Source organism: Protopterus annectens, chromosome 1.part1 (genome assembly GCF_019279795.1).
Source record: "Protopterus annectens isolate FY-2018-M chromosome 1.part1, PAN1.0, whole genome shotgun sequence".
NCBI classification, from domain to species: Eukaryota; Metazoa; Chordata; order Ceratodontiformes; family Protopteridae; genus Protopterus; species Protopterus annectens.
Genome location: NC_056726.1, coordinates 1,376,676,592 through 1,376,820,770, shown reverse-complemented (window position 1 = coordinate 1,376,820,770; position 144,179 = coordinate 1,376,676,592).

The window sequence follows — 144,179 nt, the reverse complement described above, 5'->3', positions numbered from 1 at the left end:
ATTTATTTTAGATTTGTTAGACTCTATTCAGTTACCTCAAAAAGTAGCTATTTGCAAATGCATAGCTCATACCAAACAACAGGATAGAATTTCAAAAGGTAATGTGAAGGCTGATACAGCTACAAAACAGGCAGCTTCAGCTTCAGAAGTTTTTCTTTTGAGCGAAGAATTACAACCTTCTGAGATTTTAGATTTAGAAATGTTAAAAACAATGCAGACATTTACTACAAATGTAGAAAAACAAAAGTGGATAAAATGAGGAGCAATCCTTGAGAAAGGACTGTACATCTCCAAAGAAAAGAAACCAGTTCTACCATCTAACGTGTATAGATATGCAGCCTTGTTGAGCCATGGGCAAAGCTATGTCTCAACAGGGGTGATGGTACAGTTAGTGAATCGAGCGTTTACGACATATGGATTTACTAATTATACAAAAAATTTTTGTGCAGCATGCCATGTTTGTAACAAGCATCATGCACAAGGGGCATTGAGACCTAAGCAAGGGAGTTTCCCTACACCACTGTATCCGTTTCATACTATTTGCATGGATTTTATAGAATTGAACAAATGCAAGAATAAAAACTACTGTCTTGTCATTATAGATATGTTTTCCAAATGGGTGGAAGCTTTTCCAACTAAAAATCCAGATGCAGCTACTGTTGCAAAGGTCCTTGTTAAAGAAATTATACCTAGATTTGGCATATCAGAAAATATTTATAGTGACAATGGTACACATTTTGTAAACCAAACAATACAACAACTTAGTCGCTATTTTGGGATATCATTGAAAAACCACTGTGCGTATCACCCCCAATCTGCAGGATTAATAGAGAGGCACAATGGGGTGTTGAAGAATAAGCTTAGGAAATTGATTAGTGAGACACAAAAGAACTGGGTGCACTGTTTACCTCTGGCACTGTTGAGCATGAGAACTGTTCCAAATGCAAAGGGATTAACTCCTTTTGAAATTTTGTTTGGGAGGGCATATTATACACCTCAGTGGAAACCTCTCATGTCTGCAGAGCAGAAGGCTGACAGCTCACTTGCAGTGTATATGAGGCGATTTTTGAATAACAAACTTTTGCAGTTAAATTCTGTTTCAGATAAAGAGCAACCGAAATCGGAAGCAGCAGTAGCCCCAGGCACCTGGGTCTGGGTGAAGATTGTGAAGAAAAAGAACTGGAGTTCTCCGAAGTGGGAAGGGCCATACCAGGTACTACTGTCGACACCCACTGCAGTCAAGATCGCGGAACAAGCATCCTGGATTCATTTGACACATTGTAAACTGGTTAAGAACTTTGAACTGGACAAAAACCTTGTTACTGTTGTACAACGAGAACAAAATGGCCAGGTATAGAATGAATAGAGACATTGAACAACCTCAGAAAACTTGCATGATCATTTTGTTAGCTATGCTAATTACATTATTCTTTTTGTTGTGGCCTTTCCTTTTTCCTGCCATGAAAGTTGAACTGATTAAACGCGATGGGCCAAGCATAGACTGACACCTGAACTTTAACACTTATCAGGCAATTACACGTGTGTATGCTGAGACTTTTAATGTTTCGAACTGCTGGATATGCACAGCCATACCAATAGCATACGGGGGGTTGTTAATGACTGCTATCCCCCTAGGGGTCAATGAGACCTGGGAAAATCTGTTTTTTGACACAGTAGCTATTAAAGCATATGATAAGGTAGCACTGTATTTGCCTGTGACACAAAAGGGAATTGTATGTTTTTATAAGAATGATACCATACAAGTGGGTTGGAGCAAGTGTAATGTGACTGTACAATATAAATGTTATACAAAAGCAAACGATTTAGGTGGATCTTGTAGTACAGATTATAACTCATTTCTTAAATCTATGCATAAGACTCTTGATCAGGTACAATGTAATCCTTTACTTTTTAAACAGTTATTTGTAATAGATAGGAAAATGTTTCATGCAGAGCAGTCATTTCGTAACAATGTAACCACCAAAGTAGAGGACTGTTATTTTGTGTGTGGTAAAAAAGCATATAAATGGTTACCTGAGAATTGGTCCGGCAGTTGTTTTTTGGGATACCTGGTCCCGGCCATACGACACACTGCAGTCTTGCCTCAGGGAAATATTCAAAATACCTGAGATGTAACCAAAAAGACTGTTAAAAAACCTGAGAATCCAGTGGGACAGATCAAGGCGGGCTGGAAAGACCATCATAGTGTGGGTACCAAACTTACGTACATGGACTTGAGTGACGCTGTCATATTGTGAGCAGGCATATTACATGCATATGGCGCAGTTAAATCAATTTGGGAGCTGCAAAATCTGTCTAAACTTCTCAAAGTGATGAGTAACACAACTTTCTCTGCTCTTGAACTGATAACTGATGAACTGAATGCAATGAGAACTGTAGTGCTCCAGAACCGAATGGCTCTTGACTTCACCCTAGCGGCAAGGGGTGGGACGTGCGCTTTAATCAAAGAAGAATGCTGATCGTTTATTCCAGATCATCAGCACAAGATTAATGACCATCTTGAGGTGATTCAGCAAGTGTCGGCCATGACCAAACCAGGCCCAAATCCTCTGACGGATTTTTTCCAGAATTTGTTTGGGGGGTGGGGTTCCATCCTAATGAACATCTTGATTGCCATTGGGGTGGGATTACTCCTAATAGGAGTTTGTGTTTGTTGTGGAATCCCCTGCATGAAGAAATTAATCAAAGAATTTATAGACATATCAGTTTCTGAGACTATGTATCAGAGTACTGAATTTGAAGAGCTGCTAGAATGTGAAACACTTTCATAAAGTTTAAACTGAATGACTTTCTTAACTGCAAATCCTGATAGGAAGAGGTTTGGAAAAGAAGCAAACTGTTTATTCTTTTTGAAAATATAATTAAAAAGTATTAACAGGGGGGGAAATGTTAGAAAAATATGTATTAATGTGTGTATGCTTAATGCTAATTGGTAGTTAGAAAAGTTAACATGTTTTTCATTCTATTTTATATGCACTGTTTTATATATAAATTGAGTTTCATATGAGACTGAAAAGATGCTTTTTGAAACTGCAGTGTGCTTTCTGAAACTTGCAAGATGCCCTCTGACCTAGTAATTGCTAGCACAGCAATATTCATGTTTATGCCTTTTGGAAATGTACTTGAGAAACAGGTGCTTATCTGCTAGGTCAGAAATGAATGAATGAACAATGCTATATTCTGTAAATGTAATGATTCTAAACAATCAGCTCTGTTCGAAGTATGAGAACATGTACAGCTGCAGAAGCTTAGAGATAAAGTAGACAAAGGATTATTAGAGAAATTAACTGCTAGCATTGTGCTTGAATTAGCCATAGTACCTTGAATGGTAACATAACATGTATCTAATCGGTGGTAACCAAGGCCACGTTGTTTTCCTTAGGAAGCTTCTCACAAAAATTGATAAATCAGCAGAAATTCATGAGACTAATGGTCAACAAGTGATGATGAAAAGACTTGTAATTTGCTACGTCAGCTTGGTAGGCAATGTCTTATTAGAAAGTGTATAAAAATGAAAGTATTTCCTGTTTCAAGTTAGACAAACTCTGTAATAGCACATTTTTGTCTCCTTGCTGCAAGATTAAAGTGCCTTAACCTGAACCTACCATGTTTTGATCATTTTTAAAGTATATTTTTCCTTTGACAGTCCCTCTACTCATCACTCATCAGACCCATCATAGAGTGCAACACCCCATTTGGGATGTACCTTACAAGACACCTGCAACAGCTGGAAAGACCACAGAAGTACCACACCAAGATGATCACTGGCCTCAAATAGATGCCCTATGCAGCTCGACTGAAGAAACTCCAGCTGTACTCAGTTGCATACCGCCTACTCAGAGGTGATCTCTGCCCAACATACAAGGCCATGTCTAACCCAGAATTGATGGACATGTTCTACCTAAAGAAAACCTTATCCCCTTGAGCCACATGACAATAAATAGGACGTGTTGGAGGGATAGATTCCCGTCCCATAGACTTCTCATGCTTTGGAACAAGATTCCATTCTACATTTGACAGAGCTCCTCATTAACACTCTTCAAAAGAAACCTTGACGAGTGGATGGGAAACAGAAAGTTTACTCCGGGGATCACTTCAGTGGCTCTGCTGGACAGAGGCACAGAGAACTAATCTAAGGGGGTGGCGAAAGTCAACACATTCTGGCTAGGCTTATAAATGCCTTCAGGCAGATAACCTAGCACCTACACATGAACCTATGAACCTATAAATATCTTTGACTCCTTCTCACCTCTGAACTTTTAAAGGAAAACTACTGCCTCCTTCTCCAGCCATGTCTCACCTTTAAAAATAAAAGGGAAAATGGCAGAAAATTGGCACTCAAGTTGTGTCTCATGTGTTCTGTCTGCTGTGCACTGACAAGCATCAATAATCACCTCATTATACAACTCATGGCAACCTTAGAAAAAACAGTGATTCTCTTAGTATGGTTCACAACAGGTTCAGAAACAATAGCAAAGCTGATGCTTAAGGTTTATAGTGCCTGAATATTTGAACTGTATCTTACTGAAATTGGCACACCTTGTTTGCTCTAGCATAGACTAGATCCAGGCCTGCTGAATCTAGCTTTGTTTATATGCTTGTTGTTGTTTGCTTGTTATTTCCCTGGAAGCTAATTCCACCTAATACGCAACTTCTCAGTGCTTCTGTGGATCACTAGTGATATCTGCATTGCTTACTGTACTTATTTCCTTGTTTCACTTGAAAGAAAGTTACTGTTTGTCATTTTTGCATTTAGTTACTTGTAACACATTGCACTCAAGTTACCTGGCACTTGCTCACTAAAGCAATTATATAAGTCAGCACTAAAAATTAAAAGCACTACACCCTCACTCCCCACTGGCCCTTGTTTTCAGTTAAGGATTTCCCAATATTATTCTAGCATGTCCAAAGGTCAGTTGTCAAACTCCTCTCCGGTCCAGCTTGTGAATCTGGGAATCTTGAGGCAATGTTATAACTGCCTCATGTACACAGACAACCCTCTCCTTCTCCCACATAACACAATTACTTGTGAGAGATGCAGCTATTTAGCCAAACTGGAGGCTGAGCTCTCTCAACTCAGGACCGGCAAGACCAGACAGGAGGAGAAGGCAACTACACACACCACAAAACCAGCCTCACATAATGCTACCACTCCACTGAATCAAACACATAAACACACAAAGACATACTCGGAGGCTCTGAGTAAAAATTTACCTAAACAGCAGAGGCCTCCAAAGCAGACACCCAAACAACTGCTACCTCAAGACACCCCACAAGCAACACATAAACCACAAAAGCAGTGTGCAAAGCAGTCAGAGCCCTTAAGGCCAAATACAACACCAAACATACTTGTCATAGGTGACTCCATAGTCAGACACACTGACGTCCCACTCACCAGGCTGAACAAGGAGAGGGTCACAGTAAGCTGCCTATCGGGCGCTAGAATCCGCCACATAACACAAGCACTCGGGTCACTCCACGGCAAGTACAAATATGACACAGTCATTGTCCATGCTGGTGTGAACGACCTGAGATGTACCTCCCTGGACTACATGAAAAGAGACATAGAGGAGCTCTCTGATTATGTAGCCCAGGCAGGTATGACCCTGACCCTGAGCAGTATCCTTTCTTCACCAAGAATGATGCCACAATATAAAGACAAGATGATCAGCTTTAACGATTGGCTTAATGTCTGGTGTCATTCAAAGGGGATCCAGTGTCTGTCTGCCTGGGATGACATGCTTGACAAGCCACGCTGCTTCGCAAGGGACGGCTTGCACCTGTCACCCTGGGATTCGAATATTGGCTAAGGCTCTTGCCACCCCATAGTGCCTTTTTAGGCAAGGCTCAAATTCTAAACCTACCACCCTAGAAAACAAAAATGGGAAGAAACTGAGGGTAATGCTGCTCAATGCCAGAAGTCTAAATCTCAAAATGCACGCACTCGAGGCCCTTCTCAGTATGGAGAACATCGATGTCTGTGCTGTAACTGAAACCTGGTTCAAGGCTCCTGAGAGCACCCGGCACTATTAGGTTTTACCTCATATCATGCGTTCTGGCCCCAAAACCCGGACCACACCACAAAAGGAGGGTGTATCCATATTCATAAAGGATACCCACACCTCCAGGTTGGTGGCAACGCAAGCTTCGAAACCATCCAGGTGCAACTAACCATAGGCAAAACTGCTCTACAAATTGTAGCATGCTACAGGCCACCCTCTCAAACTCAGGAACCCCACACAGCCTTCCTGAAGACACTAGAGGGTATAAATGTATCTCCAAACACCATCATATTGGGTGACTTCAACTACCCGAATATAGACTGGGAACATTACTCAAGCCCTAACTTTCTAGCCCAACGGTTCCTGGAGTTCATAAATTCAAATGCCATGGAACAGCTAGTCACTGTTCCCACGAGAGGAGAAAATATACTAGATCTCATTGTCACAAACATGGGGACAAAATGCTCCACACGAAGTATATCCCTCATTGGTGAGATCTGATCATAAACTAATCTCACTGGAAATCCACATCCCGCCCCACCCCAAACAAAAGACCACAGTGAAGAACTTCTCTAAAGCAAACTTCACACTACTCAAGACTGGTGTGGTATCCTTCAAGGCCCCTGAGCCAGTGGAAACCACAACCCAAGCTGCGGAAGCCCTTACAAATGCCTTCTATGAACACCTCCAGGACTGCATGGATCAGGCAATCCCAAATAAAACCAAGACTCTTTCCACAAAGGGCAAACGTCCAGTCTGGTGGACCCCAGCCATTAACAAACTTTACAATAAGAGGAGAAAGCTATTACATGATAGAACAAAATCCATAAAAGGGAAGTCACCCCTGATCATTATTAGTAAAAAAATACGAGCACTCATAAAATCAACTAAGGCCAATTTTGAGAGAAAAATTGCCATGGATTCAAAGGACAATCATAAGGCCTTTTTCAGCTATGTTAGGAACCTGGGTGGAAACTCCCAGATATGCTCAGAATTAGTCCAAAATGATACAAAAATGACTGAACCCACAGACATTGCCAACATACTGGCAGACAGGTTCAGTGCAAACTTCACCCCCCTCTCCCCCCCTAAAGGAGAGATAACTATCCCAGCCAAGTGTAGCCTCCCAGACATCTCAAATACACAGGTGAAAGCTGTTCTCTCTAAAGCTAAAAACACAGCATCAATGGGACCGGATGGTGTCCCCGGCTGTGTGCTACATGAGCTAAATGAGGAATTAAACCCGCACATAAGGCAGCTGTTTAATCTCAGCCTTACCACAGGATACGTGCCCAAGGAGTGGCGTACGGCAACTGTGGTCCCACTCCACAAAGGCGGCGCCCCTACGGACCCTGGTAATTACCGCCCCATAAGCTTAACAAGTCTAGTCTGCAAAGCTATGGAGAGGATCATAATGGAGCTCATAAACAAAGATATAGGGGACTTGCAGACATTGGACCCGACCCAGTTTGGCTTCGTCAAGGGAAGATCATGCCTTTTGAACTTGGTCGACTTCTTCGAAACAGTCACCAAGGCCATTGATGAGGGAAAGGCAGTCCATACAGCCTACCTTGACCTTGCAAAGGCTTTCGACACAATACCCCACTCAGGTATTGTAGAAAAGCTTACCAGCTTAAATGTAAACCCATATGTCACAAGATGGGTTGCAAACTGTCTTAAGGACAGAACCCACAGGGTTAGAGTTGCTGGCGCTATGTCAGACTCCAAGCCGGTCACAAGTGGTGTCCCACAGGGCTCGGTCCTTGGCCCCCTATTGTTCGTCATCTACTTCTCAGAAGTACAGGCCAGCATGGGAGGACTTTGGCTGACAAAGTTTGCAGACGACTGCAAACTGGGCGCCATAGTGGAAAGTGCATCAGACACGGATATCCTTCAGAAGGGACTCATGGAAACAGATAGCTGGTGCCAGAGCCATGGCCTGAAGTTAAACGCCAAAAAATGTATAGTCATACCCTTCGGGAAAAACAAGGTAACCCCAAGCTACCATATAGGTGGCAATCCACTAAGCACAGAAGAGGTTATCAGGGACCTGGGGACCCAGGTTGACAGTGGCCTTTCTTTTGACACTCACATTGCTAAAGTGGTTAGAAAGACCTTCTACATTGCCCACCTGATCATGAAGGGATTCACATCCAGATCTAGTGAGGTCATTGTTCCCTGTACTCTTCACTTATCAGACCAATGATCGAGTACAATGCCCCATTCGGGATGTATCTCACCCGACATCTGCAGCAATTGGAGAGACCCGAAAGTTCCTCACCAAAAGGATAAAGGGACTCCAAAATCTGTCATATGCTGCCAGATTGAAGAAACTCCAGCTCTATTCAGTCGCATACCGTCTGCTCAGAGGTGACATGTGCCTGACATACAAGGCCATGTCCAACCCGGAATTAATGGACATGCTCCACCTCAAAAAATCCAAATCCACCAAAACCACTAGAGCAAGCGACTTAAACCTTAGCACGGATATAAATAGGACGTGCTGGAGGGATAGATTTATCACTCAGAGACTCCCTATGCTGTGGAATAAAATCGTGGTCCATGTGAGGCAGAGCACCTCACTGACTCTGTTCAAGAGAAATCTTGACCTGTGGATGGGAGATCATAGGTTTACCCTGGGAATCATCTCTGTGTCACTGCTAGACAGAGACACACCAAACTAATGGGCACAGTATTTTTTCATATAAGGGATGGCATAAGCCACAAAAACTTGGGCTAGGCTTATAAATGCCTTAGGGCAGATAGCCTAGTATAAACCTATGAACCTATGAACCTATAATTATAACCATTGGGCCCTGCTAGGTGAATCTTCATGATCTAAGCTCAGTTAGATGCAGAGGGCCTCATTGCATCACTGAAAAAAACACTGTTGCTAGAGTTTGATTCTGGCCAAGAGTGATTTTGGAAAACTATTTCTTCAGCCTAATTTATTTGCTTGTATAGGTTAAGTGCTACTTCTTACACATTTATTCATTTATACTGCAAATGTTTTCAACTGCCATTCAACTTGTTGACTCACAGGTATGTAAGTTCGTCAGTACTTTTAGATATGCTGAAAATCTGTAGTGAGACGGTAGCTTTCAAGTGTCCAGCAATTAGTGGCCTGCAAGCAGACCACTCAACTGTCTCAATTTTGAAGGAACATTTGTATTTTGAGGTCTGATTTGTCCCTGCACATGATGTACCTATTTTTGGATGCATGCTTCTATTTTCAGGCTTGGTTTATCCCTTCACACAATTTTTTGATTCACTCTCATCACACATGATTTTTGAATTTGATTTGTGCACAAGAAAACCACAATGTATGACCTACATTTATTTATTTAACATTTGTTTACTGGGAAAGTCCAACTTATAATAATCCAATTTTCAGTAGAGGCCTGAGGAGGAATGCTCTAAATGCATGTCTTTGTAATGTGGGAGGAAAACAGAGTGCCCAGAGGAAACCCACATGAATGCAGAGAGCACATGCAGACTCCGCACAGAAGGCAGCCCAGGTGAGAATTGAATTGGAGAATCTCTTGCTGTGAGGCAACAATACAAACCGCTGCATCACTGCATCATCCATACATGTTAGTGGCATCAACAATTTAAAGAAACAGGATACACATTTTACCTTTTCAGAATTAAAAATAAACATCCTTGTGTTTTAGAATTTTGCAATACAATTCTTTAAAGTCTACAGGTGCTGCAATCTCTTTGATAATGTGCTTATATTTCCCATCATTTTTGTCATTCTCTGTTTTATTTTAAACATATTTCTGAGTGGTATCCCACATTCCTACTGGAAGCAGAAGTAGTTATCTGCTTTTTGGTTTTTAAATTTTATGCTAATTAGATGCCCATATTTTTAGATGGATGTACCTAATTTTCAGGGGCCTTTGTTTTGTTTCTGTTTTTAACATTTGCAGGCTGAGGGGTATGCCTGCAAGGTTGTTAACCTGGCTTAGAGACACACCTTTGAGCTCATACTCAAGATATTGTTCAATACAATTTAATGTATTGCACATATGTTAGTATCAAACATATTTGTAACTATGATATTAACAGTCTTGTGTCCTTTGTCTCTTTGCTGGTGACATATGCTTGATAAAGCCAGATGCTTCACATTTACTTGAAGAATGTGGCTACATATATCTTACGGCCAGGCACAAATACAACATTCTATATTGCCAAGAAGGAGAATACTAGTGTTATCATTTTTAAGAGTCATGCAGGAGCAAGGCTGTTAATTCCAAAATGTTCTATACCAGCAAACCAATGAACACAGCAATGCCTTTAAAATGGGAAAACAGAAAAAAAAACTAATGCATCTGCTAGGACAACAAAATTCAACTGTAAGCCAAAAGTCTCTGATGCTTTGACATGCACGAAATTAACCAGCCCTACCATGACTGTGCCTGGGTTGAGATCATCACTAATGTGAATGCAGTTACTGGGCATTATCATGGGTATGAAATAATGTGCTAGAGTGCCACTGACATGATCACTGGTGTCACCTAGAAAAGAATTTTCCCCTCCACTGAGTCCTGCAGTACAGATGTGCATGTTGGGATGGAAATGGATAGGCCCCAGAGGCTATTCTCTGTAGATGCTCCAGGTATGTAGTTCTGTTTCTCTATATCAATACCTGGAAATCATCTGTATTCCTTAGTTAATATGAAGCTTAATTTGTTTGTGTTCTTCCAATAACTTAACAGCAGATGAAAGGAAGGCATTAAATGAAATGAGAGATGCCCCTGCTCTAAGATCCACAAAATGTGATAAAGTTTACAATATAGTGATTATAAACAAGGTTGTGCATCAATAGGAAATTCATTTGTTATTAAGTGACAAAAAATATTAGAATGTAATTCCTTGAATGAGTTTAATGAAGCATACCAGATGACTGACTTGGTGCTTGTCGCTCGTGTAGTCAGGATGAAGTAGACAAAATTGTGGGTTCTGTTCAAGCAGCTTTATTATATACAAGCCTAAACAAACTAGTTGTCTCGTGCATAGCTGTTCACACTCTGGCTGTACACACAAAATGGCACTGAAGATAGCACATGCCGCTATATATATATATATATATATAGGGTGCAACACATATGCTATTCTCCATCATCCCTCTTTGAGAAATGGCATTAACAACATTGACTTACATGCTGTAGGTACAAAGTAATTTTCCATCATGCAATTATACAAAACTACATATATATATATATATATATATATATATATATATATATATATATATATATACAACTACATCCAAGTCACTGAGTATCTCACACAGGGCTTGGAAATATAATCCAGTCATGTGACATATAAATTGGAATTGGATTTAGCAACTGGGATTGTCTCTGCTGAATGTTTAACCTTAGGAATGTTATGAACAGTACCAGAAATGGTAGTGGGAATCAAGACACGTTCTGGAACAGGAACATTGTCTGAATCATTTTGAGATTTAGAGCCTATATCATAGAAACATTGCTGCAATAACAGTTCTGATACAGGAAGTAGATGTCTGAAATTTCTCCTGTACTCCCCCACCCGAAGATTTCACAAAGTAGGTTCTTGGCTCTTCACATATATTTGTTGCTTGACTAATCCGGTTAAAACCTTTCACTGTTTGTATCCTCACTGTCTCTCCTTCTTTCAATGGACGAAGAAATCTGCTTAATTTGTCATAGCTGGACTTCTGTAAAGAACGCTTTCTAAATAATTGGGCTTAGATTGCTTTGTTGTTTTTAGCTTTAGGCCTCAATAAACTGGAACTGATAGGTAACATTGTTCTGGTTTGCCTAGACAGGAGTCTCTGAGCAGGTGAGCCACATATATGGTCATGGGGTATGTTTCTGAGATTGAGTAAATTCAAAAAGACATTGGTATTGTCATGCCCTTCTTTTGGTAGCTTCTGAACCTGGGTCACCACGATGCAAAACCTGGATGTATTCATGCTGTAAGGAACCAGGAACAATTTTAGGACCTTTGAATATAATGCCATCTTTCATCAGCATCTCATCTCTATATGGAAAGTAGGGTTGCACTTCAGGAAGTACACTAGATTGCTTTGATGGCCATCCATCATTAATGTAGTGGCTGAGCTTTTGCAAAATTGGATCATTCTTTGTGTGATTTCTTAGCTCTTGCACTCTTATTGGACTTATTGGTTGTTTTGGGTGCTTTCACATTTGGTTATTTAGTTGATTTCTTAGCTCATCAAGTCTTGTGTTAGAGAAATTACACACTTCCATGACATCAAAGTCAAAATTTTCTGTGTCAAGCTGTTCAGTTGTATTTCTGGGCAATCTGGATAAGGTATCAGCCAGATAAAGAAGTTTGCCTTTTCTAGAGACCATTTTGAAGTGGTACTTTTGCAATTTAAGCATCATTATTTGCAGTCTCACTGGAGCTGAATGCATAGGCTTCTTTAAAATAGTAACCAGAGGTTGATGATCAGTTTCCATCTGAATATCTCGACCATAGATATAATCATGAAACTTGGAACATGCAAATACTATTTCCAGAAGTTCTCTCAGTTTGAGCATTAAGTTTGGCTTTGGGTAAGTGTTCTAGGCTACTGGTCTACTTTCTTGAAGAATAACTGTGCCAAGACCAAATTTTGAAGCATCGCAGGAAACAGTTACTGGTTTGTTGACATCATAGCATCTTAATGTAGGTGGAGTAGCAATTTTCTGCTTAAGGTCTTCAAATGCTTTCTGGTGATGTTCTAACCATGACCATGTAACATTTTTACATGATAGCTCTCTCAAAGGCACTGTCAACTCACTGAAGTCTGGTATAAACTTGCGTAAATAGTTGACCATACCAAGAAAACATTGTAGTGCTTGTACATTGTCTGGTGCTGGCATCTCAAGAATGGCTGTTTGCTTGGACGGGTCTGGTCTCAAGCCAATGCTAGTAAATAAACAACCTACATATGTAACTTCTGATAGTCTGAATTTGCACTATAGAGGGCTAAGCTTTAAGTTCACTTCATATGCTCTGTCTAGAACTCTGTTAAGATTTCTGTCATGGTCTGCTTCACCATTACCTCCGACTAACAAATCATCTACTATTATGGCACAAGGAAAACCTAAAAAGATTTGCTCTATTGCCCACAGGAAGACTTCCATTGTAGAATTTATTCCAAATGGCGTTCTAAGAAATCAGTATCCTCCAAATGGGGTACTGAATGTAATCAGTAATGAAGTTTGGTGATCAAGCATCACTTGCCAAAATTAACGTTTTGCATCTAAGACAGAAAAAACAGTGGCATTTGTATTACAGCTGCAACTTCTTCGACTGTACACTACGGATGATGTGATCTCTTCTATACTTTGTTAAAATCTCTTGGGTCAATGCATATTCTTATTTCATCTGAGCCTTTTTTGTGAGCTGCTACCATGGACGACACCCATTCGGTAGGTTCTGTAACGACAAATTACACCTTGCTGCACCATTTTGTCCAACTGAGCTTTGATTTTATGCTGCATAGCTATCAGAACTTTTCTTGTAGGTCTGACTACTGAAATGACCTCTGGATCTAACTTCATTGAATACACAACTGGAAGTTTGCCCAACTTGTCATCGAAAACATCAGCATACTCTGAAAAAATAGTGAAGCTGGAACTGAGACGTGTTTATTTGATGAACGTCTTTAGTAAAAGAAAGGAGATTCATTCTCAAACCATCTCTGAGACCCAACAATGACTGCACTGGTCTGCCAACCACATAGAACAATAGGCTATAACAGTTCTTGGCACATAACATGAAAGCACTACTGAGCCTTCAGTTTGAATTTCTTCACCTCCATAAGCAACAAGTTTCACAGAACTGGTCACATGTAGTTGTTCACCAGCTCTCACCCTAGCAAATTTGTATGCTGACAGAACATTACACTTTGAACCAGTGACAACTTTGAGCTCAGTAGATTTACCATTGATCTGGACAGAACAAAATACTTCATTTTTTGCCAATAAATCTCCTGCAGCAATCCTTTCACCAATCACTGATACACCATCTACATAGAAATCAGACTGTTACAGTTCTGCTTGATGAATTTGCTTTTTCAAATGACCCTTCTTTATAACAGTATTAGGCTTACTTGATTTGCAATTTTTTTGAAAATGGTTCCATTTCTTACATACATGGCATTGCTGACCAAATACCAAGCACTTTTCTCTTTTAGACTCCTGGTTGGCAAAACAGTTGTGATTGTTAATAATAATGCTTGTCTTGGGTTTTGCTGATTCACCCTTGTACAGCACTGATCATGCTCCTTTAACTGAACTAGTCTTAAACTTGCTGGAGGATTGTGGGTTTTCCTTGCCACATCTATAAGAGCTGCCTACATTTGCTTGGGAGCCTGCTGAAACCTTGCCCTTATCACTTGCAAGCATATTTGTGTGCATTTCTGCAACTTCATGAATTTGACAAATCTCAATAGCTTTGCTCAGCATTAAATCACTGTCACGAAGCAAAATCCAAAAAACCCACCAACAAGCCTGTCCTTCATTAATTCATCTTTCAAGTCACCAAACTTATATGTTTTAGCTTTATTTCTCAGGTCAGTAATATAAGCTGCAAAAGTTTCTCCTTGATTTTGATCTCTTGTGTAAAACAAATGCTTCTCTTATGTAACATTGGTCTGGGGATTGCACATTTCTCTAAAGTTGTGCTTCAAACACTCAGGGTCTTCCCTTGATTCAACCTGTACAATGATATGATGATTTTCCCCTTCACCTTCATATACTGCTGGTGCATATACAAATGAATGCTCTCTTTCTATGGCCTCTGACCCTGCTAGATTTAGCAAAATGAATGCCTTGGTGGGTGCATCTTTATCAGATTAAGCTGCTTGTATGACTATATCATACTCTTTCTCAAATATTCTCCAATTTTCTGCAATATTCTGATAAAAAAAAAGTGGTAGTGGTTTACAAAAACCACTTGCCATATTAATACATCTCAGTGAAGACTTTTGCCAGTATGCACAAACATGCACACAAGTACATATGCCTGAAATTTATGCCAGTGCTTTTAACTACGCCCAACAGCACAACAAGCCTCTGTATAACGGAACTATGTGAAATATGTTTCCCGGGCACTCTAATACTCTAGAAATCACCTTTTAGCAGTGTAAGAAACATTTCAAAATAAATACGCTATGCTTATAAACTGGGCCGAAGAAACTCAGAGTAAGAAGCATTTCAAAGTAATTACACTTTGCACACTGAAATTTCCCCAAAATGGCACTCTGTAATGGTGACACTCTACAAATAGACATATCCAGCATAAGAAACTTTTCAAAATGGCTGTATCTGACTGCACATTATGAAACAGTGGCACTTTGCACACAGCAAACCCTTCAGAATAAATGCACAGTAATAAACACACAAAAAGTAAGCACTTTTGTACACTTTGAGATACTTTGAAAACTCTACTTATACTATTCAAAGATCCATTCAATACAAAGTAGTAGTTTATGCCAAAACACAGTAATTCACCAAAAACATGTAGTCACCTTGTTTTATTTATACTCAGTGTGCCGTTTTTGCCCTTTGTTATATTCATTTGCTCATTTAACCTCTTTTCATGACCATTATATTTGCTCATGCTCGTTTTAACTTTAAACATGCTTGTTTTACATTAAACTTCTTGTTTTGCAATTCTGAGGTACTTTTGAACCCTTTATGTACTTTTCTATTGCTCTTTTTATGAAATATCTTGAGTTTAAACATTGTGTTTAATTAATAAACTTTGTATGCTTCTTTGCTTAATAAATGTTTTTGCTCCATTCATTTGATAAGTAATGCATTTTGTGCCCTTGAAATGCTCAATTTTATCTTCTTTTATAAAATAAATAATTTGTGCAAATTTTCATTACCTTTAGTTCATTTCTGGCCCTTATTTGCATTCAGTTCACTTAGTTTGCCTTCACTGTTTACCTCTACATCTCATGGCTCTGAAAAGCAGTCTCTGGAATCCAGGATCTGACACCATGTCACTCGTCTAGTCAGTATGAAGTAGACAAACATTGTGGGTTCTGTTAAAGCGGCTTTATTATATACAAACATAAACATATATACAAACTAGTTGTTTCATGCATAGATGTTCACACTCTGGCTGTACTCACAAAATGGCACTGAAGATAGCACGTGCCTGCTATTTATATATTCACGTTCAGTTATTAGAAATGCTTCTTAAAGGTACAACACATAAGTTACTCCACAATGCTTTCAGATTTACTTGAAAATATCATTATCACTATTCATATTTATACTTGTATGTGAAACATCCTAGGTTGGGATGCTTTTTTAATATTGCAAAAATGCATAATTATTTGTACACCCCCCCCCCCCATTTCACCTTATAGTGGATACTAGAGGTTGCATAAAAGAGCCATTGTGTTTTTTTAGAGAAGCAATTGAAGACCTACTTGTTGCAGGTCCCTTATTGTTCAAAAGATTTTTGGAACTTTTTAGTAAGAATGAAAATTATTAACAATGCTGATTTAGAGTTAGATTTTTTGCTATATTTGATGTAAGCTTGTGTTTCAACATATCTAATGTTGACGTTAACTGTCTATGTACTCTTTTGGAGATGGTTTTAGAAAACATTTTCTTTCCATTCAATAAGCAGTTTTATCAACACATTAAAGGGGTAGCCATGGATGCTCCAGTGGCACCAATATATGCCAATTTTGTTTTTGGGAAAAAAAACTATTTTACTTAATAACAAATATGTTATAGTTAATGTTAAGTTTTATAGTTGTTTTATTGGCAATTTATGTTTTTTAGTGAAAGGTGAAGTTCAGATTTCATTGATTTTATAAAGAAGTTGGAATCTGCATCAAACTTTTTAAATTTACTCAGTAAACAAACTTTAATGAGATTAATTACTTTGATTTTATGTTGTATAGAAACAGGACTTATCTTAATTCTAAATTATTTAAAAGAGATACTTTTTAACCAATATTTGTTCTTTTCTAGTGTACACTCTTTCTTGGTTAAGAAAAATATAGTAAAATGTCAGTTCTTCAGAATATCTAGATTGATTTCAGATGATTAGATATTGCTGAAAGATTGTAGTATTTTTAAACATTTTTTTTATAAATAGGGGTTATTCTTTACCGTTAGTACACTCACAGAAGAGGAAATATTGAAATCTAGATACACAAAATTTAGCACTATTTTGATGTGTGTAGAGGGGTGGTATAATTGGAATTTTGAAGTAAAAAATAATCATGGAAATATATTAGGGACCATGGTCTTGAATTCAGCATTTTTACTACCTTTTCAGTGGTTAGAAAAATAATTTTACATATTATTTTTGATAACTGGAAAGTAATAACAGGGAAGACAGAACTTAGTTGAGATGTTGGAACACAGCCCAAAATAGTTTTTAAGAGGGGACCTAACATTACATTTCTGCTGGAAGATAAAAAATTAAAATTAAAAATGAGTACAAGATGGACTTTCCCTTGTCAGTCCTACAGACAATAAAATTATATTGGTGAAGGTTCCTATTTTCATGTATCCAGTATTTAAAGAAAAATATTTCAGGTCATTGTTCTTGCATACCCAGAGCGGTGGTATATTTAGCTATGTGCAATCTTGTCCTGCATTTTATGCAGGCAAAACTATTAGGACTTTTATGAACAAAATAATGCTGTAAGACATGCTGATGCTACTAATGCTTTAGCCAAACATAACTTAATATGTAAGTCGTTTAAAGAAAATTCTCTTTCAGGTGACAGAGCAACCAGTAATCAATTTGAGGGGTGGTGATGATAATAATTTTGTGGAACTGAGGGAGTTCTTTTGGTAGTGCACTTTAGGAGCAATGTTTCCTGCAATGTTTTGATGCAGAGTAATTTCAAGTGTTTGTAATTATTGAACTTGAGTGGATGGTAGTGGTCATGTGATTTTTTGATAATATAAAAGGTGGATAATGGTGTTTAACATTTTGCCATTTTGCTTTATAATAAATAGAATAAAAGGTTTAAATCTGGTTGTATGCACATTTACACAACTGTGTGTTATTTCACATAGCAAAGGAACGTTCAAACTGCTGTCAGTTATGTTACCTTCCATTCAGGAAGGAAAGGTGGTCTTCTATGTGGTTCAATCAGAGCTGCAAATGACTAAAGCCTATAGCTGTTATTGGCAAATGACTAAATCCTATAACCATTATTGGCAAAGTGTAATCAAAGTGTTTCTTAGTAAACTTTAATAACTAGAGTGTTAGTGTCTTGTCGTCAATGAATTAAAGTTATTTATCAATTGGTGAGCCAGTGCCATTTTGGGGTGACATTTCACTGAAGTTCTTCCAACTGACCCGGAACCTTAAGATGTTGTTTATGTTTTCCATTGCTCCTATGAATTCATGTCATTGTGAGACTTTCCAGTCTTAGAAGAATTCATTGATCATTGTAGACATGTCAGTTCCAGGACTGATCAAGTTTCCTTCATTATCTGTGTCATTGTGAGACCTTTCAGTCTCATAAGAATTCAGCAACTATCAAGGGAATGCCTCCAGTTTTATTCCAGTTTAATTGCTCCAGAAGTAATCAGCATTGTTACAAGATTTTTTTCCTCTAATAAGGATTCAGCGATTACTGTGGAGTGCACATCATGGGTGGTTTTTAGAGTTCCAGACCTCATTGCTTCATTCAACAATCTTCACCAAGTGCCACTGCTAAACTATGAATTCTCTATAAAAGTTAGCACCAAAATGTACTTTTCCTTTAACTATTCCTAGTAATTAAAATACTAACGTTTTGTGGCTACAGATTTATATTAAAAAAGTTCTAATGTATTGGGTGTTGTGGCAAAGGTTATGTTAGGAATGCATAATTATATTTTACAAAAAGGCTCACAATCATTCTCGAGTCAATAATATATCAATTGTTGTTGACATGATATTGATTTTTGTAGACAATGTGTTATAAATAGCATAGACAAACAGCAGGTGAGGGGGACTATGCCCAATACAGTCAAAGTTAATGTCATTACCAGAAAGGCAGTACAACCTTCATGTAATGTAATTGATGACATAAGAATGTCTTTATGTTCTGATTTTATGTATAATGTCTGGAGCTTTTCTCCCCGGGCCTCCACTGAAAATGGACATCTGTCCAGTCGGACCTTCCTGGTAAACAAATGTAAAATAAATAAAATAACTGTTTTAGATGATAAATTTCCTACAGACAATACAGCTGATGATTTTTGACAAACACATTAAAGTACGAGGAAATAAAAAAAGTGTCTACAGCAAAACTCATTAAGTACACAGACTTTCAGCAGCACCTAAAATTCTAACATACTAAATTACAGCACTTGGGGGGGATGTTAGACACTGTTTAGTAGCTTTCTTCATGCAGTGGGATCTTTTTTGACAATACAAAGGGAATACTTCCACCCAATCAGAGAATTCCAAGTCTCAAGTGAAAAACACTGATGCACATACAAGCTGTGAACAGGGAGAAGGTACACATGATGATAGTGAGGCAGAAAGTAATGTCTCAGAAGACTCTGAGGAGGGCCCTTTAATCAATCTTGACCAAAGAGACCAGTACAGAAAAGACACTCAAAATCACAGAAACAGGCTGAAAATAACCTGTTAGTGGCACTTCCACATTGTTGGCAAATTTACCAACAGTCTAAGTTGCTGCAGATCATGCTCAGCTGGGATAACTCTAAAAGCCAAATTCAGAATTTAGTCAAGTTTCTAAACTGGATTAAGAGTGTAGCAAAGGGACATTAGAGTGAAGACTTATGTCAGTGTTACAAATGTTTCATGCCAAAAGCATAGGATGCATTTATTGAACAGAAGCAGCATTTTCTAGATGCACCAATAAATGAAATCAAAGCAGCATTACAAGCATAACTCAGAAATCTAGGTTTGATCTTAAAATGTAAAACCATTTTTAAATCACTAAGCATGATCAGTTGTTGTAACAAATCCAACTTTTCAAAATAGCATTTCAGGTGGTTCACGATTATTCAGATGTGGAAATGTTTTTCAGTGACATCAAGGCACTGACAGTGGAATCTTTTCTACAGCATATTCATGACTTTGACAATGCTATTAAACTAAACTTGCTAGATGAAGCAAAAGATGTAGAAAATGCACAAAAGATTATTAGACAGAAACAGTTTGTGGAACATAATGAAGCCACATCAAAAAATATTTGCCATCTCCAGAGAAACAGAAAATTATGCAGCATCGACCATATGGGACAACGCCTTCTGCTCACCCGCCCCCATCAGATGATCAACAAGGAATCAATGAATTTCAGTGTTTTTCTTCTGTACTTGGTTCGGACACATTAAAACAGAATGTGGCAAATAGTATTGATGGAGGGCGAGACTAATTGCTTTAGGCATGATTGTAAACAGGGATCTTCAGGAGGGACAAACTACAGAAAGACGGTATTATAATCCAGTTCGGGTAGTTACCATAGACTGTAACAAGTGCAGGAAGTTTATGTACCTCCACCTCAGAATCTGGATTATCGACCAGGGACGAACAAAGAAAGTCCTTATATACATCCATAGAGCAGGTCTTTCAGAAAAAAAGAAGGAAAAATAGAAGAATATCTGAAAAAAATATTTACAAGCATGCATAGATACCAACCCAAAGTTAACTAAAGTACCTTCAGCAAGCCAGTGTCAAAACAGACCTACTTTCACGGTTCCAGAAAGGTTACTCTGTCAGAACATAACCATACAACAGTGTCTGAAATAGAGGGTAAAACAGTTTCTGAGGTAAAGGGTGAAACCCAGCATGCAATCAAGAATTTAAGTAACATGTTAGGGGTGTGACCCCCCCATCTTCTATATTTCCTTACTTTCTTTTCTCTGGGAAATGGAAGACCTTTTATAACAGTGTGGGCAGAGGACAATAAGTGGGATAGAATACATATTGGCACAGGGGCAGCAGTTTCTGTTACCAATAAGCAACTTCCAAGAGATGAATGAAACAGAACAATAATGCCAGCCTTTAATGCCTCTTTTGTGGTTGCAGGAAGGATCACTCCCACTACAGCAAAGGTCTGCAATAAACAGGGAAAACCAGGAAAATAAATAAATGCAACATTTCTCCTCCATACCTCCAGTGGGGCTACTACACTAGGTATGGAAGTACTATTTACCCTAGGTGTGGTTATTGATTTTAGTTGCAAGTCCCTGTGGAGAAAACAATTTTCCCTAAAATGTTGTATTTTTCAGATGGAAATTCCAAGTGCAACTGATGTGCAAAAAAGAAAGCTTAGTTAGTGATTTTGAACACAAACAGCAGCAAATGCTAACCAAGTTCCCCAAGCTTTGGGCAAAAGACTTCAGGACAGTACTCCTCTCCTTTCCAAAAACAGTATGCTATTCCTAGATGGCCAGTTGAAGACAATGAAAGATGCATTGAGGAGTGGGAACAAGAAGAAATTATTAAAAAAGGCTATAGTTTTTCTAATTCTCCGGTTTTCCTTGTTAAGAAAAAAGATGGAAGTTACAGGCTCTCGACCTACCATTAGTTAACAAATACATGACTCCCATGGCTCAGTGGGGCTAATTACACCATAACGTTCAGTTATTCTTGAACCGAACAATAGGCGTTTTACAGTCACTTCATGTTTAACAACCAGTAACATAATGACCAGGCTGCTTCAAGGGTTCTAAAACAGTCCTGTTATTTTTCATAAACCTTAGCAAAAATATTGGGTGAACTGCAGTTAAGCAACAAGGTGTTATAGTACATTCATGACATTTTCATCCAAATGCAAACTATAGAAAGATAACTATAAATTTTGAACAAAGTTCTGGAAGCCTTGAAGGAAGCAGAACTTAAAGCAAATTATCCAAAGGTGCAATTTATGCAAAACAAGGTTAAATTCCTGGGCATAATAGTATTGGCCCAGTCAAGAGGTCCTTGACAAGTAAGGATCCAAAGTATTTCCATATTTCCTATTCCTTTCACAATTTCAGATTTGCAAAAATTCATGGGGGTAATGAACTACAACAGGTATTTTATTGACAACTATGCAAAAATAGTAGCACCTTTATATAGATTAATTGATCCTCAGAAACCAAACCACCTACAAACAGAGCCAGTCATCTGGACACCTGAAGCAAATAATAATTTGCTGTTATTAAAAAAAGGTTGGCCACAGCCACTGCACAGCACTTTTATTTGCAATCTGCAGCAGGGGAAGACAGTGTTTCAAAGCTCCTTTTGCAAAAATGGCCTCTTGGGCATATTCAGGTTTTAAAGTCAAGGCTAAGGCTAATCACCTACTGTAGCTGAATGATTACCCCCCAGTAGAAAAGGGATAGCATTCATGTGTACAGGCTTTGTTAGCAATACATTGGGGTATCACACAAAGTGAGTAAATCATGCAATTCTCACCTACTAATGTTCAAATACCACATCATGCTATCAAAGTGCTTCTATATTTAACTGGGCCAAAACCCATCAGTCAGACAAAATTATCAAAGTGATTGCTTATCGTTGAGGAAAAAACTATTACAGCGGAACTAGGCACCAAAGATTTTCTGTACCAACAGATGCTGTGCAAAGGAAAACCCCTGAAGTGAAGATGCTGTACAAAGGAACACCCCTGAAGTGAAGATGTTCAGGAAGCATCCAGTTTACCCTTTCAGGCCAACTAGGATGAGAGGAGAAATTTGGTGCATGTTAATGGGGCCAAGATACTGGTGAACAGGGACTTGTATGTCAGGATTTGCAGACTTTGATTCAGAAAAAAATGTGTGCGATGACAGAAAGAACCACCTAATACAGCTGCCAGGGTATATGTCTATCCAGTGAGCAGAAGTAAAAGCCATTTGCTTTGTAGTAAAAAAAAAAAAAAAAAAAAAAAAGGTAGAATTACACCCAAGGTGACCAATGGTCCAGGTTTTCCAGGACAGTCCCAGTTTGGAAGCCTCTGTCTCAGAATCCCAAACATTGTCTTCGGGACACAGAAATGTCCCAGTTTAGACTGTTCAGTCTGAATGGTGGCTTGGCTTCCCAGGGTGGCCAGTCCCCCTACTTTCCCATCCTAAGCAGCTCTGGTGACTTTGCTATTTTTCGGGGATGCCATTGGGTATGGGGTAAGGTCAGATGTCTTCACCCTGGCAGGACCCTTCCAGGCCCTGCAGCCATCAGTCAGTTATTCCCTCAAGTACTTCTGTCATGGGGGGTTCTGCTTGACCCCACTCACCAAGGCAGGAGCTCTCCAGGCCTTACACCCATCTGCCTGGTGCTCCCGTGCTGACTTCTGCAGGGCCAAACCCTACAGTCCACCCCTTTGAATTGGCCAAGAGACCTTCCCCAGCCACGGCCCCCCATGTCAGGAGACTCCAATGCCTGCATGTCTTCTGCAGGCTGTCAAATCATGCAGGATTGCTCAGGCCCTCGGACCCTCTCAGGGGAGCTTCCCTCTGATCCTGTCTGCTCCTCCAGAACTCCCATCAGCCGCTGAAGGGCAGATCTGATCTCATGAAGGCTTCAGAGTCCCTCTGCTTTCCCATCCAGAGCAGCTCTGGGGACTTTGAAATTTTTGAAGGATGCTGTCAGTTATGGGGTGAAGTTGGATGCCTTCACCCGGCAGGAGTTCTCCAGGCCCTCTGCCATCCACCCTGGCACTTCCTCAATGACTTCCATCATGAGGAGCTCTGCCTGACCCCACTCATCCAGGCAGGAGCTCTCCAGGCCCCGCTGCTGTCCACCCTAGTGCTCCTTTAAGGACTTCCATTGTGGGGAGCTCTGCCTGACTCACTTCACCCAGACAGGAGCTCACCCAGCCCTGCCACTATCTGCCTCTCTCCCCCTTCCAGACTTCCAACCCAGAGGGGGCATAGTCCATATCCCTTATGCAGGCGAGAGCTGCCTATACCAGTTACTTTCCACCTCTCTCTCCCTTTCAGACTTCCAATGGGAATGACCCCCTCTGGGGTTCCACTTCTACCCAGGAGAGTGAGCTCTTTTCCAGGGTTAAATATCTCCTAACTGCTGCGAAATCATGCAGTGTCATGCATTCTCTTAGAGCCCCTCAGGGGATCTTCCTAGCCTCATGGAACTCTTCTGGGCCATGAAGCTTCAGACAGCCCCTCATCCAGACTTCTGTGACACCGGTTCTCACTTTGCCTTGCACCTAGGGCTTTCAAACTCGCAGGGGAGATGCCCCTGGGTCTCCCCATCTTTGCACTTTTTGCGGCCTACCTCAGTCTCTCATACCCACCTTGCAAGGTGCTGATGAATGTGCATCACTTTATGCCTCCTGGCATGTGTCCTCTTGTCTCCTGGGTGGTGCTATTCACAGAGTGGCATCCCCACAGTGCCTGGTGAAGGACAGGAGGCCAGCCTGCCTGCCCTGGTGTGAGATGACATGGCTACCCTATCTCTACTCCCATGGGGGCTGGGAGAATTGAATTACAGACCTAGCTTCCTGGGGTGGCCCTGAAGTTCCCAGTTTAGGTCCTGTAACAAAATGGTCACCTTGATCATGCCCATGCAACAACCCAAAAGTAGTGTCTTCCATTTTCTTGAAAAATCATTGGAGGAGTAACCTGCCACAGAAGTTGAAGTACATCTTAAAAATATTTGAAAAACTCAGAGGCTACCTAAGGATCTGGCTAAGTTCAGGCCCAGTAATGGAAATGAGGAGTCTGGAGTTTATGTTTTTGACATAAAACAAGGACTATTCTTCCCTCATGTACTGGGTTCCCAGGTGAAACAGCTGCATACATTCAGTTATCAAGTATTTGGACATGTGGGACATGCTAAACTGTGAGCCATAATTAAAAAAAATTCTGGAATCCAGTGCTCAAAACAATATGTTAGACAGTTCAGGAAGAATGCAAAGTATGGCTGCAGACCAGTCCTACTGCCAAAAGGCCTATGCTACATTGGGTACTGGTATCTGAAGGGCCCTGGTATAGTGTAAAAATTGACTTTACAGGGCCTCTACTACCAGCAAATGGAGAATATCAATTTCTTCTGGTGCTGGTGGATGTTTTCACTAAAGGGATGGGGCAATTCCTACCAAGAACTTTACAGCTAAAACTACAACCTATGACCTGCGGACACAGGTTTTTCTCTCACTGGGGGTGGCCAAAAATTATCAAATTTGTTAATGGTCTCCAATTTTTCAGTCAGGTAAAATAGAGGTATGTAACATCTTAGGTATCCAACAAAGGTTTCATGTATCATACTATCCATAGGCCAATGATATTGTAGAATGAATGAACAGAAGCATCATGGATAAATTAGAAAAGCTGTGACTTGAAAAGAGGACATATTTTGTACAACATTTACCATCTATTCTTATGTGTATTTGTGCTACACCAGATGTAAAGAGAGGGGTATCCCCTTTCCAGGTGAGGACTGAGAGGATGATGCTAATTAACTTTCCTTTCAATCCAGAGACCAGAATCATGGAACCATAAGCAGAAAGGGCTAAGGGGCAGGAATGGTTAAATCAATTATTGAAAACCTGTGGTGATTTGGTCATTAGAAAATGCATACTGCCTGTGGAGAGCTATTCCTTTAGTGTTAGAAGGGGACATATAGGTATGTAAAAAGTTAATGGTCAGCAGAGTTATTAAGTAAAAAGAACAAACCCCACCAGCAGTGTTTATCCAAACCCAGTAGAAAATCCACAAAACAAAACAGTACCAATAGGCAGAAGCAACAAATAAAGGCAGTTCAAAAGTTCAGATAAAATCCAAATTGTTTATTCCAAGGTAAGTGTTTTCACAGCAAACAATACTGCTTCTTCAAACCCATTCAAAGGTAAGTGCTTTCGCAGTAAGCAGAAGCAGTATGGCTTACTGCGAAAACGCTTTCCTTTGAATAAACAATTTGGATTTTATCTGAAATTTTGAACTGCCTTTATTTGTTGCTTCTGCCTGTTGGGTGCTGTTTCGTTTTGTAGATTTATTAAGTCAGGGCTATGGGATAGCAACTGGCAAGGACCTTACATAGTGACAGCTCTAACTGGCCTTTGGTTTACCAAGTAAAAAGAGAAAAAAACAGATGTAAAGAATAAAAATGGTAAAATTGTTCACAGAGATCAGTGCAAAATCATAAATGTGAATGGGAAGAGGGGGCCTGAACACATATACAGCAAGCAGTTTACTGTGCTCTGTGTTTCAGATATCAAGATAAAGTGGTACTCTTTCAGAATTCCAAGGTAGCAGAGGTGGCAACCTCTCTCAAGTGGTGCAGATGGCACAAAGAAATTGAGCAGTACCCACCAAGGCACAACCAAGATACATCCCCATTTCAACAGATTGGTCACTTCAATTTAATAGTTTTCCAGCAGTCTATATATATATATATATATATATATATATATATATATATATATATATATATATATAGGTTCATAGGTAGGTACTAGGCTATTGGCCCTGGGGCCTATACAAGCCTAGCCAAAAATGTACCCTGGCTTTCGCCACCCAAGAAAATTATTTTCATGTGCCCCTGTCAAGCAGAACCACAGAAGTGATCCCCGGGGTGAATTTCCTATTACCCATCCAATCATCAAGATTTTTCTTGAAGAGTGCTAATGAGGAGCTCTGTTTGACATAGATAGGTAGTCTGTTCCAGAGTATGGGAAGTCTCTGGGACAGGAATCTATCCCTCCAGCATGTTCTGTTTATTGTGGTGACAAGGTTTAGGTCCCTAGAGCATGTAGCTCGGAGGGATTGGGATTTCTTTAAGTGGAGCATGTCCAACAGCTCTGGGTTTGACATAGCTTTGTATGTTAGGCAGAGATCACCTCTGAGTAGGCGATATGCAACGGAGTAAAGCTGGAGTTTTTTGAGATGGTCTGCGTAAGGCATCTGTTTGAGACCAGTAATCCTCTTTGTGAGGTATTTTTGCGGCCTTTCCAGTTGTTGTAGATGTCTTGTGAGGTACATACCAAAAGGGGTGTTGTACTCTATAATGGGTCTAATGAGTGATGAGTAGAGGGGAACAATGACCTCTTTTTTTCAGGATGAGAAAACTTTTGTGATGAGGTGCGCCACATAGAAGGATTTCCTGACCACTTTGGCGATGTGATTATCAAAGGAGAGACTACTGTCCACCTGTGTCCCAAGGTCTCTTATTACACTTTCGGTGTTAAGTAGACTACCGCCTATGTGGTAGTTCATGGGTACAGAATTTTTACCAAAGGGGATGACAATGCACTTTTTGGCATTGAGCTTGAGACCATGTCTTTGACACCAGGCATCTGTCTCAGTGAGGCCCTTTTGTAGGATGTCCACATCATTAGGAGTTTTAATTATGGCTCCTAGTTTACAGTCATCTGCGAATTTAGTTAGCCAAAGACCTTCTGTGTTAGCCTGTACTTCAGAGAAGAAGATACCAAGCAGGAGAGGACCCAGGACTGAACCCTGTGGTACTCCACTTGTCACTGGTCTGGTCTGATTTGGAGTCTTTCACAGTGTGGGTTCTTTCAGTAAGCCAGTTGGAAACCCATCTTGTGACATAGGGATTTATACCTAGTTTAGTGAGTTTATCTATAATTCCAGAGTGGGGGGTGGTGTCGAACGCCTTGGCGAGATCTAGATAGGCTGTGTGAACCACCTTACTCTCATCTATGGCTTTGGTGACTACTTCAAAGAAGTCTATCAGGTTTAGGAGACATGATCTGCCTTTTACAAACCCAAACTGTGTGGGGTCCAGGGTATGGAGATCTCCAATGTCTTTGTTTATGAGTTCCATGATGATACATTCCATGGCCTTGCAGACAAGGCTCATCAGGCTAATGGGGCGGTAGTTCCCGGGGTCTGTTGTGGCCCGCCCTTTGTGGAGTGGGATAACTGTCATGGTGCACCATTCAATGGGCACAAAGCCTGAGGTGAGGCTATGATTAAACATGGTACTTAGGTGGGGTGCCGGTTTATTCTGTAGTTCATGTAGAAGGCAGCCTGGGATGTTGTGAATTCCCATGGATGCTGTGTTCTTGGCTTTGGAGAGTGAAGTTTTTACCTGTGCAGCCGTGATTACAGGAACTTTGCATTCTTCCGGTATAAAGATGGGCCCTTTAGGGGGTCAGAGGGGGGTAAAGTTAGCACTGAACCTATCTGCCAGGATGTTGGCAATATCAGTTGGTTCTGTATATTTAGTGTCATTGTGCTGTCACTCAGAGCAGATCTGAGTGTTGCCATTGAGATTTTTGACATATCTATAGAATGCTTTGTGGTTGTCTTTAGAATCAGTGACAATTTTGTTTTCATAAGTAGCTTTGGAGGATTTTATGAGGGATCTCAGCTTCTTACTGAGGCTCATCAGGGAGTTCCTCCAATCGTGGGATTTTACTCTTTTTAGCAACAGTTTCTGTCTTCTGTTGTAGAGTATGTTTATGACAGAAGACCACCAGACTGGCTTCATTTTTTTGGAGGATAGCATCTTGGTTCTGTTAGGGCTAGCACTATCCATGCATTCATGTAAGTGCTTATAAAGTGCATTTGTGTAGGATTCAGCAGTTGTACCTCTATTGTCCATCTGCATGGGTGTCATGAAGTTTTCCACTTCTGTCTTAAGAAGCGTGAAGCTGGCTTTGGAGAAATTTTTTATGGTTGTTTTCCTAATGGGGGGTGGGAGCGGGATGTGGATGTCTAGGGTGATTAGCTTGTGGTCGGATCTGAGCAACGAGGAGCTGACCTCTGGTGTGGAACACCGGTCACCCATGTTGGTGATGACCAGGTCTAGGATATTGCTGCCTCTGGTGGGGGTGTGGATAAGTTGATCCAAAGAGTTGGAATTGATGATTTCCAGAAAACGTTGAGCAAAAGAGTTGGTACATGAGTAGTTTTCCCAGTTAATGGTAGGGTAGTTGAAATCACCCATTATTAGAGTGTTGGGTTGTACCTTAATATTTTCCAGTGTATCAAGAAAAGAGGAGTGGGAATCCTGGGGCATGGTGGGGGGTCTGTAGCAAGCTACAATCTGGATTGCGGTTTTGCCCAGAGTTAGTTGAACTTGGATAATCTCGGATGCATTATGCTGAACAACTAGCTTGGAGGTGTGGATATCCTTAATGAATATGGACACACCTCCACCTTTAGTGTTTCGGTCCGGGTTTGGTGGCCGAAAGGTGTGGTATGAATTATAGCCTTGTAATGCAGGGGTGCTCTCTGGAGCTTTGAACCAGGTCTCTGTCACTGCACAGATGTCAATGTGTGTGTGTGTGTGTGTGTGTGTGTGTGTGTGTGTGTGTGTGTGTGTGTGTATATATATATATATATATATATATATATATATATATATATGTGTGTGTGTGTGTGTGTGTGTGTGTGTGTGTGTGTGTGTGTGTGTGTATATATATATATATATATATATATATATATGCGCATATCAATTTCATGTTAGGGTGTGTACTATGATACCAGTGTCTAGGTCAGGGATATCTATCTTTGGAATACCAAGTACAGAAGATGTTGACAAATAGTATGCCCACATAGCTGAGGAGGCAATTGAGAAAACCAATACCCGAATGGGACCTAAGAGCATTTTTTTTCACAAAGCATTTTTATTTCTTTTGTGGTCATAAAGAAGAAGTATGTATTTTCAGAGAAACTTCTCTAGTCAGCATTGCCAATATACAGGACTGAATAAATGTAACATAACCGTAACCAAAACATTACAAAAAATGCAGTGATACCAAACATTTGTACAGTTTTTAAACAAAAAGATACTGTGAGCATATAATTTAAGTTTTGCCAGTGATATATTATTTACCATCCTGTAGTCTCTGGACACAACCAGAGCTACCTCCTTGGAAGGAATACATTTGTGTGACAAAGACCTACAAGTGGCTACCCCCAAATTGGTATGGGTCACGCTATATAGGGCTAGTTTCTCCTGAAATAAGACAAGTTGATCAACTACCAAAGGGCAGAATCAGAAATGTTAAAAAGGAAAGAGAGACACCAAAGAATCTAGCAGAGACTGTAGAAATGTCTTGGACATACAGTCATAACACTGAATACACAAATAGAAAGGGTTTATGGAATATGAACTTGGCAGATGACATTATTTCAGGAGCAGGGATCCTGCCATGGTATGGTGCAGCCAAATTTATTAGGAACTGAGAAAGTTATGCAAATTAATGAAAACATTCACAAACACCACTTTTAGTACTGTCCATGACATTACAGTATAAATGGCAGCTATGTGCACAATAGTGTTACAGAACAGGATAGCTCTTGACTACATCCTTGCCTCACAGGAAGGTACAAGTGGAATAGGTGAGGAGCATTGCATGTACATTTTAGATAAGTCTGAGACCATTTAAATTGTCTTGCAAACATTCTAGACATTGCACAGGCCAACAGACCAAAGTAAAATAAAGAATGGATGGAATTATTTGCTGGTCTATTCACTATTTGGAAAGGGGTGATAATAACATTTCTCTTTGCTACTATTATCATCCTGGTTTTAGCATGTATTTTCGTTACGTGTTTAAATATTCGCTTGGCTAAATTTGCTGATCCAGCTATAAAATGGATAAATGTCATCTTTACTGCAGAATTAATTCAGTTCTAAATACTGTTGTACTGTTGACCCTCTTCAGGGTGAAGAATGGAAACTGATAGATATTATGTAAAGGTGAGATTGCATTCTTCATTTTGTATTAATGCTTAATATCTGTAGGTTTTAGTTTTCTCAGAAAATAATGTAAACACATGCCTGTTTGTTGGTGGGAATGTAGATTCTTCCAGAAACCCACTACCTAGGGGTAGAGGGTTTCTGTGTCTTCTTGCTCTCCAGTGGTCACAGTCAGCTAGGTTTGTCTGTAATTGTAACTGTGGATCTCTGTTCTAGGAAAAACCACGGTCATTCAGTCTGTCTCAAGCTCTTGAAAGAAAGACTCTGTCAGTGCGTTTGGATTCAAAGCCTCTTTATTCAGTAGATGAACTTTGAATTCAAAAATACTGAGTGAGAGATAGTCTCTTTGATCTGTTAGGTAAAGTGATTTTATCTGGAATAATCCTTTGTACTCTGTTTCTTGTTAGTCATGTCATCTTCTGGGTCACAGGTGGGATACCAAACCTAACTCATGCTTTATGGATTACCTCTATTTATTGCAAGTGTGATTTCTTGGATAGACTGAATCATACACTGAAACATGCAACGTCTTCTCTGACTGACATGCCAGGTTTGAAGGTCTTTCCACAGAGGTGGTCATCAGCCACATCCAAATATGTTAGCCAGCATGGTCACTTATATAGTTGATCCTACTCCTGCAGTACTAGCATTTTCACAGCAACATTTATTGTGGTGGTGTCTACTCCCAGGAAAGGCTGTCCTTGTGGATATCATCATGCTAGTACATCTGCTATCAGACATCACTGAAGGTCACACTGCACACAAGTATCTAACCAAGGTTGTGGTACATCCAGTGCAACTCCTGAGATAGCCAACTCATGTGGGTGGGGGCATGCATGGTATAATGACCCATCTGCCATGAATGCCATGGACCTCTCTAGTAGACTGAGCTACACTGCTGAAACTACTGCTGAGGCTGTATTCCTGTAGACCAAGTCATAACACACTTCCATTGACACTGGTCCTTTTCAATATTAATCCCCTGACCTGAACTGCCATTTCTCAAAAAAGTATTTTTTATTTCCTACTCCTTAGCATCCACACTCACACATTTCCCTGAGAAAGACATGCCCTGCTGCACTCCCTTTTTCACCTGTGCAAATGGTGATAACTGTGGCCTGCTCTTTTTACGTTGTTACTTGGGTTGCATATGTCTGATACTTAGTGTGGTCAGCCTATGCATATGTATTCACAGCCTGGAGTTGGTTTTGCAATCATCGTTTTTACTGTAGCATACCTGCTTAACTTATGTATAGTATATTGTGGTTATGTAAATCTGCTGTCTCTTTGCATGTGTAATGGAATATTGTGTCCATCTTCATCTGGAATGATCATCCCCTGCTGCTGCCCCCCCCCCTCAACTCCTCTTCTGACCCCACCTCCGTTGCCTGTTGTGCTAGTAACTGCTGGCCCTGCAAGTGCCCATCCTGCTGCAATTGCTTCCTAAGCAATATACTGTGTAACAATGCATGCCTGTTTAGTATTTTTGCATGTGTGGGAGGCTCATTCTGCAGGGCACCACTGGGTGTACCAGACAGTGGAAGCATGACTTCAACAGCCCAAACACATACTCAGTAATGTTTCTGGTTTATGATTATGTACTATTTTATCAATGGTCTGTTTGAGTTTAAGTTTTTTAATGAGTGTTATGAGCTTGGGTTCCAAGGCATGTCTGGCATCACCAACAAGACGACTTCATGGGAAGTCAACCCTCACAAACCCTTGATATAGGTCACAGGTATACCATATGTAGGAGTCATGATGAATGTGCTGGTAGCCTGCAAACATGTTGTGGATTATTTCCTGTGAATTACAGACAACAAGACATATTTTAAAACTAAAATGGGATAATGAGCTTTTGGCATGTAGTAAGTGGTTGGGAATGAAATACAGGGTATCTCAAACTTTAACAGTCTAAAGTGTGAGTCTTGCCTATGTGATCTTCTACAGCTCACCAGTTTGAGCAAACAAGAAGAGACTGAGAAGAGCTTCCACATTCAAAATTTACAGTAGGGACAGACAACCCAAGAGCCACTGAGTTTAAAAACCACAGCAGGACTATATGAGTGGGTGGTAAAAATGCCAAAACAGTCACCTAGCAGCAGCAGCAGCCATAGATCAGTACCTGTTTCTGTTCTTGCTTGCCTTAAATAGAAAAACAAATGCTTCTCAGCTCTTCCACAGATCCGACAAATGTAATCTTGTTCCGATCAAAGAATGGAAAACAATGCTTTGCTAACTGACCCTAACCAAGAGCTTTTAAAACTCCATGACAAACAACTTTAAAGAAAAACACATTTAAAGTAAAGCAAATTTGAAGCAAAACAAACTACAATAAAATAACAGCAAGAAACAATGAAAGTTTATAAAACTCAAATAAAGAATTCCAAAATAGTCAAACAGCAGCATCAGTAAAACAGCACTGGCAATTTAATTATTGCTCTTCTGAAAATATTCATCAGTTTTTTTATTTTTTCTTTGTATGTGTTAACTGGAGTAGTCACTGATCTTCATAAACCCTTATCAGATCTCACAAGGGAGTGCAGTCCAGTTAAGTGACTCTCTCAGAGTCACACAGTTAGCTAATGGGAATTAGATGAAATCAAACCTTGGGCCACATGAAACATCTCATTAGCAGCTCATAGCTTTAATTCTCCATGCCATCTGTCAAACTTAATTATCTGCACCAACCACCAGACTTTAGTATACAGTAAATCCAGTGGTGGCTTTTATGGCATTTAGTGAGCATGAAAATTATAACTGTAACTTGAGTGGTATGAAGTAACAAACTTTTAGGTAGCAGGATTAGCGTTGATGATAAAGCATAAGTACAACACCAGCATTCATTTGAGGAGCCATAGATGATATTTCCAGTTTCTAAATGCATACCCAGAGGAATTTGTCCTTGCATTTAGTAGATCAGCATATCCTTCATTCTAAATTCACCAGGTGGGTCCTTTATTGCAATGTGGAAAAGTCTGTGGCTCCCAGCTCCTTGGGAGAAATGACCTATATCACAGAAATCCTGCATAGTGTTAGGTGTTTCATCTTGGGTGTGTGGGTACCACATGTGCTCCCCCACATGCTGGAGTGTGACATCAAAAAACTAATGAAGGATTCTCAAGAGAGAGATGTCTGAGCTACCCCCATTAGGCCCCCAGTAGGTCACAGAAAGGTCCCTGTATCTAATATATGTAAGGCTACACATACCACACATGTGTAGCCTTACATATATGTAAGGCTACACATACCACACATGTGTCACATGTGCCTAAGTATACATGGGGTAGGTGCTACATAATTCCCATGAGGATACAGATAAGGCTGAGTGTTTCCACAGGTTCGTGTATGGTGTTCCTATCAACACATTACCATTCCACAATACTGGTATCATGGAAGACATGAAATGTTAAGGTAATTATATGATCCTGCACTTCCAGGGATCAGGGATGACATTGTTCATCACTGTGCATGGCAGCAGCAATAAAAGCTTCTGGGAAATTCACATTTAGAATAACTGCAGCAATCCCTAACATTACTCTAAGAGTTGCTTAATCTAAACATGAGCATTTGGCTGCATTCAAATATACAGAGAGTGTATTTCTGTGACGTGCATTTAAATGTATCTAAATCACTCTGACACCTTGTTTTGCCTAGATATTATACATGATGCCTCACTATACAGCCACTGGAATATAACACAACCAAGTGTGTTATTTGTGATAGCCATGACATATAATTTAATTTCCTGAATTGCACAAACCATGCATGTAGTCATCCTCAGTGGCGGATTTAGGCATAGGCACAGAGTCATGCACTGACCCCTTTTTACTCTTGTTTTTCTTCCCAAAGAATCTTGTCACCAAACATGCCTAATACATCAGAGATGCGATTGGATGTTGCAGTCAGATGACTTTTTTTATAACAATCCTCCCTCCAACTGCATCTCCATTGTAATTTTGATGTATTGGTGAGAGCTGTGATATAATCACTGGGTAAAGTGTAGTTAACCTGTCAGACAGAAGACAGTCTGGTTTAATTTTAAAATAAAAATCACCCAAACAACTTAGAAACTGTTCTTCGAGTGATCTGCCTTCAGGTAATTTGCTAAATCTTTTATTTTCCTGCAGTACCAATTTTCAAGGCGCCAAAGAAGCAGTGCAGTTGAGAGAGTGCCATGTTTGGCATGTTAACTACAACAGCATAAATTATGCAGAGACTTTGTTGTGGTCTAATGTTCCTCAAAGTTCCACATTGAAAGGGTCTGTCACACATTCAGTGTTAACACATTTTTAGATTGATATCCATGGTAAACAGAACTGAATTATATTAATTCATTAAAAGAGCTATTCTATAAATAAAAACATATTGCAGTTAACCTTTCTATTAGCTTCCTATTTGAAGTTGTTAGTAAGCTTTTAGTTCTACATTTTGTCCATTTGTTCTACATTATGAGAGGTGATGTTTCTCATTTTGGAGATGGAGGATTGAGAGCTATAGACCACAGCTCAGGAATATGATTACTATTAATTCAGAAAGTTGAATGCCTTAAGATGTACTGAATCTGATTGAATTTTATCTTCCTTCTGAAGATGCTTAGACCTAGAATGTTTGCTTTTCTACTGAGTTAATTTTTACTCGATGCCTGTTACATTCACATTAATTTTATGAAACGATAAAACAGTGTATATTTATTTTTTTCTGTTGAAACAGCCAGTACGTTACCAGCACACTGACACAAAACTTTGAGACGAGACTGGCATGTGGACTACAGCCCCCATAATTCCTGAAACTGCTGACACTTTCCTTACGGGGAAGAGATCTGCTGTTTCACATCATGCCAGCTTGAGCTTTACATATATAGGGAAGTATTAAAGAATGTGGCACTGTAAATAATTTGTAGATGTTCATCGTGTTACACTGCTGCAGTCATTACACTTGGGTTATCCTGCTGTCAGGCAGTCCTGCAGTTGGCCAGAGTTCCAAAGTCTTGGTCCGGCGTCAGTTGCCTCCTCCCATACGTCAGTGTGACAGGGGTATATAAGATGCAGCCAACGCCATTTTCTTCAGTCTTTCTTGCCGCGCAGTGCCCAAAGCAAAAGCAGTTCGCAAGTGCCGGTCGGCCGTCTCCTGAGATTTTCATTCGGAATCCAGAACCAAAGTCTTCTACAAAGCTAAGTACCCCGTTAGGGAAACTTTTTCTTGCCTCAGACCGATGTCAGTAAAAGTTAATAACTGTATTTCTTGTGGGAAGCAAATACCTCATAAGGATTTCCATTCCTATTGTATCCCATGCCTAGGCCCTGACCACGACATTACTGGTTGTCGGTTTTGTGCTAGGTTTAACAAGCACACTATTAAGCGTCAGTTTGATTTTGCCCGACATTATTTTGGTAGAAAATTCAATTATACTATGCCATTGGAACTTCCGACGACCAGAATACACAAAAAGCGCAAAGACAAGGATAGGCCTCCGAGGCCCAAAACTGACGACGAAGCCTCTTCTAGGCCAGTTACCGGTTTTCCGGTTTTCAGCGAGGCGCCTTTGCAGCCCCTGACGACCGCTTCTGTAGAACCACAAGCAGCCTCTGACTCCCACGTGGAGATGGCTGAGCCTTCGGATGCACAAGCTCTTCAGCCTACCGAGACTAACCTTTCAGAGGGATCCGGAGTAGCTGAGCAACCCACAGCTACAGAGGGTATCTTCAGACCTACTCAGTTAAGTATTAAACCCTCAGCTAAGTTTAAGCCTCCTTTAAAGTCAAAGAAACAAATACAGCATTCTCCAGGACAGGCCTCCATGCCTAAGAAACAAATGCTCAAAATGGCCGAAGACCTAATTACTCTGATCAGGGGGTCCCATCCCCCTCCTGATAAAAGGCCTAGAAAGGATGCAGACTATGACTCATCCAACCAGGTGTCCATCTCTTCTGATTCATCCTCAGACCTAGGATACTCTTTACCCCTTTATGAGGATTCTGATGCTGAGGAATCAATTCCATCAGCCTCACCGCCTGAGGACTACTCCTTTTGGGAAACTCTACATACCATGAGGAAGCATTTCCACTGGGAAGGCCAGGATTACTCAGAATCCAAGAAAAGGCTCAGAGACTTCCTTTTATTACCTCAACACAGACCCCTTGCTATTCCGCCAGTGTTATATATTGTGGATGATGTGTGTACTGAATCCAGCTTAAATCCTGATTCCTTACCTCCAGCCCCTGTTAAACCTGACAGATACTACAGAGTCCCTGACTCACATATATTTCTGTATAAAAGCTCTGTCGCTGACCCTGAAACTATTTCTCAGGGACCCAAAGGAGTTAAGGCCTCATCAGCCAAGAATCCAGTTCCCTCTGACAGAAATTCCAGAGCATTAGACAGATGGGGAAAGAAAGTATATACGTCTGCAACTTTAGCAATGAGAGCCTTAAATTGCCAGTTTCACATGCTAAAATATCAGCAATTTTTACTGTCTCAGTTAAATCAAAAAATGCTTCCAGAATCAGATCCTCCTAATTTTAAAGAAATACAGGATTTATTGCATGCAGCTGAACAAGTGGGAAAGCATACTTTGCAATGTGGTTTTGATTCTCTAGAGGCCTCCTGCAGAGCAGCAGTTACAGGCTCTGTCATTAGAAGACATGCTTGGTTAAAAGAACATACGTTACCAGATCATGTTAAAGCAAAATTATTGGATGCACCTTTGCAGCAGGATGTGTTATTTGGAGTTAAGGCAGAAGAGGTATTAAAGAAAATGGAGGATAAGGCAAAATCTATGCAAACGGTGAAGGTTTTCTTACAGGTTCAGCCTCCTAGATTTAGCAGAAACTGGCCAACTAAGAATTGGTCCTTTCCAGTTACAGACAGACCTCAGAGGGAAAGATACAGACGTCCAAGAGGTAGAGGTCAAACACAAGGTCCTTACAGGCCTCGACAATGGGTTGCATCAGGCCAGAAAGAAGGGGAAGACAGGCCACAACCATATAAAAAGCAGCTCCAATGACTTCCCACTATAGCTGCCAAACAAATCCTTCTTGGCAGCCCCCTTGGGAGGAAAACTGGCACTCTTCTACCACAATTGGCAAATGATCACCAAAGACAAATGGGTTCTCAACATTGTATTTCAAGGTTACAGGTTCCACTTTCACACTCTGTCAAGGTTAAAAGGAATGCCAAATCTGCCACCAAATCAATGGGCAGAGGCTCAAAAACAAATTATAGCACTCATGGATATGAGAGCTATTCAAAAGGTACCATCACAGGAGCAAGGACAAGGATTTTATTCAAGACTCTTACTGGTACCCAGAAAGGACAAAGCCTGGAGGCCCGTTCTGGATCTCTCATCTCTAAACACTTACCTGGATGGTCCCAAATTCAAAATGTTGACATTACAGCAGCTTCTTCCCATGCTGGGCAAGAAAGCTTGGCTCGTGACAAGAGGCATACCTGCATGTCCCTATCAGACAAAACTGCAGAAGATATCTCAGATTCATAGCTGGTTCAATGCACTACCAATTCTCTGCACTGCCCTTTGGCTTATCTACTGTGCCCAGGGTCTTCACAAATTGCCTGGCACCAGTAATTGCATTTTGCAGACAGAAAGGAATTCAAATGTATCCGTACCTGGACGACTGCCTGATTCAAGCAGAGAGCAAGGACATTCTTCTAAAGCATCTGGCATTTGTAAAAAAGTTAAGTTGCCTGGGGTACACAGTAAATGAAAAGAAATCAAAACTAGTGCCCTCACAAGAGATTATATTCCTGGGTGCCAGCTTGAACACAGTGGCCCAGATGGCTTATCTCATGCCAGACAAACAAGAACAACTGACTCAATACTTTCAATTGATGGCAACAAAGACCCAGCTCCCTGCAAGAAAAATTCTGCAAGCCTTTGGTTACATGGCATCCTGCATACTACTAATTCCATATGCCAGACTGCATACGAGGAAACTACAATGGTACCTAAAAAATGTATGGTCTCAACACTGTCAAAGTTTGGAAACAGTCATACCACTAATTCCTTGCCTTCAACAGGAGTTTCAATGGTGGGCTCAAGCTTGTCACCTCAACAAGGGACAGCCTTTTACACAACCCACAGCCAGGCAAACACTAACAACAGATGCATCGAATTATGCCTGGGGAGCACACATGGCAGGCAAATGTATTCAGGGCACATGGACCGCAGAACAAAGGCATCTTCACATCAGTCAAAAAGAGATGCTAGCTGTACAAAATGCGCTTATAGCTTTCAAGGACCTGCGGCATCCAGGACAACTGCTACTAAAGACAGACAACACCACAGTTATGTGGTACATAAACAAGCAAGGGGGCACTCACTCCTACCCCCTATGCAGACAAGGTATGACCTTATGGAACACAGCTATAAACCTTCAAGTTCATCTGCAACCGCAATTCCTGCCAGGAGAGAAACACACACTGGCAGACGACTTAAGCAGAAACATCATGGATCCCCACGAATGGAAGTTGAATCCACAAATATTCAGAATGATAACACAGAAATGGTGGAGCCCGGACATAGATCTGTTTGCATGCCCAATAAACTGCCAGCTACAAAAATTCTGCACAAGGAGTTACCATCCACAAGCATGGAAAGTGGATGCCCTCTCATTCAGCTGGGAGAACCTACAAGTATACACTTTCCCACCACTACCTCTCCTGCCAAAGGTACTCATAAAAGCCAGGCAGGAAGAGCCAAAGATGATCCTGATTGCACCAGACTGGCCATGCCAGCACTGGTACCCAATCTTAAGGAGCTTACCACAAGAACCACCCTGGATTTTGCCTCAAATCCCACATCTGCTGACTCAGCACAACAAACAAATACTACACAGCCAGCTAAAGACCTTAAACCTAGCTGCATGGAAGATTCCTTAGTCAAGCAAGCAATGCCTCTCTCCAAAGCTGTTATGGATGTCATTCTGGAGGCCAGAAGGCCTAGTACCAGGAAAGCCTATTCGGATAAATGGAAGAGATTCTGTGCCTGGAACCAAGCTCACAGCCTTGACCCTCTTGTCCCAAACATTCCTCAGATGCTACAATACTTAACTGAGATGCTGGACAAATGACTCTCCTTCTCATCCATCAAGATCCACGCCTCTGCCATCTCTGCTCATTACAACACGGATCCACCAATTTTCTCTAATCCTCTGTTAAAACAGTACCTCAGAGGGGCTAAAAACATAAGACCACCCCGTAGAGCACCTACTCCAACTTGGGACCTCAACTTTGTTTTGGAGAAGCTAACTTTACCTCCTTTTGAGCCAGCCAACACAGCAGAATTATAATATATCTCTTGGAAAACTGCTCTGCTCCTGGCAATAACATCAGCATGAAGAGTTTCAGAATTACAGGCACTAACCCAACCCAACCCACTTTCTCCCTACACTCCCAATACTTTCATATAACCAATTATCAGAACTCACCTCTCTCACAATCATACTCTATTATTTCCCCCTATCTGTATCCTTCTTACAATCTCTTTCTTTTCCAATACAAACTTTTCTCCTACAATACACTCCCTATCTTTATAACTACTAGCAAATCCCTCCAATTTACAACAGAGGCCAATCTCTTTACCTTACTATCTGCCCACATAAACTGTTTCATACTACAGCGTATTAATACTCTCATTTCTGGTGATATCCACCCAAACCCTGGCCCATCCCCTATAACAGCCACAAATAAATCCCTATTATTTACTTCCTTAAACTCCCAAAGTATAGTAAATAAAGTCCCAAACCTCCACGCTTGGCTCATACACAATAAACCTGACATCCTGTCTATTTCCGAAACCTGGTTAAAACCACATATAAATGACTCTGAAATTATTCCCCCAAACTACTCCATCATCAGGAAAGACAGACCTCTCAAAAAGGGTGGTGGGGTAGCCCTGATATATTCATCCTCCCTAGCAGTCACTCCCTACAATAAACCTACTCCACACTTTAACAATGCTGAACTTCTCCTTACTCTACTACAAATCAATAATCACAAACACATTTGTCTAGCATCCCTTTATATACCCCCGGGGGATAATATCTCCACTCTTGAACCTATCCTCTCTTGGATCTCTAGTAACATTAGCAATGAAACCATAATCCTAGGAGATGTAAACATCAACTGGGCCTGTATTCAATCTCCAACAAACTCCTTAAATATTAACCTATACAATTTCTCTCAACTAATCAATTCAGTAACTCGCCCTGCAAAAAACCTCTCCAGTGGAAGTATACTGGATTGGATCCTTGTCTCCCATCCTCACTATTTCTCCGACAGTGGCACCCTTCCAGACTCTCTTAGTGATCACTTACCCATTTTCACCAACCGACTACCCACTGTCCTTCAATAAACCCACAACTATATAACTATCCATGACCAGAAAAAGTTTAACCCAACTACCTTCGTAAATTCCTTACAAGCAATTAATTGGAACTGTCTAAAAACATTAGCACTAGACATGGCAGTGTCACACTTTAATACAACATTCTTGAAATTACTCGACTCGCAAGCTCCCCTAAGGACTAAGAGAATAAAAACAAAATCAGCCCCCTGACTATCCAAACATACTCTTGCTATTATGAGACATAGAGATAAAGTCTGGGCGCGCTACCAAAAACTTAAGACAAATCTGCTCCTTAACGAATATAAAATGCTTCGAAATAAAGTAAAGAAACTCATCACTTCTGATAGATGAAACTATTTTTCTACACTCCAAAATCAAAATAAAAACAACCCTCAGAAATTTTGGAAAGGGATCTCTAGTCTCCTTCATCCTAGTACACCAGATATTCCCACCCCAGACCCAAATGCCTCTGAACTAGATCTGGCCACCCAATTTAACTCATTTTTTATTGACTCTATTGCCAAACTGACCTCTTCATTCTCCAACTCCACCATACTCTCAAACAACCCCTCGCCCCTCCCCCACTCACACTCTATCCTTCCCCACTTCCACTCCCTGCTTCCCATCCTCTAACTCCTCTACCTCTTCTACTACCCAACCTTTACCCCAAACACCTCCACCCTCCAACTCTCCCTCTCCCAACTCCACTCTCCTCTCTTTTAATCCCATGCCAACATCTACTATAAAGAAACTCCTTCTAAAATTGAAACCTTGTACCAACGCCCCTGATAATATACCTTCCTACTTTCTTAGTATAGCTGCTGAAACGCTTGCATATCCCATTAGCATCTTAATCAACCGTTCCCTAAAAGAATGCGCAGTTCCCCAAATCTGGAAACAGGCATATATTATTCCTCTCCACAAAGGGGGCAACAACAACAACGTCACTAACTTTCGTCCCATAGCCATCCTGTCCCCCATTACGAAAATCCTAGAAAAATGTGTCCATCTTCAACTCCTTCCTCATCTCCTAGACAATCACCTTATAACTCCCACACAGCATGGCTTCAGACCTAACCACAGCACAATGATAGCCCTCCTCTCCTTCCTCGAAATGGTAAACAGAGCTCGTGATTCTGGCCTAATTGTTTCTACATTATTACTAGACCTCTCCAAAGCCTTCGATACCATCTCACATAGCCTGCTCATTACTAAACTCTCAGAACTTAACCTTTCTTCATCCACCTTGGAATGATTCTCTAGTTACCTATCCAACCGAAATCAAGCAGTAAAATGGAAAAAAAACACCTCCTCATTCCTTAGTACCCCCACAGGTGTTCCACAAGGCTCCATTCTAGGTCCTGTTCTCTTCAACATATTTATAAATGACTTCCACAAATCACTCCCTTTCTCAAACATCATCCAATATGCAGATGATTCAACAATCATTTGCTCAGCCACCTCTATCACTACACTTCAAAAACTAACTCAGGATGCTTTCTCTACAACAGAGCAATGGATGTTAAAAAATCACCTAGCTCTTAATGCCTCCAAGACCAAGCTAATGATTTTTACTCCTTCTAAAGCTACTTCTCTCAATATGAATACATTTTCAATCACTAGCTAAAATAACTCACCCCTAGAATTGGTGTCAGAGACCAAGCTACTAGGGGTACAAATTGACAACCAACTGAAATTTACCTCTCACCTACAAAAAAACATCAAAAAACCCATCAAAAACTTGATATGCTTTATAGACAAAATGCATACCTTACCTCTGCTACTAAAATAACTCTCGCTACATCCTTCCTTATCCCCTCCCTTCTCTATGGTGCCCCACTCCTAACTAATCTTCAATCCTCTCTCGAAAAACAACTTTCCTCTTGCTACAATAAAATTGCAAAATTCGCCACCAGCCACAAGTCTTCCACCCACCACTGTTTTTCCCTCCAGAAACTAAAATGGCTAGAGCTTCCCAATCAATTAACTTACACACAACTAACTCTAGCCCACAAGCTTATTCTTAATCCCTCCCTCTGTCCTTCCCTTTCTTCTGCTTTTAATATGCACCTACCCAATGGAGTATTAAGATCAAACAATCAAAACCTACTCAAAGTCCATAAACCTACTCATCCCCCAGGCAAAAACCTTCTATCCTTCAACCTAGCTCACCTCTGGAACTCCCTTCCTCCACTCATCCGCACCACCCTACTCTGCTTTCAAAAAATCTCTTTATACACACCTGGCATCACAGTGGGAATGCTCCTGCTCCCACCCTACATAACCTACTCTTCTCCTACTCTCATCCCTTCATGCTCTGCTTACATCTTTAAAACACCCAGAAAAGTCCATAGAAATTATTAGACTAGTCCATATCCTTTCCTCTTCCCCCACTACATCATGTCATTGTACCTCCTCTTCCATTTTAGTAACTATGTTCTCCTAACTACTCTGCATAAATGGATAATTTCGTGCTAAATAGTTAATACGTTTTTCTGCACAATGTATTTAACTGTACACTTGCTGTACTACTTGATATTGCTTTATTTTTTACCTGTTGTACCTATTGTTAAACTTTGCTTGTATGTATGAATGTATGTTCGTAAGTATGAAGAATGTATTTTTGGAGCTTTTCTCCCCAGGACTCCATTGAAAGCAGGTTCATTATGGCCCAATGGACTATCCTGGTAAACCAACTACAATAAATAAATAAATAATGGCAGTGGAACCTTTCCTCATTTTCCACCAGGACAGGCTGTCTTTATGAACTAACCCTACTTTTATGCCAAAGGTGGTATCCAGTGTGGCTCTAAACCAAACTATTCACCTGCCAACTTTTTATCCTAAACCACAGAATAAAGGAGAGAGAGACTACTGCACTCTTTGGACATTCACAGGCAGTCACGCTTCTACTTGGACAAAACCAAAGCTTTCAGAAAATCTGAGCAATTATTGGTAGCATATGCTGCAGGAGCACAGAAAAAAGCCATTTCAAAACAGACTATTTCAAAATGGATAGGACATTGTATACGTTTCTGCTGCACATACCATGGAAAACCTGTACCTAGCAGCATTAGATCTCACTCCACCAGGGCAACAGCCACTTCAACTGCCTATCTCAGGGGAGTACCTACCAAGGATATTTTGGAAGCAGCAACTTGGAGTTCTGTACACACCTTCACCAAGCATTACCATCTGCCTCTATACTCTAAATCCAGAGCTGGCTTTGCCACTGCAGTGCTGCAGGGCCTTATAGCCACCCCTAATGCCTTATAGGACCAGCCACCCTTCCTCAGCTTTGGGATTCTACCCAAGTGGAATGACTGCAGCAGTGTAACACGATGAACATAGTACAGTTTTGTACCTACCATAAATGTAAATGTTCGAGTGTAGACACTGCTGCAGTCCAGGTTGCCCTCTCTCCTTCCCCTCTTACTGGCTGGTACGTACCTATGTCTTCTACCCTTGCTACCTATGGGCAGTATTTGCTGGTAGCTGTAAGTTGTTTTTTGCCTGTTTTTTTATGTATGTTTTATTAGCAATTGGAATTGCCTACATATTTAGAGGCACCTGACATCTGGGGCAAGAAAAACTGAAGAAAATGGCATCAGCTGCATCTTATATACCCCTGTCGCACTGACGTCAGGGAGGAGGTGACAGCAACCGAAGCCGGACCAAGACTTTGGAACTCTGGCCAACTGTGGGACTGCCTGAGGGCAGGATAACCCAAGTGTAATGACTGCAGCAGTGTCTACACTCAAACATCTACATTTATGGTAGGTACAAAATTGTACTTTCTTGTTCTCTGTTTGGAAGTCTGTATGCTGACTGATTGCACAAGTGAACTGGTGCAGAACAGTTTTCTTTTTCATGGAAGCAAATTGTGATTTAAATTAATTTTAATTTAAATGGAGTTCACTGTCAAGAAACCTACTGCAAAGGTGAGGTGGCGTTACTTGTTTTGGTAGTGTCAATCAGCTTTAGCTTCTTTTTAGCGGCTGTTCTTTAAGAGCTGTTCAGAAAACCCAGTGTCTTCTCATACCCCTTCTGTTATGGAGAGGGGTACTTATGGCCAGCTTTATGACTCTCTACTTAACTGCAGAAACATGTAATTTCATTTATTGCAGGTTAATCGCTTGTAATCATCAGTATTTTTACATTTATTTTTCTGGCATTTGTTACATCTTAGGAAACATCAAGATAAGCGTCACCTTCTTCCTTCACAAATTAAGTACTGAAGAAGGTAGTCTGATGCCCCCCATCACAGTCAGAAAAGATGAAGAGTTATTGTCTAATGTCACTTCTACATTGAGTAATTACAATACTCGCACACATATTTTAAGTTGCCCCCATTGTTATGCCGTTATTACTTCTACTGGTGTTCAGGGCCAGCCAAGGAGAGAGAAGATCACCAATACTCAGGACATTATCTGTGTCTGCGTACACGATTAATGGAAGAGCTTGAAGATATAAAAGGCATGAAGGCATATTATCATTGTGTGGTTGTCTAAAATTTGTTGCATAAAAAGTTAACTAACCTGGAAATACAGCAACAGTGCTAGGCAAGCAATAATGGGGACTATAAGATGGCCACTTATGTAGACCTTTCAGTAGACACACTTAAAATTTCTTGCCACCATTTTCAAGCACTTGATAGTGGTCATGTCACAAACTGAGCAGGGTCATACATAGCAACCTTGGTGTAAATATATGCTGACCCATGTAATCATCAAGTCTAGCCTTAAAGGTAACTTTGTATGACCTATAGTGGTGCTGTAGTCCATAAACTGGGAATACATTCACTTAGGAATATGTTCGTCCAGTTAATCTTGTTTATTTGTTGGTGTACATTTAGGTCTTTTGGGTAGTTGTTTGCAGAGCTACACAGTTTTTTGCAAAGAGATAGGAAGTCAAAAGATTTTATTTTTTCAGTGTTTGAAAGAGAGACATAGGCCCCCCTCAGAGCAGGTGATAGGTTATTGAGTATAAGGAAAGTTGTACTAATGTGCAGGAATTGGATGATTATGTTTATAAACTGCTTTTCAGAGAAATGTGAACAGTTGAACCGTTTCTGTCAATAAGACAGTCTGACTTTTTTTTAACTTATCTGAGATCGTGCCACCTCTGAGTTCTGTATTAATTTAGGGATGCACCCCCCCCCCCCCCCCCCCATGGTGGTTTGGGCAGCTTACCCTTCACATAGAAAAGAATGACAGTATTTACTATTTAGTTGTCAGGGTTTTACTGAAATGTTAGCAGTCATGAATTATATTCAGCTTAACAATGAAAAGTTTTGCTACATTGTTTCTAGTAGTTACTTGAACTTTGCACACAATGAGACATACATATTTTTGTTGATACAGTGCTAGCTTAGAGTGAGAGAATGTATGAAGAAATTCACAAAAGGCATGCAAAGTATGATTAGTTAATGAGATCAATAGGGTCTGTGTGAGGCATGTATCTTACCCATTAAATGATCCCCATTTTGCAGATGCATTCATTTTTTGATACTAACTTTACCTGATTTAGGTTCACATGGGAGTGCATTCATTTTCTGATACCCATTTTATCCATTTTTGGTTCCTGAGGAAAGGCAGATTGTCTAGATTGTCAAGCAGTGGGTATAAGAAAGAGAACTACTTTTGGGCAGGATGCTAATGTGTCACAGAACACACACACACACAAACAAATCTGTGGGCAGTTTTGAGGACTGCCAATCTGTTAACTTGTCTATACTCACAGATAGCTGTGGACAATTTAAAGCATTGTCAGTTCACTTATTAGCATGTCTTTGAGATATGGGTGGAGGCAGGAGGACCTGACAAAAATCCTTTCAGGCCGAGGGAGGATGTGCAGACTACACAAGGGCATCGCAGCTAGCAGTTGGACTATATGTGAGACATCTGTGCTAACCACTGTGTCTCCCCAGCTGTAGGGCCAGTTTAAAAAAAAAAAGTGACAGCATAGAGTTGGAGGGGACTTTGAAGGAGATGAGACATAATAAAAAACAGGAAATTGTTTGTGACTTTGCTATGGCAGCAACCTAAACCTTTATTGTGTTAGTAGAGACTGAGTCAGCTTCAGGTTTGCAGAACATAATTTGAAAAGTGGAATGGACCTCTCAGCTGGGGACGTAAGAGCAGGACATACTGGACTGCCTTAACTTTTTGAGTCTTAAATGTTAAGTTTGAACTGTTGAGTTTCAAAAGTAAGACAGAAAAGTGTTTTAAGTGATTGTCTGGCAGCGAATCTAGCTAGTCATTTGTAACTTTGTTCAACGTCTGGTAATCAAGTCAAGTTTAAATGAGGGAGAATGTAAGAAGCATTTACTTAGTTATTTGATGTTTGTTTGCAGAGGTAAAGGACTGATCCAAAAGAACCAACTTTCTACACAGTTATGTTCCCACTCGGTCATAGAGATCCAGTGACCAAAAACTCCTGTCTGTCTACAAACCTAGCAAATCTGCTGGACATTGTCTGTTCTTGTACAATGTTGCTAAGGCCTGGAACTCCTTACTTGTATCCATCAGTTCTAAACAGGTTCATAGGTTCATAGGTTGGTACTAGGCTATCGGCCCTAGGGCCTATGCAAGCCTAAGCATAACAATTCCCTGGATATTTCTTCCCACAATATTTACTTCTCCAGGCCCCTGTCTAGCAGGGTGACTGATATGATCCCTGGGGTGAATTTCCTATCTCCTATCCAATCATCAAGGTTCCTTTTGAAGAGGGCCAAAGAGGCGCTCTGCTTGATATGTATGGGCAGTCTATTCCAGAGTACGGGGAGTCTCTGGGTCAGGAACCTATCCCTCCAACATGTTTTGTTCATTGTGATGACAAGGTTTAGATCCCTGGAGCATGTGGCTCTGAGGGATTGGGATTTCTTTAAGTGGAGCATGTCTAGCAGCTCAGGGTTTGACATGGCCTTGTATGTTAAGCAGAGATCACCTCTGAGTAAACGATATGCCACAGAGTATAGCTGAAGTTTTTTATATCCTCCCAAAACCACTCTAAAAGACTTTCTAGCTAAAATCTGGTTCTGTTCTTGCTCAAAATAAGGATAAACTATATCCCTAAATGTGAACAAGTACCTTTCATTCATTATACCTCCTTACTCTCCCTTCATCATGTATTTCCTTACTGCTATTTAATTCTCCTCCCTGACTCTCTCTAAATATACCATAAGCCTGTTTTCCCCTCACTTCATATTGCAATTCCTATTTGTATTAGACAACTTTTCTCTACAAACTGTCTAAAATTTCTCTAAATAGTAAATGATTGGTTAAAAATTGATACAAGGTATATGACGATATTTTTGTATTGCATTTAATTTTTATAATTGTTTAAACTGTAGATGTTGTTTTTTTTTTTTTTTTGGAAGATTGTAAAATTATTGTTCTTAAAATGTTTTATAGTAATTTGGATTTTTTTCTCCCTGGCCTCCTATGAAAATGGACTTCTACCCAGTCGGACATTCCCACTAATCAAATATCAATAAATAAATAAATAAATAAATAAATAAATAAATAAATAAAATACCTCACCAGTTTCTGGGAGCATCAACAAAGATTAGATCGGTGTAGTAAGTGTACATTCGATTTCATGCTTTTGTTTGATGTGAAATAGCTCATGTCACTGTTGCTTGAGCTTTACAGCTTGCGTTTGTAGTTGCTTATTTGTAGTTTGTTTCGTATAGGTGTGAGGAGTTTACATTTGACTAATGTAGTATTTTGATATTCTCTGAAGTCACAGCCTCCCAGAGAGAGAGAGAATGAGAGTTTTTCCTTGTCTGCTACTGATCAATCTTTTTTCGAGGTGCAGCAACTTGAAAGTATAAACTAGGGAAGGTATGGGGGAACTCGTACTGACCTGCAAAACATGTTTTTATGAGTTATTGCTTCATTTGCTAATAAACTTCACAGTCTTGACTACATGTTTTAATGAGCTGATGTGTACTTGAGCTGTAAGATTTAAGCGTTGTTTGCCATGCATTTTTGGTAATCTATATCAGTGCTTTAAGTATTTACAGTGGATACTATTGCATATAGAAACAGAGCATCATAAAGTTATAAGCAACATTTCATAATTGGTTAAACAACTTTTAGGTGGTATGGGTGAGGAAGAAGTTCTCACTTGGCTTGTTCTGGTGAGAAATAAATAAGTTCTGAATTCTTTGCTGTGACTGCAATTTCTGTTGTCTAAAGGTAAGGCTTCCGATTTTTTTCCAGGCCATGGAAAAAGGCACAATCACTATTTGTCCCAGTCCCCTTCAATAACACACATCACACCAAATGACATTTGACGACCTTTATTAGATTTCCATAACATAGCCTTGATCACCAACTTTATTAATTACAACTATTCATGATATAATTGATACTAGAATACAGCATAACATCCTTGTAATTTTAATCAGGGCAGCGTACCTACTCACCCTGCCCCAGTAAGCAGCGTCCATACTTCTACTCACTTTACTTATGAAGCAGCGTCCCATCTCACTTCATACACCATTCATTGTAATGTTAATCAGGGCAGCGTACCTACTCACCCTGCCCAACAAGCAGGGTCCTTACCTCTGCTCCCTTACTTTACCTATGAAGCAGTGTCCCAACTCTCTTCATACACCATCCAATGAATTACCATCCACCAAATAAACACCATCCTTACCTCAGCTTGCTTATCTATTCAGCAAGCTTCCTCCAACTATTCATTTCCTTTCCCCAGATCCTTGAAATGAACATCCAGACATCAGAGGGGGAACAGAAGAGGGCAAGCCTATCCCTCTTCCCCATCAACCAGCCTGATCAGGCTGTTCCCCCTCCCTTCTACCCAAAATTGTTCAATCCACTTCCCACAAAGGGAAGGGTCAAGCCAAACATCATTTGATGTACAATAATTACCTGGACATTAACAGCCCTTGGCAATTACCTAATGCTTACCAAAGCCTCGCCTGCCACTGGAGCAAGAATACACAACCCCAATCACCAACACTACCCGACCCCTAGCAAGGAAGTCCCCATGCTAACAATATAATGTGAAGTTCAATTCTGATACTCTCCAACAATTTCAAGCAAACAAGACATTACCTTGTGAGTACATATTCCGCTGCACTGCTGGAAAACCAAACTTTTCATCCCCTCCATCAGCTGCCACATTCCTCAGCCTTCAATCTTGCCTGTCGAGTCCGAGTTCCTTTCGACCATCACGTAAAATCCACTCTGCACATCCCATTTGCCACCTCAGTGATCTATAAAGAAAAGGACAAAATTAAATCCTCTAATATGTAGAGAAGGCTCCACCTTATACCCACCTATTCCAAATTATAGCCACAGCATTTCAAGACTGCATCTGCAAGAAAGAAAAAGACAGGTAAATCATTCAAAATACATAATCACATTCCAAGACATCTTCAAGGACATCCTATCCTGGCAACCCAGGCAGGAATGTACCACCACCAAAATAAGTCCCTGTAAGTGACATACCATCATGCCCATCTGCAACCCATCCTTCCACCCAACTGATCTCCTAATGATTAACTGAAATTATGTTTATAATGAATCAATTGCATAGTCATCCTAGCATCCTACCCACTACCGTTATACTGGAACAAACATCTGATATCTAAGTCTACCTTATTAATGACTTCAATCCCATGAAAGACCACACAATTCATGGCTATGTCCCTCCTGGGAAGGGCAACATGTGCTCGATGTGACATAAGAAACCTTAACTACCTGAACGTGGCTAAGTTGAAAGCACTGTAGGGCCAATTAAGCTAGTAGCTGCCCATGATCCTGGAATTGGTGCGACTCACCCACCCCCCCAGTGGGAACCCCAGCCTGCCCATAAACAATGCACAACCCTGCAATACCCTGCTCTGAACATACAGTTTCCTCCCTTGTCCGCACACCATCCAAAATGCACTAACTCTGATGTGTCTTATTGATTACCAATTGAAGTATGACAGCTACCGTATTGTTCACCACTTCAGTAAGCAAAACTCAAACCCAAGCAGCACCACTACCTTTCAATTCCACTGCTTTAGGCCACTGAACGTTACAGTATGCACTTTCTCTGCCTGTGCTGTCATTGCACACCACTCTACTGCAAGAACCTCCATCACCTTTAAGACTGCTACCTTCATCTCACTGGCCAGAGCCCATACTACTCTTCCCACCTTTTACATTCACTTCCTTCAGGCCACTGATTACCACCATTCTGCACTTCCCAGACCTGTAAAAAAAAAAAAAAAAAAAAAAAAAAATTGCAAGTCCAATATACACATACCAAAACTTCTGCTTACAGCCCTTCCCCTTAAAAGCAAAAACAAAAAAAATCTTGCTTTTTTCCCACATTTCTGAGATTTAAAAAAGTTCAGTTACAGGCTTGCTATTCTTGAACTGTTTGTAAGTTTCTGTGAGGCCATTTTTTGCTTGAGCTAAAGGGAAGATTCTCTGTTGATCAGTGGCAGTGAAAAATATTGAGCAGCCTTCCTGCCCCTGTGGGAGTGGTTACTGACTTGAAACTGTAGTTTTATTGGCCATTTTGGGTCAATTCCAAAACTCCTTCATCTTCCTCTCTTAAAACCCTCTTTTGCGTGTTTTTGCGCATTTTTGTGCATAGCGCAACAGTGGGCACCTCCGCCTAATTGGGTTTAAACTATTCCTGGCTTCACAAAGTCTGCTCTTCACTTTTTCCCTTAGAACTGCTCTATCTCTCAATTTAAACACCATATTCTCTTTCTAAGGCCCTTCACTGGTCCAATTAAGTAATCCTACAAGTTAGCACTATTAAACCAGAAGCACTACTTACTCTTATACTCTCTACGATTACCCTGTCCTCTATTGATCCATCTTAAATTCAGTTTCCCTATTACTCTAGCATGTCCAAAGGTCAGTCAATGGTTTCCTCTCCAGTCAAGCTGGAGAATCTGGGAATTTTGAGGCAATGTTACAACTATCTCATGTACACGGACAACCCTCTCCTCCTCCAAACAGGTTCAAATATATGTGAGAGATGCAACTATTTAGCCAAACTGGAGGCTGAGCTCTCTCATCTCAAAACTGGTGTAACCAGTCAGGAGGAGAAGGTAACCTCACACAACACAATTCCAGTATCACATAGTCCCACCACATCAGCGAACCAAACACATAAATACACAAAAACATACTCGGAGGTTCTAAATAAAAATCTACCTAAGCAACAGAGACCTCCAAAGCAGACATCCAAGCAAACGCTACCTCAAAACAAAACACACACAACACATAACCCACAAAGTCAGTGTGCCAAGCAGCCACAGCCCTTAAGGCTGAATAACACATCTGATACACTTGTTATAGGTGACTCTATTGTCAGACACACTGACGTCCCGCTCACCAGGCTGAATAAAGAGAAGGTCACGGTGAGCTGCCTGTCGGGTGCTAGGATCTGACACATAATGCAAGCACTCAGGTCACTCCAAAGCAAATACAAATATGACTCAGTCATTGTACATGTTGGTGTGAATGACCTGAGACGTACCTCCCTGGACTACATGAAAAGAGACATAGAGGAGCTCTCTGATCGTGTAGCCCAGGCTGGTATGATCCTGACCTTGAGCAGCATCTTACCCTCACCTAGAATGATGCCACAGTACAAATACAAAATGATCGATTTTAACAATTGGCTAAAATTTTGTTGTCATTCAAAGGGGATCCAGTGTCAGTCAGCCTGGGATGACATGCTCGACAAGCCACGTTGCTTCACTAGGGATGGCTTGCACCTGTCACCACTGGGCTTTCGGATATTGGCAAAGGCTCTTGCCACCCCCATAGTGCCTTTTTTAGGCAAGGCTCAAAAGTCAAACCCACCCCCATAAACAGCACAAGGAACAAGAATCTAAGGGTAATGCTGCTAAATGCCAGAAGTCTTAACCTCAAGATGCACGCACTCGAAGCTCTCCTCAGTATGGAGAACATCGATATCTGTGCAGTGACAGAAACATGGTTCAAGGCTCCAGAGAGCACCCCAGCACTACCAGGCTATACCTCATATCATGCTTTTCGGCCCCAAAACCTGGACTGAACCACAAAAGGAGGGGGAGTTTCCATATTTATCAAGGATATCCACACCTCCAGGTTAGTGGCATTGCACGAAGTATCGGAGACCATCCATGTGCAACTAACAGTGGGCAAGACTGCTTTTCAGTTTATAGCATCCTACAGACCACCCTCTCAAAGTCAGGAATCCCACTCGGCTTTCCTGAAAACATTGGAGAACATGAAGATCTCTCCGAACACCATTATGTTGGGTGACTTCAACTACCCAAACATTGGCTGGGAGCACTACTCAAGCCCCGGCACCTTAGCCCAAAGATTCCTAGAAATTATAAACTCAAATGCTATGGAACAACTAGTCACCACTCCCATAAGAGGGGACAACATACTAGACCTGATCATTACCAACATGGGGACTCTATGCTCCACACCAGAAGTATATCCCTCATTGGTAAGATCAGACCATAAATTAATTTCACTGGATGTCCACATCCTGACCCCACCCCCAGCCCAGAAAACCACAGTGAAAAACTTCTCAAAAGTGAACTTCTCACTTCTCAAAACTGAAGTGGAATCCTTCAAGGCCCCAGGGCCAGTGGAAACTACGGCCCAAACTGCAGAATCCTATATAAATGCATTCTACGGACATCTCCAGGAATGCATGGATCATGCTATCCCAAACAAAACCAAGACCCAGTCATCCAAAGGCAGGCATCGAGTCTGGTGGTCCCCTGCCATAAATAAACTGTACAACAGAAGGAGGAAGCTACTACATGATAGAGCAAAATCCCTAATAGGGAAGGCATCTCTGATCAGTACTAGCAAAAAATTACGATCCCTCATAAAATCCTCCAAGGCCAGCTTCGAGAGAAAAATTGCACAGGACACCAAAGACAATCATAAGGCTTTTTTCAGTTATGTTAGAAACCTGGGATTCAACTCCCAGACTTGCTCTGAGTTGATTCTAAACGACAAAAAATACACTGAACCCACAGACATCGCCAATATCCTGGCAGACAGGTTCAGTGCAAACTTCTCCCCCCCACCCCCAAAAGAGCAAGTATCTATCCCAGCAGAGGGCTGCCTCCCAAACATCTCAGATGCTCAGGTGAAGGCTGCCCTCTCCAAAGCAAAAAAGACTGCTTCCATGGGACCAGATGGCATCCCAGGTTGCGTCCTACATGAACTACAAGAGGAACTAATCCCTCAAATAAAACAGCTATACAATCTCAGCCTCACTACAGGATATGTGCCCACAGAATGGCATATAGCAACAGTGGTCCCACTCCACAAAGGTGGAGCCTCTATGTACCCTGGAAACTATCGCCCCATAAGCCTGACTAGCTTAGTCTGCAAGGCTATGGAGAGGATCATCATGGAGCTCATAAACAAAGACATTGGGGACCTACAGACACTAGATCCTACCCAGTTCGGCTTTGTCAAGGGCAGATCCTGCCTTTTGAACCTGGTTGACTTCTTTGAAACAGTCACCAAAGCCATAGATGAAGGGAAGGTAGTCCACACAGCCTATCTGGACCTTGCAAAGGCATTTGACACAATACCCCACTCGGGCATCATAGATAAGCTATCCAGCTTAAATATAAACCCCTATGTCACAAGATGGGTCACAAACTGGCTCAAAGACAGAACCCACAGAGTGAGAGTTGCTGGAGCCATGTCAGACTCAAAACTGGTCACAAGTGGCGTCCCACAGGGTTCTGTCCTGGGACCACTCTTGTTCGGTATATACTTTTCCGAGGTACAGGCAAACGTGGAAGGACTATGGCTCACCAAGTTCGCAGACGACTGCAAACTGGGTGCTATAATCAACTCTCCAGCTGACACAAATATCCTTCAAAAAGGTCTCACAGAGACAGATAACTGGTGCCAGCACCATGGTTTAAAGCTAAATGCCAAAAAATGTATAGTCATACCCTTGGCAAAAACAATGTGCCCACAAATTACCACATAGGCGGAAACCCATTAAGTACAGAGAAAGTTATTAGGGACCTGGGGACCCAAGTTGATAGCAATCCCACCTTTGAAAACCACATTGCCAAAGTGGTTAGAAAGACCTTCTACATAGCCCACCTCATCACGAAGGGTTTCACATCTAGATCAAGATAGGTAATCGTGCCCCTTTATTCATTCCTCATCAGGCCCATCATAGAATACAATGCCCCTTTTGGGATGTACCTTACCCGACACCTGCAGCAATTAGAAAGACCCCAAACGTATCTCACCAAGAGGATCAAGGGTCTCAAACAGATGCCATATGCTGCTCGGTTAAAAAAACTCCAGCTCTACTCAGTTGCATACCGCCTACTTCGAGGCGATCTATGCCTGACATACAAAGCTATGTCAAATCCAGAATTAATGGACATGCTCCACCTCAGTAAATCTAAATCCCTTAGAGCCACATGCTCGAGGGACTTGAACCTCAGCACAGAAATAAATAGAACTTGCTGGAGGGACAGGTTTATAACCCAGAGGCTCCCTTCGCTCTGGAATAGAATTCCAGTTCATGTGAGGCAGAGCACCTCACTGAATCTCTTCAAGAAGAATCTCGATAGGTGGATGGGGGATCGGAGGTTTGTCCCAGGGATTACTCCCGTGTCACTTTTAGACAGAGGCACAGTAAACTAAACCTTAAAAAGGGCACAGTATACTCAAATCAAGGGGTGGCATAAGCCATACAGAATCGGGCTAGACTTATAATTGCCCCAGGGCAGATAGCCTAGTATAAACCTATGAACCTATGAACCTATAAAAGGAACCTGCCAGCCCACACATCCCCAATTCAACCGCACCATGCTGCAGCCCACCATCAGCAAAAACCAAGAAATGGCACCACAACAAATTAACCATGTCAAACAGCTTTCACCACAATCACAAGCAAATAAAGCAAATGCTACTACCCGAAAGGCCTCTAAGCAGCAATGACTTACCCCGAGTAAATAAACTGTCAGGGCCAAAAAACAGTAATCCACCAAGACCTCTCCAGTTCACCTATATAGCAACAAGCCCGTTTTTTTTTAAATTAATAATCGCCGCTGCTATTCCGCACGTGAACCAGAAGCAACATTTTTGCCAAGGCAACCGCAACCCATAAAATGGCCATCGCAGCTCCCTCTGGCCCACAAACCACCACTGAAGTAAGCCATGACAGGAAAGCCACACCAAGTGAACACACATAGATGCTTCAACCCCCCCCCTTTTTTTTTATAATACAAACCCATGCAAGCCCAGAATGGACAGCGCACGTGAACCACCTCCACAGTCAGAGCATACCCATGGCCCGGGAAAGCACCCGCAATGCACCGAGTGGCCTGCACAGCAGGATCAAAAAGAAACTCATCCCAGCCTCTGGGAACCACATCTGCCCAAGCCGACAGCCTCACCAGCAACCGCCACAATGGCGAACAGCAACAGAGATAAGCCAACATCAGACCCACACTCCTGAACTGGTGCTAGAAGTCAAATGCAGCTCTGACAGACTCAAGCAAGCCAAATTACCCAACAATTCTCTGCTGACTCAAAACGCTACCTGCCTAAACCACCACGGTTTAAAACTATACACTAGTAGTGCCCTAAAAAAAAAATACTACTGCTATTAAAACTCTAAAACTGTTAATCACTCCTAGATAATGAACATAACCCACCTCTTCCATAGACCACTAGTCTAAGGCCTGCCTGACCACACCAACATGTACAGGTTGTCGTGGACGTAGAACTTGCTGCAGCAAGTTCACGCCAAAATGTGACTGCTTAACCCAATTACACTAACCTAAACCTCTTAAGCCCCTCCTCATCATTATCTCACTCCCTCCCAACCATCCCTGCCTCCACTTAACCCTTTCACCTCCCCAACCCACTTAATTCCCCTTAATATTAACATAACCCCCCCCCCCCATGAAGATGTCCCAGGACAACTTAGTTTGTGCCAAACTTCATTTTTCAGGATTTTAAAACATTTATGGAATAACTATGTTCCTCTGGCACAGCATATTAGGGAGCAGTGTCTATGTTAGGGCCTCAGTAAACTGTAGAGACTGACTGGGCATCAGTATTGTAATGCAGTCAATAGAAGGTCTGATAATTGATTTGAAATCCTTTCAGCTCTATGCAGTTTTGTGGTCTCTGTAGATGAAAGAAAAATAAATCAGCTTCTTTCCAGTAAAATCTTCAGAATAGTATTTAAAATTTTTAGAGGATACAGTGGCAACTAGTAGGAGCTCACCATTTTAACTGAGTTGGCAAAATACCTTTCCCAGGAGCAGCTCTAGCTTTTGTTGTAAGGGATCTGAATATGTCTAGTAGCTAGAGGGTGGTCTATTGATTTTGTTCTTAAGTCACAAGCAGAATATTCATAAAAGGTTAGGGGTCTAAGCAGACACTAAGACCAGTTAAATGAATATTGTGAAGTTGTTTTCCTTTTGTTTTTGTCTGCTTAACTCATTCCCTCCAGTACAGCTCTTTTAGTGTGTACCTTTAACTCTCAGTGGTTGTGGCTTGAGATTCTAAAAAATGAAGTCATCACCTCAAACTAACAAATACTCATTGACAGAGGTCAAATATCAATACAATTGTGTTTGCCATCATATGTGCTTCAAGATAAAATATTCTGATACATTGTATGTAGCATGGCTTTGGAATTTTTAATGTAAATATGAACAAGCAATATTTGACATCTAGAGGAGCAGTAGAAGGTAACTGCAGAAACTCCCGAAGGCGTGTTTGACTGTAAGTTTAGAAGCGGTACCAAACAACTCTGCTTTAGTATTGTTTCTGATATATACTAGCTGCTTAATTTGCAGTCAGTATGATAGCTTTTGCAAAAAAAAAAAAAAAAAAAATTGTCAGTAAAGATGAGATGGTAAGCATATAACCTGAATACAACAAGATCATCTGGCTAAAGTATGCATTTAAATGAAGATCTGAGAGCAAGTAAAAAAAAACTGGTAGAAGAACCCAAGACTGAGCTTTAGGAAACTAAATGCAAAGGAGGCTCAGAAGCAAAAAAAAAAAAAAAAAGTTAAGACCTACAGTGGTGGTGTTCGTAAGCAGCACTCATAGTATGCAGAACAGCACAAGTAGCTTTGCATACTGCAGAAGTATTTGAGTCATAGAGACCTCGTTGCTCAGTAGCATAGTCCTGCAGTACAAAGCAGCAAGGATTGTTAGAGCCCTATGTAGGTGTGAGCTGTACTGTTCTGGTCCTAGGGCAACCTACTGAGCTGCTGTGCAAGGACTTGTGTAGTATATTGATTCATAGCTATCCTACACTACAAGATCCTTTTGGAGCAGTCTCTCACATACTTCTCTGCCACTTCCGACTTCCTCATATAGTATCACAACTCCTCTCTAGATGCCCTTTCGTATGTTTTCTTTAAGTCCACAAAGACTTCTCTATACTTCTGCATCAACAGCCTCAGAGCAAACATTGCATTTGTAGTGCTCTTCCCTGGCATAAGACTATACTGAAGCTCACTAATCATTACCCCCACCCCCCTACACACACACACACACACACACACACACACACACACACACACACACACACACACACACACACACACACTCATTAAATCCTGGTAGGGAGGATGAGTTATCACTGGTCGGAAACCATGTGTCAATGATGTTGTGCTCAAAGAGGAATTTGTTGCTGTCATGTTATAGTTTTAGGTCAGATTAATAAAAAATGAACAATATATATCTAGGTTGGACAGACAATGACAATTTGTGAAAGTTTAGCAAAATATAATTATGTATATGTATAAAAGACTGAAAAAAAACAGAAGACTGAACCCCAAAAGACAGAAAATTCAAAATACTGAATGGTGGAATTTGCCCCTTCTCCACTATTGTGCGATCTTAGAGTTGGTATATATAGTTAACAGGGGGTGCAGGGGGTTTGCTCCTTGCATTAAAAATGTGTTCGGTATTTTGAATTTTCAGTCTTTTGGTTCGTCAGTCTTCTGAAGTAGGCCCATATGTACACAGTACAAGATACATTAACATTTATAGAAAAACTATGACTATAGTATTATAACAGTAAGGAATATTTCCTACTCATAGCATTGCTATTTATACATTTTAATATCTGTCCTTGCTTAGAAAATATTTACAGTTCTTTTCTTATGCCTTTTAAGTTTATTTCTCCAGAAAATGCTGTGTAATACAAGGATGTCTGTAGGCTGACAGAAGTGTGACATTCCACTCTGCATAGATGTTAGAGTTATTTATTCTGGATATTCCTACAGTTACTATAGGTAGTTAAATTAATTGGGAAAATGTAGTGTCAGAGCACAATTCATTCCTAGCAGTGACTAAGACAACAGAGATTAGTATACCACCCACAGACAGAAACAGTTTTGTAAAGTAATTGCAACATGCCAAAGCAGAGAACAGATCATGCATTCATTTGTGAAGTGTTTTATATGCATTATTTCTTCAGCATAATGAACATGTGTTGTTGTAGCCATTGGCTAAGTCAGTTGTTATTGACATTGTTTTATTTTGTACACTAGATACAGAAACAGTTAATTTCTGAATTGAAATGAGCTGCAGTATGTCAGGAAAAAGTGGTGCCATGTCTTCAGGAGCCAAGCGTGAACTACATCAGCAGCCTCTTTTAATTTTTCAGAAAGATCATAAAACACGGAGAAGGTTCAGTCAGTGAGGGTAAGTCATTGTGGGTGACAGCAGTGCCAAAGTACAGGATAATGACCTGTTCTCTGGATGAATATGTTAGATAGTTCAGATGTGTATGACACTATTTCCTGTGCTAAAGTATTTATCTAGGATTTTGTGAATTAGGGTGTTCATAACTTTTACTGATTCAGTTTTGAAAGGAAATCAGGTAGTGAATGTAAAATAAACTGAAGGATACTGCACTTTAAAAGTTTGACTTGTTTATATATGAAGGAAGGAGCTCATGTGTGAGATGAAACATCTCGGTAATCCTTGTTGTGTACTTTGCATTTCTTTTGTGGGTTTGCAGGCATCCAGTGTATAGATTGCGTTTCCTGTGATATTTTTGTTAATAAAACATTTTGTTTCTGCAACAGTATGCTCTTCAGTGGAGGCAAATGTAGTTGTATTTTATTTTCTTGTACTGTTAAGGAAGTTATCATTCTCTTGATGTTTGTTTTCATTTTTTTAAACCAGCAGTCAGGGAGTCATGTGTGCTTGATGACACAAAAATCACAGTTAATGAATGTAGTGCCATCAAAGAAGTCATTCAAGGTAGAACTATCACTGAAGTCAGCAGGTCAAGAGATGACATAAAAAGTGAGAGAAGTATCTAAGTACAGTCAGTTATGTCAGTAAGAAGCAGTCAGATGAAATCTGTGACACTGACTGTTCACTGACAGATATTACTGACTACGTTGGTTTACTATTAAAATTTCAAGTTGAGATGTACCCATATGAAAACTTTGAAGTGCAGATGTTCCACTTTTCATATGGGTGAACATCTTAATGTTCGAAAGTTTATATTAGCGAATGCAGTGTGCATTTGTTAATATAAATCTGAAGAATTGTACAGAGATTGCAGTACAGTGTGGTTAGGGGAATTCATCCCTTTCCTCACTGTAGTGCAGACTCAGAGTTGGAATATATAGTTATCAGGGGGTGCAGGGGGGCTTGCCCCCCTACAAAAATGGGATGATCGTTATAGGAGTTTACTTTATGTGAGCATCACATGATGTGTTCGAAAACAATGTCAAATCTGCTGAATTCGATCAGCAGATTTGACATTGTGATTCATTCCATTTTTTGAATTTCAAGGTTCACTTTCGATATGTCGGAGGCAAATTATTTTGTCGTTCAACATATTGATAGTAAACCGAGTACATCACCTGTACTAATATTGCAGATAAGGAGAAACCCATTGTCATAAATTATCGTAAACCACATGGCAGTTTCTGTTTCCACTTAAAGCTTTCACAGACAAAAGAAGAAAATCAGGAAGTTCCCTTTGCCAATGTCACCTGCCGTGGCTAGACCAGTTTAATTTTCTGGCATATTCGGTGAAACAGGAAGGGCTTTATTGTTTAGCCTGCATGTTATTTTCAACACCAGCACAGACAGAACAAGCAAAGCTATTTACTGAGCAGCCATACTGTAATTGGAAGCATGCTAAAGCTGATATTCAGTGACAATCGGAGTTAGAATACCACAAGAAATCAGAGGCAACATTACATGCTTTCAGAATCACTAGTGACAACCCAAGTCAGAGAGTGGGCTTTGCAATTTCAAATGATACACAGCTGCAGGTGGCCAAAAACAGAGCTCTACTAATCTCTATTATAGTGTCTGGAGTACTGTGGAAGGCAATGGATAACCCTTCATGGACATAGAGATGATTACACATCTGACTGTATTACTAACAAAGGAAACTTCAGATCTCTAGTTGATTGCCAAATTGATGCTGGTGACAGATTTACAAACCAACCTGCAGACATGCCAAAAGAATGCAACACATATTTCAAAAGCAGTGCAGAATGAATTGCTAGACTGTATTAAAGAATACATTCAACAGCAGATAATGATATTAAACAACAGCCTCTTGAATCCTTTTATTCCATCCAAGCAGATGAAATTGCAGATATATGCAACTGGGAATAATTTGGAGTTTTACTGCGATATATGAAGAATGGCCATCCTGTGGAGAGATTCACAGAGTGTATTGCCTGTGAATCTGTGACTGGAGAGGAGATCTGCATTAAGCTGGTTGCATGCCTAGCAAAGTTAACATTGAATATTGAGCACTGCAGAGCTCAAGGGTATGATGGTGCTGGAAACATGGCTGGAGCACAGAAAGGCTGTGCAGCTTTGTTTCAAGAAAAAGTACCACATGCTATTTTTTTCCATTGTGCTAGTCACCAGCTGAACCTTGTACTTTCAAAGGCTTGCCAAGTTTCAGAAGTACAAATAATGTTAAATGTAGTGAAGGCAGTTGGGTTGTTTTTCAAGTACTCCCGAAAAATGCAAAGATATCTAGAGGAATCAGTGCAATACATGAATTTACAGCGAAAGGCAAGAGACCAAAACCTTATAGAAAAACAAAAGCTTATGTTGCTTTGTGAGACCAGATGGCTGGAGAGACATACAGCCTTTGATGACTTCTGTCACATCTATGAAGCACTTCTTCACTGTTTAGACAATATTATGAATAACAGAGGACCACATTGGGACGGAAAAACTTTGACAGATGCTAGTGGACTTTACAATTCAATTACTAAATCACGTTTTATTGTTTCTTTCCAGTCAGCAAGGTTCTTGTTTGACTTTACTAAGCCCCTTAGAAAACTTCTGGTAGGATCATCACTAAACATACTGTATGCATATGAGCAAGTCAGCTGTGTGCTTGACGAGCTGCAGGCTAGTTGTGTAAACATTGAGCATGAGTTTAGGAATATCTTCAGAGATATGTCAGAAACGGGGAGCTTCTGTAGTAAGGCTGAATTACCCCATTCACTTTCTGTAACAAACAAACTATGAGGAACAATGCTGACATTGAGACTTTAGAAGTGTACTGGAGAAAAGCAATTGTTATTCCTTTTCTGGATCACTTGATTCATGAACTTTCCAGCCGATTCACTACAATGGCATCAACAGCTATTCTAGGATTCACACTTACTCCATCAAACCTGAACAGCTTAACATTAGAAACAGAGAATTCACTTTAAACTTTTTTTGACTTGCCTTCACCGACAACATTCCACCAAGAGCTCAGACTGTGGAAAAGGACATGGGATGCTTTATCAGCCAATCCTGCACTGCTAAATGACTTGAAGCAGACATATTCACAAACAAATGTCAACATGTTACCAAACATTTCATTCATATTAAATACCCTCTTACTCACTCCAGTCACAAATGATGGAGTAGAGAGGGCTAATTCAGCCTTAAAACTGATAATGTCTGAACTCTGGAGTACTATGGGACAGAAGTGCCTTAACAGTTTAGTGTTGCTATTCATGCATAGAGACATCCCAACAGACTATTCTTTGGTAATTGATTTATCTGCAGAAAGACACACAAGAAGAATGCTACTTACTAATCCACTTAATTAAGAATTGAACAGTAGTATGACTGAAAGTTTGTGACAAATACAGTATAGCATGGGAAAACAGAGGACATTACAAAATGCTTAGTGTTGCAATCGCAAAACAAAGATTTGGTAAAGACTGACTTGCTCTGCACTCATGCATAGTTTTCTATGAATCTTTTATAGGTTCATAGGTAGGTACAGGGCTATCTGCCCTAAGGCATATATTAGCCCAGCCATGTTCTGTGGTGTTCACCGCCCCTTTGGTTAGTTCCCTGGCCCTTGATCTAGCAGCTAGTACCCTTGGCCCCTATCTAGTAGACCTGTTGGTATGATCCCTGGTGTGAACTTTCTGTTACGCATCCACTCGTCAAGGTTCCTCTTGAAGAGTGATAGTGAGGGGCTCTGCCTTATGTAGATCGGGACCTTGTTCCATAGCAAGGGAAGTCTTTCCGAAGGGAATCTAACCCTCCAGCATGTTCTCTTCATTGTTGTGCTGAGGTTTATATCCCTAGAGCGTGTAGCTCGAGTGGATTTGGTTTTGCTAAGATGGAGCATGTTCAACAGTTCTGGGTTGGACATGGCTCTGTATGTTAGACAGAGATTGCCTCTGAGAAGGCGGTATGCAACAGAGAAAAGCCTTAGTTTTTTTAAATCATGCTGCATAGGGCAGCTGTTTGAGGCCAGTAATTCTCTTAGTGAGGTACCTCTGTGGTCTCTCCAGCTGCTGGAGATGCCTAGCCAGGTACATTCCAATTGGTGCATTGTACTCAATAATGGGTCTGATGAGGGAAGAGTAGAGGGGCACAACTACATCCTTAGATCTTGATGCAAACCCTTTTGTGATCAGATGGGTCACATAGAAGGATTTTCTAACCACCTTGGCAACATGGTTATTAAAGGAAAGCTGATTATTTACTTGGGTCACTAGATCCCTTATTACTACTTCAGATTTCAGGGGGTTACCTCCTATGTGATAGTTTGCGGGTACTCTGTTTTTTCCAAAGGGGATTACTATGCATTTTTTAGCATTTAGCTTGAGACCATGGCTTTGACACCATGCATCAGTCTCATTAAGGCCCTTCTGGAGGATATCCATGTCGGCCGGGACTCTATTATAGCACGCAGTTTTCAGTCGTCTGCAAACTTGGTCAGCCACAGCCCTTCAGTGCTTGCCTGTACTTCTGAGAAGTATATGCCAAACAGTAGGGGCCCCAGGACAGAGCCCTGAGGCACACCGCTCATTACTGGTCTGGATTTGGACATAGATCCTGCTACTCTTACTTTTGTGGGATCTGTCTGAGAGCCAGTTTGCGATCCATCTTGCGACATAAGGGTTTATGCCCAGGTTGGTGAGTTTATCAATAATACCCAAATGGGGAATGGTGTCAACTGCTGTTTAGTTGGCCAACTGTTTATTATGGGAAGCAGTGTGCTGTTTTATGCTGCTTGCATCAGTCATACTAGCTGAGGATACCTAAATGAGAGGCTGTGCTGGACAATCGAGATTTACACTCATTCCATGGATAGTAACAGGGAACAAAATATTTACAAAAGGAAGCTTTCCTGTCCTCCTTGTAGAATTCAGCATCTAGAAAATTGTGTGCAAAGGGAGAAAACCATTGAATTATAATCCCAGGTGCTGGAATTATGTTTGTAGCAGCTGCTCATCAGTTGTAGCATGGGCTACGTTATTAATGCTAATTGTTCTGCAAATATGCTTTTTTTAAGCTGATTTTTCTTGCTGTTTTGTCTTTGCTGTGCTGAAACCTATATTTTGAATGATTTGTAACTGCTGCTTATCAGTTGTAGCATGGGCTACGTTAATAATGTTAATTGTTTGGCAAATATACTAGTTTTAAGCTGATTTTCTTGCTGTTTCTGTCCTTGTTGTGCTGAAACTTATATTTTGAAAAGTTTAAAGTATCGGATTTATGTTGGGAACTGCTTTTTAATCAGAGCTACTAAAGCTATATGTAAATGTTTGAATAGGTGCGGCAGGCTTGATAAATGATAAATTGAATGCTTTATCCTTGCTTGCTATGCAGCAACAAAAGCACGAACATTCCCCATAGGACAAATGGCTGCTGTAACGGCTGCTTATCAGCTGTAGCATGCGCTACCCTTATAATGTTAATTGTTTAGCTGAAATACTTATTTAATGGTAATACCTTAGCTGTTTCTATCTCTGTTGTGCAAAAACATATACTTAAATGTTTTAAGGTGCCTGACTTATGTCGGGAATGGCCTTTAAACAGTGTAACTTGGGCTACATTTAAATGTATATGTTTGGCAAGCTTGTCAAATAGTAAATGAATGCTTTTTCGTTGCATACTACATAGTAACAAAAGCACAAACACTCCCATTAGGCACTGTTTGACTGCTAGCTTTAGCCTGTTAGGCTATTTTATATAGTCTAGTCTACAGGTCTAGCGAACCTTTTTATTTTTTTCACCTGCCCTGGCTGCTGCCTGTGCTTCGGGTGACAATATAGAGCAATTCCTGACACCTTCCGCACATCATTGTTCCTGATTTTTGGCTGCACTGTTGTTTTTTTTTCTTTTCTTTTCACATATACTTGTATCAGATGATTATGTTAAACTAATGTGTTACATACTATCCTCCTGAAGCCTAGAGAGTATATACTGCTAAATATTTGATATAAGAAAATACATGCTCTCTTATGCTATTGGTAGCTTCCAAAGAATCAGTGAATGTTCAGTTTCCTAACTGTTATACCTATTGCCCTAATATCATATTTTTGTTGATGTTAGCTTCTTGATACTTACCACCACTGTTGTCTCTCTCTCTCTCCTTCAAGTACCTTGCTCTTCACTGTGCTGTTCCAGACCATACTTTTCTGAGATCCTACCTACCTGGTGACAAAGGACCCATTCAACAAATAGCTGTGGCTTCCTCTCTCAGCCTCTACTCTCTGCTCCCACTTTCAAGGATATAAGAAAGTATGTTATCTATGTCCTACATGTAAAACTGACTACTGTCCACAATTGCTTCAGGGGTTCAAAACCACGCACTGAGCCCGGTCAGCCAGCAGCCCCCCCCCCATAGTAGCTACCTTGTACACTAAACTCCCACACCACCTCTTACTACCTCTCTTACTAGCCTTTCCCCCTCCCTCAACTAGCACTAAACCTACCCCCCTTACTGTATTTGCCTGTAATTCTAACTTTTCCAAGTAGGTGGCACTCCTGTCCCCTCTATTAATTTTCCAGCTTACCCCTTTGTTATTCTGTTTGCTTTACATTATACTGCTTTGACCTAGAAGTACTCTGTAATTTCACACTGTACCCTTTATTCTAACTTGCTACACTTCCCTGTTTTCTTATACACTCCATACTTATCCCTGCTCCTTCCCACTTCAGACTCACTTCGCTTACCTTCAGTATTCAGCTCTGCTGACTGATTGTTACTCCTCCAGCTCCTCCTTTGCCTATTTCTACCTGCTCCGTTCGCCCTGCGGGCTCACTCCACTCCCCTACCCTACCCCCAATTCCCACCCCCAGGGGTCCTAGATTTATACTTCAGTAACCACTCCCCACTTCCCTTCTTATCCTATCACCTACCTCACCTTCTCCAGGCCACTCCCATAGCACAGTCTCCTAATTAGAACTTCCCAACTCCCTTCGTACCTCCCCCTGCCCTCACTATCCATCATCTACTCTACTTTTTCTTCCCAAATCTACCACTTTTTCAACCCCCTCCACTTTCTTCCATACTTATATTATACCCTGCTCTATCCCTTCCATAACTCTCTTTTTCTCTTTACAAAACCTACTTACAGGATTTTTTCCCTACTTAATACTACTTTTCACCGTGGCCCCAAAATATAAACATATTTTCTTAAACATACCACTCTTAACCACCACATTGGTCTGTCTTACCATACTTTACTTACTCACCTCCTTTGAATATCTTTCTCTCCCGGAACAAAACCATTACATCCGTCAAACACTAACACCCTCTTTCATCTTCTCCCTTAATCACAGAACATAACCTGTAATTCCAACTATATACTTCCAAAATTTGACAGAGCAACTAACATTAGCTATTTCCCTTCCAAAAAGACTCTTAATAACCACTATAAACTCATTAAATATCTACAATACACCCAGCAACACCCCCTCCTAGATGGTGATATTCATCCAAACCCTGGCCCCAACAATATCTACGCCAATAACCCAACCAATTTAACATTGTCTGTAGTCTCAACACTAACAAAGCCATGCAACTCCCTCTTCATAGGTCACCTTAATATTAGAAGTATTAACAATAAAATTTCCCATCTACATGCTCTCCTTGATGTACACTCATTTGACATCCTATGTCTTACAGAAACTTGGCTTAAACCATCAACTCTAGACCAAAAAAAGTATCCCTCCTGGCTATAACATCCTTAGAAATGAACATAAAACTAAAAAAGGTGGAGGTATAGCCATTTTCTATAAATCTAACCTCCAAATTTCACCCATCAATGTGCTTCCATCATTTGCCACCAATTCTGAAATCCTAACTACCAAACTCCAAATCAATAACTCCAAATCTATCTATCTACTTTGTATGTATCTACCCCCAGGTAATAATACCAATACTCTAGAGAATCTACTCAATCACCTCTCTACCCAACTACCCCAAGAGACCATTGTACTAGGTGACTTTAACATAGACTGGTCCACTTGCAGTTCTATGAATCCTACCAATCACATAAACCTCTTTGGTTTCACACAATTAATAACAACTCCTACAAGAATCCACAAACCTACCAAAAAAGAAACGACTCTGGATTGGATCCTTATTAATAGCCACCCTGAAACTTATACTCCAGGAACCCTTCCAGATGACATTAGCGACCACATGCTTACCTACATTATTAGACAAAAAGTCCATATTTCAACTACTCATAACCTCAAAATCTCCCACGCAAAAAAATTCTTCAACCCAGACAGCTTTCTAACCAAATTGCAAGCATGTGTCTGGTCACCACTAACCCATCTAGAACTTGATGATTCCATTACTTACTTTAATACTAACTTTCTTCAAATCCTTGACTGCCATGCACCTTATCGCACTACTAGAATAAGAACAAAATCTGCCCCATGGCTCACAAAACAAACTAGACAGAAAATACTCCTTAGAAATAAAATCTGGGCCAAATGGAGAACTACCAAATGCCCAACAAACCACCTTCACTATAAACAGCTAAGAAATGCCACCAAGAAGGATATTCTTAGGGATAAAAAAGATTTCTACCTTCAACTACAACAAACCAGCCAACAAACTCCTCAAAAGTTTTGGTCTGGAATAAACACACTTCTTCAGCCAGGCCACACCACTACTCCACTCCCAACTGGCTTCAACCATAATAACTCCACCCAGATCCTTGATGCCTTTAATAACTATTTTACTGAAGCCATTCTAACCCTGGCTAATTCTTTACCACCTTTCACTACTTCCCAGACTAATACATGTAATACTTCACTGCCTACCTTTCAGGTACAACCTGTACCTACATCCCTCATCTGTAAGCTACTTCAAAAACTGAAACCTTGCACCCCTTCTGCAGACTGTCTCTCATCTGAATTCCTACAAATATCTGCAAAAGCCATAGCCTATCCCATCTCCATCATTATTAACAGAACTATCTCAGAAGGCAAAAATCCCTGCTCTATGGAAGATATCCCATATCATCCCTCTACACAAAGGTGGTTCTTCTACTGATCTTTCAAACTATCGCCCTATCGCTTTACTCTCCCCTTTAGCTAAGATCATGGAAAAGTGTGTTCACAAACAATTACTTAACCACGTATTACAAAATAACCTACTTGAAAACTGCCAACACGGCTTTAGACCATTCCACTGCACATCGACTGCCCTCCTATCCTTTACCGATTCCATAAATAAAATTTGTAACAATAACTCTTTTTCCTCTGCACTATTTATTGACCTGTCGAAAGCCTTCAATATGGTTAACCATAACTTACTGATAAACAAACTAAATGCCTACTCTCTCAACCCTCAAGCTATACAATGGTTTAGGTCATATCTGGAAAATTGACAGCAAGCAGTACTTTGCCAGAACAATTTGTCACCACTACTACCAATTAATATAGGAGTACCCCAGGGCTCTATCCTAGGTCCACTACTCTTTTCTTTATTTATTAACAATCTACACATGAACATACCTCAAGCCACCTGCATTCAATATGCCGACGATTCCACTTTAATCTGTACAGCCAAGAATATAGCCACTCTCCACTCCCTTACCCAAACTGTTTTTCATAAAGTTGAAAACTGGTTTATGCAACACTGCCTCCTCCTAAATCCCAAAAAACTAAATTACTGCTTTTCACCCCTACTCACAAATCTCCTACTCCTTTCTTCACTATAACCTCTAACAATGGCACCAAAATTACCCCAGATACTACAACGCGCCTTCTAGGTGTAACAATTGATAATCGTCTCAGCTATGATGAACACATCAACTCCACTATAAAGTCTGTTAACAAAAAACTTGGTACCCTCTATAGAATCAAACCCTTCCTTACCCCTTCTGCAAGGAAAACTATTGCCCAAACTCACCTCATTTCTACCCTTTTCTATGCCTGTGTCATATATACTAACCTTTCCAATAATAACCTCTCTAAACTCTCTACCTGTTATAATAGCATAGCTAGATTCATCACAAGCTCCCCCTTTAAAACTCACCACTGTCTTAACCTCAAACAACTAGGATGGCTAAAATTGAAAAACCATATGCTCTGTCAACAATTACTTATTACTCAAAAAATCCTATACCACCCTAATAACACACCTATCCTCACCAATCTAATTACACCCTATACAAATCTATCCACACTGCGCTCTGCTAATAAGGTCCTAGCTTCCTCTAATAAAGCTAATAACAAAGCTGGGGATTCACTATTCTCAAACACTGCAGGAAAACTCTGGAACCAGCTGCCCTCAGAATTATCCACCCTTGCTTCTACTTCTATTTTTAAAAAAAAACTCATTGGCTTTGTCCATTCACTAACACAGACTGATGTTATTCTTTACTCTTTCACTTACCCCTTTTGCCTACTCCTCTAAACTAAGTCTCCAAAACAAGTTACTACTGTTTCTTTGAAGTATGAGGATAACACTTGTGTTTCCCTTCCCTACCTGAGACTTGTTCTTACATTCTACTGTGCTTTAGATAACTAGTTAGCAGAATTTCTACTAAATCTGCTATAACTGAAAATGTATTTTCATTACTCCTTTTAGACTAATACTACTCTGTACTGTATTCCTGTATGTTTCTATACATTGTGAACTGTTGTAGTTAAAATTTGTAGTATTATTACTCCTTTTAGACTAATATTAGATTGTAATGTAATCCTTTATGTTTTTTATATATTGTTAACTTTATCACTGTTCATGCTTGGAGCTTTTCTCCCCGGGCCTCTACTGAAAATGGACATATATCCAGCTAGACTAGCCCGGTTAACAAATGTAAAATAAATAATAATAAATAAATCTTGCCTTTTTGAACAGACAAGAAGTTTTGGAAAAATATCAAGGATTACAAAATCGCTAAATGGCTAACTTTGAACAAAGGCTTCAGAAGGAAGAAAGAAGACAAAATCCCAATATTAGGACTGATGAAGTCATGAAAATATTCCTGTCATCAAGTAAGTTCCGTTGGATTGTGGGGCAAGTGTTTGTTTACCTGTAAGTATTCATCGATTCATGGAAATGCATTTTGATGAATACTTGTCGATCTTTAGATGCTCAATATTACAACATTTTGACGTCATGATATAGACCAGGATCTGTTGCTAAAACAAAAAGTACATAATAATTCTGGGTGATTAAAGGTTTTATAACAGAAAATGACCTTTGATTTCAACCAGTGAAATAACTCATTTACTCCAAAGGCAATCTAAAGAGTCAAAGAATTCAGTGAAGTCAGAGCAATACCATCTCAGAAGTTATCTACACCGCAGGCAACATAGAAAGTAAGAAAAGTACCAGTTGTCAGTCAGAGTACTACCATCACAGAGCCCATGTACTCCACAGGCATCATAGAAAGTAAGGAAAGTACCAGTAGTCAGTCAGAGTACTACCATCACAGAGCCCATGTACTCCACAGCATCATAGAAAGTAAGGAAAGTACCAGTAGTCAGTCAGAGTACTACCATCACAGAGCCCATGTACTCCACAGGCATCATAGAAAGTAAGAGAAGTGTCAGTAATCAGTCAGAGCACTACCATCACAGAAGTCATTTACTTCACAGGCAACATAGAAAGTCCTAGAAGTACCATCAAGGAAGTCAGAATACTACCATCACATAAGTCATCTACTCCACAGGCAGCATATAAAGTAAAAAGAAGCACCAGTAGTTAGTCAGAAGACTTCCATCACAGAAGATGTCTACTCCACAGGTACTATCAGAGAAGTCAAAGTACTACCATTGACAGAAGTCATCTACTCCACAGGCAACATAGAAAGTAAGAGAAATGCTAGTAGTCAGAGCACTACCATCACAGAAATCATCTACTTTATAGGCAACATAGAATGTCCTAGGAGTACCATCAGAGAATCAGTCAGAGCACTACCATCACAGAGCCATCTACTCCACAGGCAACATAAAAAGAAAGAGAAGTGCCAGTAGTCAGTCAGAGCACTACCATCACAGAAGTCATCTACTCCGCAGGCAACATAGAAAGTCTTACAAGTACCATCACAGAAGTCAGTCAGAGCAGTAGCATCACAGAACTCATTTACTCCACAGGCAACATAGAAGGTTAGTGAAGTCAGTCATGGCAGTTCAGTCAGTATAAAGCATACAATTGAAATCGGTGACACTAATTGTTCATAGAGGGATATTAATGGGCAAATCACATGTACAAGTATTACAGACAAGTATAAAGTTGTCATACATCATTGAAAACCACACACTTTCTACTTTTCACACAAAGTGTTCACAGAAACGTTAAGTGAATCTGAAAGTTCCCTATGACAATGTCAGCATCTACTGATAGACCAGTTAAATTTTGTGGTATATTATCTCAAAGGGGATGGCCTGTATGGTTTAGACTATCTGCTGTTTTCAACACCACCAAAAGAATGGATAAACACAGATGCATCCACCTTTTGGGGGGGCAGAAGATATTACATTCACTGCAGGTGATTCAAATGCTGGACTACCAGGCAGGTTTGGCATTGGTATATAAAATGAAGCAGACATAAGACTGTTTTTCTGCAAAGGTAATTAAGCAATACTGTCTCACAATGAAAATAGACTTAACATTAAAACTCAGCATATTTTGTGTGTGAATTATACTTGCCTTCAAGTTCTTACACACACAGTAAAACTGCCATTTGAGCATTTAATGAGAGACTGCCTTTTGAAATAAGGCAAAGTAAACCACAGTATGTATGTTAAAACTGCCGTAAACTTGACAGGTTAAAAGCGACAAAGTAACAAAAACAGTGCTAGCCTGACATGCCTCTCTTTTAGATAAAGTAACAAAAAAAGACAAAGAACAATAACAAAGCTCCAAATTTTAAGCTCCTTACCTGTGGGGAGAATGCAAAGTTAACGAACTGATATTCTGCCTGTATATATGGACCATTTCTGTGAACAAAGTAACAAAAAATTTAAATTTAAATCATGGCACAAAGGCATTCTCAACTTCAGCCTCAAAAACAAAAGCACAAGCAATAAAGGGTACAAAAAAAGCTTAACAACAGCGAAAAAGCAGCCAGCAATAAAAAAAGCAAACAGGCAAAGTAATCAACTCATCAAACAGTCAAAAGCAGCACTGCACGGCACTCTCAGCACCAAGTCAAACAGCAAAGCACTTCCAGCGCTTCCGCCTACTACGCTCACTGGCTGTGGCTGCAGCTGGTGCTTGCTGATGGAGCGCTAGTCATGGCGTCTGCATGGGAAGCTCTCGAAAAGGGGAATCGTTCAGAAGTCACAGCAAACACTATCTTAACTGCCTAAGAGATGGCTTTATATGGGGATATCTTCAGATGGACATTACCATAATAAGATCAACAATATCCTTGTCAGAGATGAAAGAATTCTATACAGTCAGCAAAATCAAGATCCAGAGCTAATTGTGGCAGAGACTATCCAATTCTTACTGTAAAGTTTAAACTTACAGAAAACAAGAAAAATGACTCGGCCAGTCAGGTTTCAGCTGAGCAATACTGCAAATGAACAGCTACCGGAGATGAAGAGTAGATATAAGGGATTAGGCATGATGGACAGAGTACATGAACTATGGACAGAAGTATGTAATATTAACCAGGAAGTAGCAAAAATAATTCTAAATAGAAGATAAAGATGGCAAAATGACTGTCTATGAAGGCTTTAGAAGTGGCTGAGGAAAGAAGAATATCTAAAGGAAATGAGGAACAAGCATCCTGAAGAGTGAAGTGAAATGGACACTAGAAAGCTTTGCTAATAAGGCCGAACCATCAGCTGAATTGTTTAAAATCCTTCAAAATGATAGTGTAACAGTGCTGCATTTAAGTTGCCAGCAGCTGTGGAAAACAAGACAGCAGCAATTGTATTGGACCATGTCAGTTTATATTCAAGTCCCCAAAATGGTCATTGCTACAGAGACTGTTCCAATTATAAATCACACTTGTAGAAAGTACCACATTCCCCAAATTAGGAGAACTATTTCCCCAATGCTGAAGCTAGGGTGACTGCAATCCAAGCTGAGTGAAAGCTCGACATGACAGAAGTTCAATGTCAAAGAAGACATGTTGGAAGAGAAAATTATTCAAATTCAGATGACCATGAACTTGGAAAACATCGAAGTTAAACATAGAAAATTCAATGGACTTTGACTTGAGAAAGAAGACAACCAGCATTGGCATTTTTGAACTCCTGGAGACCAGCATTGCCTCCTCTCCCACAACTACTCTATAATTTGTTGAAAGGAGAGAAAAAGTACAGTAGGACTTCTGTTATGAAAACACTAATAAAATATAATTAATTGTGCTTAAAACCATAAAATGAACAGTAAACAATCCAAAAACATTATTGCCTGCTTAGGAAAGTTTTATGAGTTTAGTTATTTGGTACATCCATTAAATTAAGCTTTTACTAATTTATCCAAACATCTGTGCCTGTGGTATATATTTTATGTGGCACAACAATAACATACATTTCACTGTAGTTATTTGCACCTTCAGAGGATTTCTTTCCAAGTTTATAACAGTGCATATGCCCATTGTGACTGGTATGGGCAACCAATCATCTTTTCGAGACATGCATTGAAAATACTTTACTGTCTGTACATGTGTTGTGTGCTGCACAGGAATTATCTATTTCTACTACCATATCCACAGCAAAATCATGTGCAACTGAATGTAAATTGATGTCTTTCCACATGTGATGTCAGAGCTTCTTAAGGTAATCTTTTCACAACCACCAAACCCAGTGTCCCACTTTCCCGCTTTCACCCAGTAGTCAATTAACCTGACTGCACCCCCCCCCTTTTGCAAATTCCTGGATCCGCCACTGACCCTTAATACAAATTCACTTAGCACAATGTCAGCATTTTCTGAATCCAGTATAGTACCTCGAGTTTTGTTTATTTTTATTGTGGCTCTGATTATAGAGTACAGAGCTTGGCAAGTTATGTCCTAAACCCTTTGTGGTGCACCTTGTTAATCTCAGTTAATTAAGGAAGACTCTTGTGAACCAAAGCTATCAATGATGCAACTTTGGAATAACACCCTTTCTATTACTGAAATCTATTGCTGTATAAGAAAAGAAAACTAGGTAGACACTTTTTTCTGTTCATGCATCCCTTTTATTTAACCATTTGTTGTGTTGTGCTTTCTCATCATAGGTTATAACTTTGAACTTTATGCAATCATTATAATGGATAGGGCTTTGATTTATGAATTTATTCCCATTACAAAAAGACGTTGTGCACACAACTTCCTGCTCTAGAAATGTGTCTATTTTTGAACAAGAAATATTTCCCTTTCATTATTAAAGCTCTCCAGAATGAACTGTTCTTAGAATGGGTGCAACCATTACATCTAGACTGCACAACTGATATGTTTTACTCTCACAGTTAGGTACCATGGAAATCAAGTACTCAAGAAATCTGCAGTTCAAAACTTAGAATTGGTTTTATTGAGTATAGAATGGAATTTATCAATATGCATTAAGAATAATGGCCCCATGACTTTGTGATTCATGCAAAACCTGACTGTTATTCGCTGTTCAAGTACTGCATGTTAAGGTTACAGTATACTGTGATATTAACAAGGAAAGAGATGTAACATATAATGCAATGTGTCTTTAAGAATCTTATACAGCTCATGTATGGGGATACGTGACCGTCTTACTTAGTTACTGCCATTACACTGCAGGTTATGCTTATTTTCTTTTTTAACTATCAGTAAGTATAGAACCCAAGGCCAAAGAGTAGTACAACACATCACAGAAGGATCCTAGAAGTCACAACATCTGTACACTTTTAGCAGCTTGCAGTCATCCAAGTACTATTGCATGTTCAACATTTAGAATTAAGACAACCCAAATGCAGAAAAGCAAAACACTGTTGCACACAAGAAGAACCCACAACCCTCATTTTTGAAGTATCCTCTGAATAATGAGCAAAAGAAAGGAAGTGGACAGAAGAACATTTAAATAACAAAATTAAAGGAAGGGACCAATATTTTTACATTAACCCAACTTCAAAGATATGCCATAAAAATTTTTGAAGTAGGAAAAAAACACCATTTTCGACTGTAAATACTAATGGATTGAAATTATACTAGCCAGTGACTCAAAGTGAAAAATGAGCACAGACCGATAACATGACAATGAACACAGCTGAGGAAAAAAAAGGGAGAAGAAAGAAAGAAAACGATTGTAGAAGCAAAAAATAAATCCAGATGAAGCAACCACTATACATTCCAGGAGTGTGAGAAAGTACTTTTTTAAAATACCAACTATATCATTTCAGTTAACACCTAATGAATATTTGTGGGGAATGGGGATTTGCATTCACTCCACCAGCATCACCGCTTCTGCCAGGTAACTTAGCAGAAATTTGAAAGCAATAGGTGCAGAATTTTAACATTTGCGGCATCACATCAAAATTAACAGAGAAGGGTAATAAAGATGAAGTTGCAGTTTTCTTCATCTGGCTGATGATATTGTAATTAAGATATTTAATACTTTTAAGATCACTAAAGAAGAGAAGTTCAAATTAGTTGCTGTCAAAGTCAATACTTTGCGGTTCTACACTAGAAACCTTGGTTTACAGAATCTAAGGATGCATATGTGACTGAATTAAAGCACTAAGCTAAAGGCAGTGAATGTGGCAATGTGTATGGTTCACTGCTGAGGGATAGAATTGTATGTGGCATAAAAAATTACAACATATAGGTAAATTTTTATCGACATCAGATATGGCATTGGAAGAAGCTGCTAATGTTTGCAGAGCAGCACAGCTAACCAGTTCTCAAATGACAGAGATAGCAGAAGATATGGCTGTGTTAAACTAAAATGAAGCTTAAAGCATGTTGGTATTATATCGAACAGTTATATGAGAAACGATCCAAGTAGTATGTAAACAAGGAAGCTTCTGTTACATATAAGTCTGCTGACACAGTTAAAAGGGACAATTTTTTCTTGGTAAACATCAAAAATAAAAATAAAATACACCGGGCACTGAAACACGGATGTTGAGCAATATCAAATTAGAGCAGAATGTCACAGAAATGGAACTTAAAAACACAAAATACAACTTTTATTAAGACATTAAGCTCTTTTGCATTAAAATTAAATACTCCTTTAGGATATAAAATAACAATTTCTTTGCCAGAGATGGCCTGCACATGTCACCCCTGGGCTTCTGGATACTGGGCAAGGCTCTTGCCACCTCTATAGTGCCTTTTTTAGGCGGTGTTCCAAAAACCAAATTACCACCATAACAGCTACAAACAAATGCAGTCTGAGGGTCATGCTGCTCAACGCTAGAAGTATAAATCTCAAAATGCACTTGCTAGAAGCACTCCTTAAAATGGAGAACATCGACATTTGTGTTGTAACAGAGACCTGGTTCAAGGCAGCAGAAAGCACCCCTGCACTACCAAGCTATAACTCATTCCACACCTTTCTGCCCCAGAACTTGGACCAAAGGCACTGGTGTTTCCATATTCATAAAGGATGTGCACACCTCCAGACTGGTAGCCCAACATACTGCATCTGAGATACTTCAGATCCAGATAACATTGAGTAAGAAAGCAATTCAGGTCGTAGCCTGATATAGGTCCCCAACCATGCCCAAGACTCACATTCCAGATTCTTAAGCAACCTGGAGAATATTAGGATCCAACATAACACTCTTATACTGGGTGACTTCAATTACCCCTCCATTAACTGGGAAAACTACTTATGTACCAATACACTTGCCCAACGTTTCCTGGAATTCATTAATTCCAATGCCCTGAACCAGCTTGTTCTTACCCCCACTAGAGGTAACAACATCCTTGACCTGGTCATTACTAACATGGGCGACCATTGCTCTACACCAATAGTCAACTCCTCCCTGGTTAGATCCGACCACAGGCTAATCACCTTGGAAATCCACATCCTTCCCACCCCCACCCCCCCCCCACCCCTGCAAAGGTAACCACCATGAAAAACCTCCAAAGCTAACTCTTGGCTCCTAAAAACAGAGGTGGCTAACTTCACGGCACCTATGCAAACGGAAAATAGTTGCATGACTGCCGAATCATGCACCAATGCACTGTACGAACATGTACACAAATGTATAGATCTTGCCATACCCAATAGAACCAAGATGCTATCCTCAAAAAAAAAAGAAGCCAATCTGCTGGTCCCCTGTGATAAACAAACTCTACAACAGAAGAAGGAAACTGACGCGGAATAAGGTGAAGTCCCAAGACTGGAAAAACTCCCTTATCGGCCTCAAAAAAAAGTTGAGATCCCTCATCAAATCCTCTAAAGCTAGCTATGAAAACAGAATTGCAGCAGATAGTAAAGACAACCACAAGGCCTTCTAGAGATATGTGAGGAATCTCCATGGCAATACCCAGATTTGCTTTGAGCTACTGCACAATGGTACCTCCTATAGATATTGCCAATATACTGGCTGACAGATTCAGTGCCAACTTTACCCCTATCTACCCACAAAGGACCAATCACAATACCATTAGATTAACAGGCACCCAGTATTACTGCTGCACAGGTTAAAACAGCACTATCAAAGGCCAAGAATACAGCTTCTATGGTACCTGACAAAATCTTTGGATGTGTTCTACATGAACTACAAAGTGAACTGGCACATCACCTGTGTGCCCTGTTCAATCACAGCCTCTCCTCGGGCTTTGTCCTACCAAATGGCACACTGCTACAGTCATCCCTCTCCACAAAGAAGGAGCAACTACAGACCCTGGGAACTATCGCCCCAATTAGCTTGATGAGTCTGATATGCAAAGCTATGGAATGCATAATCATGGACCTAATAGACAAGGATATAGGGAATCTCCAAACTCTGGATCCCACACAGTTTGGTATTGTGAAGGGTAGATCATGCCTGCTCAACTTGATTGACTTCTTTGAGTCAGTCACCAGAGCTGTGGATGAAGGCAAGGTAGTTCATACAGCCTACCTTGATCTGGCCAAGGCCTTTGATACCATTCCCCACTCAGGAGTCATAGAAAAACTCACTAAGCTAGGCATCAACCCCTATATCACTAGGTGGGTTGCAAACTGGTTCACAGGTAGAACCCACAGTGTGAAAGTAGCTGACTTCAAGTCAGACTGCAGACCAGTCACAGGTGGAGTCCCACAGGGTTCAGTCCTGGGTCATCTTCTGTTTGGTATCTGCTTCTGTGAAGTCCAGGCCAACACAAAGGGGCTCTGGCTGACAAAGTTCACAGACAATTGCAAGTTGGGAGCTATTATTAACTCCCTAAGTGATGCTGACATCCTACAGAAAGGCCTCACTGAGATCAACGACTAGTTTCAGAACCATGGCCTTAAGCTTGATGCCAAAAAATGTGTTGTCATTCCTTTTGGGAAAAACCCAGTTCCCATGAATTACCACATCAATGGTAATCCACTGAACCCAGAAGGTGTTATAAGAGATCTGGGAACACAGGTTGACAGCAACCTCTCTTTTGACCACCACATTGCCTTTGTGGTCAGAAAGCCCTTCTATATGACACATCTCATTACTAAGGGTTTTGCATCCAAGAAGAAAGAGGGCATTGTCTCCCTCTACTCTTCCCTCATTAGGCCGATCATTGAGTACAATACCCCATTTGCATGTACCTCAGTAAACACCTGCAACAACTGGAGAGGCCACAAAATTGCCTCACAAAGAGGATCCTAGCCTTAAACATTTGTCCTATATGGACAGATTGAAAAAACTCCAACTATCCTCTGTCTCATATCACCTACTTAGAGGTGATCTCTGCTTGGCTTACAAAGCCATGTCTTTTCCATCTCTGTTAGAAATGCTACATCTAAAGAAATCCCAAACTCTCCACACCACATGCTCCAGAGACCTCAACCTCATTGCTACAATCAAGAGAACATGCTGGAAGGACAGGTTCATAACCCAGAGACTGCCCATGCTATAGAATAGGCTTCCCATGCATGTCAAGTAGAGCACCTCACTGGCCCTCTTCAAGAGAAATCTTGATGAATGGATGGGAAATAGAAAATTCACCCCAGGAATAACTCCAGTCGCTTTACTCGACAGAGGCACTGGGAACTAAGGTCAGGTGGCATGATGCCATGGTAATCCTATGGGCTAGCCTTGTAAAGGGTCCAGGGCCATTAGCCTACTACACACCTATGAACCTATGAACCTATTAGAATCAATTACATATAAATATAAAACAAAGAAATCAATCTAAAATTAACTACCAATAGAAACATGGAGGATTCATGGCTGACAAATAATAAATGCAATAGTAGCCAATCTCAAGCTCTAAATACTAATTACAATGTATGCTCATGCCTGCCACCAAAATTAAAGCAATTAGCTCTACATTCTACTTAAAGAAGTTGTTCCAATCAGACTGATGTTAGGGTCCCCATTTATTATACTAGCAATGCTAGGGCTATTATTTATATATTTAGGAAGTATTGGCCAATTTTGTTGATGGACCAAGGGATTAGAGAAATTATTGGCTTTAAACCTAGCTTCTCCTGTAAAAATAGGAAGTCTTTGAAGAGGTTACTTTGCTATCCTTCAGCTAATGTACATCAAGGGTCCATAACTCCAATTTCTGGTATAGTACCTTGTGGTAACTGCAGTTACTGCTGTTTTACTGATACTACTAATCATTTTGCACATCCTGATACAGGGGTGGAGTATTCCTTCAAGGTTCAAGCTAATTGTTGCATGAAGGATCTTGTGTATCTAGCTCACTATGTAGTCTGTAGGAGTTTCTGTGTAGGGAAAACAAACAGGTCCTTTAATACAAGGATTTATGAGCATCTTTACTATATCAGGAGAGGGAATGGGACCAATGCCCTTGTTAAACATGTCATTAGAAAGGGGAGTTTGCATGAGTTTCAGTTTTTAATTATTGACTGTTTGTCTCAGAGTGGACACAAGTGATTTTAGTAATGTCACTGAGAATTCTAAGTTAAGATGTATTATTATCCTCAGAGCTGATAGCTGAAGGTCTGGCTTGAATGAGCATGTTTTCCTCTAGATGGTACTGAAATCACAGAGACTAGTAAGAGAGAATGAAGTCAAGTCTGGGGTTACTATGACATTTTTCGTCTAGATGTTTTTCAATGCATTCTTTTTAATGCATGATTTCCCTTAGGGTATTTGTTTTGTATGCTTTCTTGTGTGATCATACTGCTCAATGTAACTATGATTATTAATTGAGCTAAAGAGATTTATTAGTGAGATGTTAGCTATTGTTTATGCTATAATACATAGCTTATATTCTATATACTTTATGAATACAGGAATATAGATTGTGTATTTTAAATGTATTGATATATTTTGTAACATTTTAAGTGGAATGTAGAGCTGATTGCTTTAATTTTGGTGGCAGGCATGAGGATACATTGTAATTAATATTTATTGTCTGTGATTTGCTACCATTGCATTTATTACTTAGCAACCGTGAATGCTCCATGGTTCTATTGGTAGTTAATTTTAGATTGATTTCTTTGTTTTATATTTATATGGAATTTATTCTAATGATATTTTATTGTCTGAAGAAGCATTTAATTGTAATGTGAAAGTGCTTACTGTCTTAAAAGTTGTATTTTGTGTTTTTAATTTTCGTTTCTGTGCCGTTCTGCTCTAATTTGATATTGTTTAATGACCATGTTTCAGTGTCGGGTGTATTTTATTTTTATTTTTGATAATTGTTATATGCATGATAAAAAGCCATGTTTAGTGTCTGACAGAGAGTGAGAGAAGCGCGGACAAAACAACCAGTTTCTAAGGTATGCAAGTCAAAAAAGGAAAGAAAAAAAAACAAATCTGATTTGAAACTGATTTTTTAAATATAACTAATGACTGTGCATAACTGTAATGTGTCTAGTTCTCCATCTGATTCATATAGAGCAAAATGTGACTTGTTTGTTTGTGCTGCTGATTTGTGTGTTGAGACCCTGTACACAGTTTCTTCACCGAATTCAGCATCTCAGCAGTTTTGTCAATGCACAAAATCTTTGGATTGAAAACCTTTTCTATAAATAGTACATTTGTCCATTATAAACAATAATCAGAGGCTGTATGAAACATCATTACTGACAGCACATTCAGCAATCTGGTTCAAGAATTTCGTGGTCTTTGTCAAATATTTTATTATAGACTTCTGGGCAACACTGAAACTACTGGCTAAAGGTGTGGTATGTGTATAAAAACAAATAAAGCAGTTTATTAGTTCAAGTTGGTCAGATAAGCAGACTGGCATATTGTAAAGGTATTGGTATGATTTAAGCAAGTTTGTATTGTGCAGCTGCAGGACCAGTGCACTAGAGGGCACAATGCAGTCACTGTCAATAATTCACTCAGTCATAGAAAAGGAATATGCAGTTTCAGAAACCATGATTTGCTCAGTTGCAGAGACAGATTGCCACAGTTGCAGATACATTGAATCACATATTCACAGAAGCAGTAATTCAGATATTTATGCAGTACAAACCTTAGGTACAAAGTACATTATATAGCAATTTAGGACCCCAACACATGAAACTGTCAGAAGATATTAAGAAATAAAATGTTGACTGCCTTACTGGGCATAAAATGTCTAACTTTCTGCATCATACTGAAAATTAGTTAGAGTTACAGTTATTGAAAAATACAATGCTGACAGGAAGGCCAGATAACAAGGAAAAGTTCAGTTTTACCAGTTTGAAAATATTACACTTACACCAAAAATGCATGAATCATACGGACTGATAAACAGCTGTACATTATAACAAACAAGCTGCATAACCTTGTAATATACATAATGCATGAAGCACATTTAGACATATTAAACTGATGGTAAAATATATTCAAAGAAGGCAGATGAGATGCGAGTGATGCATCACAAAATGTCCTGCAGGCTGCAGTGTAAAGTTGTTTCTACTTTATTTCATTTCAAGCACAGTCAGTATCTAATCAATATTAATTATGACTGCAAGTGACCCAATGCCATTAGTTTAAAATATTTTTTTTTCACAAACGGTCAAAACACCATTAATGTCAGCTTCTTCTTAACATAGTATCTCTGATGCATTCATCAAAGATAATGGTCCATAGTTTGTAATCTAATCTAAGAATACTGGGCCATTTTCACAATATTGAGAGTTTAAACACATCTCTTTTTCACTAGATATCCTTATACTAATGGAAAAGATAAGAGTGCTATTCAGAAATGCTGAGGAATATCATGATAATATTATTACAGCTCAAAACATAACTCTTATCCTGCACTTGTCAGACATAGAAGCACTCCACTTAAACCCGCAGTAATTTCATATTCAAAGTTGTTAATGGGAAGGGAACAGCAGAGCCAATTATCAGCATCTTTTATTCTACTTGAGCAAGAAAAAAATGCCAACTATCCAATCTGCCTGTCAAATGTTTTTAGAATTAGTAGAAATAGTGCTACAGCAGATCTACTGCCTATGCAGAGACAAGAAAATACAGTTAACATCTACCATCTGGTTAGCAAATACCTGGAAAAACAGGGATCTAATATAATTAAACATGCAAACGCATCACAATCTTGAATTGTCAAGTCAAAGAATGTTTAACCTTGAAAAGAAATAGAAAATACTAGTACAGGATTGGATTATCCTTGTTTCATTTCACCGAAGGACATGAAAAATGTCCAACAAGGATAATTCAAGACAAATACCCAAGCCAGCATCTGTTCCAAAATCAGGTCTGCACATGTATCACAAAAAATGATTACAGTCATGTAAATACCTCATTTATCATACCTGTTGATGATGAAAATCTACCTGTGGCCACTATGATCCTATAAGCTGCTGTGACCACATCATTATTTACAAGTGCCTCTAATCCATCCATGCACAACCCCCTTTTTCCCAATTTTGCACATGGGCTCAGGCTGTCATTTCACCAGTGAAAATCATCTAGACCCAAGGTTTACACTCTCAGGTGGCTTGACCTGCTGGGGTAATTCTTCAACATCACACACTGACATGTAGACGTACACCTTTGGTCAATTTAGTGTCCAATCGACTTATTGTATGTGTTTGCAAAGTGGGAGGAAACCTGAGCACTCGGTGAAATGCATGCAAACACAGGGAAGACATACAGACTCCACATAGAAGGCACCCCGGCCAAGTATCAACCCACGGAACCTCTTGCTGTGAGGCAACAGCACCATCCACTGAGCTACTGTGCCATGCCTGTAAAATTTCTAGATATGGTGTAGGTGTTAAAGATAAAATGTATAGAATGTTTTTTCTATATTAATGACTGACTACTAATGTTATTATTGTAGGCTTCAAATGTATTTATATTGCAATATATATATATATATATATATATATATATATATATATATATATATATATATATTGCACATGACATCATCTTCTTTCGGCTGTTCCCGTTAGGGTTTGCCACAGCAGATCATCTGTTTCCATTTCTTCCTGTCCTCTGCATCTTGCTCTGTCACACCAACCACCTGCATGTCCTCTCTCACTACATCCATAAACCTTATCTTAGGCCTTCCTCTTATCCTGTTACCTGGTAGCTTCATCCTTAGCATCTTTTTCCCAATATACTCAGCATCCCTCCTCAGCACATGTCCAAACCAACATAATCTTGCCTCTCTGGCTTTGTCTCCAAACCTTCCAACCTGGGCTGACCCTCTAATATACTTATTCCTAATCCTATCCACCCTCGTCACAGCCAGAGCAAATCTTAACATCTTTAACTCTGCCACATCCAGCTCAAACTTCTGCCTTTTTGTTAATGCCAATGTCTCCAACCCATATAACATAGCTGGTCTCTCTACCCTCTTGTAGACCTTCCCTTTCATTCTTACTAGTACACGTCTGTCACAAATCACTCCTGACACTCTTCTCCACCCACTCCATCCTGCCTGTACTCTCTTCTTCACCTCTCTTCCACACTCACCATTACTCTGAACTATTGACCCCATGTATTTAAACTCATCCACCTTCACCACCTCTACTCCTTGCATCCTCACCATTCCTCTGTCCTCTCTCTCATTCACACACATATATTCTGTCTTAGTCCTGCTGACCTTCATTCCTCTCCTCTCTAGAGCATATTTCCATCTCTCCAGGGTCTCCTCCACCTGTCCCCCCCCACTACAGATCACAATGCCATCTACAAACATCATAGTCCACAGGGACTCCTGTCTGATCTCATCTGTCAATATTGCACATGTTCCTACCTTACAAAATGATGAGTGTGTGACATGTGGCATCCTGAGTCTATAACATAGCCTAGTATATATATATATATATATATATATATATATATATATATATATATATATATATATATATATATATATATATATATATATATATATATATATATATATATATATATATATATATATATATATATATATATATATATATATATATATATATATATATATATATATATATATATATATATATATATATATATATATATATATATTGGTCTACTTTGAAACATCTAAAACCCATAACATCTAATTTCATAACATTGAGACCAGAACATCTAAAACCTAAAGCATCTAAAATCCATAACATCTAACACTACAAATCACAAGAATATAGCATCCCCTCCACATAATGACACCAAACACACTTTTTACTACGTTTCTGCAGGGGGGCAAGCACCCCCCCTTGTGGAGGGCTCCACCCCCCCACGTAAATTAAATATACCAACTCCAAGATCGTATTACAGTGGGAAAAAGTTAATTTCCTGACCCCACTGTATTAGCCCCCCCCCCACAGAAACGTAGTAAAAAGTGTGTTTGGTAGTTTGGTGTAATTATATGTCGTTATATGTGGAGGGGATGTTATTTTCATGTGATTTGTATGGTTAGATGCTATGAAATTCAATGTTATGAGTTTTAGGTGTTCTGGTCTCAATGTTATGAAATTAGATGTTATGGGTTTTAGATGTTTTGAAGGGGACCTATATATATATATATATATATATATATATATATATATATATATATATAAAAGTCCAACAATAGATTGAAACTTTCATTCATCAAACGACAACTTATCAAGCACAAATTATCAATTAAAAATCAATCAAAAACCTCACAGCAAAACAAAACATCATCTTTTTTGCAGAGGGAAAGCATCCTTGTAACCCCTACACCCCCTGCCATTTTATGTATACCAATTCAGGCATTGCACTACAGTGGGTAAAGGACAAATTCCACAATCATCACTGTATTGTAATCTCTGGCATGTTTGATCAGGTGTGCCAGCAGTTTTCTGGATTTGACAAGTTGCCATTCAATAACTTGCAGTTTATACATATGTATATATAGAAGCACTTAGAATGGATGAAGATCTCAACTGTTGACATCTGTTTTGTTAAACAGTTTAGTGGACAAATCAGATGATCAACTGGTATGCGAAACTGATATTCCCTACTGTTGAGGAATATATACCTTCCCTTGGGATTGTGTGACCTTATAGATAGAGTTAGGACTTATAATTAGGAGGAAATATGTGGGGCACTGACCCCCATGTGGGGGGTGCAAGGGGCATAGATCTTGAGCAAAAAACAAATTTATTTTGCATGGTCAGAGGTTGTGCCTCAGAGCATATGTGTTAGGGTGTCAATCTAATTTTTTCAACCTCTGTGATCAAAATTTTTAATATCTATCTACTGAAGTTTCAACTGACTGTAGTATATATATATATATATATATATATATATATATATATATATATATTTTTTTTTTTTTTGTGTATTCTGATAATGTAAAAAACTTGGAGGAGGTAGGGTGTAGTTCAGTGTGTTCTTAAGAATCCCATAAGACTAGTACATAAACGATGTCATGTATCTATGTGATTGTGTTGTTTATGCAGTTGTTGCTACAACACTAATGGTACAGTTGTTTACCTAATAGCTCCTGATTCTCTGTATCTTTCTTTACTAGTTGTAAGGTGGCTATGAACAAATATTGAATCTGGGTGTAAAGAACAGTCAGAAAGGAATAGAAAGTTTCTTGGCACTGATTTGAGTCTTAACTCTACTTTATCATTGAATTTATAACTACAGTTTAAGATTTTCTCAAATATTTCAGTCAGCTGAACTATTTACTCAATTTAAGAACCATTTTATATAGTATATAGTCTTAGCACAGAACATAGCAAAAAATCAACAGCTGGAAATACAAAGTTCACAATCTGTGTATTCCTGTTATTGCTTTCTGAGTCTAATTTCAGTAGTAAGTAGTATCTTTCCAGGATCTCTCTCAAAAATCAGACAAATGTAGCTATGGGTTTTACGTGATCAGGTTGCCAGTCCAAGGCCCAACCCACCGCAGAGGGCGCACCACACACTTAAACACACACACTCACACCTCGGGCCAATTTAGAATGTCCAGTCCACCTACTGCATGTCTTTGGCATGTGTGTGGAAACCAGAGCACCCAGAGGAAACCCACACGCATACAAGCAGACTCCACACAGAAGGCACCCCAGCCGAGAATTGAATAGGAGAACTTCTTGCTGTGAGGCAACAATGCTAACTGCTACACCACTGCACCATCCTCACCTTATCCTGTTATCAGATAAATTAACTGGGCATAAAATCTGCTGAAAAGGGGTTTAGATACAGTCAAATTTTCCTTTTAAACAAGTTTAATAATTAAATGAATCAAATAAAGTATGCACCCACAAGCCCAAGAAGACCAGTGATTATGAATTTTCCTGTAGCTGAACTAAAGAGAATTTTGCATTTACAGTATAGATGAAGATTTTTCTGAAAACTCCACTTTTATATATATATGAACCAGCTTCATTACTTATGCTGTTCTTCATGACATAGCAAAAGTAAAGAAATAAATACATAAAAATAAAAGAGGAAACTAGTACTAGAAATCAGCAAATCCCCTAAGAAAGACTGGAATAAAAAGTAACAGGTGTCAGGTTTAATTTATTTCCATAAACCACATCCTTTAGTCATCTACTTGGAGAAATGCTACATTATCATATATCAAAGTTACAGCTGTTGTGGAAAATATTTTAGGCATTTATGATCTGATCCATTAACTGTTACCTCTTAGCTTGATTAAACATCAGATGATGGGCTTCCCATAGAATTCTCTGGCACTAGCTAAAGAAGATTAATACTATGAGCTGGTAACAGGCCTTGGCTTAGTAGTCTGAGGTTTCATTACCTCAGTACCATTTCCTTAATGTGTGACTAAGCAAATCACCTAACAATACAAATACAATGTTCCTTAAAATAGACTTGTGCCTAGTTATTTATATATATATATATATATATATATATATATATATATGTATATACATATATAAATGTGTGTGTGTGCGTGTGTGTGTGTGTGTGTGTGTGTGTGTGTGTGTGTGTGTGTGTGTGTGTGTATGTATACTGGCACAGCCATCAGTAACAGTGTTTTGATGCACAGAATTCTATGAAGGAATGAATCATTCAGGGACCATAGATGAGTGCATCTTTGAGTATTCCTACTGATTTGACTGTTCCTTTCCTTCAAACTGAGTATGTGTTTACATTCTTTTCCTTTTATGTCTGCATTCAAATGTCTCTGTTGAGATTACTGCAGTGCAATAGACAGCTAACTGTTCATAACATAAATCATCCTGTACACAGCTGACATGATTGTATTTCTTTCAGTCTGTGCTAGCCTGCCAAACTAGCAGCATCCCCAGAAGAAAAGTATGCAAACTAAGTGCTATAAACTAGTGTTTCATGCTATTCTTTTTCTCCTGACATTCTCAGTTTAGAAGAAAAATGTCAGCTGGTGAGATTAGAAGCACCCATTTCTCAGAAATCAAGGCATCATGTTTCATCCATAATTATTTATTTAACTGCTCTTGTGTTTTGTGATAATTGACTTGAAAGAAAGAGTTGAGACATATGCCATTTGTGTAAGTATGAGCTCGGCCAAGAAAACAGCTGGTAATAGATATGTAGGATGCTGTAACAAAAAAAAGTGACTGCTGTTAAACATTTAGCCTCCTGCTACATCTACTTTTCTAAGACAGCAAGCCATTGTGCAGGATGGCCTCTGTGACAATTACTGTGCATTGGTTAGGCTTATAGTCACAAACGCAATCATTAAACGCAGTAGTTTTGTAGATGTTAAACACAAGGTTATTTATAAGGATAATGAAAATATTTTCTTGGAATGTGGGGAATAAATCCAGCTTCATAGTTCTGTACACTCTCTGATTCAGTTAGAAAGGAATTAAGTGCTTACAACTCTCAAGTCTTTTAGCCTTCTTATACAGACAGGGAACCCCTTCCCTCTTTCTCTCTCTGTCTGTCACTCTCTCTCAAAGCAACAGCTTCACAAATGCAGTTTCATTTCTTTACTTTGTACAACAGCTTCTCAGACATAGCTTTAGTTCTCATTTAGGCCCTGCAGGCTGCCATCTCTTGTCACTCAGTTGTCTGAAAACTCCTTCACCAGCATAGTCCCAAAACCCCAAAGATCACGTTTATCTTTCTTATTGATAGAACCTAACTTATACTGCCAGAGGCAACCTGTTCCTCTGTAAATCACTCAAGATACCAGCTTCACTCTAACTTGGCTGCCTGAAACTTCTGTAATTTACTTGTAGAATACACCCTCTAGTATAAGCCGCAATACTTTCCCTTGTGTAAGCAGTTGGCCTCATAGACACTATGCTATATAACCCTCTCCTAACATGGAATCATTTGCTCTCACATCCATTGATGGGCTGTTGGCCTATGACAATTCATCGGCATTAGAATAAGTGGGATATTGATGATGGTGGATCTGAAACCTCCAGGGCTAACGTTTTAATTTAATACCCACCTCATTTGCTTGAGGTTTCAATCTTTGTAGTATATCCATTGCAAAGAGGCATATTTGGTAATTAAAATAAACATTTTTTCCCTAAGAGATATTACTTAAGTGCCTATTTCATTGTCAGCACTCCTCTCAGTGACAGGCCACTTTTCCTTCCCATTTTTGAGCTGCCTGATAATGTACTACACAGAATGCTCTTCCCTGTCAACTGCCAGGGATAACATCACTCCACTGCCTAGATAGGAGGCATCTGTAACTCAGCAAACTAACTTAGAGAAGTGTGGGGACAGTAAGAGTGCATCTCAACAGAGTATTTTCTTGAGTTGTTGAGAGGCCTGCTCAGCCACAGCTGTACATGTACCATTCACAGAACCCTCCTCTTCATCATGTTACTCATGGGAGCATGCAACTGTAGTGAAGTTCAGAATAAACATCTTATAGTAGTTGCCTATAACCAACAATTATTTTGGTAGTGTGTATGGTCCAGTTTGTAAGTGCTTCCACCAACTCATTCTGGGATTTATTAATTTTCTAGTGGTGGTATTCCCCAAATTGTGAGCTCCTGCCATGCTTAATTTGAACTTAGCTGGGTTAGCAACTAATCAAACTTGGTGTAAGGAAGTTAAGACATGAAGAACTTTTTAGAAGATGGCTTTCCTAACCATTTGTGAATATCACAAGGGCACTGGGAACTAACTTTGGGCAGCATGATGCTAGAGAATTTCTTGGGCAGGCTTGTATAGGCCCCAGGGCCATTAGCCTAGTACATACGAATGAACCTATGAACAACATCATTCAACAAACCTGTTTGTAAATGATGCACTGTGGACATAAAAAGGCATGAACTGACAAGGGAACAGTGTCTCTGGCAGCATACTTCTCAGTTGTCCATCTTTTTGCAGAATGTCTGGATTTTTGACTCATATTTTTGGTTTGTTCCCCATAATATCTGTATTTTTGTTCTTTTAAATCACTGAGGATTGACATCATGAAAGTACATACATTGAGTTTCGGACTTCATATCCTTTCATAAATGCACAGCAGTTCAAAACCTATTATATTAACAATTTCTAAGATTCTAAGACCAATATTTAAAATTTGTTCTAATCCGCCTCCCCCCATACACACATTATTTTTAGCTTTATCCAGGTTTTTTATGCTTTGAGCTTGATTCTGTAGTATGAAAATTCTTAGGCTAGTGGAATTTTCCAATAACCTTTGGAAAGAGCTAAATTAGATAGAAGCTTAGGTTTGTTTATAACATTTGCAAACTGAGTAAGCCAACTGGACATGTGTGTCCATTTCCAGAGATGATCCAGAAGTATTGCCTGCTCAAATGACTTGTACAGAGTCACACAATAGGCAAATGGAGTGCAAATGACTCAAGCCCTGTAACCTTGACTACAAGGAGTTTCCCTTTAACACCTCAGAGCCTTCATTCTCTGGATTAAGTGTCAGGATTTGCTCAGTCTTTTCAATAATTCATCCAACAGAAGCATGGGATGGAGTTCAGGCTTAGACATACTATTCATTCTTGTAAAACTATTGCAAAACCATATAGACTCATCAACCTTGAGGTTCAGTGCAATGGGATTTTTCATCTTACTTTGAGATTCTTCTATAATCTCAGGTTGAACATTTTTTGTAACTTTCCCTAGGTGTTAAGAGCCTGGTATCTTGTATGGCTTCAGTTTTACTTACTCACCAGGCACAGTCTCTCTGTTGCTGTATTAAATTGTTTTGGCCAGGCATCTCTTAACATATATTCTTTTTCTTCAATACAAATTCTTTAACTTTTTGATGCAGAGTCTAGGTAATGTTTCAATTATTTTGACTTCAAGACATGTTGTGGAGCCTTAACTTCCTGTGCAAAGCATGCTCACATCAAAGACTTTAGTTTCCCTTCAAGGATTCAGAACATTTATGTGGTATAACTGTTCTGGTATACCTTTTACACCCTACAGTTTACTCCACTTAGATTTTGTGCAATTTCAGTGGATCTTTTCAGTTTGCAGACTCACATATTTTTTCTCCCAGTTTAACCACTTTGCAACAAATATTTCTATTATATGTTCTCTGTTTTGTCTCTTGAGCTCTTTTCAAGTGCCTCTTTACAATACATTCACTGAGACCTTTATTCAAATCTCTGAAATGTCTGAATATTCTACTCCCCCAAGCAAAACTAAAGATCATTTATTGAAAATGCTAACCAGGACCAAAAATACTTCCTCCGTGTGACTTGACAATATATTTTGTTGCTTAATTAATAGTGTTAAACACGTCCTTGCAGACATACTCCTTTAACTTTTAAGTTTAGCTGCTGGTTTTGTGCCTGATGAGTGGCACACTGCACTGATGATGGCCCACTGTAAGGTGACCATACATCCAGCCCAAGTGATAATGTATCTATCAGCCTTACAAGCTTTGTCTGCAAAGCCATGGAGTGTATTATACCTGATCTCATAAACTACAACATCAGTTAGGCTTTATGAAGGGTAGATCCTGTCAATTTAATCTCGTAAAAACCTTTAAAAGTATTATTGAAGCTGTAGATGGTAATCATGCAGTGCACCTGGCATATCCTGACCTGACCAAGGCTTTCAACACCATTCCCATGTTCAGATCATACAAAAGCTAAAGGCTTTAAAAACTGACAAATATATCATAGCATGGATAGCAAACTGTCTGAAAGACACAACCCACACAGTGTGAGTTTCATTTGCCTTGTCAGAAAGTATGTAAGTGACCAGGGGTTTCCCGTTCAACTCTGTGCTAGGACCTCTCCTTTTTGGTGTTTAGTTTTAAAATCTTTAAGCAAAGGACTAAGACCTCTGGCTTGCAACATTGGCAAATGAATGCAAACTGGAGGTTGGTGTTGTGTCACTCTGTGACACCCAAATTCTACAGAATGAATTCTCCCTAGTAAATGCATGGTGTTCAAACTATATGCTAAAAAGTATAGTATCATTACTTTTGAAAGACAGTCCCTCCCATCATCATACTGTATAGACAACACACCACTACAAAATGAAAATGTAGTTAGGGACCTAAGCACTTGATTTTATAACTACCTCTCTTTAAACCATCATGTGACAAAGCTTGTCAGGAAATCCTTTTATGTAATCCAGTGTATTGCCAAATGAATGTCATTAAGGTCTGAAGAGGTAATCACTTCCTCATACTCAGCACTGATCATGTCAATTATTGAGTGCAACGCCCCCTTTAGGATGTATCTTACTAAACATTTCTATCAATGAGAAAGATCACAAAGTTACCTAACCAAAATGATCACAGGCCTAAAGCCCCTGACTAATGAAGAGAGGCCAAAAGCTGTAAATTTTATTCAGTTCTTATTGAATTTTGAGAGGAGATCTCTGTTGTGTGCACCGAGCCATTAGAGATACAATTGTCCTGGACCTCCCATTTTTGTTCAATATCTCTACCAATATTAGAATCAGAGACCTAAACCTTCAGCAACAGATAAATTAAACATGTTGGAGGGACAGATTTATATCCACTGCCTCCAAAACCTTGATAATAAACTCTTCTACATTTTAAAAAGTGTGACTCACTATCTTACTTTACGTATAAACAACATGCCTGGATGGGTATCCACAAATTTACTCTGGTAGGACCCACACCAAGAAAGGAAGTTCAGCCTGTTGGATGGTACTGGTAAGGGATAAATGGTCATCGGACTCAGTGGACTTGGAATATTTATGTATAAATATGCTTTCTAACAGCATGTATGTCAACAAAATGCATTTTAAAGGTGTATGGCATGTTGACTCAAAAGGGGTGAACTCATTTGAGACTTAAAGTTCTTCCTTTACAAGAAACAGAAGATATAACAGTAATTGGTCTTAGTTTTTCCCATTGTGACCTTCTGCATCATGGACTTTAAGGTATTAATAAGGCATTAAACTAATCTATTTGTTTAAGGGTTGTATACAGATGCCTTCAGCTGTTTCAGCTTAAAAGACATTGATGAATTACTGTGGACATAAATATGGTTTCTTGATTAGTAAGAATTTATCAGTGTATTCTTACTCTAGAAAAAACTGCATTAGTTCCTTTGCTACAGTCTTTGTAATAACTTTTCATAGGGATACTGCTTCAGTAATTTTTGATGTTCAGTCAGTAATTACTTCATTGCACTGATAGCTATTCTTATGTTTTGCAACTGGACATAAGGTCCATTACTCTGCATTCAATGGGGACATTCACAACTGGTAAGTATACGAAAAGGCTCTTAAATCCTGAGTTAGGTGCTGTTCTTTGATACTCAGGGCAGGCAGTACAAAAGTATTCAAAGTCCTTCAGAACACCAAGCCAGTTAATTCTAGCTAAAACTCTAGCCTTTTTGCTTATCCATCACAACATGTCCATCCATACTGACACTGATAACTTTACCGCAAGTGTGCTAAAAGGTCCTGGAACTAATGACTGTCTCAGTATCTGTTGTGTGTCCTTTTTAGCCTGTAGAGCAAGTGATTTCTTATTCAAAGTAAAGCTATTTAGTTGGGCTATTCTGATCCTTTGGTTCATCATCTATCTTTCTGTGTACTCTCTAGCTTTATTCAGTATTTTATCTTCCCACTGAGCATTCTAAAGTTTCCCATAGCTTTATATAATTCAGTCAAGTCAGCATTGTTTTCATTATTATTCTGATTTGAGGAGGAGGTTAAATCCGTTTCCATTACGAATACAGGTACAAATTTTCCCCTGCATCAAATTCATTCCCTATACAAGGCAGCTCATGAAAATAATTTTATCCCATTTGGGGTACTGATAGGTTCGCTTTCTCCCATTCAATATTTTTCTTAGTTTCTTTATCTTTAGAGTCCTGCTACTTATTCTGACAGTATCTCTGTTTATGGCAAAGCAAGAAGAAGCAAATTTGACTTTCCCTAATTATCCACTATGAGATTCATCTTTTTCTTCATTGGTTTCTGCACTCACTTTTCTAAGTGTTTTCTTAACTCATTTCCTGTTATGTTCTCACTGAACTGTCTTATAACTTTAACAACTGGAACCTTTTGGGCAAAACTATTAGGTTTATCTCTCCCTTACACCTAGAACCAAATTTTGATTCCTTTTAAAGTTTAAATAAAATATGTAAACCAAACCAAAGAGCAGGGAAACAGCCCAAATTCAAAATAAATAAACAAAACCAAAATAATGAACCAGTAAAGTGAGAAGGTATAAAAACAAAGCTTTAATAACTATAATAACTGTAATAAAACACTAAGAAAAACTGAAACAAAAAATCTAAAAGATAAAAAGATGAGCGCTTTCACACCAAAACCAATGTGCTTCATCAGATGTAATTATTCAATAATGATTCCAGATTTAAATAGCCTCCTCTACCTCCTTAGATCACGAGACCACAAGGCAGGTCTTAAAGGGATAAAATCATTTAATTCCCTGCCTCTAGTGCAGTGAAGCATCAAAATCCATTTAGTCTCAAGATTTTCTCTGTAAGTTCTCACATCAGCACCTCTATGCACTTGGTAAATATAACTCTAAAACAAAAAAATTAAAAGAATGTAAAGAACCTTCCTTCACCACATGCTTACCAAGTGCATTCTTTGTATTACCTCTATTTATGCTATATAAATGTTCCTTAATTCTATTCTTAAAACAGCAATTTGTCTTACCTACGTAGTACCTAGAATATACCTCACAATCAGCATAAAAGTTAAAATAAAATCTTTTCCCAGTATCTGGATGCACAAAACAATCACAAAGTCTAATAAAGTCACAGACATTGCATCCACCATATAGAAAAGTACCCTTCAAACCTAACATTGATTGATTATTCCTATCAAATATCAGGGGCTTGTAGCATAACTTCTTCCTAATCTAATTGAAATTCTTGAAGGAAAACCATGGCTCATTACCCAGAATGTCCCTACTTTTGCTATCAGAAACACGTACCCTCCAATGCTACTTCATGATATCACATGTATATTGGACTTTGTTAGAATAAGTTAGATACATCCTAATAGAATTATTACCACCGCTTCTATCAACCACACTGTCATCTACCTCATTACAGAAGAATGATTTGGCCCTTGTTTGATGACATAATAGCACCTCATTCTGTTCCTAGGAAATGTCAGACGCTCAATAACCTCTTCTATGAAACTCATCTGATAAAACATCAAAAAAGTATGCATATCCCTGTCAATATTATGTAATCTTACATTCCTAAAAAAATGACCTTACATAACATTCATTTTCAGATGTTTGGGATGCATACTTTGAGCATGTAATAGACAATTCCTTTTACATGATTTCTTAAAAATAGATGTCTTAATCCCAGCCACTGTAGTTTTAGTCACTCAAACATCCAATAAATCAATCTCAGAATATTTAAAAGTCAATTTCAAAAAACTAGTAGTAGGCTGTAAATAATTAATAAAATCATGTAAAGAGTCCACTGATCCAGCCCCAATAAAAAAGGCATCATCCACAAACCTAACATAAAAAGTAGCAAACTACAAAAAAGTATTTACTGCATTGAAAACATGTTCAGACTCCCAATGAGCCAGCACCATGTTTGCATAACTATTTACACACATGGTGCCCATCACAACACCTACTTTCTTAACATAGTACTTATTGGCAACAGGAAAAATGTTATTGGTAAGAATCACATCAAGCAAAACACATATCAAGTATACCTGATCAAAAGTGTATGCTGAATGTTTACTCAAAAAAAGTCTAACACAGTCAATTCCAAAATCATTTGGTGAACAATGATACTATGTCCATAGTTACTAGCAAATATTCATCAACAGTATTAGTCTCAGCTCATCAAGATAAACTCATGAAAAATGCTTTGTATCTTGAAGTACTTTATCGACTTTTTCTATAATTGAATGAAGATGTTTTCAACAACGATTGACAGAGGTTCAGTCATCCACCCTTTCCCCAAAACTTGGGGTCACATAGGGGAATTCAACAGGAACTTATGCACTGGGCAGCCTGTGTATCACAGGTAGTAAAGGATACTCAACTAAAAATAATCATATAACTGCTTATCAATGATCCCTTCCATCAAAAGATCATAAATAGAACTTTTGACCCTAGTAATAATATTTTCAATCTCATATTCCACACCTCTTTTCTTTGGTTGAATGCCCCACCCCCAGGCACACATTTTCCATTGCTGTTCGACTTGGAAGACACGTTATTGCATCATAGGTTATTTGGTAGGAAAGATACTAAGCATACCACTTTTCTAGAAATGTTTTAATTTCTACCTGTGTTAGAGGATAAATTTTTGCCCTCATTTACTTGTTATTACTGGAGCTTTTCTCCTCAGGCCTCTACTGAAAAAGGACATGTATCCAGCTAGACTAGCCCGGTCAACAAATGTAAAATAAATAAAAAAAATAAAATAAATTTATCCATATTACTCAAACATTCTGTGAACCATTTTATGCTTACACACACTGTGCACTAACTAATGTAATCATGCTCCTTGAGTACAATCCTCCTTAAGAATTATTTTCCATTAACTACAATAATTCATTTAACTAATTTAATAACAGCACAGTAACAAAAAGCAGACTGCACAGAGCTTGAAGGCAATAGTGTGTGCCATTATGAAACCAATTTTAGTATGGGTGTAGAGGATGGGAGGATCCAATACACCACCAGGTCTGACCAACACTCCACTAGGGCTGACGCTATAAAGTGGTGTAACAGCACCTATATTAAAATAGGGGTTCAGAGGGTGGGGTGTGATACACTAGACCACAAGGGCTGACTTTTGAAAAGTGCAATAACAGCACTAAAGTATTACAAGGGTTGGGGGCATCAGAGGGTAGGAATTGGCACAGGGACTGTATGGGGGTGTGTGTGTACATGTGATGAGCGCTCATTGGTTCACAGATAAATACTAAGCTGTCAGTCTGTATACTATTACAAGCCTAGCCAAAGGTCATAGTCAAACCCTGTACATTGTATTGTTGAGGTGAAGACCTTAACCATTAGGCCAAACCCCCCCCCCCCGTGTGAGAGAGTATGAATGAAGTTGGATTCCACCGCTTATATGACAGGGGACTACTGTGATGTGTAGATCAGGCAAGATCTGCATGGTGTGGCACTACCTGAGAATTAGTAAACATGCAAATTAGCTGATAATGAGATCTGATCTCATCATGGCTAACATGCTCCTAAATCACAATTAGGCATGTTGTGTCAGAAGGACTGTTTGTTAGGGCCTTTAATGAATTCCCAGGGCTGAATTTTTTTTTTATTTGCATGCTCTAACATTATGTCTTGGAACATGCCCTGTCTGCCTTTTTTTACATTGTTTTGTCATTGTTCTGATGGTCAGTCTACTGACTTTTCGATTACCATTGGTAGATCCATATACACATGCACATAAACACACACATGTACACACACACACACACACACATATATATATATATATATATATATATATATATATATATATATATATATATATATATATATATATGTAGGTTTGCCATCAAAATTTTGGAGGCTCTTTTTCGCACAGCATGTGGATGAAAGTACATTTTTAAAGTTTCACATTGGTAAACTAGAATAATATGAAATCATAATAATGAAAATAACATTTGATTTGTTATTATGAGTTCAACATTTTAAACAGAGATTGCAATACAGTGAGAACTGGAGAATTTACCCTTTTCCTCACTGTAGTGCAATCTTGGAGTTGGTATATATAATAGTCTATATAATTTGCAGGGGGTGCGGAGGGTGCAAGGCGGCTTGCTCCAGTGTTAAAACATAAAATGATATATGGAGTTTTGAAACTGGAAGTCTGGTATGACTGTCATGTTTCTGACATTTGACATTCAGGCTAGACGTTTTTGTTTTTGACACTCTATTTTCGTCTTTTGCTTAAAAATTTGATGGTATATATATATATATATATATATATATATATATATATATATATATATATATATATATATATATATATATATATATATATATATATATATAGATAGATATATATAGATATGTATACGCACACACACACACACACACACACACACACACACACACACACACACACACACACACACACACGTGCACACACAGTGGATTTATAAAGTTTCACAGATTTACATGCATTGACAGCTGAAATCATGGAACAACAATCATTGAAAGTAATAAGTTCCATAACAGCCATTAGTAGCACAGACAACATGTAAGCATAAGAAAACCAGCATTTTTCAGGGAAAAGCCTCCTTTACTTCCCCTTAGTGGATGGGCTTACCTTGTTACTTTATATTTACCAACATTGAGATTGCACAGCAGTGGAGAAAAGGACAACTTCCCTGAATCTTCTTTCTGCCAGTCTATCTGTTTTGCAACAACAGTCATCTAAGTGAACAATATGCAGTATTTTACTTACAATGCTGCAGTGCAACCAGCTCTACCTCTTCCTCCAACAGCAGCACCTGGCTGAATACTCTTAGGTTCATAGGTTCATAGATTAGTACTAGGCTAACTGCCCTTGCGAGACATTTTATGCCTAGCCAATTATCCCCCTGTGAGATTCAAACCCTGCACCTTGTGTTTGTAAGGCAAACACCTTCATCATTAGGCCACCCTCCCAACCCTTCTATCAGATGCTGCAAAAATTATTGTTTTACCAACATCAGTAGACAGCAAAACAATGTCACTGTATAGCTATCTGTCTGTCTGTTTAACTATCAATATGTCTATTTAATTACTAGTTTGGACAGCTCCATAGTATTCAACCTGAACAAATCCAGCAGGAATATGCATAGCTAATGTCAAGCAATCCAATCTGCCCTCCACATGAGAAAGACATGGAAACCAGCTCTTTGCTTATCATTTACACTTCTGTAGAGAACACATACAAGTCTGTGGTCATGTTTACATAATTTAAGATCATAAAATTGGCAGTGCCATAATGTCAGCATCTATTACTGCTTAGATTGCAGTCAGTGGCCTTCTCCAGCCTACTGCATCATTAACAAATTCCTTTACAGCCATAATAGAGTAATTTCTGAGCTTAAACCTTAATCTCTGGCTGCAGATTTCCTGCCACCTAACTTTAGCAATGTCTTCATCATCCACATTCTTTCCTGTCACTCTTCTAATAAAATACTGTATGTTCCAAGCAACAGACCCAGGTGAGGCTAATCCTTTTTCACACTGGTTATCTAACAGATGTTTGACTTTTTTCCTTCTATGCCCTTTTTCAAGCTGCTGGAGAATGTATGTACTACTCCACGTTTACCATTCCATAATCACTCACAACTTAGTATTTGATTCTCATTGTGGAGCTTATTCTGGTACTAGAAATGAAAGCATCCACTTTAACACAATTGGATACAAATATGTTGAACTTAACCAGGTAGTGCTTTGGTACTTTGCTCTAAAACATGCGCAAGGTATTTGATACCATCAATGAACAACTCCTTCTATGCAGGTTCGTTGCATACACAGAAGCACAAAACACACACCTACATTCGCGGAGGCTCTCAGTAAAAATCTGCCCAAACAATTGAGACCTCTAAAGCAGAAATGCAAGCAACCTCCACCCCCCAAAACAACCCAAATGACACATAGCCCACATACTCAGTGTGCCACTCAACAACAGCCCATAAGGCATAACGTAACCAACGCTCTAGTCATAGGTGATTCTATAGTCAGGCACACTGATGTTCCACTCACCAGGCTAAACAAGGAGAAAGTTACTGTCAGCTGCCTGTCAGGTGCCAGGATCCACCACATAATGCATGCACTCAGGTCACTCCACAGCAAGTACCAATATGACTCTGTCATTGCCCATGTTGGTGTGAATGACCTGAGACGTACCTCCCTGGACTGCATGAAAAGAGACATGGAGGAGCTCTCCGATCTTGTAGCCCAGGAAGGCATGACCCTAGCCCTGAGTAGCATCCTGCCATCACCCAGAATGATACCACAGTACAAGGATAAAATTATTGACTTCAACAATTGGCTAAGCTTCTGGTTTCATTCTAAGGGAATCCAGTATCTGTCTGCCTGGGATTATATGATCGACAGAAAACGTTGCTTTTCCAGAGATTGCCTGCATCTGTCACCCTTGGGATACTGGGTACTGGCAAAGGCTCTTGCCACCTTTATAGTGCCTGTTTTAGGCAAGGTTCAAATGACAAATTCACCACCATAACAGGTACAAGCAAGCAAAATCTGTGGGTAATGCTACTCAATGCTAGAAGTCTAAACCTCAAAAATGCACTCACTCGAGGCACTCCTTAAAATGGAGAACACCAACATCTGTGCAGTGACAGAGACCTGGTTCAAAGGTCCAGAGAGCACCCCTGCATTACCAGGCTATAATTCATACCACACCTTTCGGCCACCAAACCCGGACCGAAACACTAATGCTGGAGGTGTGTCCATATTCATTAAGGATATCCACACCTCGAAGCTAGTTGCTCAGCATAATGCATCCGAGATTATCCAAATTCAACTAACTCTGGGCAAAACCACAATCCAGATTGTAGCTTGCTACAGACCCCCCACCATGCCCCAGGATTCCCACTCCTCTTTTCTTGATACACTGGAAAATATTAAGGTACAACCCATCACCCTAATAATGGGTGATTTCAACTACCCTATCATTAACTGGGAAAACTACTCATGCACCAACTCTTTTGCTTAACGTTTTCTGGAAATCATCAATCCCAACACCTTGGATCAACTTATCCACACCCCCACCAGGGGCAGCAATATCCTAGACCTGGTCATCACCAACATGGGCGACCGGTGTTCCACACCGGAGGTCATCTCCTCATTGTTCAGATCCACCCACACGCTAATCACCCTAGACAGCCACATACCACTCCCAACCCCCATTAAGAAAATAACTGTAAAAAAAATTTTTAAAGCCAACTTCACGCTTCTTAATACAGAAGTGGCAAACTTCATGACACCCATGCAAATGGACAATAGAGGTACGACTGCTGAATCCTACACAAATGCACTTTATAAGCAGTTACATGAGTGCATGGATCATGCTATCCCTAACAGAACCAAGATGCTATCCTCCAAAAAAAGAAGCCAATCTGGCAGTCTTCTGCCATAAACAAACTCTACAACAGAAGAAAGAAACTGTTGCAAAAAAGAGTAAAATCCCATGATTAGAGGAACTCCCTGGTCAGCCTCAATAAGAAGCTGAGATCCCTCATAAAATCCTCCAAAGCTAGTTATGAAAACAAAATCACCACTGATTCTAAAGAAAACCACAAAGCATTCTATAGCTATGTCAAGAATCTCAATGGCAACACTCAGATATGCTCTGAGTTACAGCACAATGACACTAAATATACAGAACCAACTGATATTGCCAACATCCTGGCAGATAGGTTCAGTGCAAACTTTACTCTCCTCTTGACCTCTAAAGGGCCCATCTTTATACCAGAAGAATGCAAAGTTCCTGTATTCATGGCTGCACATGTAAAAACCTCACTCTCCAAAGCCAAGAACACAGTATCCATGGGACCTGACAACATCCCTGGCTGCCTTCTACATGAACTACAGAATGAACTGGCACCCCAGCTATGTACCATGTTCATCTCAGGCTTTGTGCCCATTGAATGGCACACTGCGACGGTAATCCCACTCCACAAAGGGGGGGGGCAAAACAGACCCCGGGAACTACCGCCCCATTAGCCTGACGAGCCTGGTCTGCAAGGCCATAGAACGTATCATCATGGAACTCATAAACAAGGACATTGGAGATCTCCAAACTCTGGACCCTGCAGAGTTCGGGATTGTAAAAGGCAGATAATGTCTCCTAAACCTGACAGATTTCTTTGAAGCAGTCACCAAAGCCATAGATGAGGGGAAGGTGATTCACACAGCCTATCTAGATCTCACCATGGTGTTCAACACCATCCTCCACTCTGGAATTATAGATAAACTCACTAAACTAGGTATAAATTCCTATGTTACAAGATGGGTTGCCAACTGGCTTACTGACAGAACTCACACTGTGAAAGTAGCAGACTCCAAATCAGACTACAGACCAGTGACAAGTGGAGTACCACAGGGTTCAGTCCTGGGTCCTCTCCTGTTTGGTATCTACTTCTCTGAAGTACAGGCTAACACAGAAGGTCTTTGGCTAACTAAATTTGAAGATGACTGTAAACTAGGAGTCATAATCGAAACTCCTAATGATGTGGACAGCCTACAAAAGGGCCTCACTGAGACAGATGCCTGGTGTCAAGGCCATGGTTTCAAGCTCAATGCCAAAAAGTGTATTGTCATCCCCTTTGGTAAAAACTCTGTACCCATGAACTACCACATAGGCGGTAGTCTACTTAACACCAAAAGTGTGATAAGAAACCTTGGGACACAGGTGAACAGTCATCTCTCTTTTGATAATCATATCGCCACAATGGTCAGGAAATCCTTCTACATGGAACACCTCATCACAAAAGGTTTCTCATCCAGTAAAAAAGAGGTCATTGTTTCCCTCTATTCATCACTCATTAGACCCATTATAGAGTACAACACCCCTTTTGATATGTACCTCACAAGACATCTACAACAACTGGAAAGGCTGCAAAAATACCTCAAAAAGAGGATTACTGGCATCAAACAGATGCCTTATGCAGACCGACTCAAAAAACTCCAGCTTTATTCCATCGCATATCACCTACTCAGAGGCGATCTCTGCCTTACATACAAAGCTATGTCAAACCCAGAGCTGTTGGACATGCTCCACTTAAAGAAATCCCAATCCCTCCTAGTTACATGCTCTAGGGACCTAAACCTTGTCACCACAATAAACAGAACATGCTGGAGGGATAGATTCCTGTCCCAGAGACTTCCCATACTCTGGAACAGTCTACCTATCTATGTCAAACAGAACTCCTCATTAGCACTCTTCAAGAAAAATCTTGATGATTGGATGGGTAATAGGAAATTCACCCCGGAGATCACTTCTGTGGTTCTGCTTGACAGGGGCACAGGAAAATAATTTTCTTGGGTGGCGAAAGCCAGGGTACCTTTTTGGCTAGGCTTGTATAGGCCCTAGGACCAATAGCCTAGTACCTACCTATGAACCTATGAACCTATGATGGACAGCTTTCTAATACTACTTAGTGATTTGGCAGCTATTTCAAAGGCAGATCTCAAGGTTTAAAATGGGACAGTTACTCCTCTTACATCTGTCAGTCACTCTAGATAACCACTGGAAAACACACCCCCAGATTTAATAAACTCTGTGTAGGAATAGTGTAAGTCCTACACGGAGTATACTGTGGCTGTGTCTGCAGCTCCCCCTCAGCAGCATGCCTTGCATATCAATGAAGGTGCGCTACTGAAAAAGAGCCATGTAACATGGTACAGCATCAGTTTGGGGGTGTTACAGTGTCCAAAAATGAGTAACACACCCCCTGCACTGTTAAAGTGCTGGATGGTACTCAAATAATAAAGTGAAACATGTTGAAATTCATTATTACCATGGCCTTTACAGTTGGTGCAGTTGTCTGGATAGGTGCATATCAGATGGGCCATTGTACTAAATTATTGTTCTGCTGACTGAGGACTATCCATAGGTAATGTCCACCTTTTTTCTGGATACATTCCCTTTACCTATGAGTTATACCACATACAAGGCCTTTCTGCCAGTGCCATTATGTGATGGTTGAATGCAACATTGTTATCAAACTGAGTACCCAGATGTCTCAACACAGGTTGTTTATGGGGTTGGCAATGATGTGGCAAACAGTGTGGCTGTGTCCTTGCCATATGGTATGATGGCACTGTTTTCTACATTTAGCTTGAGGCCAAGACCTTGGCACCAGTCTGTACCAGATGTAAGACCCTGTTGCAGTGTGTTGAATTCATTTGGTGGGTCAATGACAGACAGCACACAACTTACAGTTCCCACAGCCTTAGTCAATACCTACAAATCTGGGTGGTGCCAGTTACCATTCATGCCTAGATACATGTGGGTATTTAGGGGCAGCATCTACTCACAGGGCCTTGGAATGTATACATATTGTACACACATAGGCAACACAGAGTAGGGATGCCACCTTAACAAATGTATTTTTTAATTTCTCCAAGTCTTTGGCTTTCTAATACCATTACGGGAATGGACCCCATTACTAAGTCAATGTACAATTAAAGTTCATGAAATTAGTATTGTTTCACTCTTTGATGTCAGCCAGTACTGCTCTTTGCACCACCTGCAATGTGCCCAGTAATGACTCCTTCTGCAATTCGTATGGAGTTACATGTATTGGTAGCATATCTAAATATGACTGTAGGCTCTTCTTTATAAGACCTGTTGCTCCTACTAGTATTGGAACTGCCTGGGTACCTTTCTTCCCCATTGCTGTCATTTCTGCCTGCAATTCCAGATATTTTATGACTTTGTGTCTCTCTCTGTATGCAGGACACTGTAGTCACTGGGTGTGGTGATTTCAATGAACAATGCTACTTTTGTCTTATTTTCCTGGACCACTATATCTGGTTTTCTAGCATCTATCTTTTGAACTATTGGTAATGGATGATCCCATGCGATGCAGATTTCTTCATTTTCTATGATGCTATGTGGCTCATGTTTCCATTGTTTTTCAGCCACTTTAGTACCATAATGTTTGTACAATCCCCAGTGCAACAGTCTTGCCACATTATTATGCCTTTCAGTATACAGTCTTTCTGCCATTAGTCTGTTGCAATGAGGTGTGCAACTGTTTCCAATTCATTTTTACAAGACCTACATTTGTCTGTTTCTTCCACATGTTCAGTGTTGGACAGTATGTAATGGTTGTTTCCAGACTGTGGGGAATCTGTGTGTCACAGCCAAAACACCTCAGAAAACAGTTATGGTACTTTAATATCTGGTGCTGTATTCATCCCTCACATTGCCAATATTAACCTTTCATCTCTTGGTTTGAATTCGCCTATCCTTAACCATTCCTGCATTCATTGCTGATCAACAGGAGGTTCTTCCAGAAGTTTTCTATATTTATGCATTTTCCATATTTCTTGCTTTTTCATCTGATCCTTCACCTTATATTCTTTCTTTTGTTTTTTGGCACATTTAGTTGCTGCCTGATTTTTATCTACTTCTGGTTTGATTTCCATTTTGCTTGATGCTGATATGCTTCTGCTAGATTAAGCTTTGAAGTCATCTTAGATTTATTCTCTTCATGTTTCAAAACTTTCACTACGTTTGGGTCTTGCGATGTCAGCAGATATGTGTGGAGTCCCACAATTGCAGATCTGTAGATATAATCAGTTTCAAGGAGGTCCATCCCTTCTTCGGAATGGGGAATATATAATCTTGGTATACACTGATTTTTATAAATAAATTGGTGAGTATGAAGTATCATTCTTGTTTTCCTATCTAATCTATCCAACACGTTTTAGGGCCAGTCAATAACTCTAAAACTATAAGTTAGGACAACAAGATCAAATTGGTTTATAGCTTGGATTTTATTCCTAGATGTCAGTGCTGTTTACAGGATTAATTGAAGTCTTCTGAAGTATTCCTTGCTAAGTTTTATTCACTTTTGTTTGTGTTTTATTGTTGATCCTTCATTAATTCCCAAGTATTTATAAACTCCCTCTTGCTCAAGTTCTTTTATGTCACATTCTTGTTCCAAACTGATGTTTTCCTGATGCTGCAGTTTTCTTCCTTTAAAGGTTGCTTTTGCAGATTTATCAAGACCGAATGACATTCTTATATCATCTGAAAAAGTTTTGACAACTTGCAGTTGTGTTTCAGTTCCTCATCTGATGAGCTATGCAGTTTCAAATCATTGACAAAGAGAAGATGAGAAGTGAGCTTCACTTTTTACTTGTAAAGCTTTGCTAGCAGGGGAGGGAAGGAGGAGGAACAACTAAAAGGTTTTTATTAAATTCTTATTTTGGAAAGTAGAGCTGTTTTCACTGGTCTTTTGTGTGGTTTCAGAAGATGAGAAGTCTTTACACTTTGTTGTTTTCTAGGAGACAGATTATATCCATGGCCTAAGCTGTTAAGTAAACAGCTTAATGGGTTAAGGGCAAGGCAGAACAGCAGCGGTGACAAAGAGTTACCCTGGAATATACCCTTTGAATTTTTATCCCTGGTATAATAATTTGCCCTTTACCATGACTTAATTATAAAGTGGTCTGCCACTGTTTCATTGTCGATTAGAGTAGGGTGTATATTATACATTTTTAAACACTCTTTTATCCATGAATGCGGGATACTATGGAATGCTTTTTTGTAGTCAATCCATGCCAGACTTAGATTCTTCCCCTTTTTACAGTTCTCCACTATGACCTTATTTAACAACAAATGATCCTTTGTTCCATATGTCTTTCATTTATTGCCCTTTTGTTCTACTGCCATAATTGTGTTTTCTTCTGAATGACTATAAACTCTCAGCATCAATTCCCATGTATAGTTTATACATTGTTCACTCTTAAGTAGGAGCATTGTTTTTCCTGTTGATAACCAGGTTTGTGTCTTTTCGGGGTGTGCATATAAATAGTTCTTACTCATGGCTAAATCTTTTTGCAAAGATGTTAATAATTTCAGCCAAAAGTTAGGTACTGCATCTGGGCCTGGGGGTTTCCAGAGGCTTTTCTTAACTTTGTTTCAATCTTTCTGGTTGTTACTTCATCCCATTTCATACCCTGTACCTTTAAACCTCTTATTCTTTCTTTACCTTCTATCCATTTAGCATTTTTGTTATGTTCCACAGGATCTTCATAGATACTGATCCAAAATGTATCTGTTTCTTCTTTTTTGACGCTCTTTCAATTTATTTTACCTTATTTCCCAATTCTCTATAAAACTTTTTTGGGTCATCAATAAATTGCTTAATTTGTACGTTTCCTTTATATTTATCTTCGTACCTTCTAAGTTTTTCCACCTGTGCTGAAATTTTTCATTTATTTGCAATAATGCATGATGGATCCTTGTCTGTTCTAATACTGTGCATTGCTTTTATCACGTCTATCTTTCTGAGTATTTTTGTTGATCTGTTCCCTCTTCTATACTCTTCTAATAGTGACACTTCTTGTCTTAGTTGCTTTATAGTTTTCTCTGTTCGATACTTCCATGATGGTATTCGATTTTTTCCCTTCCTGTCCCTCACTACCCTGTGTTCTTGTGGTAGAACTTTATCAGTTATTAATTTAGCTGCACAGTAATATATTCTGTTTACTTCTGTTATACCGCATGGATCTCTATGAACAGTTCTAATTACTGTGTTCATTTGTTTTATCAGACTTATGATATTTTGGGTGTTATTAACCTTCTGCAGTCTATTTCTTTCATTGATCTTAATATATCTATGTCTATTAAATCAAGAAACTCTTCTCTTAGCTCATTTTCTTCCAAACTGAGGGCACATCCCTTGTTTTCCAGTTCCTGCGGGCATTTTATAGATGATTCTATAGCATCTTCCTGTGGCACATTCTCTTCCATTTCATCCTGTGCCATCTGTTGCTCTATCATATGGGTACTCACTGGCTTATCACTCCTCAACATTGACTGCATCAGAGTTTCCAGTTTCCTGTTCCTTCCCTTGCTGTCTAGCTTCAAATGAATGTCTATACTGGTTTCCTGTGGAAGGCCCCAAATTATCTTCATATGACACCTGACTAATTGCTTCCTTTTCCACTAGTTTCCCCTTAATTTGAATATCCATTATTCTATCTTGTTGTGGTACTTTCTGAATTAGATTTTCTACACTAAATCCTTAACTTTGCAGGTACTCCATAACCTCAGTTTCTATTTCTTTAACTTCTCCATTACTAATCTCCTTTTCTACTTTTCCTCTTTGCCTTCTTATTTTCTGTATTGTAAAGGTTTCCATGTCCAGGTTTCTTTGCCTATATTTCTCTTCAAATATCTTTGGTGCTGCTCTTCTTGTATTGGTTAGTTTTGTTTTCTCCTTTGCATAAATATTAGACCATATTAAATCTCTTTTTCTTTCCCATGTCCATATTTATTCTTCAGATGTTTCCTGATCTTCTTGTCTCTCCCTGATTTGGGGTCTCACTCCATCCTGCTATGATGTAACCTGTGTTAGACCTGCTACACCAAATTCTTCACTTCGCAGGCACTCCATAACTTCAGCTACTATTTTTTAACTGCTGCTTTACTAATCTTCTTTCTTACATTACATCTTTGTGATACTATTTATTTTCCAATGTGGGACACTTCATGTAGTTTCGTGACAGTTGGCAGGACAAACCATACCCATGGCAAGTGCAAAGGACAGGACATCTCTTGGACTGCCAATATTACCTTTTATTTCTGTAGCATTTCCCTACACTATGCTATGTCTCAGAACATTGCGGTGTTTCTGATGTAAAATTACTACTTTATGCAACTATTACAGATGTAGGAAATGTTTGTTGTCCTACACTCTTGGGATCTATGTCTTGTTTTAGTTGTTTTCACAGGACACAGCTGGCCACACATGGACTGCAACCTGCATGGTGGGAGAGGTGTTGGCCATAACACAGTTACACTGCTGCAAGGGCATATATGTATACACACACACACACACACACACACACACACACACACACACACACACACACACACACACACACACACACACACACACACACACACACACACACACACACACACACACACACACACACACACACACACACACACACACACACACGTACACACTAGTGAACCATCCTTGGTGAGAGTGGAACTCCTACCTGCCTAGCTGTACATACTATAGTGCTGCATACTTATTGCATGTGCCACTGAGCTTATATGTTTTTTTATTGTTGGATGCTACTATTCAGATGGAGAACATCTGCAGGTGCTATAAAGGTTGCTACTGGGGGTGTTAATAGGTTTTTACAGGCCCTTAAAATGGTATAACCATTACACACATATGCAACGAAGACAGCCACACAGCTGAAAGGGGTATGCATGCATACACACCCACACACACACACACACACACACACACACACACACACACACACACGTACTCACAAATATGCTGCTCATGAGTTTAGAGCCCCTACCTGTCTAGTTGTATGTGCTACAGTGTTATGTACTTATCGCATGCACCACTGAGCTTACATGTCTGGAGAGTGTCGAACAGTGCATCTAAGATGAATGACATCAGTAGGCCCTGTAAAGTAATACAATAAGTGGGGGTTAACAGGCTGGAACAGGCCTTGAAATGCATTAGTATTGCACAAATACAAGAGATACACTCATCTGCATGGGGGATATAGTTATACACACACACACACACACTAAGTTTCCATTGTTGGGATTTGAACCCCTACATATCTGGCTGTATACACTATAGTGCTACATATTTATCACATGCACCATAGAGCTTATGCATATGGAGAGTGTTTAACTGTGCATCTAAGGTTGATGACATCAGCAGGCCCTGTAAAGTAGGCTAATGAATGGGTTCACAGATAGGCACAAGCTTTAAAATGTATTGACATTGCACATATATAGGCAGGAACTGCGCACATCTGCTGGGGGATATATTTACACATATACACTTACTCACTGAGTTGCCATTGCTGGGATTAGAACCACATACCTATCTAGCTGTATACACTATAATGCTACACAGTTTTCACATGTGCAGTGGAACTTATGCATTTACATAATGTCTGCCACTGCTGTTGGGGTAGATGACATCAGTAGCTGCTAACAGGGAGGCAACTGTTGTGGAGGATATCAGCTACATGGCCATAAAATGGGAGACTATTGCACAGACATAGGCCTGTTGGGCATGTGCATTCTACTGCATGTGGAACATACACACAGACATGCACAAGATGGCTTATGTGATATTAAAACCCCTACCTACTAATTATTTCATACTAGAGCTCGGTATACTATTTGCACACACCACGGTTTACAACTGATAGATGAGTGGCTGCAGCACTACATCACACTATGCCTTTCTGGGTCTCTGTCTGTCTCTCTCTCTCTTTGTCTCTCTCTCCCCCTATGTCTGCCATATATCTGATATCTATATATATATATATATATATATATATATATATATATATATATATGTATGTGTGTGTGTGTGTGTGTGTCCAGATATATCTTATATGTGCCACATACAGATAGATAAGGATAATCATGTCTGATGGGGATAGGGAGAGATAGTTAAAGTATACATAGCTCTTTGTATGTACAGAGATATACGGACATCACAGTTCTATAGTCAGATGTGGGTTCAGACATTACCTGAAATTAGCTAAGTGTAGGAGCATGCCTGGTATGACCATAGGTTCATAAGTGTGTACTAGGCTAGTGGTCTTGGAGCCTTTACAAGCCTAGCCCATAGTATTACCCTGGCATCGTGCCTGAAAGAATTTTAGAATACACTGTCTTTTCAAACTGTTGCTAGCATGATGATTAGCTTGAATAAAAAGCTGCAAGTATGATATGAAATATAAAGGGTTAATTTAGAAATAGTGTAAAATGCAAAAAAAAATAGTAAGTGTGCTGGCAAGCATATATAGCTTAGTTAGATTTTGGCATCCATGTAAAGGAGTATGTTACTAAGAAACAAAGTCTGTAAAAATAACTACACAGATGGCAGCTGAAAGGACATCAATGAAGTAAAGAGATGTAACATCAAGTTTCAGATAGCGCTGGAACACCACATTTCAGATAATGCAAGACTGAGTTTCCATGGATCATCAAACTACAAAGAACCAAGGACAAGGGAACAAAGGACAAAGAAAGAACTGTTGTACATCTGACTCTGAGAATAAATATCACATCTTTTGGTATAAATATGGGTGTAACAGTAAACAAGCTTTGAGAATTTGCCATAGAGAGCTGACAGCATCTGTGTTGCTTGCTTGTAGATCTAAAAGGAAAATGTAATAGTAAAAATGCGTATTAACTGAAGCAGTGCCTTGGTGTATTTATTGTACTTAGTACAATACAGTAATAAGACTAGTTGATCACAATAAGTAGTTAAATATACTTTGGTGTGCTTGCATGTAAATGCGAGTAACAGCAAGAAACTAACAAGAAGACGTCATATAATTCTTAAGTGCCACCCGACCTTAGTTCCCAGTGCATCTGTCGAGTAAAGCCACAGGAGTGATCCCTGGGGTGAATCTTCTATTTCCCATATACTCATCAAGATTTATTTTGAAGAGGGCCCATGAGGTGCTCTGCTTGACATGTATGGGAAGTCTATTCCATAGCATGGGCGGTCTCTGGGTTATGAACTTGTCCTAACAGCATGTTCTGTTGATTGTAGTAATGAGGTTGAGGTCTCTGCAGTGTGTGGTGTGGAGGGATTGGGATTTCTTTAGATGTAGCATTTCTAACAGAGCTGGGTAGACATGGCTTTGTAAGTCAAGCAGAGATCGCCTCTAAGTAGGCGATACATATGAGACAGACAATAGTTGGAGTTTTTTTAGTCTGTCCATATAGGACAAATGTTTAAGGTCTAGGATCCTCTTCGTGAGGTACTTTTTTTGGCCTCTCCAGCTGTTGCAGGTATTTAGTTAGGTACATGCCAAATGGGGCATTGTACTCAATGATTGGCCTAATGAGGGAAAAGTAGAGGGAGACAATAACCTCATTCTTCCTGGATGCAAAACCCATAGTTATGAGATATGCCACATAGAAGGACTTTCTGACCACAGTGGCAATGTGTTGGTCAAAAGAGAGGTTGCTGTCAACCTGTGTTCCCAGATCCCTTATAACGCCTTCTGTGTTAAGTGGACTACCATCGATGTGGTAATTCATGGGAACTGGGTTTTTTCCAAAGGGGATGATGACACATTTTTGGCATTGAGCTTGAGGCCATGGTCCTGACACCAGTTGTTGGTCTCAGTGAGACCTTTCTGTAGGATGTCAGCATCACTTGGGGAGTTAGAAATAGCTCCCAACTTGCAATCATCTGTGAAGTTTGTCAGCCAAAGTCCCTTTGTGTTGGCCTGGAATTCAGAGAAGTAGATACCAAACAGGAGAGGACACAGGAATGAACCCTGTGGGACTCCACTCATGCCTGGTCAGCAGTCTGACTTGGAGTCAGCTACTTTCACACTGTGGGTTCTACTTGTGAGCCAGCTTGCAACCCACCTAGTGATATAGGGGTTGATGCCTAGTTTAGTAAGTTTTGCTATAATTTCTGAGTGGGGAATCATGTCAAAGGCCTTGGCCAGATCAAGGTAGGTTGTATGAACCACCTAGCCTTCATTCACAGCTCTGACGATTGAATCAAAGAAGTTGACCAAGTTGAGCAGACATGATTTACCCTTCACAAAACCAAACTGTGTGGGATCCAGAGTTTGGAGATTCCCTATATCCTTGTTTATTAGGTCCATGATGATGTATTCCATAGCTTTAGATATCAGACTCATCAGGCTAATGGGGCGAAAGTTCCCAGGGTCTGTATTCGCTCCTCCTTTTCTAGCAGTGCGCCATTCAGTAGGGACAAAGTCTGAGGTGAGGCGGTGATTGAACAGGGCACACAGGTGAGGTGCCTGTTCACTCTATAGTTCATGTAGAACACAGCTGGGGATATTGTCAGGTCCCATAGAAGCTTTATTCTTGGCCTTGGACAGTGCTGTTTTAATCTGTGCAGCAGTAATACTGGGTGCCTGGCAATCTACTGGTATTGTGACTGGTCCCTTGGGGCTGAAGAGGGGTAAAGTTGGCACTGAATCTGTTGGCCAGTAAATTGGCAATATCTGTTGGCTCAGTATAGGCGGTACCATTGTGCAGTAGCTCAGAGCAAATCTGGATATTGCCGTGGAGATTCTTTACATAACTATAGAAGGCCTTGTGGTTGTCTTTACAATTTGCTGCAATTCTGTTTTCATAGCTAGCTTTAGAGGATTTGATGAGGGATCTCAGCTTTTTGTTGAGGCTGATAAGGTAGTTTTTCCAGTCTTGGGACTTCACCTTATTCCGCATCAGTTTCCTCCTTTTGTTGTAGACTTTGTTTATCACAGGGGACCACCAGATTGGCTTCCTTTTTTTGGAGGAGAGCATCTAGGTTCTATTGGATATGGCGAGATCTATGCATTTGTGTACATGTTCATACAGTGCATTAGTGTATGATTCAGTGGTCATGCAACTGATCTCTATTTGCATGGGTGCCATGAAGTTATCCACCTCTGTTTTTAGAAGCCCAAAGTTAGCTTTGGAGAAGGTTTTCATTTTTTCATGGTTGTTACCTTTGTGGGGGGGGGGGGGTAAGGATTTCCAAGTTGTTTAGTTTGTGGTCAGATCTAATCTGGGAGGAGTTGACTACTGGTTTAGTGCAATGGTCACCCATGTTAGTAATGACCAGGTCAAGGATGTTGCTACCTCTAGTGGGCTAAGAACGAGCTGCTCCAGGGCATTGGAATTAATAAACTCCAATTACAATGGGACTCCGGGCCAGACCTACCTGTACTCTAGTCCAGGATTTTTTGTCCTACAGCTAATTGTCTGCTGGACCTGTTGGAACAGTCCAGCACCTCCCTGATATACTGCCTGAGGGATTTCCTGGCTGGGTGCTGTCTGTAATATCTGACCCATATCTAGGGTGTGTACAGTGTATATTGGACTGAACAGAGGTTTGCATAATATGTCTGGTACATTTTACATAGGATTGTGATTTCTTGGTATGTCAGTGGCAGATCATTATAGATTGATTTGAGGAAATGCTGACAGACATTTGGGTTAATGACTCCATACACTGCAGGGAACCTATGCTACTACACAAACTGTTGAATTCTGCATTTTCTACATTAGTCTAACCAGTAGTTTTTCATTCTCCTTGTATGTGGGGAGTTGTCTTGCCCTGCTCCAGTTCCTGGCTTTGTCCACAGTTGCTGCTCTATGTAGTTGTAGGTATGTCATGATTGGGGTAAGAGATGTAACACCACACACAGGGTTACGGACTTCACACCTCTGACTGTACCTGTTTTGCCGGTTGTCCAGCATAGTGCCCCATACATTTGCTCTTGTTCTCAGACAATTTGTGTTGTATTGTTATTATGAGACTACATGTTGCCCATACCTGTCAAATTCTTACAACCATTAATGTGGACAGGGTCATATATAACAGTGGGACATAGGCCCAAACATGGGGACAGGACTTTAACATTGCTCTTACAAGCCTAGATAGTCAGTGGAATGGTTTTGTATTAGCATGCATTTTCCAATGTGTATGAAGCCTGCATCTCAACTGTGTGTTATTAGTTTCTCACAGCAACTTTAGTGATTTGGCAATAGTTTGCCAGAAAACTGCAAATGTTATGAAAAACAGAACAGATATACGAGCCATAAATGTGGACATTCTGTTAAACTTTGTACATTTTTGGGGTATGGATTGTGTCCACTGACTCATTGTTAGTACAGACACAGTTACGTGACAGGCTTTATATCCTGGTGCTACACTGACTTGTTACAACCTGCTGTTCTACTAGCCACTGTCTAGGTTACTGAGGGCTGTGTACTGTCCATATCAGTGGCCTCCTGTCCCTCCATTATGTCTTTGTCCAGCTTTTTTGCAGTAACAAATACTAACATATGGACAGTCTGTAGAACTCCTACTATAGGTGTAACTCACATGCAAAACAGTAGGTACAGCCAGTCTCAAACCATGTAGCCGATCAACCATGTTAATGTATTTACCCACTAAGCCACAACAGCCACCAGACAGAGCAGTTTACTTCCTGACACTATCAACCACAGACAAACATAGCACTTTGACCCCTGCATATTGGAGGAATAGTACATGTCACCGGGTTGATTGAGACAGCCCAGGGATTGTGTGGTCTGCTGCTATTACCTTGCAAACATACTGTTACTGCAGTTGTATGGGGACACAGGTGTGATGGGGTAGAGGACTCTAGCACTGACAGTCAAGCATCTGTCCTGTGACCCTGCTGTATGTCATTCCATCCCATGGTGCATTGAGTTTTGTTGGCTTGGGGTCTACTGCATATTATGGGTTGGCCAGTATTGGATGGAGAGTTCCTGCTGTCCCACACAGCTATCAGTTGTCTGCAGCTATCCCTGTAGCCCACTCTATTCCCTTGCATATATGCAGCAGGTCCATACATATGCTAACACAGTCTACTACCCCATTCATTTGTTGTAAAGAAGAGTGACTTACCTTGTGCCATCAACGGTTGAGATAACAGTGCTTCAGTGCTGTCTCTGTCTAATGCATGCCATACACAACCAATACACGGTAAGGTACAAGTGGTGTGGTGTGGCTGGCATGCTTTTTACTACGTATGTGAGTCAGAGAGAGGTGTCCGTCCCTAGGACCCTAGGCTGTCAGTGCATGTGCTATGCATTGTCTCTTTGCCAAGGCCAGGGCATACTGAGTATGCCTATGTCTGCCTACAGGAATAGGCTCAGTGGGGTCCTCCGAGTCCCCCTGTGGCTGTGGAGACCTTGGTACTGGTGGGGGGCTGTTGTCCCTTCCCTGTGATGTTCCTACCACAGCTGTTTCCACAGGATCATATTGTGTAGCATGGCACATAATGTGAGCATGTGTGTACATGTGGCTGGACAGTACTGCAGGGCTCCACTAGATATATCGAGACAATGGAACTGTGACTTGAGCAGCCCAAACACATGCTCTATGATGTTCCTAGTTTGTGCGTGTGCCTCATTATGGTGTTCTTTAGTAGGTGTGTACATTTCTGATGGTTGCGATCATCCACTGTTCCAGTGCGTAGCCAGCATCCCCCAGTATATGGCTGTATGGGATGTCCCCCTGGCAAACGTCTGGTACAGCTGTGAGACATGCCAGATGTGGAAGTTGTGATACCTGCCAGGGTTGCCAGCATATGCATTCATGATAATGCCTTGGCCATTGCACATGGCCTGGCAGTTGATGGAATGATAGCCCTTGCGGTTGATGGAGATCCTATCTCTTCACTGGCTGGTGCTTTGATGTGCACATGAGTGCAATCTATGGCACCCAGTACCACAGGGAAGTGTGCTACATGATGGAAGAGACAAATATTGCTGACCCTCTCTTCAGGGGTGCGGGGTAAATAAATGTGCTCACTGGCATGTGCTTGCATGGCATACAGGAAATGGTGTAGTACCCTGGATGCAGATGCCTGTGAGATCCCCATTATATCCCCATTTGGTCTATGAAAAGTACCTGTAGCTAATATTTTAAGGGCTACACATATCTTTGTTTCCACTGGGATGGATTTTCCTCTGTTGGCTCTGGATCTGAGTTGATGGTGGCAGAGCTCAGTGTATTCTTGTAGTATGTCCATGTCCACCCTGTAGTGCTCTACAATCTCCAGCTCAAGTATCCCCTGGAAAGTCATCCTGGGCCTGAACACTCTTCTCCTTCTCAGTCTGGGGCTATTGTCAGCATCAGCATCTTCACTGACCTCAGCCTCAAGCACATACAGCTGTAGCAGAGCAGCAGCAGCCCCTAGCATTTTGTCAGTTAAAATTCCCAAGTGTGTACTCCAATGGTGCAGTGTATGTGGGAAAATCAGATTGTAGGGTGTATGCATACTTTATAGTGGTGTGCTGCAGTTGCATTCTGTGTTATTGGCTTATTATGCTGCATTCCACCTGACAGGTATATCAGTGGGGGTTTGAATGGGCCAGTGTCTGTTGAACAGGGCTTATCAGTCATTTCTACCTGATTGACTTTCCCAGGTTATTTGTCTTTTATTTTTTTCTAATTATTTCACTGGTAAGCACTAGGGCGTGGCAAGCAAACCCATGGCGCTAGTATAAACAGTGCTCAGCAGTTTTGACACTCCCACAACCATGGCCATGCTCAGCTTTCCTTAAACTTGCTAAAACATGCTCATCAGCATCAGACACACACACCCACACCTTGCTTAGTTGTGCTTAGCTGAGAGCAAACAGGCACCTTTGAGCTCCAATCTGCTTTAACATAGTGTATGACATGCCCCCTTTTGATGACAGCTACCTGTTTTATCACTATCTACACAGTTCTAGCCTGGCCATAGGTTGTGTCTGCAGACACTGTTGCCCTTTTTGCTATTCAGTAACCCCAGCTCATTTACATACAGCCAATTGAGTATACCCTGGATACTTCACTACTCCAGGGCCTGCCTCTATAGCAACCACTGACACCTGCCATTGTAATACTCTGCATCCTGGGCACTATAATGTAATATATTGGCAAATGTGTAATTTTCACTTATTTACACTTTTTACTTTTTTCCATAACGGCATGTTGTGCGGCACACAGTGCCATCTAAATGTAATATATATATATTAAAAAAAATTATTATTTTTTTAAAGATTTGCATTGCTTTTAGGACTCACTGGCCATAGTTTGGCCATTTGCATGCCTACAGTACCATATCCACACTTTTTTCTAGCCTTTTAAGCCCCTGTGTGAATGTTGCAGTCCGGTACATGGTTTGTATCTGCAAAAATTTCTTCCACCAACACGGCACCTACACGGTTGCCTTTCTGCTTATTGGATCACAAATCAACCTTATTTGCATGGCTTTCACCAGCTTATGAGGTGATTTGCATTCCATGGACACCAACTTGTCACAGACCATCCTTTACTTTTCTAGTTTACATTTTAATTGCTGCTTTTTTCTAAATCTTTTATTAAATTATCACTGAAGGCATAGGCACACAAACATTAATAGAAACAACATCAAGATAACAAACCATATAAACATTTTTTCATGCATTATACATTAGATATGTGTTTTCTTTATAACAACCATCAATCACTCCAACATTACATAAATCATTCACTTTTTCCCTTCCCTTAAACCTCACTCCTCCTCATGAACATTATTCTACTTGTATTGTTCCTACATATTCCATTTATTTCGATGTAATTTGCTACTTCTTTTTTCTAAAGATTCCACTTTCAGCTATTTTATTTCTTTAGCAATATTCAGTATTTCAGTTGAAGTTGGTTTACATTTTGATTTCCATTTTCAAGTAATTGCTTTTTAGGCAGCCAATAGCATTAAACTTAATATGATCTTACACCTGTGTGCCAACTCAAAATAATAATTTCCTTAGTTACAACAGAGTATTCTGTAGGGAAGTTTTAAAATTTGCCAACTCATTGCATTTCCAAAAAAAAAAATAACATGTTCCCAGCTACCTCTCACTTTTCTAGCAAATCTCCTGCATTTTCAATCTACCTTAGGAAATATTATTTGACGTTGTCTTGTAGTATAAACCTCCATATGCAAACACTCGCAAGCAAAAATTCAAAACCTTCTGGACTTTGATTCATACTTGGGAGCCATACATATGTCCTTTCATTGTTCCTTTGCAAATCGTTTTTCCAGTCTCTCTTCTCAATCTTCTTATCTCTTTGTTTACAGTGACTAAAAGCTCTACCAGAGATGATCTTTCACTAAGGACTCTCCATTCTCTTTGCCTATACTTTGATATCAATCCCTGATTGGGAAGGCAATCTCCAACTTGCAGTCCAAACTTCTGTTTTGCCTAATTCCATTCTACTACCTTTCCCTCCTAGTTATTTGCTCCCTATACCTTGGTTTCTTTGCTAGTTTTCTCCAGTAAATTCTGGCCCCTATTGCCTATTTTCTGTACCCCAACTTGCATTCATCCCTATTGTCAAAACCTCCTTTCTCCATTCCTGTGTTGAATTAGCTCTTAGAACACTTCCTACAACTGTGTAAATATACTATCCTATATGGCTGTTGTTCTCTTTAAATTTCTGCATTCAAAATCCTACTCTGCCCTTATTTCTTGATGTCCCCCACTGCTTCATCACCATCCCTTATGTATATGAGCCTTACATGCATAGCTCTAAAATATCCATATAAATCAGGTAATCCTAAACCTCCTTGTTCTATGGGGAGGGTCAACTTATCCCATTAATTCTCACCCTCTTCTCCTCCCAAATAAATGTGTTCAACTCTTTTAATTTATTGCCCACAACTTCTCCTTGATAAAAGTATATATCACTTGTTTGTAAAACTAAATGGACTAGAACATTTTCACTGCTTATATCTTATTAGCCATATCTATAAACAGGAGCTTCCAGTTTCTCAGTTTTTATATTATCTCTTTAGTCTCTTCTCTCATATCCTTAGCTATCATAACAGAATCTTTTTTTTAATCCATACACCTAAAAACTTCATCATATTATGTCTCAATTAATACTGTTACTAGTGAACCAATTCATGTGTGGATATATATTTTACTGCTATAGGCTTTGTTTTATCATCATGATTTTATATCCTGAATAGACTTGTTTCAGAATGCTCCACAACACTGAATGCCCTTTTCTGGATTTATCAAGTACAAAATAATATTGTCTGCCAATAAAACCAACATGTTTATTACTATACCAATTATATCATTGAATTTCTAAGTTCCTTACTTTCTTTGCCAATGGATCTAAATATAAAGCCAATTATAAAGGGGAAGAGGAGGCCCACACCAGGTTCCTCTGTTGAAACAGCTTATCAGAGAGGAAACATTTTTCAACTACTGTTGAATGGGTATCCGCCTCTTACCAACTCCCCCCCCTTCCTCACTGTACATTTGCCATTGCCTGCAGTTCATTCCCACAGCATGCTTGTCACCGTGAAGAAAAACCTAGATTATTGGATGAGTAGCTTCATGTTGTCTCCTGGTCTGTCTTGTCCTTCCTTCCTTCCTTAAGGGAAATGTTAAATAGAAATTTTTGGCTAGGTTTGTAATAGTCTGCAGACTGACTGCCTGAACCCTTTATTCTCTTCCTATCAACTTACCACACCCACTCTTGCCATTATTAGGGTCCCTGTGATTCCTAAATTTTATTTGACCTACATTCCTATCCTCTCTCCTACTTTTCTCTGATATGTTCTACTTTCTTCTTTCACAATAATTTATTTATTTTGTCTGTTTTTCAGTAAAATGTATATGATACTATACTAGCTCACTCACTGCAGTGAGATTCATACAATGTGCGATGCAACATATAATTGGAAGCTGCCCAGCACAGGGTATAGAGGATTCAAAGATGCTGACATGGTAAGCGTCAGTGGTTGAAACTGCATTATACATAGAGCATGGCACCCAGCATATCTAAATGAGTTTCTTCTCAACCAACTCTGAACTGCAGAACCAAACAAGCACAGTACGACACAGCAACTGGAGAGTACAAACTTTAATAACAGTTAAGCGCTTTCTTCCCTCTTCAAGGGACTTCCTCAGAACAAAAGCTACATCCCCACCCAGCTCTTAAATAGCATGTCAGTTAAAACAATTATCCAATAAATTAGTTAACCACAAAGCCACATCATTTAAAGAAATATATGTACACATGCAAAAAATATGTATGTCCAATTAGAAAAAATAAAAAAATATTGTGTTAAAAACAAATATGTGATACTAAAATTCATAAGGAATGTAAATAATCTATCCTATAATGCTGTTCAATTTTAACACACATGTAATAGTAGTACACTCAGTTGCGTTTAGACACAATTGTCAATTTAACTCACAAATATCAAGATGAATGTCCAAATTCCTACGCTGGAGATCTTTTGCCACTTGTTGTATGGCCAAAAACTTAAACTTGTGTTCACTAATCTCCTTTATATGTCTACTCATAGCATTAGTAAACCTACCATCCTGATGTCTAATAAGTGTTCACTAACTTTATTTTTAAAGTGCCTGCTGCTTTTCCCCATATAGAATATAAGGCATTGCTGACATTTTGCCACATATACTACATTGGAGCTACAACAGTTGAGATGTCCATTAATAAATATGGAAGTTTTGTTTAACTTAAACTGGTCACCAGTTTCCAATATATGAGGGCAAAAAGTACACATTCCACACTTAAAATTCCCTTTATTTCTATGCTTGGACAGATTGTTGGCATAACCAGTTGTCTCCAAAATATTCTTAAAGGATTTGTCCTTCTTATAGACATTTTTTTGCATTTTACCAACTCTCTGTCCTACATTATACTCATATTTCAAAATTTCCCAGTTGTTTTGAATTATACCCACCAAAATATCAGTGTCCAAATTAAAAGTTTTAATAAAGCTCACAGAATAGTTATTTTCCATACCGCCTTCCCTATTCTGCAGGCTTACGCTTAATCCATTTCCAACTGCTAGAATTGGCTTGTAAAGGCCAATTTTACATTTATATTGGACTTCATCACTTATTCTGTTTAGCATTTCTTGTGGGTACCCTCTCTTACAAAACAACTGTTTGATAAAGGACAATTCATTAATAAATTCATTTTCTATGATGACCATCCTGGCAGCTTGTTCCATCTGCCCTTTCACAACAGATTTTTTCTGATGTACCGGGCACCAACTGCTAAATTCCAGGTAGGAATTGGAAAAGGTAGGCTTCCTATAAATGGCCGATTTCAATTTCTTGTTTTCTTAATTAAATGTCAAATCCACATCTAAATAAGTGATGCGTGTTTCACTATAACTATATGTAAATTTCAAAAAATTCACCGTGGTGTTAATATATTCAAGAAATTGTTTAAGTTCAAATTCAGTACCCTTCCAAACAATGAATAAATTGTCCAAAAATCTAGTGTAATACTAAATTTTACTAGAATAAGCCCCTTCCATTATGTATTGTTCCGAGAAGGACATGACATAATTAGCAAAACTGGGGGCACATGCCGCTTCCATTGCAACTCCTGTTAACTGTCTATAATATTGTCCTTCAAAATAAATATAATTGTTTCTTAAAACAACTTCCATCAAGGTAACAAAATTGTTTATGTCGTCCTGGTCATATATTCCATTCTTAATTAACTGGGTCTCTAACCATTCACAAACTTCATGGTGAGGAATCACAGAAAATAGATTACAAACATCAATAGTAACCATAATGATATTCCCATCTAGTATCAACTTATCCAACCTTTCCAGGAATTGCCAGGAATCCTTTGTTATATATGGAAAAACAGTAATCCCTTTTTGTAGGTAAAAATCCAAATACCTGCTGATAAAGCATTGTCACTGCTTGTATTGCCTTTATTACTCAAATTCTCAGCCTGACTTGAATTTGAGTTCCCCACAACCTGTACCACCTGCTTAGGTTGGGATAATTGTGTTGACTGGGTCAAAGGGAAACCAAGGCTACCAAAAATGTTAGCTGAAGTAGTTGTTTTTTCCATCAAACCTTTAATTTGGGTGGAATGAATGGCTGGCTGCTGACTGATCTGCTGAAAAACCTCCATGAGTTCACCATTAGTGACCGACCCTTCCATAACTGTGCCACACCAGCTAGAACAAACTTCTTCTCAACCAACTCTGAACTAGAGAACCAAACAAGCACAGTATGACACAGCAACTGGAAAGTACAAACTTTAATAACAGTTAAGCGCTTTCTTCCCTCTTCAAGGGACTTCGTCAGAACAAAAGATACATCCCCACCCAGCCTTTAAATATCATGTCATTTAAAACAATTATCCAATAAATTAGTCATTTAAAGAAATATATGTACAAATACAAAAAATATATATGTACAATTACAAAAAATACAAAAAAAATATTGTGTTAAAAATAAATACTTGATACTAAAATTCATAAGGAACGTAAATAATCTATCCTATAATGTTCGGCCATTTATAGGAAGTGTACTGCTATTACATGTGTGTTAAAATCGAAGAACATTATAGGATAACTGATTTATGTTCCTTATGAATTTTAGTATCAAGTATTTATTTTTAACACAATATTTTTTGTATTTTTTGTAATTGTACATATATATTTTTTGTATTTGTACATATATTTCTTTAAATGATGTGGCTTTGTGGTTAACTAATTTATTGGATAATTGTTTTAACTGACATGATATTTAAGGGCTGGGTGGGGATGTATCTTTTGTTCTGAGGAAGTCCCTTGAAGAGGGAAGAAAGCGCTTAACTGTTATTAAAGTTTGTACTCTCCAGTTGCTGTGTCATACTGTGCTTGTTTGGACATCTAAATGAGTGACATGGAACATGCAAATGCAGGAGTTTAAGATAGAGAACCACTTCAAAAATGTATAAAATGTGCTTGATGTGCACTTGGGCTCACCTCTTTTGTACAACTTGATATGCAGAGTACATGATGAAAGCCATCTTAGGCATAGTATAAACAATATCCTAACAACATGTGCTGGTAACTGCCGTCTGAGCCACACTGGTAATGTTGTGAATCATGGCACCCCTTGACAACAAAGAAGAAACAGGCAACTGCTCACATATCAAAGTATTACACAGACTAACAGATAATTAATCACTTCAGAGTGGATAGGGAAATATTATTGTTCTTAGCTGAATTTTAGGGTTCAAAAGCAGAATTTAGGTGTGTGTGTGTGTGTGTGTGTGTGTGTGTGTGTGTGTGTGGTATTCCCATTCCTGGGGACACAACATTACACGCAGCATTTTCCATGCTAACTACAAGGATCTTCCATAGAGCTATGGAGCACAATAGGTGCACTTCAGACTTCCATATCATGAATACTTAACTAGTTCCTTGACCCAGTGCTATAACATATAGTGGATCTTGTCTGGTTCTCAGGGTACTATGGGAAATAAGCAACTCCATGTGCACATTCTGCAAAACTGCATACTTTTCTAAGGTTGTGCATGCCATAGATTACACCCATGCTGCTATTACGGTCTCGGCTGGTGCTTATGCATAAAGATTAAGGTTCTGAACTGTAAATGAGCTGCTGCCTGTAGCCAAGGGTATAGGGTTAGATTCCTTCCACCTCCATTGCCTTCCATGTGACTTAGCAAGCCTCTTAACCATGCAGAGCTCCTGTGTCACCCCAAGAAACATCACTTGTGTTCATTAAACTTACCTCATTAACAAATGAATAACAAAATATTCCTTTGCAGTGCTTGGTGGTTCACACATTTGACACATGTCTGACCTATACCAATAGTTCCCATGAGACAACTTCCTTCAAGGTCACCCATTTGATAGGTGCATATACATGCCAAGCAAAATTGGCTGTGCATACTTCTACAATGAATACTAGGAGTGGCCCACATATAATGTTGTGTCATGTGTGTTGCAGACAATGTAAGGTGTGTTCTCAAGCCATGAATGATAACCCCCTATTCCCAACCCAGAGACTATTGAGTAAATGACATATAGCATGGCCTATGGTGAAACCAGAAACATTATGGAATGTGCATTCAAACTGTGAATGGGCATATACTTGTAGTGCATGCTATACCACACAAAATGGTCCTACAAGAAAAAAAAAAAAAAAAAAAACAAGTGGTACTTCTGGGTTAACACACATTAGGATCTGACTTTTATGATGCAGGACCAGTAGTAGGCAAGGAAGGAGATACAAGAGAAAAATATGCAGCACTCGTGCCATAGCAGAGGCAGTGCCACCCTCAGTGCATAGCAGCACTAGCAAGGTGGTGGCATCTCAACTACCACAATGGGCCATAACACAGACAGCACAGAACAATATGATGCATGCTGTACCACACTCCTTCTATGCAGTGCAATGCATCCTCTGGCCACACTGTGTATCAGACACTGATACTTCCACACAGTCTGGATGTGGTCAAGCCACATCCATCATCAGGAACACACATGGGAGACACAGTAGCAGGTGACTACAACACTGTAATGTTGGTCATGATCATGAGAACTTTTTTAATGTGGATTGGGGGGGGGGTCTGCTCCACAGCAGTGGTATCCTCTGTGAGATATGCCTACCTCTCCAAACCATTCTGTTGAAGTTGCAAAAGAGGTTTAGATCACTAGACTGAGTATGTCTGATGCCATTTGACTTTCTGATGTCCAGTAAATCTATCAGTAATGGTTTGGAGGATGCTTTGTATGCCAGACACAGGTCACCTCTTAGCAGTCTGTAGGATACTGATTATATTGAGAGAGCTTTGAGTCAGTCCACATAGAACATGTTGTTTAGGCCGTGTATCCTTTTACTAATGTTTCCCTGTGGGCATTTCAGTTGTTGCATGTGGCTGGACAGACACATGCCAATGGGGGCATTATTTACTGACTGGCCTAATGAGGGATGAGTAAAGGGGGACAATGATATCCCTAGATCTAGATATAATCCATTTGTTTATAAGCTGTGCAATATAAAAATAAAAGGACTTTCTTACAACAATAAATATGTGTTGGTCAAAAGGTAGGTCATTGTCCGCATAAGTTCCCAAATACTGAACAACTAGGTCAACACTTAGAGGTGTATTGCTGATGTGTTTGCTCCCTTGGGTAGATGACTTCCCAAAATATACAATAATGCATTTTTAGCATTTAGTTTCAGTCCATGATTTCAGCATCAGTTATTTATTTGAGACAAATCTTCCTGCAGGATGACTAAGTTATTTGGAGATTCAGTGACTGCTCCTAGCTTACAGTCATCTGCAGACTTAGCCAGCCAGAGCCCTTTGGTATTGGCTTTTATTTCAGAATAGTAGATGCCAAACAGGAGAGGTCCCAGCACAAAACCTGGGGATTCCACTGGTGACTGGTCTCTTTGTAGAGGTAACTCCCCTTATTTATCTGAGTCCTATCTATGAGCCAGTTTGCAATCCAACATGTGACATAGGGTTTTATTCCCATTTTATTTAGCTTTTCTACTATGTCCAAGTAGGGGAATACATCAAAAGCTTTGGCCAGGTAGAGGTATGAGTTGTGTACTGTTTTGCTTTTATACATTGCTTTAGTGACCTTTGTAAAGAATCCACCAGGTTCTATAACTAGGTAATATATGATGCAGGACCTTTCTGATGGTTATTCAGACATGAAGAAGCTCAGATCAGTCATAAGTCCAAAAAGCAAGGGCCTTACATTCCCTCTTCATTCATTATCATCTGTGTCATGCACAACCCAGGTGGCTTATTGTTATAAAGTGGTCATTAATATTTTTCCATTTGATTTTTTTATGTCAAACAGTTTTTTTTTTGAGTATGTGTGTATTTTAATGCAAAATATTTCCCCAACCCATTTTAGCTAAATGTTGTGCAGCGTTACAACTTTTTTGTATAATCTTTCTGTGTATTCATTTTTCAGACACTTCTGTCAAGCTGTAGCATGTGGTCATATAATTACATTTGATAACTGTTTTCTTAATTTTGGTTTTAGGCCTGAGCTGTACAATTCAGTGCTATATTTCAGGTGGCAGTGGTCCACAGATGGTAGCATAATAATTGGCATCCCAACACAATCTCAAGGAAAAATCCCCCGACTGTCAGTAGCTTGCAGAAAAAGAAGTTGGAAGTCATAAAGTTGAATGCTTCTCTCCACAGGAAATCATTGCCAGTGCATTTTATGGTGGAACCATGATAATCTAAACTCAAGCTGTTAAGTTTTGACAGAGTTATAGGCATTTGTTGACAGTAATGCTCAAAACGTACTGTCCATTTGGTAATTTGGAATAATTTGTTTGTTGTGCAGGGTTTTATATATATATATATATATATATATATATATATATATATATATATATATATATATATATATATATATATATATATATATATATATATATGTGTGTGTGTGTGTGTGTGTGGGCACATGCATGTGCATGTGTGTGTGTGTGTGTGTGTGTGTGTGTGTGTGTGGTGTGTGCGCGTTCATGTGTGTGTGTGTGTGTGTGTGTGTGTGTGTGTGTGTGTGTGTGTGCGTGTGTGTGTGTGTGTGTGTGTGTGTGTGTGTGTATAGGGTTCCTATTACGAGAGTGAAGATTACTTTAGGTGAATACGAAGATGTCGACCCGTATTGCACGAAGTGCGTAAACTGCAAAAGTTCAAAACCGTGGAGTTTGAAATGTCGATTTGTTTTGGTTGGCCCATCTGTGGTATAGCTCCGTAAGGAAAGTGTGCGATAGAAAGTAATATAGTGTTAGGATTTGTGTTAAGGTAAGTGTATAGATAGGTAATGTATGTAAGAGTTAGTGTAGTGTTAGAAGTAGGTGTTTTTTAAATGTATGTATGTGTTATATTTATTTTGTTTGGTTGTATTTGTGTAGTGGAAGTGTGCAGCAGTTACCAACCTTAGGGTTAGGGAGGGGTTAAGGATAGTGCATAGTTAGTTGTGTATGTGGGGTTTAGTATATTGTTGTAGGTAGTTTTTTTTTTTTTAAATGTATGTATGTGTTTTATTTATTTTGTTTGGGTGTATGCGTGTAAGGGAAGTGTGTGATAGTTACGGACCTTAGGGTTAGGGAGGGTTAAGGAGAGTGCATAGATAGTTGTGTTTCTGAGGTTTAGTGTAGTGTTGGAGATAGGGTTTTGGTGCTTTAGTTTAGGTTAGAAGCAGGGTTTGGTTAGTGTATGTATGTGGTTTATTTATTTTGTTTGAGTAGGTAGTGCGTAGCGGGTGGTGGGGTTGGCCGACTATGACAGCTGGATTTTTTTTTTCGCAGTTTAGTGCCTTCGGGATGTTCACGGTTCACTGTATAAGGGTTGAAGTTTTTGGTATTCACGCATAGGGTTTTTTGCTTTGGTAATACAGACCCGTATATATATATATATATATATATATATATATATATATATATATATATATATATATATATATATATATATATATATAAAACTCTGTGGAGTTTTGCCATGACATTTCCAGAGTAATCAGACCATTCTGTCACAACTGCAATTATAAATGCTGTTTTACATTAATTTTTCAAAAGCTGATTTGAAATCTAAGTAGCACAAATTTAATACCACTGCTCAAGTGCTGGTTCGTAGACAGTATTCTGAACATTTGGCATCACACGCTTTAATTTTTTGGCAGTATTATGAGTAATTATTTAAAATAATGTTTTAAAACTTATTTTTCCCTCAGGCTTTGTTAGCCTTCCTGTAGACTTGTCATATGTGTCATATTTTAGTAATATGGTGCGCTATGAGGAAATGACTACGGTAATACATTACTTGGCACAGCAGGTTTAGTTATGTCACTGTAAACCAGACTGACATGTACCTTAACAAATGTGTTTCTCCAGTGGAATTACATAACATTTATTTGCAAATGAAACAATGCTGGAACTGTTGTGCTGTAATGAGTGCAGCAGTTTCTTACTTTAATTGTAGTTTGTTGGCCCTTCGTTATTGTTTTAACTACTGAAATATAAATTGGGCAGCTCATTAAAAATAATATTGCTACTCCATCTGTGGTAGAGAATGAAAATACACTGTCTGTGTTGGCCCTGTTTGGATTATTTTATGACTCTTTTATGATAAATGTAACTCTGGCTGTGGGAGGCTGTGGATTATGCCTTTTTTGTGTGCTAGACCAGCCTAGCAGAGTGTAGAAAAAATATGTTGCTGGTGTGAAGGAAGCTCTGTGTGAGACCAGCTGCCATGTCATGGCACTGATGCGTGCTAGAATTGCACACTGGTATTTATATAAGTGTTGGTACTGCTATTTATATAAGTGGAACTCTGGGGCTGGCTGTCATAATGTGGCACAGAAAGGTGCTAAGGTGCTGAATGTCAACTCTGGTATGAGTGGACCATTGTGGGACTGGCTGCTATCATATGGTACATCTTGTCACAGTACTGTACTGCATGCCAAGTCTGCCAAGTGTTGCACATGACATTGTTGAAAATTAGCACTATAACCAAAACCCCATCTGCGTACTGTGGCCAAGGAGTTAATGTAATAGGTTCATAGGTGTGTAGTAGGCTAATGGCCCTGGAGCCTTTACAAGCCTAGCCCATAGAAGTGCCCTAGCATCATGCCGCCCGACGTTAGTTCCAATTAGCTCTATCAAGTAGAGCCACTGGAATGATCCTTGGGGGTTAACTTTCTATTTCCCATCCACTCATCAAGATTTCTCTTGAAGAGGCCAATGAGGTGCTCTGCTTGACATGTATGGGAAGTCTATTTCATGGCATGCGCAGTCTCTGGGTTATGAACCTGTCCCTCCAGCATGTTCTGTTAGTTATGATAATGAGTGTGTCCCTTCTCTCTGAAACATGTGGTGCAGAGGGATTGGGATTTTTAGATGTAGCATTTCTATCAGAGCTGAGTCAGACATGGCTTTGTAAGTCAAGTAGAGACCGCCTCTTAGTAGATGATATGAGACAGAGAATAGCTGGAGTTTTCTGAGTCTGTCCATGTAGGACATGTGTATAAGGCCTTGGATCCTCTTCATGAGGTACTTTTGTGGCCTTTCCAACTGTTGCATGTGTCTAATGAGGTACATGCCAAATGGAACATTATACTCAATGATTGGCCTGAGTGAAGAGTAGTGAGAGAGATGATGACCTCTTTCTTCCTGGATGCAGGAAAGTTCATGAACATCTTATAGTATATGTATTACAAGAACACAAGTTTACAGCATAAAAAACATGTTCTTTGCTATTAGGTTTTTAATATTTTTAATATATTTAACATTTTTATGAACAACAATGGTTATTCATATTGTTTATTTACAAGTTTTAATGTTTTATATATGCAGTTTTTTTAAATTTAAACTGGAACTCACATGGCAAATTGTTACATTTGTCTTAAGCTAATGAAGTAGTTGCTGTTAATTAATTAATTAATTAATTGGCTTGAAAATGGTATAAATAGCAGTGGTGAATGTCTTTTTATTTATTCTGATGAAGTCTATGGTGCAGTAGACAAAAGCGCTAAATCTTTTATTTACCTTTATAGGTTCATAGGTAGGTACTAGGCTATCTGCCCCAGGGCATTTATAAGTCTAGCCAGAGTGTGTCAGCTTTTGCCACCCCATTGACTAATTAACTGATAATCTGTCAAGCAGAGCCAATGAAGTGATCCCAGGGGTGTATTTTCTGTTACCCATTCACTCGTCAAGGTTTCTCTTGAAGAGTGTTAGAGAGGGGCTCTGCCTGATGTAATTTGGAATTTTGTTCCAAAGCATGGGGAATCTCTGTGACTGGAATGTATCCCTCCAGCATGTTCTATTTATTGTTATGGTGAGGTTTAGCTCACTAGAGTGCATGGCTCGCAATGACATGGATTTCTTTAGGTGGAGCATGTCCATCAATTCCGAGTTGGACATGGCTTTGTAAGTCAGGTAGAGATCACCTCTGAGTAAGCGATATGCCACTGAGTACAGCCAGAGTTTTTTCAGTCGGGCTGCATAGGACATATGTTTGAGGCCAGTAATCCTCTTGGTGAGGTACTTTTGCAGTCTTTCCAGCTGTTGGAAGTGTCTTGTGAGGTACATCCCAAATGGGGCATTGTACTCTTTGATGGGTCTAATGAGTGATGAGTAGAGGGGTACTATAACCTCTTTAGTTCTAGATGCGAACCCTTTAGTAAATAGATGGGTCACATAGAAGGATTTCCTAACTACTTTGGCAATATGATTGTCAAAGGAGAGATTACTATCTACCTGGGTGATCTCTTACTACCTCTTCTGTATTAAGCTGCTGCCACCTATGTGGTAATTTGTGGGTGTTTTGTTTTTCCCAAATGGGATGACTATGCATTATTTGGCATTTAGCTTGAGCCCATGACTTTGACACCAGGTGTCCATCTCAGTAAGGCCCTTTTGGAGGATGTTCTTCATGTCAGCCGGAGAGTCAATTATGGCTCCCAGTTTGCAGTTATCGGCAAACCTGGTTACCATAGTCCTCCTGTGTTTGCCTGTACTTCTGAAAAGTATATGCCGAGCAGTAAAGGTCCCAGGACCGAGTCTTGTGGGACACCATTTGTGACTGGTTTCGAGTCGGACCCGAAGCCTGCTATTCTTACCATGTGAGTTCTGTCTGTAAGCCAGTTGGCAACCCATCTCATGATGTAGGGGTTTATGTTCAGGCTGGTGAGTTTTTCTGTAATACCCGAATGAGGAATGGTGTCGAAAGCCTTGGCAAGGTCAAGGTAGGCTGTGTGAACCACCTTTCCCTCGTCTATGGCCTTAGTGACTGTCTCAAAGAAGTCAACCAGGTTTAGTAGGCATGATCTGCCCTTAACAAAGCCGAACTGGGTTGGGTCAAGTGTTTGGAGGATCCCAATGTCTTTGTTAATGAGTTCCATGATGATGCGCTCCATAGCCTTGCTGACCAGGCTAGTCAGGCTTATGGGGCGATAGCTACCAGGGTAAGTTGTGGCCCCTGCTTTGTGGAGAGGAATAACTGTTGCTGTGTGCCATTCTATGGGCACATAGCCTATGGAGAGGCTGAGGTTGAACAGCGTGTTTAGATGGGAGGGTTAGTTTGTTCTGTAGTTCGTGCAAGACACAGCCTGAGACACCATCTGGTCCAATTGAGGCTGTGTTTTTGGCTTTTAAACGGGTTGTTTTCACCTGTGCATCTGTGATTTTTGGGGCACTACACTTTTCCGGTATTGTTGTGGGCCATTTTGGAGGTGAGAGGGGGGTGAAGTTTGCACTGAATCTGTCTGCCAAGATGTTGGCAATATCAGTAGGTTCAGTATATTTTGTGCTATTTTGCTCTAGTTCAGTGCATATCTGTGAGTTGCCACTTAAATTCTTAACATAGCTAAAGAAGGTTATCTTTTGAATCCTTGGCTATTTTTCTTTAAAAATTAGCCTTGGATGATTTCATGTGGAACCTTAGTTTCTTACTGATACTGATCAGGGATGCCTTTCCTTCTTGGGATTTGCTTTTTTTTCTGAACTAGTTTCCTCTTTCTATTGTATAGCCTGTTTATTGCAGGGGTTCACCAAACTGGTTTCCTTCTCTTAGAGGAGTTAGTCTTGGTTTTGCTAGGGATGGCACGATCCATGCATCCTTGTAGGCACTCATAGAGTGTATTTGTAAAGGTTTCTGCATCTTGGGCAGCGTTATCCTTTAGCATGGGGGCTGTGAAACGTACCACCTCTGTCTTCAGTAAGGTGAAGTTTGCTTTAGAAAAGTTTTACTGTGGTTTCCTTAGTTGTGGGTGGTTGTGGGGTGTGGACATCCAGAGTGATTAGTTTATGGTCTGATCTAACCAGTGACGGGTTGACCTCCGGTGTGGAACACCTGTCGCTCATGTTGGTGATGACCAGGTCCAATATGTTTTCACCTCTGGTAGGGGAATTTACCAGCTGATCCAGGGCATTTGAGTTGATAAATTCCAGGAAGTGCTGGGCCTGGGAATTTGTACTTGAGTAGTTTTCCCAGTGAATGGTAGGGTAATTGAAATCACCCAATATCAGGGTGTTCGGTAGGACCTTCATGTTTTCCAGTGTGTCCAGAAAGGTGGAGTTGTGGTCCTGGGTCATGGAGGGTGATCTGTAGCAGGCCACAATTTGCATTGCAGATTTGCCCGATGTTAGTTACACATGGTCGTTTGGTGGGTGAGGGGTGAATAAGAGCCTTGTTGCCTGCTGAATCAGTGTTAAATGGTTATGGCCCTGACTGCTACCCAGGTGATCTCTGTGCAACTAGGAGTTGGGTCACCAGACAGAGCTGATGCCAGAGAGAAGAGAGTTTTGGTTTTTTTTTTTATGGACCTAGAGCTTGGAGGATGATGCATGCATGCAGCGTGCAGGCATTCTTTTTTTTCAGTGGAAGGTAAGAGCCCACAATGCAGACTCTTTCTTATTGAATTTGCACAAATAGCCAAAAAACCGGGAAACTCTCAAAATTTAAATAAAAAAAAAATAAAACAAAAATCAAAGAAAGAAAAAAAGAAGTAGAGAGAGAGTAGAGGAGGAACTATTTCAGTAAAGGAAGGAACTACCTCCATTCATAAAAAGCCATAAAATGCACCAAAAAAAACAAAATGCACCAAAGCATACACAAAAATGTTACATGTTTGTCTTTTTTTTGTTTTTCCTTTTACTTTTAAAAAAAAACTTAATAAAATATTTAAAAAAAAAATTGAACACCCATACATTTATATTGTAAAATGAAGAAATAATGCTAAGAAAACATTTAAAAACAAAGCCCAATATAAATGAAAGTGATTAAAATTAATGTGCATGTATAATATGTCTAAAGTGTAAAAATTTAACAATTAAATGCTAAATGCTTCAAGTGCACCAGAACACAAACACAAATGGCACCCCCAACCCCCACTGCAAAAGGCAAAAAGATGCATCAACCCTAGTTGACATAAAGCCTATTTGTGAAACCTTATTTAAATTTAATAAAATGACAGAAATCTTGTTAAATACTAGGTGCCTTAATTCTTAAAATGTGTTTAATGGAAACAAACCCCGGGATTCATAAAGCTTGCGCCAGGTGCAGGTGTAGTGTCAGCGTTCTAACATCAAATATGGCCTCCAAGTGATTTAAGTACGAGCTGTTTCCACGTGCACTACCTGCGTACGCTACGCCCGCACATCTCCCAAACCTTGTATGCTAATTATCCCATGTGCAACAGTCTAGCATGCAAATGAAGGTATGTACTGATTCAGGAAGTGGTGCAGGCGTAGTGTAAGCATGCAAAAATGTAAACCGTAGAAAATGGTTTACATTTTTGCAAACATAAAACCGGAGCCATGACAGCCGAGCAAACACATGTATTATATTGTTAATATATGCCAATGGCTAAATATATAGCCATTGGCATAAAAAACATATACAAAATATACAATTAACATTTAATATATATAGTCGCACTATCGCAACGTGGAAGCGCAGGGCAGCGGTGTGCAAAGGGGATCACAAGGAATATATAAAAATATAGAATAAAAACGCAATGAAACACATATCATGATTCCCCATAATAGTCAATGGCAAGCATGCTACACCATACTTATGGCGCAAGGGTTGCTAAGGGGCAGTGACAGTGTTATGTGCAGTAGCTAGGAATTAGTAGGCAATGCCATGCAAATGAGAGAACTAATAGTGAATCGCAGATTCCCCGCTGGTGTAAGGATGCACCTCACAGTGTAGCATTATAACACCGAGGTGTGCCCTTGAGATAAAGATGACATCAAGAGAAGGGTGTGTCGCCATTGCTGTAAGCACATTGGAGCATTGATAAACTGGTCTGCCCCTAGCTAGACAAAGATGCAGGATAGGGGTGTGTCGAATTGGCCATAGCTATGCTTAGCTGAGAGTACACAAGGTAACCGAATCTGCATGTGAACGGACATGAAAACACGCGTAAACTCGGTAAACAGGTATGTGCGGCGTGCAATGCAGCTGAAAAAGGAAGGATATAGGAAAGAAATAAGGAAATGCTGCAGCAGAGAAATTGGAGTACAAATGACTAATTAACACCTAGGAGCCTACAGTGGGCCATTGACAACAGCTAACAAGGTTGCAAGCAGCTACCTGCAGAACAGAAAAGGGGAAGGGCTGTACTGCAAAGAAAACAGTAAAGTGTCAAAGCAGAACAAAGCCGATTTGCAGTATAACTGCTACAAGACACATTTTGCCATGACTGGGTAGGGAAAGTGCAAAACAAGAAAGAAGGCAGGTGGATGCATGCCTGATAATGGGAGGGGATCCAAGTCTAAAAGTGAATTAAAGGGCAACAGACTAATCGAGGCAGGCAAGTAGATCTCCACAATAAAGGCCCCACACTTGCAGTACTCATTGCAAAACCCAAAATTAAGACACGCTACAGCTGGAATAGCTCATACACACCCACTGACATCAGCAGCATCCACAGCACAATACTATAAAGCGTGAAAGTACCTCACACACATTTGTGTATTCCCATACTCTCTGCACCAGTGGTGTATACAGACAGGGAACTTTTATTATGTACATGTTAAGGGCTGCCATAGCTTTGATCCACCAGCATGTGTTGGACACTGAATGTGGTGTGGAGGATGATGCACATGACCACCTCAGGCACCAGAGAAGGAGGGGAGTGTTCAGACCCTGGGTAACCTACCAGGGGCTACATGATCTGGAGATAGTAGAGTGTTACAGGGTGGACAGGGACATCCTACAGCAACTTGTGGAGCTGTGCCTGCCATGCCTCAGAGCCAGAACAAACAGAGGGGAACCCATCCCAATGGATACGAAGGCATGTGCAAGCCTGAAAATACTAGCTACAGGTACCTTTCAAAGACCAACTGGGGATATCAAGGGGATCTCACAGGCATCAGCATCCAGGGTACTACACCAATTCATGGATGCCATGTTACCACATGCTAATGGGCACATATACTTCCCCCGAATGCAGGAGGAGTTGGCCAGCAATATGCGTCTCTTCCACCAAGTGGCAGAATACCCAGAGGTACTGGGTGCAATAGACTGCACTCACATACACATCAAGTCACCACCCAGTAAGCAGGGTAGGTGCTACATAAACCACAAGGGATACACCTCCATCAACTGCCAGGTCATGTGCAATGCCCAGGGCATTATCATGGATGTGTGTGCTGGCAGCCCTGGAAGCTATCACAACTCCCACATCTGGCATGCCTCACAGCTGTATCAGTTATATGCCAGGGGGGAACATCCCAAATGGCCACCTGGTGGGGGATGTTGGTTATGCACTGGAACCGTGGATGATGACTCCCACCAGAAATGCACACACACCCATGCAGGAATGCCATAATGAGGCACACGCACAAACCAGAATCATCATAGAGCGTGTGTTTGGGTTGCTGAAATCACGGTTCCATTGCTTGGACACATCTGGTGGAGCCTTGCAGTACTCTCCAGGCACATGTGCCCACATCTTCATAGTGTGTGCCATGCTACACAATATGGTCCTCCGGAAACAGCTGCAGCAGGGACGGAATGGTGAAGGCCCTCACAGCCCACCACCATTGCCAAGGGCCTCACAGGCACAGAGGTACTCAGACCATGAACACCCTGAGCCAGCCCCTGTAAACAGATGGAAGCATGTCCAGTATGCCCATGCCTTGGCAAAGAGAGAACGTATAGCACACACACCAACAGTCTAGGCACCTAGGGACTGACACCTTTCTCCACCTGCACACACAGTAAAAATGGATGGCACACACTCCAGACTACCTGTAAATTGTCATGTATAGGCAGTCCACTGTGTGCATCCAACATAGGCAGCCCTCAACTATTGCACACATAACTGCCATTGGCACAAGGTAAGTCAACACCTGAACAGTAAATTAAGCTATCAGCATATGCAGATACAGTATGTATAGATTCATTAGCAGGTACTTGGCCAGCTGCCAGAGGCCATTCATAAGCCTAGCCAAAATGTGTCAGCTTTTGCCACCCCATTGATTCATTAACTGTTCCTTTGTGGAGCAGAGCCAATGGTGGGATCCTTGGGGTGCATCTAAGGTTCCCCATCCACTCTTCAAGGTTTCTCTTGCAGAATGTCAGTGAGGGGCTCTGTATAATGTAGTTAGGGATGTTGTTCCAAAGTATGGGGAGTGTCTGTGACAGGAAGCTGTCCCTCCAGCATCTTCCAGTTATTATTGTGGCAAGGTTCAGCTCACTATAGTGTGTGGCTCACTGTGACATGGATTCCCATAGGCGGAGCATATCCATCAAGCCTGAGTTCAACATGGCTGTGTTGGCCAGCAGAGATCATCTCTGGGTAAACGAAATGCCACTGAGTAAAGCAATTTCTTCAGTCTGGCTGCATAGGCCATATGTTGGAGGCCAGTATTCCCCTAGGCGATGTACATTCGTGGACCTCCCAGCTGTTGGAAGTGTCTTCTGAGGTACATCCTACATAGGTTATTATACCCTACGATGGGACTGATGAGTGATGAGTAAAGGGGCACTATAATGGGATAGTAATCAGATGGCCTACATAGAAGGATGTCCTAACTACCGTGGAGATATGATTGTCAAAGGGGAGATCACTATCTACCTTAGTCCCCAGATACCCCATTACCTCGTCTGTATTAAAGTGGTTGCCACTTATGTGTTAATATGTGGGTGCCAATTCCACAATGGAATGTCCATGCAGTTAGTGGCACTTGGCTGAAGGCTGTGACATTGACACCCTGTGATGTTCTCTGTGAGGGCCCTTGAGGGATGTCTGTGTCAGCTGGACTATAAATCATGGCTCCTAGTTTGCAGTCATTGCCAAGCATTGACTGCCGTAGTCCACCTGTGTTTGCCTGTACCTCTGAGATGTATATGCCAAACAGTAGGGCTCCCAAGACTGAGTCCTGTGGGACACCAGTCATGACTGGACAAGAGTTGGACCTGGAGACCGCTAGACGTACCATGTGGGTTCTGTGTGTAAGCCCGTTGGCAACCCAACCTGTGATGTATGGGTGTATGTGCAGGCTGGTGTGTTTATCAATAATACCTGAGTGAGGCATGGTGTCAAAAGCCTTGGCGAGGTCCAGGTAGTATGTGTGAACCACTTCCCCTGTCATCTAACATCTTGGTGACTGTATGTAAGATGTCAAACAGGTTCAGTAGGCATGAACTGCCCTCAACCAAGCTGACCTGGGTTGGGTCACGTGTTCGGAAGTTTGCAATGTCTTTGTTAATGAGTGCCATGAGGATGCGAACCATACCATTGCAGACCAGCCTAATCAGGCTTATGGGGTGGTAGTTACCATGGTCAGTTGTGATTCCCCCTTGATGGAGTGGAAGAACCGTTGCCACGTGCCATTGTATGGACATGTAGCCTGGCTAGAGAGGCTGAGGTTGGAAAGCTTAATTAGGTGGAGGGCAGGACGTCTTGTACAGTTAGCAAGATGCAGTCTGGGAGAACATCTGCCTCCACTGATGCTGTGTTCTGCTGTTAGAGAGGGCCATTACTACCTGTGTGTCTTTGATGTGTGGGATACTGTACCTCTCGGGTAGTGTTGTTGGCTCTTTTCGGGGTGAAGTATGCACTGAATGTACCTGCAAGTATATTGGCGATATCAGTAGGGTCAGCATATTTTGTGCTATATTTCACCAGCACAGTGCAAATCTGTGTGTCACCACGTAGATCCTTGACATAGCCAAAGAAGGCTTTGTGGTTATCGTTCGAATCCTTGCATATTCTCCTGCTGATGTTAGCCTTGGATGATGTCATGAGAGACGTATGTATCATACTAATAGTGGTCACGGATGTCTGCCCTTCATGGGATTTTCTGTTTGTCTGGAACACTGTCCTACTTCTGTAGTACAGCCTGTTTATTGCAGAGGTCCACCAGACCGGTGTCCTTGTCTAGGAGGAGTGAGTCTTGGTTTACCAGTGATGGCATGATCCATACATCCATGTATGTGCTTATAGACTGCATTTGTAAATCTGTCTGTATCTTGAGCAGTGTTTCCCCTTAGCATGGGGGCTGTGAATCCCCCCACCCCTGTCACTAGTAATGTAAATTTAGCCCTAGGAAATGTATACACTGTGGTATCTGTTGGTGGGGAGATGCTTGGGTGTTGGAACAGTGAATAGTTCATGGTCAGATCTAACCAGTGATCGGTTAACCTCTGCTGTGGTGCACCTGTTGCCCATGTTGGTGATGACCACTTCTAGTAGTTTCCACCCCACATTAGGGAGATTACCACCTGATACAGGGCATATGAGGTGATAAATTCTAGGAAGCGCTGGGCCTGTAAATGAGTACCGGAGTAAGTTTCCCAGTTAATGGTATGGTAGTTGACATCAACCAATGCCAGGATGTGCGTTAGGACTGACATGTTCTTCACTGTCTCCAAGTAGGTGGAGTGGTGGTCCTGGGTCATGGAGGGTGATTCGTAACAGGCCACAGTTTACATTGCAGTTGTGGCTGATGTTAGTTGCACATGGATGATCTCAGAGATATCATGCTGCCCCACTAACCTGGAGGTGTAGGTATCCCTGATGAATATGGATACAGCCCCTCCATGTCTGTCAGTCCGTGTTCTGTGGCTGAAATGTGTGGTATGGGTTGCAGTCTGGTAGTGCCTGTGTGATCTCAGGAGCCTTAAGGCAGATCTCAGTTACTGCACAGATGTTGATGTTGTCCATTCTGAGGAGTGCTGTGAGTGCAAGCGTATTATGATCACAACCCCTGGTGTTGAGTAGCATAACCCTCATTGATTCTGCTATTGTGCTGTTTACAGAGCTGGTATTCACCTTCAAGACTCTCCTAAATAAGGCGCCAGTATTCCAAAGCCTAAGGCTGACACATATGGTATCGTTGCATTCATGTTCCCCATCGGTGCTTGTTTTTTATCTCTCCTGTAGGTAACCTACTGGTAAGCAATAGAAAGCCTTAAACTTATACAAGTTTTCTAGCTTCCAGGATAAGCTTTTGGAGTGACTAAGTATCAGTGTTCTGTATGTTCTTGCTGTACTTAACTTTTATCTGACTACATGGTGATTTCTCACTGTATATTGTGATCTGAAGGTCTGTTTATTCACATATTATGGCTGTGATGGCCTGCACTTTAGAGGTTCACAGATAGCCTACTACCTATCTGCCCAAGGGCAATTAGAAGCATAGCTACAGTGTGTTGGCTTTCCTTGTACCATTGATGAAGTAACTGAGCCTCTGTTAAGCATAGCCATTGAAGCAATTCCAGGCAGAGTTGCTGAAAGCTGTTGAAGACTGGGGTTGTGGAGAGTGATAGGGGCACGTAATGATCTAAAGAGGGAATGTTAATGTGAGAATTCAACAACATTCAATTCCCCCAACAGGTCTCGCAGCTATCAGACTGGACAGGATCCCCCACCCCCTGGATGCATGGTTCTGGGACACATGATCCCAGGGGTGTATAATCTGTTACCTATTCACACAACAAGGTTTCCCTTGAAGTGTGTCAGTGAGGGGCTATGCCTAATCTAGTTAGGAATGTAATGTAATGTATTGTCTCACAGTACATTTGTTATATGTTGTTATTTCAAGAGTATGGTTGGGGGCCTCTACCCTTTGCTTAGCATTAGCTTGCACATAGAAATCATCTAAAAAGGAAATAAGCGGAAGCAAAGCTAATGTAATCAGTGTAATGGTTACAGCATCTGCATAGTATCTGTGTATTCGAGGTTCCAATCCTGATAAAGGCAGGGATGTTTATCATGTTCAAAAGTATACCTTAACCACAGCAGCATATATAGGTAGTAATCGTCTGTATAATAAATATTCGAATCACCCATATAAACCCATGTGTGCTGGAGAGTACAGTCAACACAGAATGTAATGTTATGTCATCACATAGTGAGATGTTACTTCACTAACATGTATATATGCTGAGTAGTTAGCGGATGTGGCCATGTTTGCGTGCATAAGTTATACGTTACAGAGTTTGTTTAACTGTGTTTAACTGCTGCTATAATGTCACACAAACACTTTTAAACATGCTTACAACTGCTTAATGGAGCCTTATTCTGGAGTAAAAAATATTTGTAAAGCATCGCAGGAGTTGAACCCTGGACCATGCATACTACAGTCATGGGACTTTCTACTAAACCATCCAAGGTGTATACATGTTTCATGGTCTTGAGACTACACCTTATTATACCATATGCATTTCACTGTAATGATCACAAATAGGACAGTCACTTTGTGTACATATGTACAGTACATTGTAATGTACTGTAGTTTGTGAACCAACATATTCCAGTCTACATATGTATTACTATTACAAATTAATATGAAATATATATATATATATATATATATATATATATATATATATATATATATATATATATATATATATATAAATGCATGTCAGTGAAATAGCCATATATATAAACATCTATGAACACAACACTTCGTGACACAGAAGCACTCCAAAGGAATTGAAGTGTACACAAAACACATGCAGCTCTGGTATTATAACTATTAATATTAACCTAATTCACCATAGAAGGGGTGGTTGTTGTGTATGTGAAGATTGGGGTGGGGGAGGAATGATGGGTAATGCAATCATGCATCAAGGATGGCCTGGGTCGGATGTCCAATAAGTGAACTGGAGGGTATACATGGAGTATGGGGACAATATAAAAAGGACACAAAGCAAGAAACTTTCTCATTCATAATACCCCCTATCATGTCACATTGCAACACCTAATTTCACAAACATATGAACATTAACATGCATCAGACATATGTACACCAACTGACTGTCACATTTGTTTTCAGTAGTGAAGAATGTCTATAGTACAATGTATATTCTAAACACCATAACATTTGTACATTTGTGCATATCTCCGATGCCTTAGTGGTAAAGTTAGTGACTGTGATGTTCATGGTCCCGGGTTCAAGGGCTGTTAAGTTATTTTGAGGGCCAGAATAAGGGCTGTTGGATGCAGGTGGATTAAAGCACTCTTAAGCAGTTGTAAGCATGTTTCCATGGGTTTGCGTGATGGTAAGTGGTGCTGAAACACAGTAAACGGAGAAGCACTTCACAGGTTTAACCTTTGCTTAACGCCGCACAAACCATGGGCAAACCTGCTTACAACCACGTAAATGTGTGTTATTCGCACTTTCCCTACCAGTACCTACTCTGAAAGGTAAAATAATAACACCTTCCAGGAGTAGAACCCACAACCATGTACTCCATCCTCAGAGTAACCTAACACTAAGCTACCTGGGATGTATATATCCCAGTTGTGTATGCAGACAGGTTAAAACACAAAAGGGAGGAATGTGTTAAAATAGGACAACCCGCACTGTACCCAATTAAAGATGTATGCCCATATATACACCCTACCTAAATTCAAGTGAATTTCCTCTATGAGCTCTCCATACTCCTTGCTCCACTCTACCCTCGAACTATTATTTCTATTCTCCTAAAATAATTTTAAGCTGACAGTCACTGATTAAGCAATTTCTCTCACATGACTCCAAGTATGTAAATATTGTAAATATCAGTATTTCTATTGTCTGCACAGCAAGTTTTTTACCTTATTTAACTAAAACATATGCATGCTAACTGCCCCCCCTTCTAATGTAAAAACACAAGAAACCTCAGATCTTTTTATTTGACAGTTGATCATGCTGCACTGAATGTAAATGCCTGTAAACTGTGTTCTCTGTTAACTGAGTTTTTATGATGTACATTTTATGCATTTCCTGACTGCATGAATTTTATACATGTATTCTACTTTTAACATTATATAACCTTTATTGTATTGTATTTGCTTACGGAGCTTTTCTCCCCAGGCCTCCACTGAAAATGGGCACGTTCTGGCCCAGTGGACTTCCCCGGTAATCAAACTGAAAATAAATAAATAAATAAACAGAGGTGTGTGTGTGTGTGTGTGTGTGTGTGTGTGTGTGTGTGTGTTGTATATATAGATATATAAATATATATATATATATATATATATATATATATATATATATATATATATATATATATTTATATATACATATATATAAATATATATATATATAGAGAGAGAGAGAAAGAGAGAGAGATACAGACATGTCGATATATACAGGTCTACATATATATGTAGATATATAGAAAGGTTAAAAACATCTACACATCTATGGAGTTACAGATAAATGTATGCAATAATATATATACCTATATACATATACACCCACATATATATATATATATATATGTGTGTGTGTGTGTGTGTGTGTGTATATGTGTGTATATATATATATATATATATATATATATATATATATATATATATAAAATCAGAAGTGGTCATATGTGAGTATGACATGGACCATAGCAATCTCACATTCCGCCCTCCCCAAACAATATGAACATAACATATGAAGAGTATATGCCAATACACTATTACAAATATGTTCTATGGACACAGTCACCAACACAACTGCAGTGACTGCAAATATCCATGACAGAAATACACAGACAGCTTTCATTTTGCAAAACTTTATTACATTCCGATGTATTGCCAAAAGGATTCAAGGATTAACAGCACCTGCATGCTATGCAGGAAGCATTTAATAGTCCCTTAATGAATCAGTCTGGAATTACCATAGTATTAGTCCACTAAGGGATAGGTGTTCACATAGGGAAAGAACACCCACGCACATATAGACGTTGTATAAAAGGGGTTCTTACACACCTGCAGGTGCTATGTACACCCACCAACATCTACCCTGCAACCAAAATAATTACATCAATGCATACTGTCATACCTTAACCAATTATTCAAGTACTGTACAAGTTATGTACATAGTTCATATCAGGTAGAAGGATTTAAATAATACGTTGATTAGAGACAAAGCATGTAAATGTTTGGAAGTTTGTTAAGAAGAGGAAGAAACAGGGGTGAAGAGGATGGTTAGTCAGGGTTACTACAAGGGCATAGCCAGTGCATTTGGAGGTGTTTTCTAAGTTTTTGTTTAAAGAGTGGCAAGGATGTAATTAGAGTTAGTTCAGTAGGTAATAGGTTCCAGTGTTTTCCTGCTGTGTTGGTAAACAGAGAGTCACCAGCTGTATTATTTGACTTTGTTAAGCTAGCAAGGAGTTTACTAGAAAAACGTAAGGTGTTCAGATTATTATATGGGACTAAGAGTTTTGAGAGTATAGGGGTATTATTGGGTTGGTAAAATATCTTGTGGGCAATTGTGAGTTGGGGGATTATCAGATGGTTTTGGAATTCCAGCCAGTCTAGTTGTCTAAGATTAGAACAGTGATGGGTTCTGAAGGGATTGCCAGTAGCGAAACTGGCAATGTTATTATAGGAAGTTGCTAATTTGTTAAGGTTGGTTTTCTTAAGGTCGGTAAATATAGGTGAAGCATACAGAAGGGTTGAGATTAGGTGGGAGTGAGCGATCTTGGCTTTGGCT